The 144,179-nt window shown below is 40.2% G+C and overlaps 7 protein-coding genes and 3 long non-coding RNA genes across 23 annotated transcripts in view; 6 read left to right on the forward strand and 4 right to left on the reverse strand.

Annotated features, from left to right (window-relative positions):
* The first annotated feature begins 4,435 nt into the window (after window positions 1–4,435).
* On the forward strand, window positions 4,436–35,245 carry nubp1 (nucleotide binding protein 1 (MinD homolog, E. coli)). 2 transcript variants are annotated; one of them, XM_083566568.1, is made up of 11 exons: window positions 4,436–4,454; window positions 6,718–6,822; window positions 6,994–7,127; window positions 13,365–13,433; window positions 17,593–17,625; window positions 17,783–17,873; window positions 21,272–21,426; window positions 21,584–21,694; window positions 24,461–24,563; window positions 26,066–26,149; window positions 33,284–35,245. In XM_083566568.1, the coding sequence occupies exons 3-11, from the start codon at window positions 7,017–7,019 to the stop codon at window positions 33,334–33,336; spliced, it is 810 nt and encodes a 269-aa protein (XP_083422694.1). In that variant the 5' UTR covers window positions 4,436–4,454; window positions 6,718–6,822; window positions 6,994–7,016; the 3' UTR covers window positions 33,337–35,245. The 2 variants fall into 2 exon arrangements, with proteins under 2 accessions (XP_083422694.1, XP_083422693.1); XM_083566567.1 differs by lacking the exon at window positions 4,436–4,454 and adding an exon at window positions 5,978–6,053.
* A 998-nt stretch (window positions 35,246–36,243) lies between these two features.
* ciita (class II, major histocompatibility complex, transactivator) lies at window positions 36,244–50,172 on the forward strand. 5 transcript variants are annotated; one of them, XM_083566470.1, is made up of 20 exons: window positions 36,244–36,755; window positions 42,483–42,530; window positions 42,647–42,709; window positions 42,804–42,842; window positions 42,968–43,045; window positions 43,145–43,198; window positions 43,333–43,464; window positions 43,550–43,636; window positions 43,718–43,774; window positions 44,480–44,599; window positions 44,692–44,757; window positions 44,833–46,501; window positions 47,366–47,545; window positions 47,913–47,978; window positions 48,071–48,151; window positions 48,556–48,639; window positions 48,744–48,827; window positions 48,985–49,068; window positions 49,523–49,606; window positions 49,889–50,172. In XM_083566470.1, exons 1-20 carry the CDS (start codon window positions 36,488–36,490, stop codon window positions 49,962–49,964), a joined length of 3,420 nt encoding a protein of 1,139 aa, XP_083422596.1. In that variant the 5' UTR covers window positions 36,244–36,487; the 3' UTR covers window positions 49,965–50,172. The 5 variants fall into 5 exon arrangements, with proteins under 5 accessions (XP_083422596.1, XP_083422597.1, XP_083422598.1 ...); XM_083566471.1 differs by having other exon boundaries at window positions 36,250–36,755; window positions 43,148–43,198; XM_083566472.1 differs by lacking the exon at window positions 36,244–36,755 and adding an exon at window positions 38,616–38,981.
* A 93-nt stretch (window positions 50,173–50,265) lies between these two features.
* dexi (Dexi homolog (mouse)) lies at window positions 50,266–52,714 on the reverse strand. Its single transcript, XM_083566595.1, has 2 exons — window positions 51,728–52,714; window positions 50,266–51,205 (listed from the first exon to the last, which is right to left on the reverse strand). Exon 1 carries the CDS (start codon window positions 52,196–52,198, stop codon window positions 51,929–51,931), a length of 270 nt encoding a protein of 89 aa, XP_083422721.1. The 5' UTR covers window positions 52,199–52,714; the 3' UTR covers window positions 50,266–51,205; window positions 51,728–51,928.
* A 190-nt stretch (window positions 52,715–52,904) lies between these two features.
* Window positions 52,905–106,123, forward strand: clec16a (C-type lectin domain containing 16A). Of its 7 annotated transcripts, none has more exons than XM_083566486.1 (23): window positions 52,905–53,207; window positions 53,945–54,073; window positions 54,182–54,315; window positions 54,433–54,581; window positions 57,434–57,543; window positions 60,069–60,192; window positions 60,912–61,086; window positions 62,633–62,683; window positions 63,326–63,439; window positions 72,376–72,553; window positions 74,756–74,879; window positions 76,760–76,860; window positions 77,603–77,722; window positions 78,578–78,687; window positions 79,911–79,955; window positions 82,168–82,218; window positions 82,496–82,624; window positions 86,189–86,309; window positions 93,518–93,669; window positions 94,630–94,834; window positions 96,297–96,446; window positions 100,440–100,556; window positions 104,204–106,123. In XM_083566486.1, the coding sequence occupies exons 5-23, from the start codon at window positions 57,441–57,443 to the stop codon at window positions 104,572–104,574; spliced, it is 2,541 nt and encodes an 846-aa protein (XP_083422612.1). In that variant the 5' UTR covers window positions 52,905–53,207; window positions 53,945–54,073; window positions 54,182–54,315; window positions 54,433–54,581; window positions 57,434–57,440; the 3' UTR covers window positions 104,575–106,123. The 7 variants fall into 7 exon arrangements, with proteins under 7 accessions (XP_083422612.1, XP_083422611.1, XP_083422606.1 ...); XM_083566485.1 differs by having other exon boundaries at window positions 52,974–53,207; window positions 72,376–72,601; XM_083566480.1 differs by having other exon boundaries at window positions 52,974–53,207; window positions 57,434–57,539; window positions 72,376–72,601; window positions 79,911–79,959; window positions 82,172–82,218.
* Window positions 58,065–62,910, reverse strand: LOC310740126. The gene is made up of 3 exons (XR_014537577.1): window positions 60,416–62,910; window positions 59,317–60,360; window positions 58,065–59,081 (listed from the first exon to the last, which is right to left on the reverse strand). It is a non-coding gene; the product is annotated as an uncharacterized lncRNA (long non-coding RNA).
* On the forward strand, window positions 68,015–70,167 carry LOC310740129. The gene is made up of 3 exons (XR_014537580.1): window positions 68,015–68,343; window positions 68,587–69,732; window positions 69,796–70,167. It is a non-coding gene; the product is annotated as an uncharacterized lncRNA (long non-coding RNA).
* Window positions 106,124–117,468: 11,345 nt separating the features above from the next.
* On the reverse strand, window positions 117,469–119,510 carry socs1a (suppressor of cytokine signaling 1a). Its single transcript, XM_083565636.1, has 2 exons — window positions 119,357–119,510; window positions 117,469–118,363 (listed from the first exon to the last, which is right to left on the reverse strand). Exon 2 carries the CDS (start codon window positions 118,282–118,284, stop codon window positions 117,724–117,726), a length of 561 nt encoding a protein of 186 aa, XP_083421762.1. The 5' UTR covers window positions 118,285–118,363; window positions 119,357–119,510; the 3' UTR covers window positions 117,469–117,723.
* A 7,563-nt stretch (window positions 119,511–127,073) lies between these two features.
* On the forward strand, window positions 127,074–136,074 carry pigq (phosphatidylinositol glycan anchor biosynthesis, class Q). Of its 3 annotated transcripts, none has more exons than XM_083566524.1 (11): window positions 127,074–127,271; window positions 129,025–129,723; window positions 130,334–130,465; window positions 130,567–130,687; window positions 131,289–131,415; window positions 131,600–131,753; window positions 132,995–133,106; window positions 133,276–133,356; window positions 133,468–133,582; window positions 133,848–133,909; window positions 134,102–136,074. In XM_083566524.1, the coding sequence occupies exons 2-11, from the start codon at window positions 129,062–129,064 to the stop codon at window positions 134,252–134,254; spliced, it is 1,719 nt and encodes a 572-aa protein (XP_083422650.1). In that variant the 5' UTR covers window positions 127,074–127,271; window positions 129,025–129,061; the 3' UTR covers window positions 134,255–136,074. The 3 variants fall into 3 exon arrangements, with proteins under 3 accessions (XP_083422650.1, XP_083422651.1, XP_083422649.1); XM_083566525.1 differs by having other exon boundaries at window positions 127,234–127,275; XM_083566523.1 differs by lacking the exon at window positions 127,074–127,271 and adding an exon at window positions 128,323–128,762.
* LOC310740127 lies at window positions 130,984–134,296 on the reverse strand. Its single transcript, XR_014537578.1, has 3 exons — window positions 132,321–134,296; window positions 131,166–131,848; window positions 130,984–131,110 (listed from the first exon to the last, which is right to left on the reverse strand). It is a non-coding gene; the product is annotated as an uncharacterized lncRNA (long non-coding RNA).
* Window positions 136,075–136,121: 47 nt separating the features above from the next.
* rab40c (RAB40c, member RAS oncogene family) overlaps window positions 136,122–144,179 on the forward strand; it is a 12,845-nt gene continuing 4,787 nt past the window's right edge. The window contains exons 1-2 of the mRNA XM_083566571.1: window positions 136,122–137,491; window positions 141,437–141,497. Coding sequence (XP_083422697.1) covers window positions 137,350–137,491; window positions 141,437–141,497 — 203 coding nt within the window. The 5' untranslated portion in view covers window positions 136,122–137,349. The remainder of the gene's footprint in view (window positions 137,492–141,436; window positions 141,498–144,179) is intronic.

Genomic DNA, 144,179 nt, shown 5'->3' on the forward strand with positions numbered 1-144,179 from the left:
TGCAGTCGCCATGCTCTGTGCTGTCACTGTCACTGACTGATGTCCACACCATCACAGCTACCCACTGAGTCCAGTCCCGATGCCAAACTCCACTGCCGTATCGACAGGAAATGCATGTGCACCCAGTTTCCTGTTTCTGGACTGACATTTATCTCACTCGGAGCGTACCAAAAATAACAAACTCGCTTCCCCTTCCCTCCAAGTGGCCTATTCTCAGTAAAACTACATTCCTGGATGCTTCTGTGAACAATGGTAAAAATACAGCACGCAACGCGAGCAGTTTGGCCCGCAGCAAGTGACGACACGTGTGAGACCTTGGACGGCTGAGGGACGTGTGGGTTGCATGAGGACAGAGGCACGCCTGTTTCATCATGTCCATATGGTGTGAAAAGAGGAATCGTAAGGATAACAAAAATAAGTTCTGGTTTGGGAGGAAAAAAGAGAAGAACAGAAAGAGTTATATTTAACTCACACAGTATTATTATTATTATTTATTTTCAAATAACATAATGCAGTTCTCCATTACTAGAGTTGACAGATTGGATGAATGGATGGATGAATGCATTGATTGTATGGATGATTGGATCCATGGATGGAGGTCTGAAGTAGCTAGAAAGATGGATCTTCCCTCCAGACAGACAAGCTGTTAACCTTAATAATTTGGGATTTTTTTTTCAAAAAGTGCAGCAAACCACAAAGAACTGAGAACTGGATAGATGGATGGATGGATGGATGGATGGATGGATGGATGGATGGATGGATGGATGGATGGATGGATGGATGGATGGATGGATGAAGTAAATATATTAATGAAACTGGCAAGAAGATGAAACAATTAATGGAGCAAGAGATGATAGAAAGCATGTATGGAAGTACAGTATGGATGGATAGATGGATGGCAGGATGGATGCTGGATGGATGGTACATAGATGGAGAAAAGAATGGAGGGGTGGATGGAGGAATGTTTAATGTTTCGAAACAAGATGGAAAGAGCTGGCAAGATGAACAAATTGAATCAATGGATGGATGGATGGATGGATGAATGAATGGAGCTTATAACAAGTTAAATCAATTGAGGAATAAATGGAATTGGCAAAAAGATGATTGAATTAATAAATAAATGAATAAATGGACGAATGGATGAACAGATGAATGGATGGATGGCTGGCTGGCTGGCTGGCTGGCTGGCTGGATGGATGGATGGATGGAATTATATATTGTATAAGGTCATAGAAGGATGAATGAACCACTGGAGAGATAAATGAAAATGTTACATATAATATTGGACTTTAAAAAATAAGAATGAATAAATGGGTGGAGGAGGTGAAGAAGGGGAGGGTGGTTGGATGGATAGATGTATGTACACTAATTTGAAGACAAGATAGAAAGAGCTGGAGAGAGGATGAACAGATGGATGGAACCCAAGGACAGGATGGTTGGATAGATGATGGATGGATGAATGTATTTGGTAACTAGATAAATGGAGAGATCAATAGAATAAAGAATAGGTGAATGGATAAATAAATTGATAGATGAGTAGAAGTGGAGCCGGGGTCTTTATAAATTCCTCTCAGCATTGCTGGTTTGGTGTCTGAGTCATTAAATTAGTCACATTCTGTGACTCATAAAGCGTATAACTGAGAACCCAGATAGTGGAACCACACCCATATTCCATGTGTCATTGTGTACAGTTTAGTCACACTGGAGGAAAAAACCACACCTTCAGGGGCGGGGCTTTGAAAGAAAGAGCTAATGTCACCTTGAAAGACGAGTGGTTAGTATTAAAGTGGAAATGAAGTTCATAGGATTCATCTGTGAGACATATAATAGCTGGCTAATATGCAAAATTCATAAAGCCTGATTGATGGAAAACATCAGGATGTCTTTCTGTGTCCTCAAACGTTCAGCTGATGTTCTGGTAGCAACGTTTGGGACAGAAAAGCACCGGACTTATTGAATAAATTATTAAGGATTATTTCACTTTTTATCATTATAGTGACCAGAAGTGAATCATCGCATTGTTTCCGAAGTGCTTTTTATGACAGAACGATTCACATCTGGAGAAGCTCACGAACATCTCCAGCTGTTTACTCAATAGTGCAGAATTTGAGTGAGTCAGGAAAGTCCCTTGCTTTTTTTTCTCCAAACTAAAATATAAAGTGTCAGTATTTGTGAAATTTAACTTGTAAAACATACGTTTTAATTATTATAACTATTATTAGTAGCAGTATTTAGATTATTTTTATCAGTGAACAAAATGAAAAGTATATGCATCAATTCCTCTAGGTTCACTTGCACAGAGTTTTTGAAGGACCTCGACAGGTAGGTTCTTCCAAACATCTTAAAGAGTTAGGCACAGACCTTCTGGAGAAGTAGTTTCCTTAAATCCTTCTGTTTCTTCATGTAGTCCCAGACAGACTCAATGATGTTGAGATCAGGGCTCTGTGGAGGCCAAAACTATCCCTTTCAGGACTCGTTGTTCTTCTCTACACTGAAAATAGTTCTTAATGACACTGGCTGTATGTTTGGGGTTGTTGTCCTGCTGCAGAATTAAGCACATGTTAAACGTTTATTTTGCTTTGAGATCTTGGACTGGGAGAGACATTGCTCTTTGTGTCTTGTTGCTGTGCTCAGTCTTGCCATGGTGTAGGACCTGTTACATGTTACATGTTAATCCTCAACCAGTTTGAAGCTCCTACACAGCCTAGATATAAATATATAGGCTTCTCACACACTTGAGTTCTTATCTCACACACTCAATCCCTCACCTCACACACTCATTTCCTCGCCTTACAGACTCAATCCCTCACCTCACACACTCAATCCCTCACCTCACACACTCAGTTCCTCACTTTACAGACTCAATCCCTCACCTCACACACTCAATTCCTCACCTCACACACTCAATCCCTCACCTCACACACTCAATCCCTCACCTCACACACTCAATTCCTCACCTCACACACTCAATCCCTCACCTCACACACTCAATCCCTCACCTCACACACTCAATTCCTCACCTTACAGACTCAATCCCTCACCTCACACACTCAATTCCTCACCTCACACACTCAATCCCTCACCTCACACACTAAATCCCTCACCTCACACACTCAATTCCTCACCTTACAGACTCAATCCCTCACCTCACACACTCAATTCCTCACCTCACACACTCAATCCCTCACCTCACACTTAATTACTCTCCTTACTCACTCAATCCCTCACCTCACACACTCAATTCCTCACCTCACACACTCAATCCCTCACCTCACACGCTCAATTACTTTCCTTACACACTCAATTCCTTACCTCACACGCTCAATTCCTCACCTTACAGACTCAATCCCTTACCTCACACACTCAATTCTCACCTCACACACTCAATCCCTCACCTCCCACACTTAATTCCTCACACACTCAATCTCTCACCTTACACACTCAATTCCTCACCTCACACAATCAATTCCTCACCTTGCACACACAGTTCCTCACCTTATACACACACATCACATTATAAGTAATTAATATTTTGATTCTTCTTCTTCTTTCGGGTTCTCCCATTAGGCGTCTCCACAGCCGGATCATCCGTCTCCACACCCCCCTCTACATCTGCCTCTTTCACACCAACTACCTGCATGTCTTCCCTCACCACATCCATAAACCTCCTCCTTGGTCTTTGTCATTCTGAATTGGACCAAACCCAGTAGATCCTACATAGATCTACTAAAGATTCCCCCTCTTACTAATAAAAAAAACACAATCCCACAGAAGTGTCATCATTTTTGTGGTCATTCTGTTTACACACACACACAAAGACACAACGGTGGAAAGCGAATGGGAAAGTTTTTCGAGCGTGTAAACAGATCATGGCGCTCCGTGACAGAGCCGTTTACTCGATCCTGAACAGCGAATCCGAATTATACACAGCACATTCCATTCTCTCAATGCTTTACATTCATGTACATCCTGCCCAATCGCTTCCATTTTCAAGGGCACATAGCCCCGCCCCTTTAATCCCCCATAATCCATCTGTTCTCCATTATACTTTACCGCCACTGTTAGTTCTGCGGCCGCACAATAGCCAGAAAGTTCAAACACACACTTCATTCACTTGATACACAAAACAGGAACACACCCACCCAAGCTCTCACTCACTCGCACACACACACACACACACACACACACACACACATACACACTCTCACTCACTTACACACACACACACACACACACACACACACACACACACTCACTCACTCACTCACTCACTAACACATACACACACACACTCTCACTTACTTACACGCACACACACACACACACACACACACACACACACACACACACACACACACACACACTGCTCTCTGTGGAGGTGGTTAAACCAGGGCAGGGTCTGTCCTCCAACCAAAAATGGGTTGACATTAATCTCTCACCCTCGACTATTTAAGGTAACACTGATACTGATGGTGTGTGTGTGTGTGTGTGTGTGTGTGTGTGTGTGTGTGTGTGTGTGTTGCGTCATCTTCTGCCTCCCATGGAAAGGAGGTTGTATTTATATTATGGGTGTGATGGTATTTAATATGATGATGTTAGATGCCTCGGCGCTGTCCAGCTCCGGATTCTGATTGGTTGGCAGGACATTGATGAATTCTCTCTGACAGTCGTGCGGCTGTGAATCTTCTTTGGCTATTATCACACGCTTAGCTGTTTTGATGCACGTTTGCGTTTCTACAGTATCAGGAAACACGTTAAAAAGCATGTCTATATTTAAAGATTTATGTATGTTTATGTCACACGTATGAAAGGAGTCTCCAGTGTCAGCGATTTCTAACAAGTTTTCTCAGTTTCTCTGTAACATGAGAACCTACATGTTTTTCTAAATAGCTTTGGAAGAGAGATGATTCCACTGATGTAACAGAACTAGGATCAGACCGAAAGGGCCTAAGATCAAATCCCCGGCTTGACAAAAAGCCAAATTAGTGTTTAAAAACCTGCTAAGATATTGTGAGTACACTATATTGCCAAAAGTTTGTGGACACCTGAACATAAGATTGGTATGTGCTTCTTTTTGAACATCCTGTTCCACATTTAGTCCCATTTAGTAACATTGTGTTAGTTAAGTCAGGTAGTGATGTAGGTGAGAAGGAGAGGAGGCCTGGGGTGCTGTCAGTGTTCACATTCAGCCCTTGCAGGAGATCTTCCAAATTCCAAAGAACCACCAAACTCAACCCATATAAAGTAAATCTTTATGGCTTTGTTTAGGTCTCCTGGTTCGAGGGAACGAAAAATGTAATGGCTCCCACATCCAAAGACTCATCCAATGCCTCATAATTCATGGTTAAGGTTTGGGGAAGAACCACGTATGTCTGGAAAAGTCAGATGTCCCGACACTTTTACACCCTCTAATGTAGTTCTGGATCAGATGTACTAGTTTCGCCCCCTGCAGGACAGAAACACACTTCGCATTGGACCCAGGCATGTTAGAATCAGTGTAGGTCCAAGAATTCATTTTAAATCTGAAAGTTCAAATTCCAAAACTCTTTTTAAGATTCACGTTGAAACTGCAATAAAGACAAAAAAACCCGGAGCTTTCACGCAGGATTCCTTGAGAAACTCCAGCAGCACAGGACAACATGAGAAATAACCACACGTGTGCTGTGTGTGTGCAGTTTTTGTGTGATTTCGGTGTCTTTTTGTTAAAAAAGAAAAGAAAAAGAAAAGAGTGTAAAGAGGTACCTTTACTTTTTGTAACTTAAACAAATATTATTATTATTATTATTGAAAACTTAATTAGTAATAAACGTTTGGATATATTTCAGAATATTTTTTCAAATAATAGCAATATTATATTTTCAGTGCAATTTTTTAAAATGTTTAATTAATAATAATTATCTTATTTTATTATTATTATTAATTTTTTTTTTCGTCTGAAGCGGAACTTTTCATTAGTAGTTTTCACTCGGTTACAGCACGGAGTTTATTAACCTGTGCACTGTATCCGGAAGTTTGACAAAATATGGCGGATGTTCCGAGCGACGCTCCTCAGCGTGAGATAAAAGAATAGAGTTTAATGTCTTATATATATTTTTTATTGATATTAAATTCTAGTATTTATATTATTTAATAAAAGGACTATTCGCTATTTGTAAAAAATAAAAATGAAAGATTAAATATGTCTGTCAGGAATTTTATTCCTAACTTGCTTATGTTTATCGCTGGTCTGTTTGCGCGGTTTTGTCGCCCCCTGTCTACTTTACAAGGGCACTACAGAGGGTGTCAAGTGCACTTGGTTTATAAAAATGGGAGATTTGGGATTAGGCCTGAGTGACACGTGACAGTTAAGCAGTGTTGTTTCTGTATAAATAATTTTTTTTACGCTATATATATATTTTATTATTATTATTATTATTATTATTAGAAACTTTTAAATAGCAGCACAAAGTGTCATATCTTAATATTAAATTTAGGTAGTAGTAATATATTTATTTGTTTATTATTTTGTTTGTTTATTTATAATAATTTGCATATTATATATTACACTTTTCTAGTTCAGGTTATTCAATTAATCAACTTTAAAAATCCTTAAAAATTGTAATTAAGGTGGTGATTTATTTTTCAGGTAGAATTTAGTTTATTTTGTAGGTTAATGCTTTTTAATTTATTATTATTATTATTATTATTTATTTCCTTTTCTTACATTCTTTCCTGTAGATTGTCCAGGAACCAGCAGTGACCAAGCTGGCAAATCTTCAGCATGTCAGGGATGTCCAAACCAGGCCATATGTTCCTCTGGAGCTCCCAATGCTCCAGATCCTGGTACCTTTTTCAATTCCTCATCATCATCAACCATCTCTGTAATATTTGATTCAGATCATCGTTGTCAGAACGTTCACACTTGTGATTTTTTTTAGGAACATTAATAGAAATTTGACTCGATTTTATATTGTTATGATTTTTTATTCTTCTGTTGTATGTTTATTTTTTTAGCTGTGGAGGAGATCAGGTTGAAGATGTCCACCGTCAAGCACAAGATTGTTGTTCTGTCCGGTAAAGGAGGCGTAGGGAAGAGCACGTTCAGCGCACACTTGGCTCACGCCCTGGCTACTGAGGAATCCACAGAAGTAGGTTCATTTTAATGATAAAGAAATAAAAACAGTGTAAAAGCCACAATGGCGTTTTAGTGCCACCTTTAAAAAGGTAAACAATAAATAAATCTCATAGCCATATGAGAATACAGTAAAAATATGTTGAGAATAAAGATCATAGCGATACCAGAATAAAGATCATATTTAGAGAAAAATCACAGAATTGTACGGAACATTTCACTGGAATCCTCACTTTAGGTTAGGATTTAACTCCTACTTTAACTCCGCATCAGTACTGCGTTATATTCAGTACACGGACACTGCAGTGGGTTACGCCTGCGTGCTATTCCAACAGGAGATGTTTCTCAGGACGAAGTGAGGATGATGATCAAATAAATCGACCATGAAGAAGTTAAACGCCTCGTAATCTGTTTTTTCTTTTTTAAGGTGGCATTAAAACGCCTTCATAAAAAGCAGATAGGGAAAATGAAAACTCTTGACCGCCCCCTAATGACGTACATCGGTATTGCGACCGCTTTGTCAGAATCAGTAATAACTTAATGACCACGTTTACACACACAAAGAACTGCAGCTTCCAGTGCAGGAGAAAGTACAGACATGATATAACAACATATAAGTAGAACAGACAATTAAATAATGCACTTTATACAGAAATATTGTGTAAATGAATGTGCAGATGTTATTTACACGTGTGCAGTTTACTAATGTACCATTGGGATTGTGTGTGTAAACGTGTCAGTTATGATGGACAGTGTGTGGTGTGTAGTAATATTTTAATTGTTCATGCTGAGTAGAGCCTGCAGGGAAAATCTGTTTTTGTGCCTGGGTCTTCTGGTGGACGGTGTTCTGTCGAGAGTGGGCTCAGTGTGTGGGGCCCGAAGTGATTTTCTTAGCGCTTTTCTCCACTCTGGAGGAGTGAAGATCTTGGAGGTTGGGCAGTGGGGCACCTATAATCCTCTCAGCAGTGATGGTCGAGTAGAACTGTTTCAGAAGCTCCTGTGGCAGATTGAATTTCCTGTTGGTGAAGAACGTAGAACCTCTGCTGGCTTTTTTAGCAATGGAGTCAATGTTATTGTCCCACTTCAGGTCCTGAGAGATGGTGGAACCCAGAAACTTGACTGACTCCGCTGTTGTTACGGTGCTGTGTATGATGGTGAGTGGGGAAGTGCTGGTGGATTTCTCCTGAAGTCCACGAATCATCTCCACTGTTTTAAGCGTGTTGAGCTCCAGGTCTTTGTGATGTGGATCTTCTTCAAAGTTTTAGCCCAAACTCGGAGGCACACAATCGTGTGAGACGTCTTTGAATGCAGTAGCCATTAAATCCTTCTTTCACTTGAACCAGGAGACCCAAATCTTCTCCATCTGCTTTACATGTGGAGTGGAAGATCTCCCGTTATTGAGCTCTAGAAGACCTTTTGAGATGAATGTGAACCAGACTTTACTAACACATCTAGAAAATCTAAAGGAACATGTTTTCAGAAGAGTAAAGAGACGGAGGTCTAAGCTGTACAGGGCGCGAATGAAAACAAAAACAGCTTTGTGACTCCTTTTACACAAATCCGTACACATAGAGCTTCAGTTAACACCCACTCAGGGGTCTGTTCCTGTTCTCACTCTGATATAAACACTTCTTTCCTCCGTCACGTTCCGGATATGGACTAGTGTAGAAAAGGAAGAGAAAGAAGCACTGAAACACCGACACTGATTATCCTGGATTTGGTTCTGTGGAAATTTGGCAGGAGGGATAGTGGAACTTTTTTATCCAGGAACAAAGACTTTTACAACAGTAATGAAAGGAATCTGAAGTTCAGATGTTCCTGCAGCATTAACTAAGAATTAATTATTCCTTTGTGTGTGTGTGTGTGTGTGTGTGTGTGTGTGTGTGTGTGTGTGTGTGTGTGTGTGTGTTCTTGGTTATTGAGTTGATGTAATTATGGATGTAATATTTTCCACCACGTCTACACAAGGGTTCTAGTATAGAAGTTAGTGTCTTTGTGTTAGAGTGTGTGTGTTAGAGTGTGTGTAAGAGTGTGTGTGTGTGTTAGAGTGTGTGTAAGAGTGTGTGTGTGTTAGAGGGTGTGTGTTTTCTGTCTCAGGAAAAATACCTGTGATAAGAAACATCCCGTGAGAATTGTTTCATTCTCACTTCCTTCTGATAGTCTGTTGCCTTGACACACACACTCACACGCTCACACGCTCACACACACACACACACACACACACACACACACACACACACACACACGTTGTCGTCGTTTATTTTTTCCGCCTCTCACACACACCCTTGTGTCTAGAACATTTCATGATCCCTGGCTCTTCCAAACACTCCTTCGAAAAGTGCTATCAATAATAACCCACTTCTTCTTCCTTCCTCTTCTTCTTCTTCTTCTTCTTCTTCTTCTTCCTTCGGCTTCTCCCATTAGGAGTCTCTACAGTGGATCATTCGTCTTCACACCCCCCTGTCCTCTACATCTGCCTCTTTCAAAACAACTACCTGCATGTCTTCCCTCCCCTCATCCATAAACCTCTTTCTTGATCTTCCTCTTTTCCTCCTTCCTGGTGGTTCCATCCTCAGAATTCTCCTACTGATATACCCCATGTCCCTCCTCTGCACATGTCCAAACCATCTCAATCTCACCTCCCTCACCTTGTCTCCAAAACGTCCTACATGCGCTGTCCTTCTAATAAACTCATTTCTAATCCTGTCCATCGTCGTCACTCCCAACGAACATCTCAACATCTTCAGCTCTGCTACCTCCAGCTCCACCTTCTGTCTTTTACTCAATGCCACTGTCTCTAATCCATACAACATCTTAGGTCTCACCACAGTCCTATAAACTTTCCCTTTCACTCTCACAGATACTGTTCTATCACAAATCACTCCTGCTATCACTCTTCTCCACCCACTCCACCCTGCCTGCACTCTTTTCTTCACTTCTCTAACACACTCTCCATTACTCTGCACTGTTGACCCCAGGTACCTGAACTCCTCCACCTTCTCCACCTCTTCTCACTGCCCTCCCTCTCATTCACACACATGTACTCTGTCTTACTCCTGCTGACTTTTATTCCCCTTCTCTCCAGCATGTACCTCCACCTCTCCAGGATCTTCTCAACCTGCTCACTACTCTCATCACAAATCACAATATCATCCACAAACATCATAGTCCAGGGAGACTCCTGTCTGACCTAGTCCATCAACCTGTCCATCACCACTGCAAACAGGAAAGGGCTCGGAGCCGATCCTTGATGCAGTCCAACCTCCATCTTGAAACAGTCTGTCGTTTATACTGCACACTGTCCTCATACATGTCCTGCACCACCCTCACATACTTCTCTGACACACCAGACTTCCTCATACAATACCACAACTCCTCTCTCCACCCTGTCGTACGCTTTCTCTAAATCCACAAACACACAATGCAGCTCCTTCTGACCTTCTCTATAACCCACTTATGACATGTTATAAAGTGTCATGTGATATGTTGTTTTTCTTAGATAAAATAAAAAATGTTCGACTAGCAGGAGTCTGATTCGACTCCCAATCTCGATTTCCCACTCGGGTGCTGTAAAATGAGAGTCATTCCTCTCTGGTTATATGGAGCTGCTCAGTGTAGGATTTCACATAGAACAACAACTGAATTAAATTAACAATTAATGCACAATTAATTCTACATTAATTTGTACACTTTATATATAATATACGGTGTATTTATCTAATGATATCTGATAAAAAATTATATATAAATGTAAAAAAAAATTGCTGCTGATTCCTAGGTTAAGTCCTGATGAAACTCTCTGGGGGACCACTAGGGGGCGGATGTGAGCTGGACACGTGTTTGCCCTCTCAGAGTTTCTGCGGCCTGAATTACTACTGTGTCCTTGTGATTAATCTCCGTGTCCAGCAGTAAAGTGATAAAAAGGCTGAATGAGTAGATGATGATGATATATTATCTCATTTATGACACTTTTTATCCAGAGCTACTTGAGAGTTAAGGGCCTTACTCAGGGGCCCAGTGGTGGCAGAATATTGATGCTGAGATGTGAACTCACAACCTTCAGATTTTCATTTTAACCAAGGAGCTACTAGGATAATTTCCACCAATCACAATGCGTTTCACGATATCTAACCTCCCTGTTTTATGATACGTTTCTGTGACGTCTACAAGAAGCTCTGTTATTATGCTCCAAACTTGGTGATGAAGATTTCCTTTGAACATACAAATCCTCCCTCAGCATGAAGAACAGCTTCTCGGCATCCGGACAGTTTGTTTCTCCATGCGTCCGGATGAAAAACGTTGCTCTGCATATCGTAAAAACATCTTCACCAGTAGGAGATTTCTTTCTTGTTCATGCCAGAGCAGTTCAGTAGGATTTAGGTGTAGTGACTGGGCAGGACGTTCCATGAGAGACATCACTCCAGACGTCTGTCTGCTCTCATCGTCTTGTTGTACAATTAAGTCGGTTCCAATGAGCCGCAGTCCAGACAGAACTGCATGGTGGGGAATTGTGAAATGGGAGCCATGTTGGTTTCACTTTCCAGAACCTTCCCTGTGCCAAAACAACCCCAATCCATTAAACCTCCACCTCCATGTGTGAGGGAGTCTGATCACATCTTCTTTGCTCCTCTCCATCTAAAGTTCTTCTGTTAGAGACACAAATGGTTTTTTTGAACGCATTCATCAACTCATTTACTGTCCAAGTGCTATGTGTTTTAGCATTTTTATTGAGTCTCAAAAACCATAAAATTTTCCACACATGTGACAGGTTCTGCAGTTCTCTGACGTTTGACTCTGTAGTAAATATTCAGTAAACAGGAAGTTTGTTGGTTCAGAGGGAAAGTTTTTGTCTGCAGCTATTTTTGTGTACTGGTGAGCGACAGACTGCATTTAGCCAAAAGTGATATTTTTTCTGAAGTGATAAATCGAGTAAACTTCAGCAGGCCTAACACTCTGTAATCTCTTTATCAACATCTCACACACACACACACACACACACACACACACACACACACACACACACACACACACACACACACCAGCTACGTAATTATGAAAAAGTTTCTTTATCTCTCCTAAAGTCTAGGCTCATGTGTGCAAAAGTTTAAAAGGGGTTTGTTCTGTATATAGAAAACATCAACTCTAGAAAAACTTAGAGGTGAGAGGATAAACCAAGGAGCTGAGAGGATCAGATAAAGGGATGAGGTGAGAAGATGTTGGTTTGAATGAGGTAGATGTGGAGGACAGTGTAGTATAGAGACGGATGATCTGCTGTGGCGACCCCTCACGGGAGAAGCCGAAAGAAGAAGAGGTGAGAAGATAAGGTGAAAGTATGAATGGAGGAGCTGAGATGATAAGGTCAGGGGATGAGATGATATGATGAGAAGCTGAATGGATGAGAGTGTGAGATGAAAGAATGAGTGTATGAGGTGAATGGAAGTGAAAAGGTTTTGGGTGAAGCAACAGAAATAGAGGAACAACATGAAAATAACTCTGTACACCAGATGACTGTGGCTTTAGTGGTGAACTTCACCGTCACTGGACCACAGGCCAGGTGTTTATTTTTTATTAGATATTTATTAGATTTTAGTCGCTGTCTGATTCTCTCCTTGTTTTCTTTGCTCCTTTCTTTGTTTCTCCATCCTTTTTTCCTTCCCACTGGAGTTTCTTCTTTCTTCTCTTATTCCTTCCATCCTACCTCCCTTTCTTTAATAAATAAATAAATGTACATTTTAGAACAGAGAACACACAAAGAACCAGAACAAGTTGGATTCGGACCAACAAGTTTTTCAGTGGTGAAAACGTTTAGCTCTGTGCCACGCTGTATCTTTTTTCTCCTCCTTTTTTCAGCTACGCTAAATGTTGCGGAACCTCTATGAAATGAGTTACTTCCTGTTTTCGCCGCCTAATTTTTCTCAAGACAATAAGAATAACAGTATGTTATCACGTGACCTTAAACGCAGATCATCGCTCACAGGTAGCGCTTTTGTTAAACCCTGGTCCAGATGAATCCCGCTTCGCTTTTTCACGCCCTCACCTCAGCTGACACCGAGTGCATCTGCTACGGCCAAAAATACTCAAAATATTCCGTCACGCTGTTCATAAAAAGGAAATGAAGGAAACTATTACTAAAAAGGAAAACAGTCGTCATTTCCGAATTCTGATTATTTTCAGGATTTTTTGTTCTAGATTTACAATTCAGATTTCCAACCAGAGAAAATGATGATTCGTGTTTTCTCCTTTTTAATTCCAGGTGGCTCTGCTGGACGTGGACATCTGTGGACCATCAATACCCAGAATAATGGGGCTGGAGGGAGAGCAGGTACAACACAACGATACAGTCACTGAGAGAGAGAGAGAGAGAGAGAGAGAGAGAGAGAGAGAGAGAGAGAGAGAGAGAGAAAGAGAGAGAGAGAGAGAGAGAGAGAGAGAGAGAGAGAGAGAGAGAGAGAGAGAGAGAGAGAGAGAACAAAAGAAGCATGAGACATAGAGGGAGAGAGACCAGAAGGGATACAGAGAGACAAGGAGAGAGACAAAGCGAGAAGCAGGGAGACAGAGAGACAACGAGAGAAGCCTGAGAATTAGAAAGAGCGAAAAAGAGAAGAAGAGAGAGTGCAAAAAAGAAGCAGTGAAACTAAGGGAAAGGGATATAAAGAGGGAAGCAGCGAGACTGAGGGAAAGAGATATAAAGAGAGAAGCAGCGAGACTGAGGGAAAGAGATATAAAGAGAGAAGCAGCGAGACTGAGGGAGAAAGAGAGAAGCAGCGAGACTGAGGGAAAGAGATATAAAGAGAGAAGCAGCGAGACTAAGGGAAAGAGATAAAGAGAGAAGCAGCGAGACTGAGGGAGAAAGAGAGAAGCAGCGAGACTGAGGGAAAGAGATATAAAGAGAGAAGCAGCGAGACTGAGGGAAAGAGATATAAAGAGAGAAGCAGCGAGACTGAGGGAAAGAGATATAAAGAGAGAAGCAGCGAGACTGAGGGAAAGAGATGAAGAGAGAGACAGGGAGAGAGAGACAGAGAGACAGAGGGGAGGGAATCAGAGACGGATAAATGGAGGGACAGAGAGAAAGAGAGAGATTTATGATGTTAGTTGAAGAGGTTGCTGTTACTGATAATTGGTCCGAGTGTGTTTTCGGGAGGTGACGTGACATCGCACGTTTTTACACACTCTTTAGTGCGTGGCCTTTTGTTCCAAAAAATCCCTTTTATCAGCTGTAAGATGCAGCGATTCTTTCTGCACAAATATACAGGTGCATCTCAATAAATGAGAATATCAATAAAAAGTTGATTTATTTTAGTAATTTTATACAATAAAATTAAACTGGTACATTATATAGATTCATCACACACACACACACACACACACTGATTTATCTCAACTGTTTATTTCTTTTCATTGTGATGATTTCGGCTCACAGCTGATGAAAACCCAAAATTCAGTGTCTCAGAAAAAGTTCAGTATTGGAGACTCGTGGTGTCTCACACTAATCAGCTCATTAACTCCAAACACCTGCAAAGGTTTCACAAAGAGTGGACTGCAGCTGGAGTCTCCACACACAGACGTCTCCATGGGCTACAACTGACTCGTTCCTCGTGTGGAACTGCTTCTGAACCAGAGACAACGTCAGAGGTGTCTTACCTGGACAAAGGACAAAAAGGACTGGACTGTTGCTCAGTGGGTCAAAGTTGTCTTTTCAGATGAAAGGAAAGAAAATTTGCATTTCATGTGGAAATCAAGGCCCCAGAGTCTGGAAGAAGAAGAGAGAAGATGCACAGAATCCAAGCTGCTTGAGGTCCAGTGTAAAGTTCGTACAGTCAGTGGTGGTTTGGGGAGTCGTGTGATCTGCTGGTGTTGGTCCACTGTGTTTTATCAGGCCTTCTACTTCATTCTTCCCTCTGCTGACCAGCTTTATGAAGATGCTAATTTTATTTGGAAATCAGGATTTGGCACCTGCCCACACTGCCAGAAGCACCAGAAGTTAGTTAAATGACCATTGTGTTGGTGTGCTTGACTGGAGCAAACTCACCAGACCTGAACCCCATAGAGAATCTCTGGTGTAGTGTCAAGAGGAACATGAGAAACCTGAGAAAATGAGCTGAAGGCCACTGTCAAAGAAACCTTGGCTTCCATCCCACCTCAGCAGTGCCACAGACTGATCTCCTCCATGCCACAGTCTGATCTCCTCCATGCCACAGTCTGATCTCCTCCATTCCACAGACTGATCTCCTCCATGCCACAGTCTGATCTCCTCCATTCCACAGACTGATCTCCTCCATGCCACAGTCTGATCTCCTCCATTCCACAGACTGATCTCCTCCATGCCACAGTCTGATCTCCTCCATTCCACAGACTGATCTCCTCCATGCCACAGTCTGATCTCCTCCATTCCACAGACTGATCTCCTCCATGCCACAGTCTGATCTCCTCCATTCCACAGACTGATCTCCTCCATGCCACAGTCTGATCTCCTCCATTCCACAGACTGATCTCCTCCATGCCACAGTCTGATCTCCTCCATTCCACAGACTGATCTCCTCCATGCCACAGTCTGATCTCCTCCATTCCACAGACTGATCTCCTCCATGCCACAGTCTGATCTCCTCCATTCCACAGACTGATCTCCTCCATGCCACAGTCTGATCTCCTCCATTCCACAGACTGATCTCCTCCATTCCACAGACTGATCTCCTCCATGCCACAGACTGATCTCCTCCATGCCACAGTCTGATCTCCTCCATGCCACAGACTGATCTCCTCCATTCCACAGACTGATCTCCTCCATGCCACAGTCTGATCTCCTCCATTCCACAGACTGATCTCCTCCATGCCACAGTCTGATCTCCTCCATTCCACAGACTGATCTCCTCCATGCCACAGTCTGATCTCCTCCATTCCACAGACTGATCTCCTCCATGCCACAGTCTGATCTCCTCCATGCCACAGACTGATCTCCTCCATGCCACAGTCTGATCTCCTCCATTCCACAGACTGATCTCCTCCATGCCACAGTCTGATCTCCTCCATTCCACAGACTGACTTCCTCCATGCCACAGACTGATCTCCTCCATGCCACAGTCTGATCTCCTCCATTCCACAGACTGATCTCCTCCATGCCACAGTCTGATCTCCTCCATTCCACCCACAGACTGATCTCCTCCATGCCACAGTCTGATCTCCTCCATTCCACCCACAGACTGATCTCCTCCATGCCACAGTCTGATCTCCTCCATTCCACAGACTGATCTCCTCCATGCCACAGTCTGATCTCCTCCATGCCACAGTCTGATCTCCTCCATTCCACAGACTGATCTCCTCCATGCCACAGTCTGATCTCCTCCATCCCACAGACTGATCTCCTCCATGCCACAGTCTGATCTCCTCCATCCCACAGACTGATCTCCTCCATGCCACAGTCTGATCTCCTCCATTCCACAGACTGATCTCCTCCATGCCACAGTCTGATCTCCTCCATGCCACAGACTGATCTCCTCCATGCCACAGACTGATCTCCTCCATGCCACAGACTGATCTCCTCCATGCCACGCTGAATTAAGTCAGTAATTAAAGCATTAGGAGCTTCGACTAAGTATTGAGTACATGTACATTAAATCAACAGACACAAAAAATGTTTTTTATTGGTCGTATGAAGTATGGAAATGTTTTGAGAGAGTAAATTGGTGTTTTTTTTTTTTATGTGAGCCAAAATCATCAAAATGAAAAGAAATAAATCAGTGTGTGTGTGATGAAAATATATAATGTACCAGTTTCACTTTCTATATAGAATTCCTCAAATAAATCAACTTTATAATGATATTCTCATTTATTGAGATTAAAACAAGTGTCAGTGATTCTGAGATATTGATTTATTTGATCAACTTCCAGTGAACGGCGTTTGTTCTTCATTTTCCTATTTATTTATTTAAAAAAATTTTTAATAACTGGTTATGACATTTCTCTAGAAGTTTCCATTCCACTTTTTTGCTCTCTGTGTTGCTCAATCATGCGTTCAGAGCAGTCATTTCTCACAAACACACGAATCCGCTAAACGCTTTAGAATTTATTCCGTTTTTTTAACGCACGTATGTAAATAGGCAAATATTTTTTGTTGTTTTTCTTTTTCTTTTAAAAGGTCACACTTGACTGGTTTGTAAACGAGTTCCTCTTTTGTGATGTGGCGTGTTTGTGTTCATCAGGAACCACCCTGATCATTACACACCTTTGTTTGCTGTTGCGGTGATGAAAAGTTGATCATCGCTTTCTCTTTATTTATAATTGTGTGTTTGTTCGCTCTCGTTCTGATCTGGTGTGTTAAAGGGAGAAATAAAACCCTGGTGTGTGCTGGAGTGCTTTATTTCTCTTACACCACATCATCCACTTTATATATTTATAGCTAAAGTGTGTTTGTGGTTTCTCATTAAAGAGAGTTTTTGTGATTGATGTGTGTGTGTGTGTGTGTGTGTGTGTGTGTGTGTGTGTAGATTCATCAGAGTGGCTCTGGCTGGTCTCCTGTGGTGAGAATTTGTGATTTAAGTCTTATATTTAATTAATATTTAATGTATTAACACCTTTAAAGCTGAATACATATTTTACAAAGATGAACTGTGTCTGTGTGTGTGTGTGTGTGTGTGTGTGTGTGTGTGTGTGTGTGTGTGTGTTTGTTTTCCTCAGTATGTAGAAGATAACCTGGCCGTGATGTCAATTGGGTTCCTCCTCAACAGTCCTGATGATGCTGTTATCTGGAGAGGGCCGAAAAAGAACGGTAAGGAATGGAGGAAAGTGGGAGAGAAGAGGTGGAGGAGAGAAGGAGTGGAGGAGAGGGGAAGTGGAGGAGAGGGGAGAGAAAATGTAGGGGAGAGGGGAAGTGGAGAAGAGGGGAGAGAAAATGTAGGGGAGAGGGGAGAGAAGGAGTGGAGAAGAGGGGGAGAGAAGGAGTGGAGAAGAGGGGGAGAGAAGGAGTGGAGAAGAGGGGGAGAGAAGGAGTGGAGGAGAGGGGGAGAGCAGAGAGGAGGAGTGGAGGAGGGGGGAGAGGAGGAGTGGAGGAGAGGGGAGAGAAGGAGTGGAGGAGAGGGGAGAGAAGGAGTGGAGGAGAGGGGGAGAGCAGAGAGGTGGAGTGGAGGAGGGGGGAGAGGGGGAGAGAAGGAGTGGAGGAGAGGGGAGAGAAGGAGTGGAGGAGAGGGGGAGAGCAGAGAGGTGGAGTGGAGGAGGGGGGAGAGGGGGAGAGAAGGAGTGGAGGAGAGGGGAGAGAAGGAGTGGAGGAAAGGGGAGAGCAGAGGTGGAGGAGAGGGGACAGGAGGAGTGGAGCAGGGGGAGAGAAGGAGTGGCGGAGGGGGAGAGAAGGAGTGGAGGAGAAGGGGAGAGGAGGAGTGGAGGAGAGGAGGAGTGGAGGAGGGGGGACAGGAGGAGTGGAGGAGGGGGAGAGAAGGAGTGGAGGAGAAGGGGAGAAAATGAGTGGAGGAGAGTGGGAGAAGAGGAGTGGAGGAGAGTGGGAGAGGAGGAGTGGAGGAGAGTGGGAGAGGAGGAGTGGAGGAAAAGGGGGGATAAGGAGTGGAGGAGAAGGGGAGAGGAGGAGTGGAGGAGAGGAGGAGTGGAGGAGGGGGGACAGGAGGAGTGGAGGAGGGGGAGAGAAGGAGTGGAGGAGAAGGGGAGAAAATGAGTGGAGGAGAGTGGGAGAAGAGGAGTGGAGGAGAGTGGGAGAGGAGGAGTGGAGGAGAGTGGGAGAGGAGGAGTGGAGGAAAAGGGGGGATAAGGAGTGGAGGAGAGGGGGAGAGGAGGAGTGGAGGTAAAGGGGGGGATAAGGGGTGGAGGAGAGGGGGAGAGGAGGAAAGGGAAAGAGAAGGAGTGGAGGAGTGAATACAGTCACAGCAGCTGAACTCCATTTCAACTTGTTCTTCTTTGTTGTTCTACTATTCTCAATCTTCTGGTTTTTTCCACCCTTCCTTCCTTGCCATCTACTTCCTCTTTTTTTTCCTTTCTTTTCCTCATCTCCCATGTCTTACTTCTAGTTCTGTACATCTTCATCATCTTCTTCATCATCTTTTCCATCTTATTCTTATTCTTTGATTTCTTCCACACTGTGACTCCTGCACAGTGTAACTGTTTTCTGAACTGCAGGTGGCTTCTGTACCTTAACCTGACACACACACACACACACACACACACACACACACACACACACACACACACACACACACACACACACACACACAGAGGAAATCTTTGATAAACAGGAAGTGTTATGGTATGTCTGCTCTCTTTATTCTGTACATCAGCCACCAAACCACCACCGTTTTACCCCCAAACCCTCAACCTGGTTAGGGCACAAAACCCAGGCGTTTTCAGCTGCAGTGTATTTCTGTTCTATTTCAGTAATATCACAGACTAGAGGGAAGAGAAGAAGAAACAAAGGAAAAGAAAAGAAGGAAAAGAATGAGAAAAGAAGAAAGAAAATGGGGAGAAAATTAAAAGAACAAAAGAATAAAGAGGAGGAAAGAAGGAGATAAGAAAGAAGAAGAAAATATTATATATATACACACACAGATTATAAGGTCTATAAATTCTTGTGAGGTTGTTCATCTCTTACACTCGTCAGGGTTTTCTGATTTCTATAAGTAGTATTTGAAGTGAGTTCACTGGTTTCACTTCCTTTACCACACACACACACACAGTCTGCTTCCTTCACCTGCTACTCCGTGGGTGACAGGGTTCCTTTACAGCATAAAACCCCAGTCATGTCAGAGCTGCGAGTGTGCAGGAGAGAACGTCTTCACTGCAACACAACACACTTATTCTCCAATAACAGCAATGGACACATGTTTCTTCACCGTTCTCGTGAAGAGAAAAAAAAAATTCAACACTGCTTGTTGTGTTATGAACAAAAACACAACGGATGTACAGCTTTACCTCCTGATGAGTTGTTTCTATAGCACAGTGTTGGTCCATTTATTTCACCCCCAGACCTTTAGTGATGTTCTTCCTGAATCATTCCTCCTCTTAATCCCATCATCATCACGCCACGTGTATAGAAAGCGTCAGTATTATAGAGAAGTGCAGTAGAACAGAGCGCTGTGTCACACACAGGATCTCATACAGTGACATCACTAAAGCAAGAAACACAATGAACACAATTCAACACGTCTCCTTTCACTGGAGCCACAACTGCACCTCCACATACCTCATCTCCAGCAGGAGCATCGATATTCACCTCATGACTTCACATGACTTTTTTAAGCTTTTGCAGTTTGCTACAGATGCAGGTTGCGAGCTCTGACTAGTTTGCTCTTTGACCATCCAATCAAACGACATGAAAATGCAGGCGTTATTGTACGTCTGCTAGATGACCCCAGAGGCAGATTCATAATCTGATTGGTTAAAGCAACAGCATGTATGCCACATGGGCTTTAATCTGCTTTTGCCCACACTGAAGTCTCACTGCAGATTTTGACCCCGTAAACAGGCACTACAGGAAGCAGTGTAATAACGAGAATAGACTATTGGGAATAATTGAACAAATATTTATATAAAACATTAAATAAATGTTAAAACGTCATCCAGTGATTCTGATAGAATTTAGGCCAGTAGTGTAGGCCTTGCTGGCCCTGATGGCCTTCCACAATCAGCATCCAGGCTGTTCTACAGTTCATCATGACGGAAGGTTTAGTTGTCGTTTTCTTGGTAAAGGTGAGCGATCGATTATCAGTGTGTTTAACCTCTTGGCTCCTCCCAGCCACAGGAGGACGTCCAAACGAAAGTCGCAGACTGCCGCTTTAATGTTCTCTATAAGAGAATATAAGGAGATATGAACATGGCTCTCTCTTACAGATGATCAGAGCTCTGTGAAACTAGCTTGCAGATGATTTTGGGGAAGTTGAACACAGCAACAGGGAAATATTTTTACTTTTATGATCTCAGAGACTTTTACTGAGCGCTCTAACACCTCAGATGTTTTCGGGGTGTTTATAGACGAGTGAGATCAGAAACCAAGCGTCAAAATTAGATGGTGTCTGTGTTTAGAAAAGAAAAACCAATAATTGAATCGTTTGGTTTGCAGGCGGATTGTTGTGGTGTAAGAAGAATAATTCGCGTTTTATGACACGCATTTGTTTTTATAGTGGCAAAAGATAAATCTTGCATTGACTGTGTGTGTGTGTGTGTGTGTAGGCATGATAAAGCAGTTCCTGAGAGATGTAGACTGGGGTGAGCTGAATTATCTGATCGTGGACACGCCCCCTGGAACCTCTGATGAACATCTGTCTGTAGTGCAGTATCTGAGTGGAGCAGGCATTGATGGAGCTGTTATTATAACTACACCACAGGTACACACACACACACACACACACACACACACACACACACACCACCCTATCACCTTGTGTGAACCAGTTCATACGTTTGTACCTTTGTGAAATTCGCCCAAAATGATCAGTTTTTAAAGAATTATACCGACATCATCTTCAATTCCTCCCCAAACAGGAAGTATCACTGCAGGATGTACGAAAAGAGATCCGTTTCTGTCAGAAAGTGAAGCTGCCCATCATCGGTGTCGTGGAGAACATGAGTGGATTTGTGTGTCCCAAATGCAAGGCGAGTCCATTTTTTGCATACCAGTGCAAAAAAAAAAAAACAACAAAAAAAAGAATGCTTTAAACAACCCAATAGAAAGCCTTTATAAGCTGTAATGTCTAGCCAAAGGTGGTGTTACTAAAGTACAGTACTGACATAGCAGGGTGTACAAACTTTCGTACACGTAAAAACACAACTGCTTTATAAATAATCACAGCAGGTCGCATGTCATGTTCTTGTTTCATATGGTTTTCACACCGCCCACAGATAAACTTCCTTAAATGACAAGCTTCATACACACATACACACACACACACACACACACACACACACACACACACACACACACACACACACACACACACACACATTACATTTTAAATGAAAGTTTAAGATTAGGTTGAATGCCATATTTTTGATGAAAGTGCTTAAATATTTAATAACCTGAAAAAAAAACTAATTATATGACAAAATATACAAATATTACAACTCCGATTCCAAATGACATCCAATTGCTTATCTGGAAACCCACAATCATTTCTAAAAGGTATAAACAGGTTTTGGAGCATCATATGCTTCCATCCAGACGATGTATTTTATGGAAGCCCTGCCATATTTCAGACAATGCTAAACCGCAGACCAGAACAGCACGATAAATGAGTTCTTATAAATCGTTTCCACCATTTTAAACATCATGAAAAGAAAAATACAACAAAGAACAATGAGGACTGTTATGCAGATAGAATTCTGTATCAGACACAAATGAGACAACAATCCTTTCCCTGAACTAAAGCAAATAGTCCCCAGTTCCCAACTTGAACCTGCCTGCCTGCAGCCAGGACCTTTCACAGTTTGAAAAACGTGTCATGAAACGGAAAATACGACAAAGAAGACCCAGGACTGTTAAGCAGCAAGAGACTTTTATTAAACACGAAATGATACAACGTTGTATTCTCAAAACTCTAGCAAATGGTCCTCAGTTTTTTTTAGATGTATACAGACTATTCCCAGATGTATAGGGATTGCTACACAGAGGTAAACATGGCCCTGTCCCAACTTCTTTTTTGCAGCCATGAAATAAACTACATTTACTTTCTTTAGGGCTGTAAATTACGGGGGAAAATAATTCACCAAACAAGGCTTTCTAAAGGGAACTTTTACATTTAGAACGTATCCCAATGATGAAACCAAAGTTGTTTTTGCTGTGTCTGTAATTAATTTGAATCCCATGAAAGCAGTTCTACTCTGAAGTACCACTTGAAATCAAAGCGTGTGTTAGCAGGCGTGTGCAGTTAGCACAGTGAGCCACCACAAATTTAGTAGATCTACAAAAATAAATCAACTGCATGACGACAAAACAAAAAGGAACAAATGAGCTCAGGCTAAAAATGTCGAGATCATAAGAAGAGCAGAGTCGTCTTGCTGGGTTCCGTCTCAGAATCAGAGGAAAATCATTTTAGCGCTCATCACTGCGGAGCCGAGCCCAGTCCTGGGAGGAGAAATCTGTCTCATGCACAGGCCCATGCTAAATTGTCTATCTTAGCTCACAAATATTTTACCACCTCTGCCACCATTGTACCATGTGAAAGACTTTTCTCACCGGCTGGTAACATTGTGCTCAGAAAAGGCAACCAAGATAATTTTTCTTAGTAAATGGTTGAAAGAGAAATAAGAAATGAGGTGATTGTAATGTTATTTCTGTTAGATTATGACCAGTGTTGTATAAAGGTCAGGCGTATGTTTATTAATAATTAACATGCCATGGTTATTGTAGTGATAGGCTCGTGTTTAATAATAAACCAAATGGTTATTGTAGCCTGAATGATAGTAATAGAGATCATTGTTTGAGGCCAAAATTTCATACCTAGCTTGATCGTTTCTCGAGCGCGTTCTCTCAGCCCCGCTGCTGCTACGTGTGTATGATGTATCGCAGCATTACGGAGACGGAGGCGTGTCCTCAGAGTCGCACAGAATACAGATTGACATGGCAGAGGTAGAGCTGTAACTTCCTGCAAACACAACAGAATTTTCAGAAAAAGATGATCTTAAAGGTGTGTTTGTGAAAAGGGTGTGTTAGAAGTCAGAACGCACTTTAGTAAATTGCTGATTTGCTGTTTGTCTGAACCAAACTTTCTGTACTGCATTGAATCGTATTGTGTTGATCAAATGGAAACTGGATCGCACTGACTCGTGATAGAGGTATAATATTATGTGTGTGTGAGGTCAGGAATAAAATCTTGAAGAGTACACAATCATTTCGACTTGCACTATAATTTGCATCCTGTTACTCAGTTACTCAGTGTTTATCCACTGAACTGCAACATGGATTTGGGGGAAAGTGTTTGACAATAATGTAAACAAACAAACCAGCACAGATTTTCAGACGTACATCAGATGTCACTAATCTGATTTATGTTGCTGTGTAAACAGATTATTCTTTGTGTGACTTCTCCAGAGAATTTTATGTAGTAAAAAGCAAGATATTGAGTTTAATTCTAGATCTCAGCTTGGATTTACTTTGCAGCTTTGCTAACCACGGGACTTTCCCTGCAGAAGGAACTTGGTGTTAAATATTGCATTATCTGAACTTTTATCCAAATGCTAATCACTATTTAAACACACCACAATGTAGAAATGCTTGTCTTGGTGTTTATGGTGCTTTCCCAGTCAAATGCTTCCTTGTAGCCTGTGTTTTTTTATTTATTTATTGTATTAAAGGTTTCCTAGAGACATGTCAAAGAAATATCATTACTGTGTCTGACACATTTCACGATCCTTTCCTAACAGAACACGTCTCAGATTTTCCCTCCGACTACAGGAGGAGCTCAGCGCATGTGTGAAGAACTGAGTCTGCCTCTGCTTGGACGAGTTCCTTTGGACCCGCAGATAGGTACGCAAATGCTCAGGCCTATGCTCAGTTCTCCGTTCTGATTGGCCTGAAAGTGTTTATCGCACTGGTTCAAGTCACAGGTTCATATCATTCATCGTTTTCATAGTAACACAGAGTCGCTCGTAAAGTAGTAATAAAAAAAAAGGTTTTTTTTTTACTTTAAGAAAATGACAGCTTATCGCTTTAAATTTGCTTACCACTACTTTACAAAGCGCCGACACTGAAGACTCCTTATTTAAAGGCTATAATATAACAATAAATACTGACACTAAATAATTGTAAATAAAACATTTGGAGTCGTGCTGTTATTGGAAAATAGGCGCCAGTTATGTTTCAATGGAATATAAAACAACTGTATTTCCTGAAAAGTTGGGACAGTGTGTAAAATGTAAATAAAAACCGTGAACAGTGATTCGCAAGTTCGAAGCAGAAGGCATGCGTGAGCTTGATCCAAAAAACGCCGCCATTCTCTCTGCGCCAAAGCTCGTTTAAAAATGTCCTGAGGTGAAGTGGAAATCTGTTCTGTGTTCAGACGAATCTAAATTTGTATTTGATTTTGGAAAGCATGTTTGAGGAATGGGCAGCTTGCCAATTGGGAAAAGCGGCATCAATAATAAACGTTATATACAGGTTTTACAGCGACAGATGCTGCTAGATACTGCGTTTATTACAATATCATTACTGTGTGGTAGAAGAGCCCGGGTGCTGCAGTGGTCTGCCTTCAGTCCAGACCTTTCACCATTTAAAAACAGTGCATCATGAAAAGAAAAACACAACAAAGGAAACCCAGAACTGTATAAGCAGCTAGAATCCTGTGAAGCCACCAGGAAGGAGGAAAAGAGGAAGACCAAGGAGGAGGTTTATGGATGTGGTGAGGGAAGACATGCAGGTAGTTGGTGTGAAAGAGGCAGATGTAGAGGACGGGGGGATGGAGACGGATGATCTGCTGTGGAGACGCCTAATACAGAAGCCCGAAAGAAAAAGAAGAAGAATCCGTTAAGAGAAACGTTTAGGACGACATTCCTCTCCCAGAACTTTAGCAACTAGTCTTTTTCGGATGTATATGAACTAAAGACATGATGCGGCACAGGGGTAAACATGTCCCTCAACTTTTTTGAGACGTGTAAATTTAAAATGATCTGATTTCTTGATTTAAATGGAATATAATCTATTTAAACGTTTGATATGTTTTGTTTTATTGTGAATAGGTTTTAAAAGATTTGCAAATCATTGCATTTTGTTTTTATTAACATTTTACACAGTAAACCATTTACACAGAATTCTGCATCGGTTTTCCATCAAAATCTTTTGTAAATATATATATATAAAATGAAGCACTGCTTCTAAGAAGGAATCCATATTAACCATGTCGTCTGGGTATTCGTGCTACTCAGAATTTAAATCCCGTCACCAGCAGTTTCTACTTCTCTCTTTTTTATAGCGCCCCAGGTTCTGCTTTTGTTAATTGTAATTCTCCTTTTTTTTTCTTTTTTTCTTTAAAGGGCGAAGCTGCGATGAGGGAAAATCTTTCCTGAATGAAGTGCCTGATTCTCCAGCCGCCGCGGCCTATCGGGCTATTGTGCAGAGTACGATCGACACGTGCGCACACACACACACACACACACACACACACACTTCCTGGTTTCTGGTTATTGTGCTGTGTGGGTCATTTCAGGACACACACACACACAAACTGAAAACAGGGGCGTGGTTTTAAAATGCCACAAACTAGTTGAGAAGAGGAGCAGGTTTATGGTTTGTGTCGGTGAATATCTTCCTGTTGAAAGCATTCTATGAATAGTTTTGTTTGGAATTTCTGTTCTTTTAGAACCAGGCAAAGGAATTACAGGCCTTTTGTCGTCTTTTTTTTATGATAATAGAGAAATTTGAAGTTGGGATACAATAATGTATTGATTATACACACTTTTTCGGCCGTCTAGACGCGACATGTTCGTGAGTGAGTATGAGGGCGGAGATTCGGTGGAGGAAGAGAACAGGGTGTGACTGAGTGACTTCTGATTTATCAGACAGGTAGATAAAATGATAACACGGATGGGGATGGTGTCGAATGACAAGTCACACAAACGTGGCCTCGAAACACAAAATCCGCCCACTTCCAAATGTGTCTTCTTCGACAGGGCTAGACACGCCCTCGGAGGCGGGGCTTATACAAGATATTCTCTACAGAGCTGTTAAGTTGGTGCAATCACAGGATAAATCATGAAAGGATATTTCCAGCATTTGGAATAAATGTACCCGTTTGTTAGTTTTGTATATTTCACCGCGTCATAATTCACTCGTTCATCTGCTTTCTGGATCAAATGCGTTTCAGACCGTCGTTGCCCGAACGAGGCAGAGTCGAGAACACTTTCACGTTTCAGTTCCGCGTCGGAGTCGCAGCTCGGCTTTTGCATGTGTTTTGCGTATCAGCACCGAGACACCTGTGGTCACAGCAGGTCTTTACTTCCTGTGCCCTGAATGCTGAATGTTTCTTTTTTCGTCCTGTGTCTCAGTACCTCGTAAAATAACCTCATGCTCGGGTTTCTGTCCAAGAATAAACTCCCTCGTTTGTTTCCCCTCATTCATTCGAATGGGAAGAATTTAGAATCTCAATTCACTCTGCAGTTTCTTTTCTATTATGAATGAGTAATGAACTACTCAGGTCATGTTTCTGTGATTTACCACATCTACTACTTTCCCAGCCCGTTCTTACCCAGGCCTGAGTGTTCCCTAACCACAGCAGCTCCTGACCACAGCTATCTGCCCTCTTTTACATACATTACCTCAAACAGCATACAGTTAACACTTAGCATTAAACTATCATTTATTATCTATTTATAGCAACAACCATAAACACTTTTTTTTCTTTTTATCTGTTCACAACATATTTAATTTATACTTCTGTAAATAATTTTAATATATAACAGTACAATTTATACTATACTAGGCTATAAAACCCATGTGACTGTCGGGAAAGTTACTTGATCTAATTCAAAATCGTCTTTTTTAGGCGCTCGAATTTTACCTACTTTTCTTTATCATGTTTGTGTTTGTTTGTTTTTTTATTATCTGTAGCCTACAAATTTTACAATTGAAAATTATTCCACTTATGCAACAGCTGAGAACCTGATTACAGCCATAAAACCATATTATTAATGACTTTCTTGATCGGAGTATTGTGTGGAACCAGTGCTTTATTGTCAAGGCAGATTGATTCTGAAGTAAACGTGCTGTCGCTCAAAAGCCAGCTCCATGAAGATCTGCTTCCCATTGGTTGTGTGGAAGATCTCCTGCTATAGAGGAGATATATGAGCGTGAAAGCTGACTGCACCCCAGGCCTCCTCACCATCACCTACATCAGCACCTGACTTTACTAACACCATGCTGGATGAATGAATCTCCACAAATCTCAATAAGCTCCTAGTGGAACATCTTCCCAGAAGAGAGGAGGCTATTATAGGAGCGATCAGGGACTGAATGTGGAACAGGATGTTCAAAAAGAAGCACATAGCAAACAGGTTTCCACAAACCTTTCTCCATGTGATGTATATTCTGCTTTGTGTCTTAAAAAAAAGACCATTTCGTCCAGAACCATTTTTCATGAATTCTAACATGACGAGATATCTCCGAGATGCTTGTGATGATTTATTCAGACGATAAACCACACAAATGTGGTTATTCATCTCTCTTTCTCTCACCTAAGTGTCTTTGTGTTATAGCTTCTGACCTTCTTTTAGGGAAATTACGGGGTCACGTGACCGCCGTTTTATTTCTGTTCCCTTTGTAAATATCAAGCCACAGAGTTATTCATCTGCATTACTAATTTGAATCCTGGGTCTGAACTTTTTTTTTAAAGTTTTTTTTGTAGCCCAGCAGACCCTGGAGGATGACGGTTATCACCGTGTAGGTGTTTAGAGGAAGAGTGGGTGCTGTTATAAAACCAGGCTTCGCTTGTGTAAAAGTCTGGGGTGGAAGCAGAGCTGATAAAATCACTTGGTGTTTTAACATCCATAAGCGGATGGAAACCAACTTCCTTTCCAGCCTCTGCAACCTCGATCCACACAATTAATACTTACAGCATAGACTACAAAACCCACGTGACTGTCGAGAAGAGCGCGATGAACTGAAGTTACTTGATCTAAAACTGAATCGTCTGTTTTTTTTATCTGTACAAATTTAATATGCTGCATATACAACAACCGAGAACCTGAACAAATGTATATATGTGTATTTTTATATATATATCTATATATAAGGATTCATGTAAAGCAGCTACCGATGCGATACGATTCACCAGTACTACGATGCGATTTCGATTTGTTCTGCAATTCAACGCAGTACAAATAGTTCACGTTTATTTCTTCAGTTCAGACAAACAGCAAATCATCAATGAACTGAAATGACCTCTAACGCATGACCCTTTCACACACATGCCTTTATAGTGCAGAAAGTAAAAAGATGAAATAAAACCAGATGTTTTTCCTGTTCTGTGTGCAGGAAGTTACAGCTCTACCTCTGCCATGTTAATCTGTATTCTATACGACTCTCAGGACACGCCTCCGTCTCCGCAGTGTTGCGATACGCCGTGTTAAATGACTTCCTTAGTTCCTTTTCTATTGAATTTTTTGTTTACGCTTTTTATTTGTGTTTTTCGTCCCCACAGTGCCGTTAACAATAAACGTTACCATCCTCCTGTTTCAGCATCAAATCAACATGTAAAAATGTTACAGTCGTTTACCTACGATTTTCTATTTATTAAAAAGCCCCATATTGTACGTTTTATTCGTTTACAGTCACTTTTGATGTTTGCTCGCTTTTTTCCTCTCTCTTAAAAAAAAACAAAAATCTGAAGATGTTTCATAGTTTTAGTTCAGCGGCTCTGACGGCAGCTCGTGTGTTCAGGAGAGGAACAGAGAAAGAAACAGCAAAGACCAAACAATACAATATTCATGAAGAATTTCGGAAATTGTGACTCTGTAATTACATACTGTTTTGTTATGTTTTTTTAAATTCTTTATTTTTTTTATGTGCAGTAGCATAAACTTATGAAATACTTTTTTATCTACCATACAATTTTTTTAATTACATTTTTTATTCTAGAAAATGTTCATAATATAAACAAACAATTGTTAATTGTAGGTTCTTGATATATAAAGTGGAGGCTGTAGGAAAAGCATGCTGATTTCTATTAGTAATTAATGTGTAACAGGTGAGAAGTGTGCATGGACTTTCACAATGACATTTTCCATCCACAGAGTAACAGCCATGTGTTTTATACCCCCACAAAGTGTGGACGTAATTGTCTTACATATTCAACCCATGCAAAATTTCATCAACACATTTCTTTCTGAAGACGTAGGGAGGAAGTTATCTTTTCCATTACACTGATTTTTTTTTTTTGACGGGGTTTTCCCTGAAAGACAATTGATCCTGCCAATTCTTCCTTCCAGCCAATTGATTTTCCCTGAAATAATAAAAATAAAAATCGTGTAGTGCAAAGGAAGGGCTGTGTTCAGTTTGCTTTCCACTGAATCTCTGTCCAAAAAGCATTTATTACTGGAGCATTCCCAGAGTGTATGCCAGTGATTGGCTTTCCGGATATACATCCAGTTTAATCAGAGAGATAAAGAGCATAGCAAGAGCAGGCGAGGGGTAAGAGTTGTTCTCGGTAATTAAACCCATAGCTTTTTTTTCTTTTTGACCAGAACCTCCAGAACACACAAAATGTCCCTCATTAATGGGGATGTGGTAGCTCAGTGGTTAAGGCATTGGGCTTTGGATCAGAGGATCACAGGTTCAAATCCCACCACCACCAAGCTGCCACTGCTGGGCCCTTGAGCAAAGCCCTAAAACCCTCCCCTGCTCAGTTGTAAGTCGCTCTGGATAAGGGTGTCTGCCAAATGCCACGAATGTAAATGTAATGATAACGCCATGCTGGTGTGGAGTGATAATCCTGGGTGTGAGATGTTACCGGATGTTGCTGCATGATGTGGTGGTAAATAACAGCCTGTTAAATTCAGCCTCACACGTGGCCTCCAATTATCACCTTCTACCATGGTCCTGTTCCAGCATTTAAATATTACTGCACTGGTTGAGCATACTGCATACTGCATGTTGAGCAAAACTTAATTTTTCTTATTGATTTGTAAATACGGCTCATTAGATCAAGAATTCTGCTGAATACAATCACACATCGAGATAAACTCGTGCTATAAAATGACATTTCTTTACATGGGTTTTCAATAATATATTGAAGCTGTTGAAGTGAACTTCTGGTGCGTTTTTTTTGGGGGGGTTATAATTCTCATTCAAACTGTTTCTTCTCCAGTTCTTCAAATTCATCTTGTGCCTGATGTGGTTTCTAAATCTCCATATACACCGTATAAGTTCTGCCACATGCAGAAATTCTCCATGGAAAATTATACTGAAACTCAATGTTACTATCGAGGTGTTACTATTACAGGTGTTTATAATCTGGACATTCATTTAGAGCGCAGATTCATCTGATCATATGATGCGTGTTCAATGCTCCGAAATCACACCTGAACTCCTTCCAGCCAATTACAATGCATTATTTACACCTGAACTCCTTTCAGCCAATCACAATGCATTATTTACACCTGAACTCCTTCCAGCCAATCACAATCCACTATTCACACCTGAACTCCTTCCAGCCAATCACAATCCTCTATTCACACCTAAACTCCTTCCAGCCAATCACAATCCACTATTCACACCTGAACTCCTTCCAGCCAATCACAATCCTCTATTCACACCTGAACTCCTTCCAGCCAATCACAATCTATTATTCACACCTGAACTCCTTCCAGCCAATCACAATCCACTATTCACACCTGAACTCCTTCCAGCCAATCACAATCCACTATTTACACCTGAGCTCCTTCCAGCCAATCACAATCTATTATTCACACCTAAACTCCTTCCAGCCAATGACAATCTTCTATTCACACCTGAACTCCTTCCAGCCAATCACAATCCACTATTTACACCTGAACTCCTTCCAGCCAATCACAGTCTATTATTCACACCTGAACTCCTTCCAGCCAATCACAATCTTCTATTCACACCTGAACTCCTTCCAGCCAATCACAATCCTCTATTCACACCTGAACTCCTTCCAGCCAATCACAATCCACTATTCACACCTGAACTCCTTCCAGCCAATCACAATGCACTATTCACACCTGAACTCCTTCCAGCCAATCACAATCCACTATTCACACCTGAACTCCTTCCAGCCAATCACAATCCTCTATTCACACCTGAACTCCTTCCAGCCAATCACAATCCACTATTCACACCTGAACTCCTTCCAGCCAATCACAATCTTCTATTCACACCTGAACTCCTTTCAGCCAATCACAATGCATTATTTACACCTGAACTCCTTCCAGCCAATCACAATCCACTATTCACACCTGAACTCCTTCCAGCCAATCACAATCCTCTATTCACACCTAAACTCCTTCCAGCCAATCATAATCCACTATTCACACCTGAACTCCTTCCAGCCAATCACAATCCTCTATTCACACCTGAGCTCCTTCCAGCCAATCACAATCTATTATTCACACCTGAACTCCTTCCAGCCAATCACAATCCACTATTTACACCTGAGCTCCTTCCACCAATCACAATCTATTATTCACACCTAAACTCCTTCCAGCCAATCACAATCTCTTTATTCACACCTGAACTCCTTCCAGCCAATCACAATCCACTATTTACACCTGAACTCCTTCCAGCCAATTACAATCCACTATTCACACCTAAACTCCTTCCAGCCAATCACAATCCACTATTCACACCTGAACTCCTTCCAGCCAATCACAATCCTCTATTCACACCTGAACTCCTTCCAGCCAATCACAATCTATTATTCACACCTGAACTCCTTCCAGCCAATCACAATCCACTATTTACACCTGAGCTCCTTCCAGCCAATCACAATCTATTATTCACACCTAAACTCCTTCCAGCCAATCACAATCTTCTATTCACACCTGAACTCCTTCCAGCCAATCACAATCCACTATTTACACCTGAACTCCTTCCAGCCAATCACAGTCTATTATTCACACCTGAACTCCTTCCAGCCAATCACAATCTTCTATTCACACCTGAACTCCTTCCAGCCAATCACAATCCACTATTCACACCTGAACTCCTTCCAGCCAATCACAATCCTCTATTCACACCTGAACTCCTTCCAGCCAATCACAATCCTCTATTCACACCTGGACTTGTTCCAGCCAATCACAATCCTCTATTCACACCTAAACTCCTTCCAGCCAATCACAGTCTATTATTTACACCTGAACTCCTTCCAGCCAATCACAATCCTCTATTCACACCTGAACATTTCCACACACGTGTCTTGGTTTGGAAATGATTAGCCGTGTGGAAATGTCTCGTCTGGATTACAGCTAGCCGGCGAGTTAGTAAAAATGTTTTGGCGTTATGAAAGTGTGTTAGTAGCACAACAGGCCGCTGAAAAATAGGAAACAGACATGGATGATAGCAGAGTCTCATCAAGAAAACCACGGACAGATTAAAACAAAAAAACAAAGAAAAACAGAAGTGACAGCTGTGAGGAAGTGTGCAGAAAACCAGCATTAGAAATGATCCACTTCATTACAGAAACTAAATCTACCGTATGTACAAGTTATAACTCTCTCTTTTATTTGTTTTTTTCCCAGGTATTAAAGATTATTGTGCTTCAGACAGAAAGACGAACGTAACGAACGAGTGAAGATCAGCACTGGATTACAGTTAGTGGTATAATCCCAATCACTCACTTTGTTTTTCTACGTCACGTCTCTCAACACATTTCCAATCCATACACCAGGCATCTGCAGGACCAGGAGTCATTTCTGCTCCTGAATGTGTCACTGTGTTCCTCTGTGTGAGGAACATCTTCACAAGAACTGTTGTGTAACTGATCTTCGATTTCTCAATAAAACCCTATTTTTGTTATTTACATTCTTCCAGATGTGGAAAACCTTTCCAGCTCAGTCCAAAAGAGTTAAATGAACACTTCCCTTTCAACCATTACTAAACATGAACATGTGCTAATGCTTGAAATCTTCTTCTTTATAAACTAATAGTTTAATACGCTAAAGCACACGACTTTCACTCATCCTTAAAAGTGCAGAATCTTCCCAGACAGTTTCTCCATTCTTATAACGTTTCTATAGCAACAGATGATCCACAAATAATAAACATATAAGACTTTGTGTAATTATTGATCTGGAGGAGGTTTTTTTTCTCTTTTATTCTAAGCTTCTATGGAAGGAGTCTCCAGTGTCAGCACTTTCTAACTTTGTCTTTTTTTTTTTTTTAAAGAAATTCCGGAGCCTCGTAAGAGGAAGTGGACGAGTGTGTATTTAATTCCTCATCAGAACGCAGGTCCGATCTGCGTCTGATCTACAGGTCCCTCGAACTCATTCCATTTTAATTTGCCGTCCAATCTGTGCGTAATGAATATTAATGTGATCAGATTTGTTTGTTTTGTTGTTAACTCGTATTAAAGTTAATTATAGACCCAAAGTCAGACAGTTTCCTCACGCGTGGAAATATGTTTAACAATCTTTATATTTGCAAAACCTTCAACGCAACACACGTTTATTCACAACGTCCTTATTAAAAGGAATTAAAAATAAGCCACTAAAATTTGGTGAACGTTTGTTTTACTGATATCAAATCAGCACCAAGATCTGCGTCCAGCAATTAAAACTGTCCGTGTGGAAACATAGCATGTTTCCTGATGGTTTACATAATTTATAACACCATAATTATTTACAAGAATATTCAGTTTTCATGCTCTATGATGAGTTCGGTTTCATTAATAATAAACGCACATTTGCATAAAGCATCAATATTTCTCCATGTTGATTAGCATATTCAAAACATGAAAAGTATTAATTTAAGGTTCATTTAGAACAGATACAAATATGCGATTATATAGAGGAGCCCCTGGGGTGCAGTCAGTTCAGTTGGAGCTCTATAGCAGGAGATCTTCCAGGAACATAGTCATGCTGGAACAGGTTCAAGTTCATTCTACATCATCCAGAGGCTTTTGGGGAGGAACGTGGATGGAAAGGGCAGATGTCCCAATACTTTTGGCTGTATAGTGTATCTAGAACATATGTAGATAATTTCATCATGTTTCATTTGTTTCCTGTTCCTGGATGACTTTCAGAAATGTCACAGCAACAATAAACATGGGGCATCTGGAAAGAAAAAAAAACTTTGAGAAGGTTTGAACTTTCCAGGAAAAAATATAGCAGGTGTGAAGGAGAAGCTTCTAAACCATTTTATTGTGTGAATATGAGACGGACTGCGGATACGACGGTGGGAACTTTCCCTTCTGTACTTTCTGTGTTTGTAGCGAATAAATCAGGAGGTTGAATTTTACACATTATTATTATTATTATTGTTATTATTATTATTATTATTATTACCCAGTGTCAATTTTATATATATATATATATATATATGTATACAATTTATATAAAATAGATAATAAATTATTTCAATAAATGAAAACAAAAGAACACTGTATGTTTGCATAATTGTATTTTTGGGATCTTTTTATTAGGTTTTTTTTTTTTTTTCTTTCCTTTAATGGCAAAATATTATTAATTATGATTATAATAAATTATATAAATAATTTCTTTAAAATTCACTCCTCTGAAAAAAGCTTTTGTGTGTGTGTGTGTGTGTGTGTGTGTGTGTGTGTGTGTGTGTGTGTGTGTGTGTGTTCAGTTCTTTAATGGTGTATTGGATAATTTAAGGTTCTCAGCTTCCAAAATAAATTGTACTTGGATTAAAGTCGTGTGTTGTTAAATCCCGCTAGATGAACCCTCTACAGGCGCCTGGACATGTTAATCCAGTAACACACATACAGTCTTCAAGAAAAGGGTTCTACACTTCTAAGCTTCTAAAAATTGATGAACCATGATTTGTAGGGTTCTAGATCCTTCAAGGCTTCTTTGCAACATGTATTGGTTCGTCAAAGGTTCTTTAAATGTTCCAGTTTTAGTACAGCCTTTTTTAGAAGCCGTGTTCCTTTTATTTATCCAGTAAACCTTCAGCAAACCCTTTGAGAACATATTCTCCTCAGAAGGTGTATACAGATGCTCTTCAAGGTTCTACACTCTGTCTGATTGAATTATATGTAACTTTGTGTTCTTTGAGATAAAATGTTTCACTACGGTTGGATTTGGTTTCAGCACTTTAGAAGAAAACACAGTTTCAGGTGTTCAGTCAGAGTGAACTGTTTCAAAATGAATGGTTTTAATGGAGCTGAATAATTTTTGGACACATGACACCTTGTTTGAAGTTCTCGGGGTTTTCCGCAACTCCACTGAGACGATTTCAAGAATTTCTTGCATCAGTGAAAGTCATTACGAGAGCTGAGTCTGGTGTCTGTAACGGCTTTGTCATGTACCATTGTTTCTGTTTCCTCTAGTTTAATATTTCTGCATTTCTGATGTTAATAATAATGAAGTTCTCGTGTATTCGAGCCCCAGTGCAGCTCTGATCTCAGAATCGACGATCCCGGATTAGCATATGAATCGTCTGATGATTTTTATACGCCACATCACTGCGATGGCATCGAACTTCCCATTTCTCCTGTACATCCAATTTCTAGTCTGAAAAAAAAGTGAAGTGAGATCAAGCCGTCCTCTTGGCCGTGTTCGTCAGAGTGTTTCTCTGATTTGGGAAAAGAACATGTGAAACTCTCCGAGCCGTGCAGGCCAGAGATCATCAATGCTTTGGTGCTGGTTGCTTTTTATAACGGTTCTTCCCACCAAACCCTTCGGTTCAGTCTGGCTACAGAAGGTCTTGGATGCTCCGTGGAAATTCTATAAAGAGCACCAAGCGTTTCGGGTGGAATCATGGTGCCTTTCCAAGAGGTTCTCTTTGAGGTGCGGAGGGTTCTCCAGCAGGTGAACCCAAAACTCCTTCCTTTGCTTCTAACCCAATTTGTGGAGGCTCAGATCTTCTCAGCTCAGTACTATCAGAGCTTGTTTTTTTCCGAGGACCTGAACAACGTGGATGTGGACGATTTGGCCAGAAGGCTTGCTCTTCCTGTGTGGGAAAAATGGGATGCCAGTCGGGTAATCCTCTCTGCAGCGCTCCTGGAGAACGAGCCCGAGATCCATGGTACGATTGGCTTCTTATCAGAATGATTGTATTGATCTATTATTTGTTCATGTTATTAAAAGTATTTATATTTATATTATTATATTTTATATATTCCCAGAAGGCCACGGGGAAAAGTCATAATGAAACTAAAGCTAACTTGACAAGTGTGTTTTTATTTTTTTCCCCTGCCAGGAAAACTGAACCCTGGCACAGAATGCAGCTTGTCCTGTCTGGCAGCTTAAAATAATAAGCGTCTTATAATCAGATATGTCTTTCAAATCGTACTTTCGTTACTGGGTTAAGGCCATCGTGCCCGGTGTGGTTCATCAACATGTCAGGGCAACGACGAGGGTGAAATAAAACCTAGCCTGGGAGAATGTTTTGGTGTTTTCTGGCAGAAAATTGAAGCACATTAAAGTGTAATGACATCAGGCTGCAGTGGTTGTGGGCTCGATGTGAGTTTTAGGGCCGTGCTGCATGATGGGAACCAGCACTAACATAGAGGGAAATTATGTGGGCAAATATTTATCGAGGTGTTTGACTAATATTTAGGAGAAGTGCATGAAAAAATGCTTGTGTGTGTGTGTGTGTGTGTGTGTGTGTGTGTGTGTGTGTGTGTGTGTGTGTGTACTGAGACCCACAGATTTATAACTAGACACAAACATCCATATATCCAAGCAAAAAGTAGGGGGACATCCGCATTTTCCAGACAGGAGAAAGTTTTTATTACTTTCTAATTATTTACTTTTCCTGTCACTCAGCAGCTCCTGCCCACAGCTACCTGCCCCCTTCTACACACTTCAGCTCACACACAGACACTACAGTGCACTCACACACTCATACTCACACTCTTAGTAAATATCAGCAGAGAAGGCAGTGTGTGGGCGTGCACAATAATAGGCATCCTTCTAGTCCCTGTTTTGAAGTTTGACAAAATTCAAGACGTTTTGTTGAAACGCCCCAGATTTTGATTCGAGTTGATCAGGATTCGAATTAACGTATTGATTTTTTCTTCTTGTGAAATCTAAATCAGATGTTGCTTTTTATCTTTTTGTATTGAAATCTAAAATAAATGCATTCCCTTTTATAAAGATTATAAAATGATCTATCAGGACGCTTCATCAGCTGCGTACTCCGTATTGTTCCTGCGCTGCTTCTTCCTCAAACCGTCACCACAAAGCTGGAGGCACACGATGGTATTGAACCTCTTTTGATGTGGCAGCATGAAATTTTCCCTTCACAAATCTGTTCCAGCACCACAATGCTCCTCTGCACAAAGCCCGGTCTGTGAAGATCTGCTGGAAGTGTGTGGAAGATCTATCGAGCTGCTGTAGAGCTCCAACCCTATTGAACACATTTGGGATGATCTGGACTGCTCACTGCACCTCCTCCTTCTCCACACCTACTGTATATCAGTACCTGACTTTATAAATGAATCTCCTCAAGCACACACTAAAATCTGGTGGAACATCTTCCCAGAAGAGTGGAGGTTATTGTAGCAGGAAATGAAGACTAAATCTGAAATGGGTTGATGTTCACAAAGAAGCACATACTAATCTTATGGTCAGGTGTCCACCAACCATATGAGTATAGATACACAGACGGACACAATATGGCTGAAAGTATGTGCACCCCTGACCATCATGTCCATGCATAATTCTTCTCAAACCGTCTCAATAAAAGTAGTATAGAATGTGTTTGTATTCTGAAGCATTACAATTTTGTAAACCACGAAGAAATCCTACTTAGTTCTTAATTTCACCTGAACACGTTTGGAATGACCAGGAATCTCCTGGACATTGGAATTGGATGACAGTAATCCCCCACAGCCACGCCCCTCCACAAACACCCCGAAAAATTGTAGCAAAGTGTGAAATAAATCGGGAAATGAGATGTTCAAGGTCACGTGTAACACTTTTGACAGATGTTGATGCATATGCAAATGGCTTTATGAAGTATTTGCATTGTCTCTCTGTGTACCTGTGTGATGATGAACCTGCTGCAGTGTGTTTGTGTGAGTAGAAGTGAGTAAAAGCTCCACACTGCGCCACATTGCGCCACACCAGACGCTTAAATGTGAAAGTAAAACCAGAGCGAACCCAAAAGCGCGCACCAGACTGCGCCTTGTTCAGTACCCGGAGAGACCACAGGCAGAGAAACAAAGCTTCCTTTCTTACCAAAACCCACTAGCATGAAAAACAGAGGACGTTCTGCACTATAACATGGAGCTGCGCTCTACAACAGGTAGAAAATCGTATTATTTTTAGACCTAAATAATTTCATGCGTGTTTAACGCAATGGATACGATGGAAGCATTTGTGTTTGCGTATCCATCCGAAACTTGTGATTTATTCGAGAAGATCTTTTTTTTTTTTACTTTCCGACATGGTTTATTTCCATAAACTGCTTTTTTTTATTTTTTCTTCATTTTTTCTTCATTTGTAATTTATTATTTGGAACATGCGTCTTTTTCTTTTGCGCCTCTTTGTTCTTCACCGGAAAATAAAACCGTCGTGTGATTGTTTCATGGTCGGTATGGAGACCCCCAGGTGGTGGATGGTCACCTGGACCTGGAGTGCGCAGGTTCTGTTTGGATCACAAAAACGCGTTGCGCACATCAGGAACTTTCTATTTAAACCTGCACTCATGCGTCCATTTATTAATTTATTGTGCTGCAGAGGAACTGATGTCCTACTGGTGGTAATGGTGCTATTCAGGGTGAGGATGATGAAGAAATTGAGGAGGAGGATTAGGAGAGGTGGAGAGGTGCTTTCCAATGCTTTCATTTTTCCCAAACTGTTTTGTGCGTCTCCTAAAACCAGGCTATTTATACAAGTGAAAGTGAAAATTATTTCATGTAACATAATGGAGTTATTTCTGGATTATTAGGAGGCAGTTTTTGGATACACGGAAGCTTTAGGAGCTTTAGGAGCTTCTTTGTGTTGAATTTTAGGGGTGCTTTATGCTTTAGGGCACATTTTTGTCTTGCACAGTTTGAGGGTATTTTCTTTGATCTTTTAGGTGATTTCTGGACAGAGTACAGCACAATGTGGAGTTTTTTCGACAGTTAAGAGGTACATTGTTGTTGTAAAGGTGTGTTGCACTGTTAAAGGGTATATCTGATCTTTTAGCTGGTTTTTGGATGGTTTACGGGTACAGTGTGGAGTTATTCGGACAGTTTATAGGAACATTGCGTTCCTAATGGGTTGTTTTGAACAGTAAAAGGTAACATTGCTTCTTTAAGTGGTTTATTGAACAGTGGGTATGTTTTTAGGGGCGCTTTGGGTAGTTAAGAGGGAACATTGTTGTGTTAAAAGGGTTTCTGGTTCCTTGATGTTCACACCATGCAGAACCTGTTCTGATCCTGTCACAAGAACACACACAGACCCTGGTGAAGAAAGCCCATCAGTGTCTTTAATGTCTTAGATGGTTTTAAAAGAACTTTAAACCACCCTCCATGGTGCTAAGGAACTGTTACTCCTGCAGCAGTGAGTCTGTTTTGGAAACATTACAGGAGAGCGGCGAGAGGGTAGTGCGATCAGCTGAGTGTCCCATCTACATTAAACTGCCAGTGTATTTACAATGAGCAGTGCTGGACCTGCAGGACCAGGAAGACTGTGAAGGCCTTCAGGCTGCCCAACACTAGACTGTTCTATTGCACTTTTGCTTTCTGAAAGGTCACAAACAGAGAATTTCTGTACAGAACAGAGAAGCTTCTTCTCACATGCCATTTGGACCTGGGAATTCAACTATTTTTAACCAGGGAAACTTCTAGAGCTTGCACTTGTCTGCACAACACGCATTACCTCAGCCTCGTTTATCTACAGCACATATTACACACATTTCTCGAATGGACACATTTGCAGTTTGTTAAATTACAGTTATACTGTTTCTGCCACTGAGGATTTGCATTCCTTATATTATAGTTCATATGTTTATATCTTTCTGCTTTCCTATTTGTAAAGAACTAAATACTTTTTTAATTAGATTTTTATTTAACAACCATTGAAAAATGTGTCCCGTACTTATCCACAGAGATCCAGAAAAAAGTAGGGTTTATATTAATTTCGATGGTAAATACTTCTGTGTCCAGATGAACTGGAACACGGCTAAGATTTCTGATATTAATGGGATTTGTGATATTTTCGGGAAACCTACGGTTTGCGTTGCGTCTTTTCTGGACTTCTGTGGAAACATTTACGAGACACCATTTTTTCTTAACAGTGTATTTATTTAGTTTTACCGTGTACCACGGAACTGAGCTCTGAAACAAGTACTCCATTATGTTTATATTTTAGAATCTGCTCACTGGGTTATGAATAGTGACAATTAAATCATGTCTTTATGGAGCTTGTGCATTTTTCTTCACATTGTTCATTTATTTTTTTATTTGAGTTGCCAAGAGATTTTCTTTGCAGGAATAATAATAGCAGGAGGTTCATTCTTATTAGGAGGTACTTTATAGTCATAAGAGGCAGTAGCAGTAAATGGTAGTAGCAGTGAGAGGCAGTAGCAGTTAGAGACAGTAGAAGTAAGAGGCAGTAGAAGTAAGAGGCAGTAACAGTAAGAGGCAGCAGAAGTAAGAGGCAGTAGAAGTAAAAGGCAGTAACAGTATGAGGCAGTAGAAGTAAAAGGCAGTAACAGTAAGAGGCAGTAGCAGTGAGAGGCAGTAGCAGAAGGAGGCAGTAGAAGTGAGAGGCTGTAACAGTAAGAGGCAGTAGAAGTAAGAGGCAGTAACAGTAAGCGGCAGTAGAAGTGAGAGGCAGTAGCAGTAAGAGGCAGTAGCAGTAAAAGGGAGTAGCAGTGAGAGGCAGTATAAGTGAGAGGAAGTAACAGTAAGAGGCAGTAGAAGTGAGAGGCAGTAGCAGTGAGAGGCAGTAGAAGTAAGAGGCAGTAGAAGTGAGAGGCAGTAGCAATGAGAGGCGGTAGAAGTAAGAGGCAGTAGCAATGAGAGGCGGTAGAAGTAAGAGGCAGTAGCAGTGAGAGGCAGTAGAAGTAAGAGGCAGTAGCAGTGAGAGGCAGTAGAAGTAAGAGGCAGTAGCAGTGAGAGGCAGTAGAAGTAAGAGGCAGTATCAGTGAGAGGCAGTAGAAGTAAGAGGCAGTAGCAGTGAGAGGCAGTAGAAGTAAGAGGCAGTATCAGTGAGAGGCAGTAGCAGTAAGAAGCAGTAGAAAGAAAGATGCAGTAACAGTGAGAGGCAGTGTCAGTAAGAGGCAGTATTATTGAGAGGCTGCAGCGGTGAGAGGCAGTGGCAGTAAGAGGCAGTAGAAGTGAGAGGCAGCAGCAGTGAAAGGCAGTAGAAGTAAGAGGCAGTGGAAGTAAGAGGCAGTAGCAGTGAGAGGCAGTGGAAGTAAGAGGCAGTGGGAGTAAGAGGCAGTGGCAGTAAGAAGCAGTAGAAGTGAGAGGCAGCAGCAGTGAGAGGCAGTGGCAGTAAGAGGCAGTAGCAGTGAGAGGCAGTAGAAGTAAGAGGCAGTGGAAGTAAGAGGCAGTAGCATTGAGAGGCAGTGGCAGTAAGAGGCATCATAGGAACATTGTACGTGTACAGTATGGAGAAATGTTAATGTAGAGTGCAGTGTTTATGAGTAGAGTTAAATTGACTGAGTTTGATGTAAAGATCATCATTTATTAATAAAGTTTAGTAGGTTTACAGCTGAGGGAAGGAAACGGTTCCTGAGTCTTCTGGTGTGAGAGCAGAGGCTCCTGTATCACCCCTGTATCATCAATGAATCCTGTTTGTGTTCCCTTAGACCATGAAAACATCATGACCAGTGTGGATCCAGTGGAAACTATACCTGGTAAATGTTTGCGATCTCTAAAAAAAAAACTATATGTTTCCTGATGTTTTTTTCCGCTGAAAAATGCAGGAGTGTTTTTGTGTTTTTATTAAAAAAAAAAACAAAAAAAAAAACAGATCAGCTACTGGACCTGATCGCCTCCATTCCAATTGAAGAATTTCCGTTTGAAGAATATCTCGGTCAGTTCCACATTTCAGCTCATACAGAAACATCTACGATTCAGCATGTGGAGAAAGTCTTTTAACACCCTTTTTCTTTTCTTTTTTACATTAGATTCATCTTACTCGGAAGAGGTCTGGAACGATATCCCAGGTTGGGAAAAGTTTCAGGATGTTTATGATCCACTGATGGTGAATTGGGGAGTGATTTGGTTTTGCTTGTATTTTAGGCCACTAAAAATAGACTTGTTTTTTCTCTTTCCTTCTCTCTTTTCTCAGATGGATCAGATGAAAAATTCACGCTGGTATGTCAAACATGTGATGAGAATCCAGATGCGAGGAAAAGGAAGCGTGGAGGTAAATACTCATTAATTACATTTCTTTTTCATTTGCTCTTTTGTCAGTGGTCCTTTCGGTTAGCCAACATGTGAGGTGTGGGTGTGTTTGTGTTCTCAGTAGTGAATGAAAGACCAAAGACGAAGATGCCTTGCCCTAAACGTAGAAAAAAAGGTGAGCCCAGGATTTAAAAAAAGGTCACTGCCAAAGCGATGAAATGCTGTTCATACACTTATTCCATCGTATAAAGTGATCTGTTTAATCGGTAATCCCCTTTTTTTCCTTGTTGTGTTTTGTCACACAATTAGCCCCCTTGAGCTCTGAACCCCCCACTGAAGTGAAAATGGCCGTTCAGGGAGGGGATTTCCACGTCTCTAGCGTGCCCTCGTTTGTACACTTCCCCTTAAGGATCTCCACCGCCGCCTCTCTGATGCCACCTGGTGAACACGAGCTCCATTGTTTTGCTTTCATTTCCCATGGCAGGTTTTATTCGCATTCTCATCGCATTTTAATTTCACTCTTCAGGTGCACCAGCGATGCAGATCATACAAACGTTCAATCCTCTCTCTCCTCTGCCAGGCATTCTTCCAGTAGGTGCCACCTATGTCCTGGGTGAGTCATGAGTTTCATTACTCTACCTCGGTTTTTATCTCCATGTCACTGACTTAAAAACTCTGTCTTTATTACCTGTAGTTTCACCACAACCTCTCGCTCCGTTGCCAGTGACTCAGATCGCCCCTTTGTCTCCTGGTGAGTAACAAACAAGAAACGCTCTGTGTGAACGATTTATCACGGCGGAATCTAAACATAGATTGCACATTAGGTGTTCAAAATCAAACATAAGTTATTCATCAGACATTCCAACGTGATGCTTCGGTGTTCTGTTTCAAAATGATCGTTGCAACGATAATTTGCTCCTATAAACTCCTCTGGGCAGATGTTCCACTAGATTCCGCATTTCACATTCATCCCAAAGGTGTTTAGTAGGGTTTAAAGCTCGAAAACCGGCATCCCTGGAAGAGTTTCGGAAGACTTTTGATGAACTCCAAAACATTCGGTGACTTGTGCATGACGATCGTCGGAGAACAATCCACAACATTCATGCCGTTGTCGGTGTGTCATACGGAACAGTCTAGGCGATCCTCTTCATGTGCGTTTCAAACATGCGCCCTGTTGCTGCCGAGTTCGTCCCCAGGCTGCTGACCAGGGAGCAGAAGGAACACCGCGTCAAAGTCGAGGCTCGTTACAGGTGACGAATCTCGCGGCTCGACCAGGTGCACGCTCGTCGTCTTTTTTTAGACATTCGCTGCGTTGTGCGTCGAGAAATCGTCTCCAGATGGTCAATAGCGAGTTCCACTGGCAGGTTTTAAGGAAGGACGTTCGGCGAAAGCGATTTTTTGATACCACCTCGTATGTGTAATAACTATCAACTCTGCTTTTCTTTTCTTTCTTCAGTCAGTGGAACAGTGGCTCCTGTAGAGCTCAGCATGTCCATTCATCCTGCAAGCTCGCAATCGGACAGCGCCAGTAGGGGGCAGTCTCCATCCCAACCAGCTCCTATTTCACCCATTAAAGGTAGAACTACTTTTATTGACTTTTAATAACATATTTGGTATTTTACTGGATTTTATTAGTGTATAATGCCAATTTTTTTATTTTGTCTGCAGGCAAACCACCTTCCAAAGAGTATCTTCCTGCAACTCAGGACATCAAGAAGATCCCAGCAATATCAAGTGAGAAAAAATTAAGAAAGCCACTTTTAGGAAATCTCATCTGTAATAATATCTAACGGTGCGTTTCTTACTCAGAGAACGTTCAAGACTTTATCGTGGCCTTAAAGACGCACGTGAGGGAAAAGTGCAATGTGATGGAAGGAGGAATGAAGATGCAGTCTCACTACATAGACACTCCACTGGTGCAGAGGAAGCTTATTATCAGGACCGGCAAGAATGCAAACAAATGCTTAGAGAAGGAACTCGTGGTGCTCAGCGACTCCGAACGAAAGAAAGCCATGGTGCACAGAAGCCATGTTTTCCACAACTCCAATAACAAGCACCTGATCACCATTCTTGGGAAAGCTGGCATGGGAAAGAGCACGTTTATCCGGCGTTTAGCCTTAGACTGGTCCACCGGTGGCCTTCAGCAGTTCCAGTTTATCTTCTTGCTCAATTGCAAGGTTCTCAATCTGACTCAGGGGAAATTCAGTCTGAAGAGTTTACTATTCCAGTCATCCATGTCTCCTCGGTGTGGAGATCCGGAGGCTGTCTTCAAACACCTTCTCGCCTTTCCAGAGGACGTTCTTGTCGTTTTCGACAGTTTTGATGACATGAAAGACCTTGAAGGCCTTCTTCAATCGCCCGCTACCTCATCCACAGAAGGCAACTACAGTATCAGGCAGCTGTTTTCTGGTTTGTTCCAGAAAAAGATTCTCTCGGGTTGCACGCTTTTGATGGCTACGCGCCCGCGAGACGTTTTGAATCAGCTGCTTCGTAAAGTCGACAGTATCTTGGAGGTCTGCTGGTTTTCTGCAAAGGACATAGAAATGTACATTTCAAACTATTTTGGGGAGGCTTCAGAGAAAGAGGATGTGCTGCGAAAAATCCAAAGCCAAAAATACATTTTCAGCTTGTGCTCCAACCCGCTGCTGTGTCGCCTCACATGCTTTTTATCAGAGCACCAACAAAGCAACAGTTTGCCATCGACTCTAACGGATTTATACCAAAGAGTCCTCAGTCAGTATCTAGAGCTGAATGAGAACCTTCAAGGATCCAAACAGGACATCAGTCAGTTGTGTAACACTGCATGGGACGGATTTAAGACTCAAAACTCCCTGTTCAACCAAAATCAGAACAAAAACCTGGTAGATTCTGGACTCAGCTCTGGGATTCTCAGGACACATGGAGGATGTGAAGAAACTGGCAACAACCAGGTCACTTATTTTTCCGATCTTTTTGTTCAGAGCCTTCTAAGTGCCCTGCTTTTGGTACATTCCAGTGAGTTGAATGATAAAATGCTGCTGGCACACACCACATTTCACCAACGGAAAAGAAAACCTCAAGGAGAATGGCAAGATGTTCTGCAACGGTTCGTGATAGGATTACTGTTCCAGAAAAACGCCCCGCCCGCATGTAGGGATTTCCAAAGTGGTACTGACCTTCAGGCCAAAAGAAAAGCAGTGGAAGTCCATCTGGAGAATCTGAAACCAGGCGAGATGATTCCCAGCAGGTTACTGGAACTGTTTCACTGTGTGTACGAGTCAAGAAATATCAAACTCGCCAAACTTCTGCTGAAAAACCTTCCAGATAATTTGTCATTTTGTGGAGCTCAGCTCTCTCCGGTGGACGTCTATGTTGTTTGGCATCTTCTCATGCACACCAAAGGACTTAAGCGAACGTTTTCTATGGACTTGAGGGACACGTGTGTTCCCCTCAGTGGTCTCAGAGAGCTGGTTGCATTGGACTGTGTGGCGTCATTCAGGTGAGAAATAAAAGTTTCCTTCATTCTCCTTTAAGTGCGTTCCATGTCATGGTGAACAAAAGTGTGAAATATGAATCATGTCAATAATGTTCCTACATGTTTATACAACCTTCTCTCACAGAATTCTATGATAAAACGCTGCTCGTTATGGTGATTTTTGAGCTATCATGAGATTCCAAAGTTGCTAGAAGACACCTCCAGAACTTGTTTAAACTTGATGTGAGATAATTGAGTATACCAGGGAGGTTGTAGCTCAGTGGTTAAGGTGTTGGGTTACTGATTGGACCGGCGGTGGTTGAAATCCCGGTATCACCAAGCTGCCACTTTTGGCCCCTCGAGCAAGGCCCTTAACCCTCCAGGAGCGCCGTATCATGGCCGACCCTGTGCTCTGACCCCAGCTTCCGAGCAACCTGAGATATGTGAAGAAAAAAATGTCACTGTGCTGTAATGTATATGTGACAAAACTGCTGAAAAAGCGTTTACATTCAGCATGATCAGTAGAGCTCTATAGCAGGAGATCTTTCACTCCAAACCCATGGAAAGCAGATCTTTATAGAGAGCTGGATCAGGTCTGGGTTTCCTCGTTAAAGTGAAGGGAAAATGGAATGCTGCTGCATCCAAAGACGTCCGATACAATTGTGTGTCTCAGACTTTGTGTTAACATTCGGGAGAAGAACCACATATGAGTAAAAAAGCCAGACGTCCCAATACTTTTGCCGTTATATATTGCCAGCTCTAAATGCATGATGTATGACTTCAAGGTGAAATAAATTCTTGTCATCAGAAAACATTCTATGTGGCTTCTCTCTAATGGAATTATAAATATTGCATATTATAAGTGATTTATTGTTTTCTCCCCATTAGAGCTCCAACTATGGACACCATTAACCTCTGGGAGGACCTGCATCATAGCAGCGATAAACTGGGTTTAAAAAACGCCATTGAAAAGTTTACTATAAACCCTCTGAAGGTGTTGCAGGTGTCTCATGTGGAGAACTTGGCCATCCTGGGACAGATCCACAACGAGAAGAAGCTGCCTTTATGGTGAGACATTGATAAGGCTTTAATAATGAGTGTTATGTAGCTGCTAAGTCTCATTATAGACGCTGCTGTGGTGTGTTTATATGCAGAAAATAAAATGTATATTATATTTTATTTATTATAATATAAAATAATAAGGTAAGACATCAGTGAGAAATCAGTGTCCTAGATGTATAATGAGGGTTCAGTAATGTGATGGTTGTAGGAGAAGTTCCAGAAGTTCAGATCTTTCCTCCAGTGGACTGAGTGGGTTTTCTGATCTTTATATTCATAGTAAAACATACACACATACAGTTCATGATGCAGTGAACAGAGAGAATAAAACACTTATGTAGCCTGTTTTTACTGATGTCCACTGTTGTGTTTACAGCGAGGTCGAGACGGCTCTGGAGGACGGCGTCCCAGCGGTGAGACATCTCCAAAAGCTGGAGTACGAGTGAGTCCTTCACAATATATCTACCACATTCTGCAAACTGAAACCCCATGTATCTGTGCAGTCATCAGTGGGATGTGTTCTCTTCTCTAAAGGCTTAACCAGCAGAACAACCCTGAGGTGTTTCTTCAGCTGGTAGAGATCTTACCTGCTCTTCAGTCTCTCCATCACCTGGAGTAAGTTCATCTGTAGGAGAGTCTCTCAGGCTCTCACATCACAGCGTTCATCTCCGAACGAAAAATATCTTCACTTTATATCCACTGGATTTATTATTTAAAACAGAGAGAAAGTAAAAAAACAAGCAAGAAAGAAAGAGGAGTGAAAGAAAAAGAAAAAAAAACCAAGCAAGAAAGAAAGCAAGAAAGCAAGAAAGAAAGAAAGAAAGAAAGAAAGAAAGAAAGAAAGAAAGAAAGAAAGAAAGCAGGAAAGAAAGAAAGAAAGAAAGAAAGAAAGAAAGAAAGAAAGAAAGAAAGAATCTATGACTTAAGTAAAGAAAGAAAAAAGTAGAAAGAAATGAAAGGAAAAAAAGATGAAAGAAAGAAAGGATGGATTAACACTTGTATCCGTTTCTCTCTTTCAGTTTGGAGAATAATAAGATCGGGGATGTCGAGGCAGAGCGGTTGGCTGGAGCGTTGAGCTCATTATCATCTCTGAAGCTTCTGAAGTCAGTGCTGCTCGTCTTCCTGAACCTAGTGATTTAGAATAAAGTGTTCTCGGTGGAAGTGTGTCGCAGTGTGTAACGCTCTATTCCTTCCTCCCACGTTTTAGTCTTTCTCAGAACTGCATCGGGGACGACGGCGTGCGGAAACTGGCCGAAGCCCTGACGTCCCTGTCCTCGCTGCAGAGCCTCAGGTACAACCTCAGACATGCCCACTTTCCCTCAGACCACACCCACTATTCCTTCTATCACTTTGTTTACCTCAGTGCTAATAGCTGTAGAGGAATAAAGCAGTGTGACGTTTATAAAGAAAGCAGTGTGTATATATCATTTCCCTCTGACGTCCTACAGTCTGTACGGAAACGTGATCGGGGACGGCGGAGCTGAGAGCCTGGCGTACGTTTTACCGCTTATGACGTCTCTGCTGGACCTGGAGTAAGTCACCGTTCATCAGTGGAGATCCCTGTGAGGCTCAAAGTTCAGCTGGAGATTTTCCCATCTGAGTTTAATTAGAAAACAAAGCAAAACCGACTGAACTTTAACCTTCACAGACCAGACATTTCATCATCTGTGTTTCAAAGTAGAAAGAAAGTATAAAAGAACAAAGAGGGGACAATAAAGGGGGGGGGGGGGATACACACACACACACACACACACACACACACACACACACACACACACACACACACACGCCCTTCAGCTGGCATCCTGTGTTTGTTTGTGGTTCAAACGGAAACTGATCTTTTTTTTAAATGATGTGATGAAATTAAAAGATGAAAAGTAATTAAAAATAAAATGAATAAAACATTTTTTATGTAGTAATAATAATAATAATAATAATAATAATAATAATAATAATAATAAAACATAATTTTTTTTGGCCACTCAGTGTGAAGTACAACAAGTTCACAGACGTTGGAGCCAAAAGGCTGAGTGCTGCATTAAAGGACTCACCGAGTGTGAAGTCTCTTCAGTAAGTCACCTTCTCACACACACACACACACAGGCTTTGTGGAACAGGTTTGGGTCTCCTAGTTCAAGTGAAGGTCAAATTTCATGCTCCTTCATCCAAATGCGTCTGATACAATTCCGTTCCTCAAAATCTTCCAGGAAGAACCACATGTACCTGGAAAAGTCTGGTGTCCCGAATCTTTTCTCCATATCGTGTATATGATTTTATTTCCACCACATTTGCATGTTCTGTCCTGCTTTAATTATTCATTCATTACATCCTTCTCATCTTTTTTTCCATCAGAATGTGGAATGACTGCATTCCTTATGGTGTTTTCGAGCATCTTCAGATTCAAGACTGCAGGATAAAAGCTTTATAATTCACGTTTCTTATTAAGGAAACACACAAAGAAAAGAGAAGCTGCTGCTACTAACGACGTATTGTTCAGGTACACACACTTTAACTGACCGCTGCGGCCTCAGCAGAAACACTACTGTTCTATGGTGCGTTATTTTTCTGTTGCAATATATTGACTTTATTGTGAGCTGCTGCTTAATAAACTACCTTTTGTAAAGAAATAAATTAAAGCAACTTGCTGTTATTGTGAGTTTTTTTTCTTTTAAGTGTTTTTTTTTGTACAAAAGAAAACAAGAAAGAAGAAATAACCAGTCAAGAGTTGCTTTAAGTGAAATTAATTATTTATTATACACACACACACACACACACATTATATATCTGTGTGTGTCTGTATATATACAGTATAGTGTATGTGCGTGTGTGTATATAGGATTTGTTTCTGTAATCCATGTTCCATGGATCAGCTCGGGGGCTTTACAGCGTGTAATCAGCGTTCGGCTTCAAACTCCTCGAAAGCAGCATGGAGAAAATCTCCGTCAGTCTCAGAGAGGTATTGCTAAGGTATTGCATCTATTCTAACTTAAAACGTTCAAATGAAAGCAACCAAACATGCAGAATTCAGAAGGTCAGACACATCTGAGGTCAAATCTTTACGCATCAATTACTGCACACCTCAACAATGGGACTGCAATGAATAGTCATTCGGTGCCACCCAGATGAGGATGAGGATCTTGTTATGAGTCTGGTTCCTCTCAAGGTTTCTTTCTCATACAGCGTTTTTCCTGGCCACAGTTACCAGTGGCTCGCTCGTCAGGGGTAAACAGTTATAAGGAACAAACTTATAGGCGATAAACGTACACAGCCTTTTCTATAACATTATTACCGCTTTATCTGTGTAAAGCTGCTCTGAGACAAAGTCCATTGTAAAAAGCGCTACGGAAATAAAATAAAATTAAAATGAATCTGACCTAAATTATAGTGTAAAATGTGTTAAGTGCTGTATTAATGAATTTAATCTCAAATAGAAGATGGAGATGCAGTGAAGATGCAGTGAAGCTTTGGTTTTAAAACCAGGCCTGAATCTCAGCAGCTTTGAGCGAGCATCCATCTAAACCTAAGCCAGCTTAGTGATTAAGGGAGCCACAGTGTAGGTGGTGAGGTCATGTCCGATCCGTTCCGTTTTATGGACAACCGCACGACGTAGACGCGGAAGAAACTCAACCTGACTCGCACGGTTCTTCTTTTTTCTTGAGTCTGGACAACCTGCGGAGACACAACAGGCACAAAATCATCATCTTTGACTTAAACCATGGAGCATTTCAATGAGCATCAGAGGCAGCGTTACATAGATTTTAGGAAATTAAGACCTGTTTAAAATTATTTAAGACCTACAACAACGATTTAATACTTTTTAGAGACCTAAAGTTTAGATTTTTAAATCTGAGACGTTTTAATGCCCCACAGAAACCCTGGGAAGATCTTTCCAGTGTCAGTGCTTTGTACCAGTCTGTAACTGTACATTTCCTGACACTCTTAAAATGAAGAGAGGTGAATGTTTGTGTTTGAGAACAGGGAGAACAGGAATTTGTATTGTAGACTTCCCATAATAATGCATAACTATAAATGGATAAAAAGATAAATTGTAAATGTGCTGATGTTTAAGGGGAAAAAAGGACTAAAGGTATATAACAGGACCTCTGTTTCAAACCATCACTATTATTTTATGTAGCAGCCTGTATGAGGTGGATGAAGTGTATTCAGTTCCTTGCACATGCATCGCCTTACTTCTTTGTACGCTGATTTCTTGCATGTGATGGCCAAGGCACCATTTTCTCACAGCTACGGTGATAAGAATCATGATTTCCATTTTTCATCCTCATCACCATCATAGATCCAGTCCTCGGTTGTGTTCCACACAGCACATCCCTCCCACCACACACCTGACTAACATGCCTCATAACCAAAGACATGTTCTGTCCATACAATCTACTCCAGATATCCCTCCAGCACATCAAACTCTGGGTCTGTCTCATAGGGGACGGATGCCGGGTCAGAGAGGACCCCCAGGTCCACCAGTGCCTGGTCCATGTCCTCAGGTAGGAAGACAATTCCCACATTAAGCACTATGTATTCCATCAGAAAGGCATAGTAGAGGATGAGGATGTTCACAAAGAAGAGGCCGAGATAAAACATATATGGAATGACGTCGATTAAAGATTCCACGGAATCTAACCGGAAATAGACGGAGTGTGGCATAGAATCTCAGACATGGGCTGTGTTTTTTCCCCCCTCAAGGTTTACAGGAGTATCTGAGGAGGATGAAATCCTGAGGTGGCTCCTTCTACTGCATGTCTCGATTGGTCTTGAAATCTTATCCAGTCCAGTAAACGCTCAGTCCTTCACAAAGATCTGCTGACTCCGCACATCTCCAACACAACCAGGGAAAAAAAGACGTTTCCGAATAAAACCAGCACGCTTTTTAAAACAAATATAAATGTTTTTTAACATCCAATGTCCTCCCGGATCACTGAATCCCACCAACCAGCATGTGTTACTGTATAAAACCGCAATCTAATACCCACATTAACATCCATGTTTTTTAACAAACTTGTTTTTTTTTTTTTAAGTCTTCGCGCCGCGTCGACCACAGTATCTGCTTTAATTCGTTTTACAATAAAATCTTATTTAACACGAAAGGTTAAAATGGAGACAAAATGACAGCGTCAAACAAGAAAAACAAAAACAAATGTCGCGTTCTTGTGACGTCAGCCGCCTCTTGCCCTGTCTATATAACCCTTCTATCAATCTACACTATGGGATTTGTAGTCTATAAATGGCGGATATAATTGCGCACAGAGCGCTGGAGCGTTCGTGTTAAAACTACAAATTCCATAGCGACATAGCGCGAACGTCGTACGAGCGGCCGTGTCGTTTTAAATCCCTTTCTCGCGAGTTGTAGTGCACTAGATGAGTGACGGAGAGGCCCGTTACGTCACGCCCTGCGTAGTGCACTCGGGTAGAAAGGAGAGATGGGATTGAGCCGCGGCCGCGCTTGTCGCGGTTCCTAGCAGCTAACGCTAGCGGTGTGTTTTCTCATATCCCCCCCTCCCCTTATAGCCGTGATGGATCGCTTCAGTCGAGTGGAATAAAGAAAATAAAATCGTGTGACAGGATAAAATCAAGACGCCAGCATGTTCGGCAGGTCCAGAGGCTGGGTCGGAGGGCAAGGCAAGGCCAAGAACATCCACTCACTGGATCACCTGAAGTGAGTGTTGCTGAGGGAGAATCTTCAGCACAGCGCGAGCTCCATTTCACCTCAGAAATCCTGCTAGCTTCTGTGCTAACTTTTATTTTCTGCCTGGACTCTGATTTAATTAGTAAAACATCACGTTTTATTCATTACTAAATACGCAGCCCGGATTTATTTTATACTTACTTTTATATTTACATCCAATAACATGAATATTTATACAAATACGAATTATACAACGTTTCTTCGTATACACAGTACAGAGACACCTGACCTGTGGTAATTATAATAATAATAATAATAATAATAATAATAATAATAATAATAAGGGCTAAACTTCTAAAATTGACTAAATAATTTAACTAAAATAATTAATATAACCTAAAATATTATTATTCTGATACTGCATTTTAATACTATATAGATTTTGTGATGAAGTGGTGTCTCTCATGAAGCTCCACCGGTCCAGATTTTTCTGTAAAAGCATTTCCAGATATTTATTCATCACCAAACAACCAACAGTTTTTTCACGTCTAATGATTTTCTTTTCATCAATCTTAAAGCTTATAAAGTACCGGATCTGGAGACTCCTTCCATGAGAAATGTTTCTCAGGATTTGTTTATTTGTTGAATATTCCTATATCAGTGGAAATCCAGGTGTAATAAAGTGTATTTTTTTGTCTCTGGGTAAAAAAATATCATTGTATTGTATTTTTTTAGTCATTTTAAAACATTGCAGTCTGTTTCCTCAGGTACATGTATCACGTCCTGACCAAGAACACGACGGTGACGGATCACAACCGGAACCTGCTTGTGGAGACGATTCGCTCCATCACTGAGATCCTTATCTGGGGCGATCAGAACGACAGCTCGGTGTTCGAGTACGTTTTTATCTTTATCTTTCCTTTTCTTTTAAGAGTCTTGAGAGCTTGAAGTCTTACTCTTTATTTCTCTTCTTCTTCTTCTCTCTTTCTTTTTTCTCCTCCCAGCTTCTTCTTAGAGAAGAACATGTTCGCGTTTTTCCTCAACATCCTGCGGCAGAAGTCGGGACGTTACGTCTGCGTGCAGCTCCTCCAGACGCTCAACATCCTGTTTGAGAACATAAGTCACGAGACGTCTCTGTGTAAGCGCTCGGATTTACCCCAAAAACATAGTTATAGTGTTTGTCTATTTTTTGTTGTTGTTGTTGTTTGTTTTTTCTCCCACGTTTCTTCACGTATTCCTTCTTTGTTTTCTGCAGACTACCTGCTGTCGAATAATCACGTCAACTCCATCATCGTGCATAAATTTGACTTTTCCGACGAGGAGATCATGGCCTACTACATCTCCTTCCTGAAGACGCTGTCGCTGAAGCTCAACAATCACACCGTGCATTTCTTTTACAACGAGGTAAGACTCCGCTCAGGTCCTCGGGAAGAAGACCAGGAGGAAAAATAAAATAATAACATGAATAAATATCCACACATGAACTAAAATTTGTATTTATTTGGTTCGGCTCCTTTGTATAGGGGAAAGTTATTGGTGTACTGTAAATGGCTGCACAAGTAATTTTTTTCACAAGTAATCACGTTATTTCAAGGCTGTCTACATAACACCTTCATAACAGCTGCACAAGACGTACGAGCTTCGTAACACATTCACAGGCTGGTTATTTTCCTGTAACAGCACCCCCCCCCCCCTCCACCCACCCCACACCCCATGGGTTCTATCATATTTCTTTCCCACCATTTTACATTTTCATTCATAAAAAAATAAGAAATACAGGACAAAATTTGTATTCGTTCATCATTACATGTATTTCGCCGTTTCCTTACACACACACACACACACACACACACACACACACACACACACACACACCCTTCCCCTTCAATCAGAAGGTAGCAAGAAAGCTCCTCTCTGTATTGATTGATAGTTTATGAAGTTCTTATGAAGACAGCCTTTGAATTAAGTGTTCGTTGATGATCTTTATTCTCTGACATCTCCAAGGTGGTGTCAGGAATAAAGAACACCTGGAAGGACGGTTTCGCTGTATGAGAGATTTGTTGCTGCAAGCGTTAACATTTTGGGATATTAGTAAATATGTAAAATAAACAAACAAATTAATTGATAAAAACTGTAGATTAAAAGGTTTTAGATAGTGTCAGTCACGTGACAGGGAACACGAATAATGCGATCGAGAAGGTCTGGAAGTTAGAACTTTTACGTGATCAAGAAGAAGACTGGTCAAAAATAGTGTTATAAAGCAAGATCATATAGGGGTGTAATAGAAGATGCTCTAATTTTTAGCACAATGTTTTTTATAGATATGATGAACATGATACTGGATTTTTAAGTCATGATTCACATTTTTGAACAACATTTGAATTAAAATTTCTGGCTGAAAATAAATATTTGTTTGTTTATCAATTATTCAGGCAACAATACTCTTGATTTCTTAAATTTTTTATTTTTTTTCTTCTTGAATAATTGATGAACAATCAAATATTTAATTCACAAAACCATGTTTAGGATTTAAAATGCCCAGAAATAATTAGTCAGACTGCATGTTCTGTTTAAACAACAATCCGGTGTCATTGTGGTGAAGGCTGGATTTTTAATGGTTAATGTTGAACTTATTGGAAGGTCATGAGTTTAACTTCCAGCACAACCAAACTGTTTGTCTGTTCTAAAACTACTGTTTTTCTTTGTGCCAAAATATAAGGGAAAAAACAACCAATAGAATTCAAGATCTTGACAAAATAAACGATACTTTTAAAAGTTTGTGCTGTATCGACAGAGCGACATCAGCTGACTCGTAGAATCTTCGTCTATAATAATAACAAGTCTATAATTATGTGTAGCAAATATTATATTCAAACCTATTACATGTTTTGTGTAGAATAGATCGAACAAATGCACATAATATAATATATGTGACTTAAACACGAGCTACAGGAGAATGCTGGTACATGTTTAAATTGATCATGTATTCAGGATGGAGATGTGCTTCCTAAAGCGGTGTTTGTTCTCTCTTATCGCTGAAGGCCAGACCGAACATGACCTTATTGAAGATTGTTTAGAAATTCCTGCATGCAGTTTTGCACTGTGTGTCGTGCTTCTGTGCAAACCATCTGAGCATGAAGTCTCTCATGACAGAACTTGAAATACTACTTTATTTCAGTTATATTTCTATAAAATTAAATGTATTTTGTTTTTAATATCCAAAAAAAATTTAATACGGGTAAAATACCTGTAAAAATAGGTCACAGTTTACTTTCAAACTTTTTGTAAAAATTTAGGCTTATATATGGACATTAAATAGGAACACACTACATGGAAGGGCATCATGTGACATAACCGATTAATCAACAGATAGTTTAAAAACATTTATACTCCTATTACTACTATTGATGCATTTAAACTGAAACAAACGCACTCCAAATAAATAGAAACAGGTACATCCAATATAAGTGTAAAAAAAAGACACTTTAAATTAACAGCATATGGTGTCAGTGATTCGCCTCTAGAGGGCGCTCTCGTAATGTATAATGACAGCGGAACTTCTCAGCCGCTCCAGCAGAAGACTGAAATGGATTTTTGCAGATAGTTCCAGCAAACAACGATCGGTTCCAATTAATCTGCAAAACCGATAAATCTGACGACGACTTTTAATCATGTTCACATCTCGAACTTTTTTGGTTGTTCAGACTTCAGCTACTAAAAAACTCCTAATATCACTCGCATTTGGAGTTGGTTTTACCCAATTGTTTTGCTGTAAATATTATTTATGAAGACATATGATCCTAAACATGGCTTTTTGTGTGGAGTAGAAAATGTGGTGGTAGAATTAGACACTTTTACAGAGTTTGGTTTTAGGTAACTTTTTTTTATCCGTTTGTGATTACATTTAATACAATAGAGAAAGCCAGTTCTAATTAGCACTGAGCACCAATAAGCAGTCATTCCCTCAGTATGAAAGCATTAAGCTAGCTTTTAATTACAAAATAAACTGCACTCGAGTGTTGGAATTTTTTGCACCATCAAAAACCGAAACTGAAATCAAAAAACGAGTTATATTTTACTAAATAATAAGAGTCTAACACCCCTGGTGTAAACCTGTAATGTCTCCAATCAGACTTAAGGAAGTGATACAGTATGTGTAGTGTTAGAGATGATATTGTGTAGACCGCAGATCTCCTCTCTCTGAGCGAATCCTTCCTGCAGTTGATGTCCTCGCTCTCTGTCTCCCATGCTTCCAGCACACTAATGATTTTGCCCTGTACACGGAGGCCATTAAGTTTTTCAACCATCCAGAGAGCATGGTCAGGATCGCAGTCAGGACTATCACTCTCAATGTGTATAAAGGTGAGTGAACAGCTCCCGGCTTTGTGCTGCTGTGATCTCTCTCTCTCTCTCTCTCTCTCTCTCTCTCTCTCTCTCTCTCTCTCTCTCTCTCTCTCTCTCTCTCTCTCTCTCTCTCTCTCTTTCTCTCCCCCCCCCCCTCTAACCGCTGCTTCTCACTCTTTTATCACGTCACCACTCTGACGCTCCTGCAGGTAACACACACTCACCTCACCAAACCAGGATTAAAGGGATAAAGGAATTATTTATGCATTAAATATTTATAGTCAGAATCCATTTACTTCTCTAAAGCTGCTTTGGGATGATGAAAAAGTTTTTTATAAATAAAAATGTAATTATATAAAAAGAGGGGTCTAATCTGGTTTAGGAAATCATATAAATGTATCAAGGGTTCATTAAGTGATTGATATTATTCCTGACCTGTATCTGCTTCCTGCTTTTCCAAGAATGGCGCGAGGTTTAAGAGGTTTTTTCTTCTTTTTTTTATTTTTTATTAAAGGATTCGATTCTGTTCCCCGTGAACCTCACTCTATTATTCTTTAAAGCTTCATACACCCGGGATGTGACAGATGAAATTCATACGTCTTTTAACAACACGCAGTACCCCTGACTAATTCTGACACTTACAGTCATTACACGATATGCCCAAAAGTATTGGGACACCCGAGCTTTCCAGCTGTATGTGGTTCTTTTACCAAACTGTTAACACAAAGTTTGCGGCACACAATTGTAGAACGTCTTTGTTTCACTTAAACTAGGATCTTTTCCAGCATCACATTGCCTCTGTGCACAAAGCCAAACTCTATAAACATATGCTTTACATGGGATGGAAGTGGAAGACCTCCTGCTATAGAAGACCTTTGGAATGAATTGGAACAAACTTTTCACCTCTTCACCTGAATGGAGGTTATTATAACAGTAGAAGTGGAATAATGTGGAACTGGACATCCAACAAGCACATACTGATCTTATGGTCGGTTGTCTGAGAAAAAATTTCATTCGACCTCATGCGTCCTATACAATTGCGCACTTCCAGCTTTGTGGTAAGTGTTCTATTGCTGGAAGAGTCAGGTGTCCTGATCCGTTCGTTACTCCCTATAGTGTGGGTGTACATTAGGTTGGACTACTGACTGTCACACTCCTAGTGAATATGGAGAAAGAGTTTAGCTTGCGTTCTTATTCCTGCATCAAAATCACTCGGTGCTGTGCAGCTTTCCGAAGGCCTTCAACGGTCTCTTTTAGACGTATTCATCTCTGGGGGGGTTGGGGAAGGTGTTTAAAGTGCAACTTTCGGGATTTTAAGTCCACTTCAGTTTCTTTAAGTCTATTAACTGTGTATCTGTTCTTCCCTCCTTCTTCTATGATGAGTCCTGTGTGCCTTATTCCATTCCAGTCTCATGTAAGTTGGTCAATTTCACAACTTTTACTCTTCATTCTTTTTTTTTTTTCCTGTACATGCTCTAATTTAATAAAAAAAAAAGGTTCTGTTGTAGTTTATTCTGTACAAAATATATCTATATATTTAAAGTAACATTTTGTCACCACCTGCGGGGTCCCTGGTGGTCTGGTGGTTAGGATGCTCTCACCGCTGTCACCGCTGCGGCCCGGGTTCGATCCCCGGTCAGGGAACCGACCCCAGCCACTCTTAGTGCCGGTCCCAAGCCCGGATAAATGGGGAGGGTTGCGTTAGGAAGGGCATCCAGCGTAAAAACGTGCCAAATCAAACATGCGGATGATCCGCTGTGGCGACCCCTAACGGGAGAAGCCGAAATAAAGTTACCTGCACCATCTATTTAATTAATAGCTGTAAATTTTTATGTGAGGTTTTTTGTGTATGTTTTTTCATCTTTGGGTCATACAGGAGCATCAAGGAGCACATGAGCCCCCACATGTGCTTTGTAGTCCGTATCGTTTAAAGCTTTAACACCTTATTCCCATAACGATTAGTTTTAAAAATATTTCACTCTCTAGATGAGTAGCATTAGTTTCTTTTCCACCTCACCTTTACGTATCACAATATTATTAATTATTTATGATTATTATTTATGCATTTGTGTCTATAAACAGCAGTTATCAATTTTTCATTGTCCTATTTTCTCGAGTGTAAGACACTTAATTCCCTCTAGGTGGTGCTACATTCGCGAATTTATAAATATGGTTACATTTAATATATATTTTATTTTTTTGTTTGTTTTCTGTCTTTCTATACAGTTCAAATGATATGAATCATCTTTCTTTGTTTCTTCATTTAATTTTATTTATATTTCTTTTTTTTTTTTAATTTTTTTTACGTGTAACAATATATAAAAATGACAGTGTAGATTCCCCTAATAACTGCAGTATATTAACATTATTGCAGCAGGGGAACTTAAATGGTGAGAATTCAGAGTAAAACATTATTGCAGATTTCTTTCATAAAGGTTTGCATGAATGATTTAAGAATAAATGTATTCTTTGTGTAAATTCTGAAGTGTAAATCTTCATATCGGTTTTTGACACCTGTGTGTTTTAACATCTCCTCACGCTTTGCAGTGGATAACCAGCAAATGCTGCACTACATCCGGGACAAAACAGCCGTGCCCTACTTCTCCAACCTGGTGTGGTTCATCGGCAGCCACGTCATCGAGCTGGACAAGTGTGTGCAGACAGATGAAGAGTAAGCGTGATGATTACCTGTGCTCTTTTCTTTATTTTCCATTTAATTTTTCCACTACAGCATGAATCTCGAAGAGGTTATAGGCCTAGAGATGCACTTTCTATAATAAAAGCTGATTTACAGGGACCTTAACTGCAAAAAAAAGACTGTCTAACATCTGTAACTAATCTTAGTGTAAGAGGAGATTATTTTTTGCATTCGCTTTAAAATCATTAAATGTAACTATAAATGGATAAAAAGTGTGACCTTTAGCAAACTGATGTGTTGTAAAAAGAAGAAAGAGACCGGAAGCCGTGCTGGGAAATAATTATTACATCATACTAGTTAATTATTATTGCTAGGTAGTTGTTGATCATTTTTCCATAGCAGTACAACAAACAGTGTGATGTGTAATTTTTTTTCTAAGTTGTTTGAATTAGTGGTCACACCAACAGATTTGTGGAAAGTGTAAAAACAAGGGTAGGATGGAAACATTTGCATCATAGTTCATGTAACAAACACTAGAGAGCAGTGTAGGTCAGGCCAACATTAAAGTAGGGACACACATTTTATATATATATATATACTTTTTTTTTTTTTTTACCCATTTACACACATTTTAATGTAAAAACATAAAAATCCAAGTTTATCATTTTTCAATTAATCATTCATTTTAAAATTGATTGCTGAAAGATGCAGTGCAATATTTGTGCTTGTCCCCTCTATTATTATTTTCCCAGGCATAAGAACCGAGGGAAGCTGAGCGACCTGGTGGCAGAGCACCTGGATCACCTGCACTACCTGAACGACATCCTCATCATCAACTGCGAGTTCCTGAACGACGTTCTGACCGATCACCTGCTGAACCGCCTCTTCCTGCCGCTGTACGTCTACTCGCTGGTCACCCAGGAGCAGGTGAGCGCAGCCTGGAGCTTCCATCCCAACGCAATCCCCATGTGCTTCTATTCTCTTACGTTATATAATATAAAATAAAGAAACACGAGACTCCTTCCATATGGTGTTTACTAGCTGTTGCTTTAGAAACAATCCAGATTTTCAGCTCTCTAGATTCAGAGCAAACAGAATTTAGATTTTGAGAACATGGTTGGATAAATAAAATAGAGCAGCTCCTTTAATAGATTATTTGAAATATATGTGGAGTAAATGGAACAATTATTTATTATATACCGGTCCGTGCGAATGCTGGATTGTGATTGGCTGGAAGTAAGATGCGTGTTTTTCTGAACTTTTAAACAAACCGCTGGTGGTTTGTGTTTCGGTTGAATGCGCTGCTTATAAACACCTGTAACCATAGTAACGTCCAGTTCCTGTTTGATAAAGAGTGAGACAGTTATTGTAGACATTTCCTAATGACCTTACTGAGCTCCGTGGAGAATTCATGCTTGGGGTGGATTTTGAGAAGTGACTCGAAGATGAATTTGATGAACTGAAAAGATCTAAATGAGAATTATAACAAAGGACGTAAGAAGTTAACTCCAACAGCTTCATTATCAGTAGAGAGTCGTTTCTGTCTCTTTCTCTTTAACAACTATGTATTAAAACTCATGTAAATAAATGTAGTCTTATGGCACTACTTTATCTCTGTGTGTGATTTGGAGCAGCAGAATTCAAGATCTAATGAGGAGTATGTGCAATAAGTAAGAAACATAAAAAGTTATTTTTTTGCTCTGCAAACATCAATGAAAGCTCAAAGATGTCAATGCTGGGACGTGACCATGGTATAAGGTGATAATCCACAGCTGGGTGTGAAGCCTGATACCATTTTAACGCGCTCACCACTACCTCAGTGTGTTATTCACCTTAGTGTACACGATGTACACAAGCATATCCTGTAACAGCTCACGTAGCTCCGAATTATCATGAATTACTGTTTGCTGTATGATATCATTCCACAGTCTGAGCGCTTCGCCGTTCCAACATAAATTACTCATCTTCGATTTGAATGTGAATCCACTGCGAAGAACTTTATTTATTCATGTAATTTGTTAATTATGCGCATGTACACGAGATAATGCTCGAAAATATGGATGGATATGGTGTTTTAAATTAATATTCTAAAGGCACAATTAATGCAGCATAATTACAGGATTTATACGATATACAGTGTTCTGCTAATTTGGAATAATCTTGCTCTTAATTTTTTCCTTTCTTTTTGTGTGTGATTTTTAATCCTTTAATTGCAAAAAACTAAACAAAAAAAAGAAGCAAATATATTAAATGTATATACAAATATATTTCTAAATATTTTACATATCACAGTGCAAAGTTGTTCTTTAATAAATGTATGCATTTGTGTTTCGGTGTATGTATTTTTTGTGGACTGAAAGTGTGAGCTTGGTTAAATGTGGTGTAGGATAATAAAATTAAAATGAAAAATTATACATATATTTAAAAAATGATTGATCTGCTATGTTTTGTTTTTAACACACTTTTTTTCCAGAGTGAAGATCGCAAGATTAATCCTCAGGTGTCACTCTATCTGCTCTCCCAGGTAACCTCTTACCTACTCACTTTCTTTATATAAAAGACCCATACTTCAAAAAAAATTCAAAAAAAAAAAAAAAAAATTGGCAAATTTTGTTGCCCAAAATTACGTTCAACCCCCAAACACCTTCACGCCTGTTCAGATTTAATTTAGGACTTATGCAATTTTTGTATTAAATAATAAACCATGAATACAGGGTTATGCAATGTTTTACGGTGTGAAAGTCAGAATACAGAAACAAGTTTCAGCTAGCTGAGGAGTTTCATAAGAAAATATACATAATAAAAAATGCTTTGAAGGTGCAAATTAATGTGTTGTACGTGTGTGTGTGTGTGTGTGTGTGTGTGTGTGTGTGTGTGTGTGTGTGTGTGTGATATGGCGCTTAATCGATTGAAATATTAAATTGTTATTGATCGCATGATTGTCGTGAGTGATTAATTACACATTTGTATCTGTTATAAATGTACCCTAATACTTTTCAAGTTTTTTAAGCTCAAACATGTGCATGGACAAATATATTAAAATACTCTAGTAAATGTATTAAATGATAGATTTCTTTGTTAATAGTAATGTTTTATCTATTAATAGAACTGACAATAGTCCATTTTTTTGCAGTTAGTGGAAATGTGTGTGTTTATCTTCTCTCAGGTGTTCCTTATTATACACTACCAGCCCCTGGTGAACGCTCTGGCTGATGTTATACTGAATGGAGACCTGACGGTGTTTACAACCCAGACAGAGCAGAACACACACAAGACCTCAGTGAGTCACAAACACACGCGCACGCACGCACACACACACACACACACACACACACACACACACACACACACAAACCCATACATACGTCTGTCTATACACACAGACAATGTACATAGATCTCAGTGAGTCATACATACATAAACACACACCTACAGTGTGTATATACTGTAGATACATACTGTAGCTCACAGACACATACAATGAGTCACACACATCCATACATATATGTATTTGTATTTATGTTACTTGAGCTCCGTGAGTCACATGAACACAAACGTATACAGTAAAACCCGTAAACAGTAAGACAGTATGAGCAACTAATAGTACGAGCAAACGAAGATACGAGCGACCAAATTTCGAAGGCGCGAGCAAACCAACGCTGCCGGTTCCTTGCTTTCGGCCGAGGGTAGCATCAGTCGCTTAGTTCATCTCCTGTTGCTCGGTCGCTCTCGTTATTCAGTGCAGCAAAAACTTTTTAAAATCTGATGGTGATGGTGCTGGGAAAACGAAAGTAAATAGAATTACCATTGAAACCAAGAAAGAAATGGTATAAAAGTATAAGCGTGGTGCGCGTCTCACACACTCAATCAACCACTACCACACAGGTAAGTGTTAAATTATGTTTAGCGTACGGTAATTTGTGGCGTATTTGTTTGGTAAAATAGGCTACACATTTTAAATGCAGAAATAAGCGATCGAATGAGGTTTCGGAACGGATTAAATCACTTTTACATTAACTCTTATGCGGAAAACTAGTTCGAACATACGAGCAAATGGACTTACGAGCAATATTCATGAACGCATTATGCTCGTCCAACAGGGTTTTACTGCACACAAATTCATGACATTCACACAAGACATAAACACAAGAGCTCAGTCCCTAGTTACACACAACACACACACACTCACATACATATACAGACAGTTATAAATACACCCCAGTGAGACCTTACCTACACACTAGAGCTCAGTGATTCTGTAGAAGTCACACATACACACCCATACACACTTATGATCAGTTGGTCTCTACAAACCCACACACATGCGTACGTTTATAAGTACACACCAGGGAGATGCACAGACCTACACACTCTAGATCACTGATTTTGTAAAAGTCACACAAACATACCCATACATATATAAGTTTGTGTATATATAATTTTTTTACACCTAATCACACCTCCAACTGGTTGTGGTAGAGGTTATTACATTTATTGTCATATTGACATTGTGTTCACCCACGACCCACATTTCCCTGCAATAAGCAAAGGGAAAAAATGATATCTCTCTCGGAATGTGTCAGCACCTTAAACCACACTAAGTATACAGTGTTAATCACTAACAACTATTTTCTCCGGATCTGCTTAAGTCTGAAAAAATAATACAATTTATTTATAGATTTTTTTTTTGTTTTTCCTCTCATAATGCATGCACATCACAATTTCGGGACATCTTTCAAAATAAAAAGACGTTATTTGAAATATCATGCAGTAGATTTGGCTCTGTGTTAGCCACTTGCATTCTGGACCTTGATTCTGTTCACCTTGGGGTGTATTTGATGGAATGTCCACACCTGGTAACTGTCTTGAATGTTTCCCAATGCCGAATAATCCTCCTCACTGTAGAATGATGGACTTTAAATTGTTTGGGAATGGCCTTATAACCCTTCCCAGATTGATGGGCGGCAACAATTGCTTCTCTAAGATCATTGCTGATGTACTTTTACATCACACCTGAATGCTCTGGACCTGCAAACTGCTAAATCTTGGGCTTTTATAGAGGGGGTGATAATTAATTAATCAAAGACATTTAATTAGCAGCATCTGGATGCTACCTCTTAAATCCTGTAGAGGCAGTAGCTGATTCTATCCATGGTAATAATCTGTGGTGTCTAATTGGAAGTCGCACTGCTGCTCCCAGACGGAGGGAAATGAAATCAATCTTGTGGCTTTGTGTGCGCTTAGGTTTTTCTCTTGAGCACATTTACATCACTGTAACACAAAGCTGCACCGATAGTGTCTGCTGTTTTCGTTTGCTTCTCGTCTCTTTGAACTGCGTGTAGGTGGCTTTGAAAGTGGTCATGTGGTGCCGTCCCAAAGCGCGCAGGTTGTGTTTTTCATGCATATGCAGCTATGCAAATCACAAAGTCGAGCTGTCCCAGATGTTTCAAGTAGGCTGAGAACTCGTTAGCAAACATTCATTTGTCTGTTTATTTTTTTGAAATGGAGTTTTTTTTTTCTTCAGTGCAGTGTTGGTTGCAGCATTACATGCGTATTTATTGCATTACAGCATCATACCTTTTTTTTTTTTTTTTTTTTTTTTTTTTTTTTTAAAGGTCTGCATGATGGCAAAAATGCTATTGGAATGTCCCAGAAATGTTTTATTCCTTTTATACCATAGCAATTTGCCAATGATTATTTTATGGCATATTTATTTATTGTTTTGTTACTTTTTTTTTTAGCTTCTACATATTTATTATTGTTGTGAATTAGGTTTCTGTTCTTACTCATGTTATAGCTGCTATAAACAGATGTTCTCTCACCAACTTCTTTTTTTTTTTTTTTTTTGCGCTTTATTCTATTGTAATGAGACTAAGAAAGCACAGCTCGTCATGCTACTGAGAAACTGCGTAGACCTTTTCCTGAAGCGGTTTTAACCCCCTTTTTAAAACCCACTGTATTACCATTTTTAGTTACATTTCGAGAAGTAAACTTCTTTGGAATGAGAAACATGTGTAACTGAGAAACGTTTGTGGAGAATTGAAACGGGAAGGCTTTAAATAGAAACCCATGTTTACTTTAGTTCTTTAATTGCGTAAACTGTAATAAATGCTGAAGAAAAGCTGTACGGTCGAAGTACAGCGCGCATTACGTGTGTTTATATGAGAAAGTGAGCTCGTGTCACTTGGAGGAGCTTCATCCTGCCGGTTAGAACAGGAGTGAGAGGAACTGGGGTTTCTCAGAAACCACCTCATTTCTGGGCTGCTTTGGAGGCACTGTGATCAGAAACCTCTTTCCTTTTCCTGTTTCACCGCCTCAACCACAGCAGCCTCTGCCGCGTACTGCTCGCTGCCTACCAGGAACCCGTGAGAGTGGCCCAGTTCCTCAACACACTCGGGAAAAATAATAATAATAATAATAATAACAAAAATGCTCGAATCCGGACCGAGGGCAGGAAAGGAAGCGTTTAAGTAAGCCGTGGAAATGTGTTTAAAGTTAGCCTCATCATCTTTCAGTACTCAAGCACGTGATTTCAGGGCGGAGCTTATTTTGGTCACACTTATAGCACTCGTGGTGGTGGGAATGTTGGGGATTAATCCAGAGCCAGAATGGGATGGTGTGATTATAATTAGTAATACTAAAATGTTCACAATTACATTACAGCAGAATCAATAACATCACAAAACTTAACACCTTCTGACCAACAGCAATCCAGAACTGGGTTTGACTTTGTGATGTCAGGTTGAGGATTTCAGTCTGTATGACCGTTAAGAGAGACGTATGCTGAGAAAGGGTGTGTAAGTTGTAAGCACTAATGCTTTTATTGGCTTTGCCTTTTGCTCAGATCTCAGTGGCTGTGTGCAGCATAGCACCTCTAACCTACTTCCTCTTTCCCATAAGAAGAAACAAATGCTTCTCTCTACCCAGCAATCACACACACACACACACACACACACACACACACACACAAAATCATGTGACTATCAGTACCCATGTGGACCTACTATTGGTAAACATTAGGACTTTAAAGATGGAAGAGAAACATTGATCATCTCGAAATACAGGAAGCATGACTATATAACGAGCGCTCTTGAGTCATTTATTTTTTTCCTTTTCACATAAACCAGCGCTACAAACAGTTCACACGTGTCCTCTGTCCACCAGTCTCACACCTGCTCCCTCACTTGCTGGAAATGCACTTATAGCCCCGTGACGTTACGCCACTTACTAGTTTCTAGAATAGATCGGTTCAGCCTCGGGTTACAGTTTTAGGTTGACTGTTTAATCATGAAATGAAAAGGCGATGTGGTCTGTCTCATAGATTTCTAGCATCGAATCTGCAAGTCTACATCAGATTAGCACACCTACAGGAGCCTCTTTATTTTTTATCTGTCTTCATCTTTACAAAATAATTATAATAATCAGTCTCCGGTTGTTATTAGACATACTTAAATCCAGCAGCCATGGCATGAAAAGATAAAAAAAAAAAAGAATAAAAGTAAACCCCTGCTGTGGTCTAAATGGTTTAAAAAAACAAAAAAAAACATCAGAAACCTTTTGCAGAGACAAGAGATCAGCACATATCGCTCCGTGGGTGTGATCTCACTTCCGTCGCCTGTGCATATCTCGTTAAAAATCTCTCTTGCTGGTAAATAGTTTTGCCACCTGTAAAGGAACACGGCATTAGATGTGCAACCGCATTCGAGCCACAGGTAGCTGTTATGAGCGACATGCTGCAGTGTTCCATTTCCACCGTGACACCATGACCCATAAGTAGCGCTGCTTTTGGTTACTGCACCCAAACAACTCAAAAACCAATAGCTGCAACGTTGAGCTGACTTATATATCATATGTGTGTATATTAATACTGGAGACATCCAACCTATGAAAGAACACTTGTAAAATTGTGTAGTAAGCAAAAAAGTGTTAAACAAACCTGGATATGTTTTTATATATTTTTCAATTCTTCAAAGTAACAACCTTTTGCTTTGATGATAGCTTAGCATACTCCTGCCAATGTATCAGTCAGCTTAATAAAGTAATCACCTGGAATGGTAAGATAAGATATACCTAAACTCGTACTACAGTGGGGAAATTTCTGTTACAGCAGCCAAGAAAAAGAAATGTGCAAAAATAATATATATATATAAAGTAGAGACATAATAAAAGTATGTAAATTATATAGTGTATAAATATAGTCCCCTGGTGGTCTAGTGGTTAAGATGCAGCGCTCTCACCGCTGCGACCCGGGTTCAATTCCCGGTCAGGGAACCATCCCCAGCCACTCTCAGTGCCGGTCCCAAGCCCGGATAAATTGGGGAGGGTTGCGTTAGGAAGGGCATCAAGCGTAAAACATATGCCAAATCAAACGTGCGGAGGATCCGCTGTGGCGACCCCTAACGGGAGAAGCCGAAAGAAACTTTATAGTGTATAAATATAAAAGAAAAAGAGACCATAAATAATATTGCAAAAATATTGCACATAGGTAATATTGCACGGTTTTAAATAAGTGTTAATGTACGTTTATTCCATAAAAACCTTGTTATTGTTATTATTGCAGAGAAAAAACTCAATGACAGTGTATATTTTGGTGACTGGTTCATTTGGAACAGCTCTGATTGTAAAGTCTAATAGCAGCAGGAAGAAAAGACCTTCTGTATCGTGCCTTCAGACACTTGGGATGTAACAGTGTGTCACTGAAGGAGCTGCTCAGAGATTAAACTGTATCATACAGGGGGTGAGAGTCGTTATCCAGCAATGATGATAGTTTAGCTCCCATCCTCCTTCTCCCACCTCCTGTACAGTGTTCAGAGGAATCGCCAGGACTGAGCTGGTCTTCCTGATCAGCTTGTCCACTCTTTTCCTGTCTGCAGTAGAGATGCTGCTGCACCAGCAGACCACACCATAGAAGAGTCCACTCTCACAATGTTCTTTCCCTGAATGTTCACTGGTGATAAGGAAGTTTGTTTGTGCCTACGGAAATCCACCACTAGTTCTTTTGTCTTCCCCGCATTTATCTGGAGGCAGCCCCGTTGGCACCAGTTCACAAAGTTCTGGATCAGTCCTCTGTACTTCCTGTCGTCATCATCAGGCTGACAATAGCAGAGTCATCAGAGAACTTCTGCAGGTGACAGGTTGCAACATGAAGTCTGCAGTGTAGACGGTGAAGAGGAACGGGGCCACAAACGTTCCCTGTGAGGCTCCAGTGTTATAGATAACCATGTCAAACTCGCAGTCACGAATCCTCCCATACTGTGGTCGATCTGTGAGGTAATCCAATGTCCAGGTATTCAGATGATGATCCACTACCATGTACACCATCTTATCCCTCAGTAGCGCAGGTTGGATGGTGTTAAAAGCACTAGCAAAGTAAAAAAACGTGACTTTCATTGTGCTCCCAGCCTTTTCCAGGCCCTATTTAGGAGGAAGATGACTGCGTCTTCTGCTCCAATGCCAGGTTGGTAGGGCAAACTGAAGTGGATTAATTGATGGGCTCACCAGAGGTCGGAGATGAGTCTGCACCAGCCTCTCCAATGTCTTCATCAGATGCGAGGTCAGTGCTATTGGTCTGTAGTCCTCAAAGTCTTTTGGGCACGACGTCTTTGGTACAGGTACCACACAGGATGTTTTCCATAGCTGTGGCACCTTCCCCAGCTTCAGGCTCAGACCAAACATGTACAACAATATGCCGCACAGCTGGTCTGCACAGGTCTTAAGGAACCTGGTAAAGAATAGATTCAGATCATTCACCCACTTCTGGTCACCCTTAGCCTGGGAGCTGGGCTCCTTATGACCAGTGATGGTTTTGAGCCCCTTTCACACACCGCTGACATTGTTCTCCTGCAGCTGATACTTCATCTTTCTTCTGTAGCATGTTTTTCCTTCCCTGGTTTTCTTTCTCAGTTCTCTTGCGGTGTTCTCAGAGGTGTCAATTTCTTGTTGGCTGCTTTTCCTTCACTCTCCAGTCTAACTCATTTTAAACCATCTCAGTTGGATTTAGATGGAGGGGATTGTGGAGGCCACGTCATCTTCTTTGGCACTCCATCACTTTCCTTTCTGAAAAAATAGCCCTTACAGAACTTAGAAGTGTGCTTGGGATCATTGTCCTGTTGGAAAATAAAAATTATTGTCCCAATATTGTTTGGTGCAAATCAGATAATCATGGTATGGCACATTTGCTTCAAAATGCTGTGGTAGCTGCAGTGGTTAAGTGTGCCATCAGTTTTGTCACCAGCAAAGCACCTTCACATCAGCACAGCTCCTCCTCTTTGCTTCACAGTGGGAACCACAACCACATGTATCTTTAACTAAAAGACAAGATTTAGAACCAATAATCCAAGAAAAAGCCACAAATAAACTCTTGACACTTCTTTTTTCACCAAATGGTTAGCACAAAGTTGCAATTGTGATGCTTAAGCATGACATTTTCCCATCACTTAAACTAGGAGACCCAAACCTGTTTCAGCATCACAATGTACTTAACATGGAATGGAATGGTCTTCTGCTATAGAGGTTCTCCAACCCTACTAAACACCTTTGGGATGAATGTGAACGCTGAATGCACCCCAGGTAAAAACTTATGGAACCTCTTTCCTGAAGCGTGGAGGTTTATGGACTAAATGTGGAATGGGATGTTTAAAATGTGCATGTGAAAAGTGGTTTGCTTGCTTGCATGCACAGCATAATGCAAACTAAAATATTTAATATAAAATTTAAGCACAATTATCTTGGGTCTTCACACACCTCGGAAACTCCTTCAGTCGGCTTTGCACGTTCACTGGTGTGTGAATTTTGAGTCAGCGTGGAAAATCTTCTGAACAAGCCACCAGGGCATCGTGTCCCTTTTCTCCTCACACCATTCTGAATAGAGAGTTTCTTTTCTCCGAATCCTTTTGAAGTTTTCTGTGAAGAGCCAGACCCTGCTTGTCTCGTGTGGGCTCGAGGTGTCTGCCCCCTCGTCTCAGAATGACTGCGTGATTTCAGGCTGATGCGAGGAGAGGTCGTTCTCCAGCATGGGGCTCCATGCACTGATCCTCTTCCTCATCTGCTTCCTGTTTTCAGATTATACACACGTGCACTTTTCTGAGAAGCCGGTAGCCGTGTTCCAGGCACCACCCTTCATGTGGCATTGTGCTTATCAGGGGCTGGCACTGTCATGTACAGTGCGGTTTACACAATTTCAGTTTCAAACGCTGTTTCTTTTTTTTCGTCTTCTCGTCCTATTTCGGTGGACCGTTTTCTTTTTTTCTTCTTTTCTTTTTTTCCTCTTCTTGCTTTATACGCTCTGTGTGTGTGTGTGTGTGTGTGTGTGTTTGTCATAAAGAAAACAAAGGAAGTGTGTATGCGATAAAGATCATACCCTTTTTTTAAAAATGAGTTTGGTGTGATGCATGAACCTGCGTCCAGTTTAGAGTTTGTTCCATGGTGTGCTTGGGTTTCACGCAGGATGTTTGAGATCTTTGCAGAAATGCACTCGCTCAAGAGATTTATTATTGCACGGAGCACGGGCCGTTCACATTCAGTCTGTGCAGGATCAAAGGATTTATTTTGCACAGATCGTGCTTTTATCTCTCTCGGTGATGCACCATGATCATGCACTCAGGATTTTTGTTTATATATTTATTTATTTTTGTCTCTTGTTTGTTGACTAACATAACTCAACATCAGATCTTGGTTTGTTCACTGATTTTTTTTTTTCTTTTCTCATTTTTCTTTTTTTTTACTAACTGACTTCTTTGTGGTAACATTTTGGGAAAGAACCACATGCAGCTGGAAAAGTTTTGTGGCCAAGTACCTTTTTTTTTTTCTGTCCATGTTGTGAAAATTTCGAGCAGTTTTCATCTGGGAGAACCGAATATATAGCGCCAAGATACATGTAATGTTCCTGTTTAGAACACTGAACTGAGTCAGCATTATTGATGTAATATTTTGATTCAGTGTTTTTTTTCATTTTCCTTTCTTAGTTTGAGATCAGGAATTCTAAGCGTTGATCATTAATCAGTGGTAGCAATCTTCTTTTCTGTTTTTTATACAAATTTGAATTGTCTTGGCTTTAATATGGGAAGTGAAGCGTGTGAGGAAGAGTCGGGAGTTATTTTTTTCAATCATCTCTGGATATTTTTTTGTGCTCTATTAGGTGCACCGAATTCTCTTTGTTCTTGTATTATACTTTGAGATATGAGGATTTTATAGACGAGCATGTTTCTTCCCCCCTAGGCCAACTCCGGGGTGCGGCGCTTCACCAAGCCGCCCGAGAGTCTGGAACGCTCGTTGGAGATGAGTCGGCATCGAGGCAGAAAGAAGACGCAGAAGCGGCCCAATTACAAGAACGTGGGAGAAGAGGACGAGGAGGAGAGGGGAGCCGAGGAAGGCGCGGACGAGGAGAAGGCTAAAGGTACAGAGGCTAGCTCAAAGGCCAGCAGGACGAGTGGGGACACGGAAGGTGAGTGGCTCAGGATGAATGTCCCACCACCACTGACTGACCCTCTGTTCTTCAGAGCACCCCATACAACAGTGGAGCTGCTCTCTGACCTGGCCTTCGACTAGTGCTACTTTTACGCCTATCAAATTGTACTTTTTAGATGATTATGGAGGATGACTCCAAGGTTTCACTGGAGGTTGACAAGTTCCAGTCAGATTTTAGATATTCGGATTTAATCGAAAAGGTTGAATTGGAATAGTAAATGTATTTCTATCATCAATATAAACGCAATGCAGACAACTCCCAGGTGTTGCCTGTGCATCCTACCCCAGGGAGTAGCACGATTATATACCCTGCAAAATGTACTTCATGGAAACTTCCTGAAGGAAATCTTTGATTTATTTAAAGTAAAAGTGTAAAAAAAAAGGGAATAGTTTTGGTTTTAAAACACTAAAACCTTTCCAGTGTTTTAGTGTTCCAGGCTTTGTTTTTCTTTGTATGACAGGATCACAAAGTCTGTGAGTTTTTTCCTCTATTAATTATTGAAACTGGCTCAGCAGTGATTCATAAAGTTAATGGGAATTATGGTTGCATAACATCCCTCCTGTTTCACAGAATTACCAGAGTAACATAAGTGTGATTTATTCTGCATCCACAAATGTCCTGTTTCTCAGGATTAATCTTGACCCTGGGCAACACATAGCTTACTTTATTCGATTAATTCATGTTCAGCTTTTTTAGTTCCTCCAAATGTCCCAGTAAGAAACGTATTCTGGACTTTCTCTGGAATTCTGTATGCACGTCCGAGAAGATTCAGTTCCCAGAGCTCTCCACTGCCAAGTTTCCATCCCGTCCATGTGCCACCGGTCACTTTGGTCCACATTCGTTCCGTGCCTTCCACCTCATGGTCATGCTCATGATGACGCAATGACGTTCTGGCTACCGTGCGAGAAACTGAACAGGTAGATCTTTCCTGGCCGTGATGATGTCACTGAGTCCAGACTGAACCCAGACTAGCTCATTACAATTTTATAGAAGAACATTTTGGGGTGTAACTGGATATAAAAGTCAGTTTATTTCTTATACAGTGTAATAATAATAATAAGAATTTTACATTAGACTAACAAAATGTAACTTTTCCGTGTTGCTTATTAGAACAAATTCTGCTGTAGATTAGGGCTGCAGCTATCAATTATTTTTTTAGTCATCTAGTATTCTTTTATTCCATCGATTAATTGAGTAATCGGATAAGAAGTACTTTTTCTTCATTAAAGCTTGTAAAGTCCGAAGAAGTGGAAGGGTGGGTGTGGAAGTGGGATGAGGAACTCGCGTGTAATGAGAGCTTAGTGACAGGGTGCACACGTGGTCAGAATAGAATGTAGACAGGACGATGTCTTTTGGCACACTGACTAATGAAGGTCGGTGCTCCCTGTGACTGTGGTGCAGCCATCTGTTGGCATGTTACAAAACAAGTCTCGTAACTTTTTGACACAACTTCTTAGGTATCTGGATTATAATTAATAAATGAAATAATTTAAAGTCCTGTAGACATTTGACAAAAAAGGAAAAGCTCGACGTTTACAGCTCTTTATTAAAATGTAAAATAAATGTTGTTCCTCATGGTAACTTGTAGAGAAGGTCATAAGTTACCAGATGGATTTGTTTAAAGATCAAGTGTTTACACAAACTCGACTCGTCATTAAAGCCAAACACAGAATACTCTGGAATTCAGACTTGTTATAAAATATCTTCTATACAAAAAAAAAGAACAATCAACATAAACACTTTTCTTCTTCAGTGGATAATAAACTGATTAGAGAAAGAATCAGAACCAGATCATGTTTAAGACCCTTGTGGTTATTTTGGTGGTCACTCCAAAACTGCTAAACAACACTTTAGGATGAGGTTAATGTCAAAGTTGAAGATGTCTAGACTATCTGTCTGTGGTTTTTACTGTGAGAGTTCTACAGAAATACCTCTGTAGCATCATGCAACCAAAGTTTCACAATGACAGGTCCATCTCCGTCCTGCTGTGAACTTTACTGTATTTATTTTTTTGTTTATGCTGTTTACTGTGTTTGTGTCCTGCAGTGATGGGTGTAAACAACACCAGGGTGACATTTATGCAGTGTGATGTCATGAGGATGGGCTCTGTGCATGTGTGTGTGTGTTTAGAGATTGAGATGGTGGTGATGGAGAAGTGTAAGATCTCAGACGTATCCACGCTCGCAGAGCAGAACATCACGGACGAGGAGAAGAGTGCCGCGGCCGCTGCCGGAACGGAAGAACAGAGGAGCAGGTGCTGAGTTTAATTTGTGTTCAGAATGAATATTCACGATCCTGTGGCATAAAAAATAGAAAAAAATGGAATTGTAGGTTACATCAATTGTGTGTTAAATCAATAAATGGCTTAACGTGGCCTTGTGTAAATATACACCATATTGTCAGAAGTTTGCAGTCCACGTTTTACATTTAGTCCCTCCACTCTTCCGGGAAGATTTTCCTCAAGATTTTGGAGTGTTCTTGTGGATATTTGTGTTCAGCGGCCGCAAGAGTGTAGTAAAATCAGATAGGTGAGAAGGAGAGGAGACCTGGGGTGCAGTCAGTGTTCACATTCATCACGAATCTGTTCAGTAGGGTTGTGATCAGGGGCTCTATAGCAGGAGATCCTCCACTCCAAACCATGTAAAGCATACTTTCATGGCGCTGGCTTTGTGCACAGGGGCATTGCCATTCTGGAACAGGTTTGGGTTTCCGTGGTTTAAGTTAACGAAAACTTTTATTACAAAGACATCCTGTACAATTGTGTGCCTCCAGCTTTGCGGAAACACTTTAGAGAAGAACCACATATGGCAGGAAAGCTCAGGTGTCCCAATACTTTTGTCCATATAGTGTATGTACATGAAAATGAGTAATGTTTAAATAGCTAAATTCCTAATGACTCCCTGTTCACTATGATCAGTATGTAGAATACCGTGTTGTCACTCACTCTTGTTGTGATTCTCTATTCAGATATTATTTAGATATGCACTATAAGGCTTAAAGTATTGGGACACCTGACGTTTCCACCCATATGCGGTTCTTCCTGGAAATGTTGGAGCACACAATTGTATCGGACGTCTTTGGATGCAGGAGCATTCTAGAACCAGTAGACCCAAACCTGCTCCATGAAGATCCGCTTTCCATGTGTTGGAGTCAGGGCCGGTTCTAGACATTTGGAGGCAGAATTTATATTATATTATAATTCCCTCCAACTTTCAGAATAAAAAACAAAACACACAATCTCTAACCCTTTTTTATTTCTACAAAACATGTTACAGTACTTTTATATGTTCACCTAATTATGCATATTAACCAAAAGTCCACACTTAAATAAAAAATTATGAAAGGTCAACTAAACCAGCTCCGCTTATTATTATTCTTCCTTGGCCATGGTCACCTCACTGTTATTTACAATCTTTTACTTTCTCTTTAGTATTTTGAGTAAAAAAACTGTACAGTCGACCCGTCTTTACGCTGCCCATCTTGATTGGTGAACTAGTGTATAGCTTACGGTTATGGAGGTCCCGCAAAGGCATTTCCCTGCTCTGTCTATAGCTATCGCTTGGACTGGAAGATCTCCTTCTATGGAGCTCCAACCTTCATGTTCATATTCATGAACATGAATATATGTGAATGCTGACTGCACCCCCCTCACCCTCACCTATATCACTACCTGACTTTACCAACACACATCCTTGTGACTGAAGAAATCTCACAAAGATCTCAAGGAACATCTTCCCAGAGGAGTGGAGCTTAATATAAAAGCACATTGGGGACTACATGTGGAACGGGATGTTCAAAAAGAAGCACGTACCAATCTTAAAGTCAGGTGTCCACAAACTTTTGTCCATATGGTGTATATGAGTTTTATGCTTTTTGCAGCTAAAATTATTTACTCAGAAATCATCATTTGACACTTGATTGATGCGTCTGGCTAATATTGTTTGGCTAATGAAAGTGTTTGTCTTGGGATGTTTACACAGATGGTAGATTTTCACATATGTCTGCGATAGCAGAAATATTTGGATGTGGTCCACATGTGGTTTGGAAGCTTTTTGTCTGACAAGAAGAATCTGTCAAGAGCATTTGTGTCTGTGTGTGTGTGTGTGTGTGTGTGTGTGTACGTGCGTGACACAGGCCCTTCTTGGACATGGTATACAACGCTCTGGATTGTGAGAAGGAGGACTACCATGCCCTCTTTGTCCTTTGTCTCCTCTTTGCTTTGTCTCACAGCAAAGGTATTTACACACACACACACAAAAACACAAGACAGGGTGTATTGTATGCAATATTTTCATAACACTCTGTATCTAATAGAAAAAATAGCATTCATATTATATTAGTAGTAATAATAATAATAATAATAATAATGTAACTTGTCATTAAAAATCCACAAAACTGGATCATCTGCAATCGATAGTATTTTCTTTTTACTCCAGTGAAATTAAACCCCTAATTTTAAGATGATAATTTTTAAGTTCCTCCAGTAAAAGGATTTATAAGTTCCAGGGAGTAATAAAACATGTCCAACTGCTCTGGTTTAAACTTGTCTAAAGCTGTTGTGTTACGAGAATTATTTCATGCTTCGTGCATGACGGTGCCAAATCCACACACACATACGTGCAGATGAACACATAAATGGATACGCATTATGCAAATACAAAATATTTGAATGAATAATTCACAGGGCTGTAATTTTAAGTGTTTTACAGAAACACACACGTGACAACTTTTTTTTAAAATAATGTGTAAAATAATCAGTTGTTAACTACACCTACATATATGTCTAGAATCATCTCTATACAAGCACATTTACCCTTATTAACAGTAACAGGATGCATGAATATTCATACATGTGCTAATGAGAAAAATCAGGACAGTTATCCTTTTTTTATCAAAACATTATTGTTTGCATGTTTTCTCATTTGTCGTGTGTGTGTGTGTGTGTGTGTGTGTGTGTGTGTGTGCGCGCAAATGCAGGTATAAACCCAGAGTTGCTGGAGAAGATCCAATTGCCGTTTCCAGGGGAAGACCGGAGCAGCTACAGTCATGTTCTGGTAGAGAGGCTAATCAGAGTTATGAACCACGCTGCACTGCCAGGTGTATATACACACACACACACACACACACATTGTGTAATATCAGGCTAACAGAGGTAGCAGCAGTGACTCATGCTGATTGAACAACGAATTATATACAATATTTAAAAAAAAAGTTTTTTTTTTTTTTTGTTTTGTTTTTTTTTTTGTTGTTTTTTTTTTTACACAAAAAGTTTTAATTTGTTTCTAAATTTTTGGTATACTCTCTCCACACTTATGTTAGGACAAGGAAAATGACTATAATAATAACATTGTGGTAGTTAATACTTAAATGTAAAAATGTTTTTTAAGATTTTTCCTAAAATCGATAGTGAAATACTGATTACTGAAGCAGCTCAATTTCTTATTGTTTTATTTTCTAACGTTTATAAAAGAAACATGTTAAAATAGTATTTTTAAATATTAATGGTTTAAAAATGTGTGTGTGTGTATGTGTGTATGTATGTGTGTGTATATATATATATATATATATATATATACGCACTTTTTTTTTTTTTTTTTTTTTTTTTTTTTACTGTATTTGTATTTTATTTTTTTTTTACATTTCTGGTTCTTATTTAGATGTACATTTTAATGCTAATAACACTGAGAGATGCCATACCATTCTCTTTATTATGTAATGCACAACCTTCATACTGGTAATGTGATCTAATAATTTTTAATGAGATAGCACAGTGAGTACCTATGTAGATTACTTCCTTGTAGTGATATTAATTTCCTAAGAAGTGAACTCCCATGAACTGGACCTGCTGCCTCTATTGTTAAAAACAAAAAAACAGTTACAGCTTGATTATTTAAAAAAATATTCATGACCTTATAATTTCCAGCTTCTTATTGTTTGTTTTTCACCTATCAGATGGAAAGGTGCGCTTGGCCACTCTGGAGCTCAGCTGTCTCCTCCTGAAGCAGTCAGTGCTCTCCGGCTCTCGCTGCATCATCAAAGACGTCCATCTGGCCTGTCTGGAGGTACGTGTCCACCCTAAAACGCTCCAACAGGAAGTGGAAGTTGTCGAGTAGCACGTAGCCCAGTAGGGTTCTGAATAAATCACAGTGCAGCCATGTGGCTCGGTCAGAATTACAGAATTGCGTACACATATAGAGAACGTCACTCAGACCTTCTCTAAGGTAATTCTAAATAATTACTCGATCTTTATCCCCTTGGGAAATTCTCTCTCCTTTTAATGGCTTCTTTAAAGTTGTTTTACTTTTACTTTTTACTGCCATTTACAGGAAGTTCAGTGAAATATCTTGCAAAAGGGACGTCGTAGAGCACCTATAATAATAGTGAAATTAAACATTTCCTTAATTACAACAGGGAAAAGGAACAGCAAAAAACCTTTCCCAATATACTAATGCAAGATTTTTTTTATAAAAAATCATTTCTAATAACAGAAAAACATAGATATGATGCTAATAACATAAAAACATGGATATATATCACTAATAACAAAAACATATGGATACAATCAATAATAAAAAATTGAATTAACTTAACAGTTATTACGATAAATGTACTTATAAAGAGAGGATCTGAAACCAGAAGCATCATTTAGTACATATTTCCTGTAAGTTCCTGATTTCCTACAAGGGAAAGTGAAAGTAAAAAAATTCCTACTTTGAACAATCACAGTAGATCCAGTAAATCAAGTCTGTATACAACATAATCTGATAAACACATGGCCTATTGTTTTCTTTTACAGTCCGTTTGTACATCTCACAGGTTCCTCTTCTCACGCTGGAGTTGGGGTCATGGTTTCTTTCTGTCACAGCAGCGTATCGTTACTAAGATATACGTTTTTACTCCATACGTTTGTACAAAAGTTCAACGTTTACAGCTTTACTCAAAGGGAAAAAAGAAAAATGACAGTTGAGACTTCTTCTAGAACCATTTAAAAACTCCATAACCTCTGTACAACCTGTGCTGTATAAAAGCCAGACAGTGTTTTTTTTGTTTTTGGTTTATAAAGTCTGTAAATGATCTGTTGCTAAAGAAATGCCAATGTATTAGAACGAGTTTTGACTTTTTCTTCCATTCCTCTTTTCTCCGCAGTCTCATTAAAGTGAAAAATTGGTATTTAGTGTAATGGTCAAATGGTTAAGAAAACATAAAGAAATATTTTGTTTCCCTTAGACACACACACACACACACATTTCAACATGTCCTAAAGAAATTGCGTTTGTATTTCCAGGGTGCAAGAGAAGAGAGTCTTCATCTTCTACGGAGGTTTTACAAGGCAAGTTTTTTTTTATAAAACGAAAGAGATTTTAAAATATTTTAAAAAATGTTCTCCTATAAATCCACTGACGCTTATTATTTTATTTTCTGCAATAACAATAATATTGTGTTAAACTTTGCCAGCTCATCCTGATCATTCACTTCTCTTCATTTCTCTTTTGGGGAACTCTGACTGCTCATTTCACAAACATGTCAGACCAGAAACGCACAGTCAAAACATGACGTCTCATCACTGGCCATAGGACAGCAGCGTGATGGGTTCCAGTGAAAGTCCCCAGACTTTTGATGGTGTTGCACGTTGGTTTATTAGAGCTTTTCCCACATTGTGGTCTCGAAACTTAAAGAGGGAGCTGCATGTCTTTCTACCACACCATGCTCTCTGACTATTTTCTACATTTTTTGTAAGCTGGTTGAGTATAAATTACGGTCCCTATACAGTTTGTAAAATATTTCAGGATATTCCTATCAAAAGGTTTCGAGACGAGCTCTGTTTACAAGAAAGTACTATTTATCTACATTTACACACTATCACCTTTTAAAATAGTTCTCTTGTACAGCAATGCAGTGCCTCCAGCATTCCAGCCACTTCCGGAACATGTTCTGGAAGTCTTCATTTAAAAGCTTGTCAAGCATCTTCTGTGATTATCGCCGGATCTCCACAAAGGTGTCAAAACCGTAACCATAGCCAAATTTTTCAGGACGAGGGTGAAGTGTGCAGGAGCCAAATTTGGCGATTAGGGTGGGTGCGGAAGTGAGATCATGTTTCTGGCGAGAAACCCACGTGTTTGGACCGTTTGCTGACAGGGTGCACAGAGTAGCACCAGCTGCACAGCGCTCGATTGTAGACAAGACTGATTTATGAAGGTCGGTGCTCCATGTGACTGCGTGTGATGCTGTTTTCATGTTACAAAACTAGTCTCGAATCTTTTTATACCACGTCGTATTTGCACCAGGTTTCCAAATAAAATAAAATAAAAAGACAGCATCCCGTAATACAGGGGTTCTTCCTAGGAAAGCGTGCGAGTCATCACTCCTGAGTTCCATGCCGTTCTTGATTTAGCTGTAATATTAGTTTTTCTCATTGGCCACTCTTTTATGTTCCTCTCTCCCCAGCTTGTGTTTAGAGAGGATTCCTTCCAAATAAACAGCATTATTAACCCAAATCCTTAATGTAATTATCTCTAACCGAAAGCATAACCTTTGTTACAGTTTATTCTCACTCAGCAATTCAAGGTTAGGTACTCAGGAACTCTGATGGATTGGTTTTGTTGCACTGCATAAGTTTTGTTCAGTCATGCAGAGAGGGAAAAAACCCCACGCCTTAATCCTGCACCTTGGCAGAGTTAAACAGGAGAGTGCACCTCAAGCAGCTTTACACTGTGGTCTGATCCAAGATCAAGCCCGGGCCAAATATTTTTTGATTTAAAAAGTGAAAGCTTGCATTATGTACAAGAACACACTTTGCTTACTATAACCACCTCTATGTTGTACACTTATTGTAAACCATTATAAAACCATCACATGTTCTGGATTCTGATTGATTAGAATGAACATTACCACGATTCATATCAATGCAGTTTTAATTGTTGACTCGTTATAAGGAATGCAGCTTTTCGAATTCTCGGTCACAGCACAAGTTTGGTCAGGTGTCCACAAGTTTGTATTGTTCCTCTTTAAGAACATTCCATTCCACATGTAGTCTCCATTTACTGTTATTATAACCTCCACTCTTCTGGGAAGATGTTCACTAGATTTTGTGGAGATTTGTGTGAGATTTATTCAGCCACAAGGGTGGTAGTAACGTCAGGTACTGATGAAGGTGAGGTGAGGAGGCCTGGGGTGCAGTCAGAGTTCACATTCATAGGTGTTCAATAGAGCTCTATAGCAAGAGATCTTCCACACTCTTCCAACCTATGGAAAGCAGACCTTCATGGAGCTGCTTTGTGCACAGGGGCATTGTCATGCAGGAACAGGTTTGGGTCTCGTAGTTCTATTAAAGGGAAAATGTTATGCTCCTGCTTAAAAAGACGTCCGATTCATTTGTGTGTCTGCAACTTTGCGGTAACAGTTTGGGAAGAACCGCATACGACAAGGCTCCCAGGTGTCCCAATACATTTGCCCATTTAGTGTGTGTATGAAAAAAAGTGCAGAAAAAAAACACCTTCTTCTAATTTTCTTGAATTGGATATTGTGTTTGTTTCTGCCAACAGGGAGAGGAGATCTTTCTGGATATGTTTGAAGATGAGTACAGGAGCATGACAGTGAGTCAGTTTTGTGACTGTTTGTGTCATTGTTTTTGTTTGTCGTCTTTAAAGTGAACGCAATGTGACAATGACTGTGTTTCTACTGTAAATATCTGAACTGCTACAAACAAACCGTTGGATACCTTCGAACTGGACTCATAAACACAGTTTTTCTTGAGAGACTGATGTTTAAGATCATGGTTTTCTGTGTGTGTGTGTGTGTGTGTGTGTGTGTGTGTGTGTGTGTGTGTGTGTGTGTGTGTGTGTGTGTGTGTGTGTGTTTGTGTGTGTTTAGAGTAAGCCTTTAAATGTGGAGTATCTCATGATGGATGCGTCCATACTGCTGCCCCCTACTGGAACGCCGCTGACTGGGATCGACTTTGTGAAGCGACTGCCGTGCGGAGACATGGAGAAAACACGCAAGGTGAGTGGGGGGGCTGCAAAATCCACATACTTTACATTAGTTTACACCCCCCCCCCATCTCTTTTTTACTCTCACATTTAGTCTCTCTCTCTCTCTCTCTCTCTCTCTCTCTCTCTCTCTCTCTCTCTCTCTCTCTCTCTCTTTCTCTCTCTCTCTTTCTCTCTCTCTCTTTCTTTCTCTCTCTCTCTCTCTTTCTCTCTCTTATCCTTAATGCCACTTGATAAAGCACGGAACACGTGTTAGAAATCCCACACAGGAGTCAGTCCTCATCACTCTCTTTTCTCTAGCCTCGCCCTCCATTCGCAGGCTTACACTTGGCCCCGCCCCCTTTATCCACAGTATGCAAAGAATGCACATACACACAGGTTACTGTATTTCATATTATATTCTCCAGGTGGTAAGATATAAGATAATCATATCACTGTACATAATTATGTCTTTATGAACGATAATATTGTATTTTTGTAGGTCTGATAAGCAATGACGTGGGGAAAAAATAAATATATATTTGTAGACATTTCAATTTGTTTTTGGTGATAATTGAAAATCCAGCCTTTTTTTTATTATTGTTTAACAAATGAAATTATGACTTTTTATTTGACTGAGCTGTAGTATGAAAGGGGCAGAGCTTTTGAGCAGATGATAAAAACACCAACATAGCTGTCCGTAATGCCAAATCAGAAATGAGAATTCTTATTAAACAGTGTTCTTAGGATGTGGTTGGATGTTTTTACAGGTCTTGTAGAACAAAATGATTCGTTCTCCATTTCGGTCACTAATTCCTCAGAGATACTGCCGTGCCAGGTGTGATATCGGAGATGAAATCCATCTGGACATGGTTCTGTGATATTTCTTAGAATGAGTTTGTGGCGGTGATGCAGAACTGAAACCCAGGTCTTTCAACAGAATGAGACTCAGTGTCTGGGTTTTGTTTTAGAACTGCCCAGATTATTGAAATGACTTAAGGTCACTGGGCTTTTCCTTGGAAATGTCTGACTGGATCTCCTATTTAAAACACTCTTGGGTCAAGGATATAATAAACATCCATTTTATAAACTGAACATCTACATAAAGCAGCATTGTGGAAATACAGATGTAGATTTTGTTCCTTAATAAAAGAGCCTATCTTTATAATGAATTCTATATAATATTCCATGTGCTGTGAAACATGGTGGTGGTGTGGAATTGACCTCGGTTGGTCTCTAAACACTCCTGAAAGGGTTGTGCCTTATTTATTAATTATTAAATTTGTTCATATTTTCATGATCTTCAGCGATTGTGTTTTAGATGTACAATGTCCTCCAATAATATTGGCACCCTTGGTAAATATGAGCAAAACAATGTGTCTTTAGGGGTGTAACGATACACTCAGCTCACACGTCTCGATATTATGTTCACGATATTTTGAACATAAAAAGTTAAACTTAAATGCTAATAAAATATTTATTCATTAAACATTAAACATTTGAAGGTTTAAACTGAACCTTCTGTTGGTACATTAACAGAGAAATAGGCATGTTACTGGAAAACAAAACTGAATTTTAACAAGAGTTTTTGATTTAAGATAACTGAAAGAGTTTAAGAGACTTATCTGCATATTTTTTGGTTTTGGGTCAGTTACAGGTCTGAAAATGAGCGCATGAGAGAATGTGAGAGATCTTTTCGTCTGAAAACACAGAAACCAGTTTTATAAGCAAGTCAATCCCACACTCTTTTTTTCTTTTCTTTTTTTTTGGTCTCCACCCTGTCTCACCACGTAAATGACGTGGAAGGGGCTCAGAGGTCATGGTTGACATTTTATTTGTGTGCGCTTTCAGTGTTTAGACTCATGAATGAAGTAATTGAATAAAAGTATAATTACAGCTCTCAGAGCCAGGATTTTTTTTTTTCTTTTTTTTGTTGTTGTTGTAGTTAATGATGAGAGCTTTCAAGATAGGAATCATCATAAACTTCTACACAAGCCATAATTCTGCCTTTCGATGATGAATGAAGTGAAAGGAAAAGTCCTGTATGGGAGGGATAGTTGTTTCTGAGCTGTTTGGGTTTGTACAGAACAAATCACCTAGGTTTTTAGTGGTTACATTTGATTGACATGTCGCACAATAGGCTTTATGTGTGCCGTGTTCTCAGGTTTTTTTTGTTCCTATTTAAATATATCATTACATGATAACTACCTGTATGCCGACAAACCTCTGTACATTCTTAGGAAAACTACTGTTGAGGAATCGGTGTAATTGTAATCTGAAAAACATTTCCGTCTCTTTGTGGCTTTTTTTCAGATCGAAAAACACAAAAACTAACCTTGCTATTTATAAACACAAAGGTGAATATAAGTCAGTAACTACACAAAAACAGGAGTAGCATCAGGAAAAACCTGTCTAGTGTCTGAGAAACACAATGAATAAGCAGCTAAGGCCCGTCGACATACTGTACAGCTTGTTTGTCTCCTCTCTCGTGGTCCAGGGTAATTAATCACAAGGCTTAGCAGAGAGCACAGTGCGTCTCTCGAAAGCTTCCAGGGAACTCCAGCTATAATTTAGTTCTGAGAATCGCGTGCGCTGCTGGAACTCTTGATGGGACTCATTATTCGCTCTCGAAGGCGTGTATGCCAATGCGCCTCCACCTGCTTGCAAAATTTGGCCTGCCTTGGTGAAGCCCTTCTTTCCATGGAAGTTATCAGGAAGCCTTTTATTTTCACCATAAAATCCATCAGGGTGCAGCCTGTCCAGCTTTGAGTAAGCATTCTCAGGGTCATATCTATTTATAGAGCACCTTTAAGTGCTGTAGACATTTACAAGATACTGAACTCCACTGAGAATGAACACAAACACAGACATTTATCAATTCAACACTGTAAAAATAGAGAAGTATTAGATCCTTTTTTTTTTTTTTTATAAAGTTTTAATCGTTTCCTGACATCATCAGTTCCACACAACAAACCATCAGTTATAGAAGACAGAAAACAGAACAGTTTTACTGATGTACAGCTTTATTTTTATACACAAATCTGATGACCTTTAGCTGAATATTATATTATTAGTAAGTTTGGAGTGTAGTGGGTTTTTTCTTCTCACACTAATCAGGTTTTGGATGATTTCCACCCACCAGTTAGCCTTTTGCCCACCCCCCACTTGTAATTGACATGAGGGGGGGTAAACCCCTCCCATCCAAAGATCATGACCAGGTCTCATCGTCGGGATTCAAACTCACGATTTCTGTATGACTGTACATTTTTTTCTGTTGTGGCACTCGGGAGCTGACGTTCACGCTTGATTTAAGGGACTATATTTAAAAAGGACTGTGTGTTAGGGGGGAGGGACTCGTCTATGTGTAGACACTGTCCATTAGGACCAAGGTGCTTCAAAAAATCACACACAAATGGCACAAAACTAACTAGAAAACAATAAGACAATAAAACACACTGACAGTGCAGCACTGACCAGTACAGTAAATGTGCGTTGTTGTAAATAAACTGTTCATTTAATAGTTATAAATACTGTACGTGGATATAAGGATGTAGAGGGATATGGACAGGAGAAATAAGTGTGTTTGGTTCATCTACAGGCCATCCGGGTGTTCTTCATGTTGCGAGCTCTGTCCCTGCAGCTGCAAGGAGAACCGGAGACACAGCTGCCCCTGACACGCCCCGAAGACCTCATCAAAACCGATGACGTCCTCGACCTAAGTGAGTCTCACACTGCTAAAAGAAAATGACTTTTCCTGTGAAACACACTGGTCCAACATCTAAATATATTCAATTAGAATATCCTTTAATATGAAACAATCGGATTTTTTAATATACACAGCTACATGTTTCCAAATTGTTTTGTCGTTTTGCCTCCTCCTTTCTGATATTAATATTTAAAAAAATAATAATTTATAGCTTGAATCACAATCTGAGCTTCCATTCAGAAATCACTTCTGCATACTGCAAATCTAATTTAAAAAAAAGAAGGAAACCCACTCCAGTTTTTCTTGTTTGTTACAAGATCTGATCAAACGCTTATTTTTAAAAATTTTATTTTATTTTGATTGTATGTTTGTAGGATTACAGGACGGTGCTGATCAGATCGTTTTATCCATTGATTGATTGAGAGCACACGGTCATTTATTTATTTAATTCAGGTTGCTTTCCGATTCCTCGTTTTCCCCAGCGCACGTCGAGAATCAGTCGAGAAAACGGAAACATGGAGCATTAAGTCCTTCTGTATACATTATAACAGGCGGTTGCTATGGTTACAGTAAGTTACCGTCACCCCAATCTATTTAAAGGAATGATGTCAGTGTCAAGGACCAAAATTATTGGGACACGACTATTGCAGCCATATGTTTTTATTAATGTACTGCAAAAGGTATTGCACCTTACAAATGTGTTATGGGTGTGTTTGTGCATTTATATAATCAAAACAAACATCCTATTCCACATTTTAGTTTCCCCACTCTTCTGGGCAGATGTTCCACTAGAGTTTTTGAAGATTTTGCAGAGATTTATTCATCCACAAGGGTGTTAGTAAAGTCAGGTGCTGATGTAGGTGAGGAAAGGATGCCTGGGGTGCAGTCAGCATGAAACATTCATCATGTTCAGTAGGGAGCTCTGTAGCTGGAGATCTTCCTCTACAAACCATGTAAATCAGATCTTCATGTAGCTGGCTTTGTGCACAGGGACATTGTTATGCTGGAACAGGTTTGGGTCTCCTAGTTCAAGAGAAGGGAAATTTCCTGCCACAGCATCCAAAGACGTCCTGTACAAGTGTGTGCCTACAAGTTTCTGTTAGAAGTTTGGCAAAGAACCACGTTTGGCTGGAAAAGTCAGGTGTCCCAATAATTTTGTCCATTTAGTGTAGGTTTTGTCCATATTATAAGGTATGAAGGTAATAATACTATGTATGTGAGACTGTGTGTGTGTGTGTGTATGTGTGTGTGTGTGTGTGTGTTTAACCCCTTCTGTGTCACTTCCTCTAAAGCGTTCAGGTGCAGTTCCCCTTCGGCTCTCACTCTTACAGGTAAAGAGTAAAGTTGTGTGGGTGTACTGACTCACCCCCGGGTGAAATGACTCACTCCCAGCATCCTACACCGAGGGGCTTAATAGATGCAGCATTCAATTATCTCAGCAGGCGTCGTCGTGGGCAGGGTTCACATCGCACCGTTTTCCTTTAGACTTTAGATGTCTAACAGTAAAAGTTGTTAAGTCTGCACCTACACATGCTAAAAAAAGACACCAAACAATTTTCTTCAGAAATGGTGTTTCACTGGTTCACATTAAAACCCTCGATCTGATTATAATAGGCTCTCGTTTCTAGGGTATTACTTTATTTTCCAAAAAATTCTCAGATTTTTAGGAAAGAGTGTTTGACGTAACATGAATTTACAAAAACTAAATATTTGCACTGTTCCACTTTACATGAAATGTATTTATACATGGATGAGAAGTGCTGTTTTGCAAAACTCTAACACATTATTATTATAATTATTATTATGAATTATATTTTTTTGCATAATTGCTCTTATCGAAAATTGGAAACTGTGAGTGACAGAACGTGTGTTCAGTCAGTGACCGTGTTAAATTAGCATATAAAGCATGATTAGTTCTCAGGGCTGGAGTTAATGTTGCGACATCACAACATTTGTAGCCCGCCTCCAAATCTGTATAATACAGAAATACAGATTTGATTATTACTTTTTTGTTTGTGCAATCTTCATCTTAGGGAAGAGGGCGAAGTCCGCAGGAGCCAAATCTGGCTGTCGTTTCAAGTCAAGTCAAGTCAAGTTTATTTGTATAGCGCTTTTCACAACAGACATTGTCTCAAAGCAGCTTTACAGAAAACAACAGTGAAGGTGAATGGTGTGCGTTTGTCCCTGATGAGCAGCCGTGGCGACAGTGGCAAGGAAAAACTCCCTTAGATGATATGAGGAAGAAACCTTGAGAGGAACCAGACTCAAAGGGGAACCTCATCCTCATATGGGTGACATCAAGAGTTTAATCATAAATCTTTCAACAATACAGAACAATTTGTGATCATCATAGATCCAGCATCAGCTTCTCCATGCCAGGGCCTTTAAACACTCGGCATCTACTTCTCCATGATCATCCATAGGTCCATAATCTTCACGAGGTGGGACGTGACTGGAGCTGGCCAAACCTCAGGATGCCTCGGGATGGGGAGAGAAAGAGAAGCAGTGGAGAGGAATTAGCGTAGCTGCTGTTCATGATATTAACAGCACAAGTTGATAATGTGCATGTGATCAGATGTTCTGGAGCACAAGGTTATGATGTGATGTGTGTGATGTGTGTTATGTGTAGGCTTTGCTAAAAAGATATGTTTTTAATCTACACTTAAACTGGGAGAGTGTGTCTGAGCCCTGAACACTGTCAGGAAGACTATTCCAGAGTTTAGGAGCTAAATGTGAAAATGCTCTACCACCTTTAGTGGACTTTGCTATTCTAGGAACTACTAGAAGCCCAGAGTTTTGAGATCTCAGGGAGCGTGACGGATTGTAGCGTGTTAAAAGACTGGATAGATACATGGGAGCCAAACCATTTAGTGCTTTATAAGTGAGTAGCAGTAGTTTGTAGTCGATTCGAAACTTAATAGGAAGCCAATGTAGGGACGATAAGATTGGGGTTATATGATCGTATTTTCTTGACCTAGTAAGAACTCTTGCTGCGGCATTCTGAACTAACTGAAGCTTGTTTATTAATGATGCAGGACATCCACCTAGTAATGCATTACAGTAGTCTATTCTAGAGGTCATAAACGCATGGACGAGCTTCTCTGCATCAGATATAGACAACATATTTCTTAGCTTAGAAATATTTCTAAGGTGAAAGAAGGCTGTTTTTGTAACTTGATTGATGTGATTTTTGAAAGATAAGTTGCTGTCTAAAATAACTCCCAGGTCTTTTACCATTGAACTAGTAGTTACAGAACAACCGTCTAAATGCAGGCTGAGATGCTGGAGCTTCTGTGTACTATTTTTTGGGCCGATGAGCAAAATCTCCGTTTTATCAGAATTTAATAGCAGAAAGTTATGGGTCATCCAATCTCTTATTTCTTCAACACACTCAGTTATGCGAGCTAATTGAGCTGTATCGCCTGGTTTGGATGAAATATATAGCTGGGTATCATCAGCATAACAATGGAAGCTAATTCCATGCCTTCTAATAATATTTCCTAATGGAAGCATGTATATTGTGAAAAGCAGGGGTCCTAGAACTGACCCTTGTGGCACGCCATAATTTACTAGCATTATCCTGGATAGCTCTCCATTTAAGTCTACGAAATGGTAACGATTGGACAGGTAGGATTTAAACCAGCTTAATGCCTGTCCCTGAATACCGATGTAATTCTGTAAGCGATCGAGGAGAAGATCATGATCTATAGTGTCGAACGCAGCACTAAGATCTAGTAAAACTAATAGGGAGATGTAGCCTTGGTCTGAAGCTAAAAACAGGTCGTTAGTGATTTTAACTAGAGCAGTTTCTGTGCTATGATGGGGCCTAAAACCTGACTGAAACTCTTCAAAGATATTGTTCTCCTGCAAGTGGTTACATAACTGGGCAGCGACAATCTTTTCTAAAATCTTAGACATAAATGGGAGATTTGAAATTGGTCTGTAATTCGATAGCGTGTTTGGATCCAGATTAGGTTTTTTAATGAGGGGCTTAATAACTGCTAACTTGAGGGATTTAGGGACATGACCTAACGATAGTGAGGAGTTAATAATATTGAAAAGAGGCTCACCAGCTGTATATAACACTTCCTTCAGTAGTTTAGTGGGAATTGGATCTAACTGACATGTTGTTGATTTAGCTTTCATAATAGCATCATACAGCTCTTCCTGTCCTATACATGTAAAACAGTGTAGTTGTGGGGTTGTAAGTACGATTGTGTCGGGAGATGCTGTCAGAGGTTGAACTGCCACAATTGTTTCCGGCGATAAACGTGTGAAGAGATCTCAGTGACGGTGTGCGCACGTGGTCAGAATAGCACCAGTTGCACACTAACTTATGAAGGTTGGTGCTGCCTGTGACTGTGCGTGCAGCCTCATGCAGCCATCTGTTGGCATGTTAAAAAACTAGTCTTGAAACTTTTTAATAGCACCTCGTATATGAGCATGTACTGTATAATTTATAAAAATCATAATCATATTCTAGAAGAAGTTTATTATTAATACACACATACACACACACCCACATACACAACATCATGTTCTTGCTGAGTTATTCACCATGAAAGGGAGCTGAGGTCATTCTTCATTCTTTAACTAATCGTTTGTGGAAGTTGGCGCCACCTGTTACCGGTTACGTCAGTTTCCAGAGAAGTATTCAGAAGAGGAAGAAAAAAACGCACAGGTTTTTATTCTCGTGTTTGATTTAGATGTATTTTGTTATTTTTTTCTCGACTCTGTTCGATTAGATCACGTATTCGATTGCACCACAGGCGTTAAAATAAAAAGAAAAGACTTAAGTAATTTCCATTTCTGGAAATGATGCAAAGCAAGAAAGCGATAGAGAGAGATGATGACATTATGATCATTCTTTACCACTTCAATGGCATCTGTCGATTCAGATCTGTTCTGAGGGGTGTGCATTAATAAACACGCCCCTGAGGACCTCCAGTAATGGGTGAGTGGATGGAAAAAGCCCTTCAGTGACTGCGCAGACGCACACACTCGTGTACACACACACACTGGCAGATGCTACTGATGTCATCGGTGCTATTTATAAAGTTGCAGGAAACCTGTGTATACACACACACATTATGATTCACACAACAATGCATTTAAGAAATATTGTTTTATGTTTATTCCTCAACAAGATCAAAAGAATAGTTCATATGCACTTCTTCTCTTTCACTTTCATTTCTAGCACTTCATAAGAATTTATAAATATTTAGGATTATGTAAATTAGGAAACAAGCCCACATGCTTTCCCCATCATCTTAATCTGTCTTCAATCTGTTCATTATTAGGGTTAGTTTATTTAGCTAGATTGGTCATCTTAATAAGCTAGCCCTCTGACTCCGGATGTTATCTTTTGCTATGCTACGTTAGTCCTGACTCACTATATTTGTTTTTGCTCATTTGCTTTTTTCTCGACTTGGTTCTCTTTGACCTGTACTACCAGCTAGCAGTCGTTGGCTAGTTTTGTTTTTTGTTTTTTTTAAAAAGCCGCAGCGTAACCTTCGTCCACTCAAAACGAAACGGTTGCCAGTTCTAGAGAGGTTTAGTGACTTCATTTAAAAGTCAGTCAAGCTGAGTCATGCTCATCTCGACAGTCGAGTGTGAGGAAGAGACACCTTTTTATTTCCTTTATCCATAAAACGCATTGTTAAAAATGAGACTCTCGAGTCGTCTCCTGCCAGTCCTAGAGAGCAGCTTCACACGCTGTGTGTGGTCGAGGAGACAGTAGAGAACAACACACCACTGTTTCAAGAAAAAGCTCTTTATGACTCAGCGGAGTGTTGAGAAAAACTCAGATCTATGCGTTATCCCAACGTCAAACACCTTATCGACTTTAAACAAGCAGCAATGACTTCAGATGCTCTGTGTATTATTTCTGTTGAAACCGTAGTCCTGCGTCGTTTGGTCGAATTTCAGATGAATTTGTCAACTGTGGGAAAATCAGGCAGTTCCTGGAATTTCTTAAGACATATTAACATGGTAACATTATGCCAAACATATGCTCACACACACACACACACACACACACACACACGCACATGCACAGTCTCATTTCAGAATGACTCAGTTGACACACATTAACATTGTATTGCTGATGCATCTAATGTTTGTCCAGGACAACATGAAGACATTTCCCAGGCATTTCCTACCAAATTGGCCTGTTGGAGGAGGAGAACAAGAAATACAGTTCAGCAGATACCACAGTCGTTCAGATTGATTCTCCGAGTTCCCCATAATGACAGTGTAAAAACAGAATTTTAAAAATGACTGTAAATGTATTAAAATGTAAACTAAAATATCACATGTGCATAAGTCTTTAGACCCTTTGCAGCAGTAATTTAACTCTGGTGCCTCCCATTATTGCTGAGATGTTTCTACACCTTGATTACAGTCCACCTGTGGAAACGTTATGATTGGATTTGATTTTTCAAGACACACACCTCTCTATAGACGGCCTCACAATTCATAATTCATATCAGAGTAGAAGCCAAGGTGAAAGGAACTGCCTGTGGTTGCAAGGCACAGCTCTGGGGAAGACTACAAAACATTTCTGCTGCACTGATGATTCCTGAGAACACTGTGGCCTTCTTGATTCTCAAATGAGAGAAGTGTCGCACAACCAGGACTTTTCCAAAAACTGGTGGTCTGACCAAATTAGGTCATCGTTGGTCTTAGTATGAGAGGTGACCAAGAACCGGATGATCACTCTGACTGAGCACTGGAGATCCTGTTTGAAGATGGGACAAAGTTCCAGAAGGATAACCATCACTGCAGCTCTCCACAGATCTGTTCATAAGAGATTTTGTAAAAGTTGCAGCGTTCGTGTCTGTTTGGATTTTCTACAAAATTCAGCACGCATAGTTTTTGTTTTGGTTTGGGGTTTTTTTTTTTCCAGCTCTTTGTGCTTCTCAGTAAATCATTGAAGCAACACAAAATCAGCATTAAAAATGTTTTTTTTTTTCCCACAGTGTCACATTTTCTACATGTCATGCTTAGTAGCGCTTCACGTTTTTCCACTCTAACAGTTGTGCACCTTTTATTTGTCCGGTGACCTAAATTCCTTGGAGTTGTGTAACAATTGCGTGTGCCGTTCTTAGACGCTTCATTAAATGCAAGCAAAAGTACAACCTCACTGTACGTCCCATGTAACTGAACAAACTACAATAATAACCAAAAAAAACAAAAACAGTTGTTTGTGTTTGTACGCAGATAACAGCGACCTGATCGCCTGCATGGTGGTGAGCAAAGACGGCGTTCAGGCGCAGAGGTTCCTGGCTGTAGACGTCTATCAGATGAGTCTGGTGGAACCCGAGACCAAGCGTCTGGGCTGGGGAGTTGTCAAGTTCGCAGGTCTTCTGCAGGTGAATTTGCTGAATGTGAATTGTTTTCATGCTTCAGTTACGCTGTTATCTGATGAACATGGATGTAGGACAAACTAAAAACTGGAGATAATGACAAGGGCTGATATTCATATGCAGAAAATCACAGTTAAATGTGTTATTTTTCAGCATCTCATTCCACATGTAGTCCCCATTTACTCTCATAATAACCTCCACGCTTCTGAGAAGATCTTCCACCACATTCTGTGCTTGTTATGATTCATTCAGCCACAAAGGTGGTAATAAAGTCAAGTACTGGATTAGCATTCCAGTCAGCATTCCAATTCATCCCATAGGTGTTCAGTAGTGTTTAGATCAGGGTTCTGTAGCAGGCCACACAAGATCTTCCACTCCTCCCTACATAAAGCACATCTTGATGAACTTGGAACAGTTTTGGGTCTCCTAGTTAAAGTGATGGGAAAATTTCATGGTGCCTCCAGAGACACCCTGTACAGCTGTGTGCCTTTATCTTTGTGGCAAAGAACCACATCTGGCTGGAGAAGTCAGGTGTCACAGTGCTTTTCTTCATTGAAGGTATATTAATCTACATGTATACTCTACATTTTCGTGATTTTATTTAGCAAGAATTTACAATAAATTTGTTACATTATTTTATGGTAAGTTATTAAAAAAAATAAACAAAAAAAACCCACTTAAGAAATACATATTAAATTCAAAAAAATAATTCATACTTTTTTTTTTTTTTTTTTTAGATTAATTGAAATCACAGTAAAAACATTAAATTATTTATTATTTAATGTGTTTAAATTTTTTTTTTTTTTTTTTTTTTTTTTTTTTAGAATGATATGGAAAACACATTGACAATAAAACGTTAATGGTCCATGTGTAGACTGTAGTATGAAGGAGTAAGAAGTGTGGACTGATGTATATTAAGGGGCTTTGTGGTGAAAAGAATGTGCTTTTGTGGTTCCTCTGTTCTAGGACATGCAGGTATCGGGGGTGGAGGACGACAGCAGAGCCCTGAACATCACCATCCACAAACCAACCTCCAACCCTCACGCCAAACCCCTACCCATCCTGCAGGCCTCCTTCATCTTTGCCGACCACATCCGCTGCATCATCGCTAAGCAACGGCTGGCTAAAGGACGCATCCAGGCTCGCAGGATGAAGATGCAAAGGATAGCGGGTCAGAACCATCATATTAAACATGCTCACACGTGTCTTTAAGCCTTGGTTACTGAGGGTACTACCTTTACGTAAGGCCATCCAAAATCGAAAGCAGATTTGGTTCGGTCTAAATACGATCAAGGTCAGAACAAGGTCATATAAGTCACTTTTCTTTAGAAGCTTACTGTGTGTTTTTTAGAATTACTCATTGTTAGATTTTTAATACTAACACTCTAATAATTAGAGTTTAGAAGATTATTACAGCAAACAAAACCTGAGTCTTATGGCACATTCCAAACTTCAGACCTTAAAGACCTTATGAACGACGCTATACCATCTAAAGATCTACATAACAAGTAGAAACAAGCTTTTCTCATGCTCCTACAGCACACCGAATATTTTGAATTCATTGAAATACAACACATAAAATATAATATATAATTTATAATATATAAATAATAACAAATATATTTAATGTCTATTGAAATACAATACGTATTAAATAACAACCTGTTTAGACACACCTAAAACCTGTTTTATTGTTATTATTTGCAACATTGTACATTAATAGATATCGAAAAAGTGTTAAACAACAAGAATATGTTTTATATTTTTGATTGTCTAAAGCAGCTGCATTTAGTTTTGATGACAGCTTGGCAAACTCATGGTATTCTCTCGTCAGATTCACGAGGTCGTCATCTGGAATGCTTGTCGAGTTCATTTTTTTGTGTTCTTAATACACTATAAGGTCGGTCAGTCCGAAAAATCTCAAGAACTTTAAATGCATTCCAAAGTGCAGTCTCCAAAAACCATTAAACGCTTTGAATAAACATGTTCTCACGAGGATTTTCCCAGGAAAACAAGACCAACAGCCACCTGGTGCAAAGGGCAAGTTTATTAGAAACACCAGCCTCAAACAACACCAACTTACATAAAAGCTTCTCGGCGTTCAAATCGCAGACGTGTTTCAACATCCACTGATCAGAGGAGACTGCGTGATTCAGCCTTCATGGGTATAGTTACTGCAAAGAAACCATTACTTCCGAAAGAACAATAAGCAGAAAAGACTTGCTTAGGTCAAGAAACACCAGGAATGGATATTAGATCATTGTCCTTTTGGTCTGATGAGTCTGAATGTGTTATTTTTGGCTCTAACTTGTTTGCCGTATGGGGAGTCAATAGATGGTTCCTAAATGTGAGGATCACAGTTTTGACAGTTGTGACATGTTCACTGAGGGTGAACTCACTTTTGTTGCCAGTTGTTTAGACAATAGCGGCTGTATGTTGTTATTTTTTAGAGAACAGTAAATCTGTACTGCTATACAAGCTGCACATTCTGCTACTCCAGCTGCATACTCTAAAATATATCCACATTTCATTTCTATAGTAATAAAGATGAACTCATTTTTTATCATTATTTATACATTATGTATAGTTCAGATATCAACATATTTGTTTATTATTGTTCCTTGTTCGTGCAGCTCTACTTGACCTTCCTGTACAGCCTTCTTCTGAAGTGCTAGGCTTCGGACAGTCCTCTTCCACATCTGCATCCTCGTCACAGCTGCCCTTCCGTTTCTACGACCAGGCGCGGCGAGGTCCAGCTTTCGCCTCAGTGGATAGAGTTCCAGGTAATCTAATTAAAACAGGAGTCTTTCTGACACTGCTTCTATCCTGGAGTGTGTGTGTGTGTGTGTGTGTGTGTGTGTGTGTGTGTGTGTGTGTGTGTAAAACCTGATAGTAGGAATCTGATAAGGCTTCTGATGATCACTGTGTATGTAAATATTATAAGGAAGATTAAATGGAAGATAAATAACGAGTTAAAAACTGAAAGATGATCGTCCGAAAAACATTTGGACACTGTGTACAATGTAAATATAAACAGAATGACATGATCTCATAAGCCCATATTTTATTTCCAATAGAACATGTATAGAAAGCCTATCAAATGTGTACAATTAGAAAATATACCATTTTCAGGAAAAAATAATAATTTTGAATTAGACTCATTAGCAAAAGTGCTGTAACATGATTGGGTATTAAAAGAGTATCTTGAATAATGATAACGCCCCTGTAAACAAAGCCGGCTTAATGAAGATCTGCTTTGAACCGGTTGGTTTGGAAGATCTTAAGTGGCCTGCTGTAGAGCTCTGACCTCAACCTTATGAGCACAAATCTCCATAACCACACTTTAAAATCTAGTGGAACATCTCCCCAGAAGAGTGGAGGTTATTATACCAGTAAAATAGGGACTGAATGGGATTTTCAAGAAGAACATAGGAAACTTAGGTTCAGTCTCCACAAACTTTCGTCTGTGTATTGTATTTAAGGGTACATGGTTTTGATAACGTGTGTGGTAGAATGTGATGGAGTGGAATCTTCACAGAAACCTTCACTTCCTAAAATCTAACAATGACTAACATTAAGTGTCTATTCCATAGTAAAGTATATAAGTAAGAACTGGTGACTCTCTTCTCTCTCTCACAAACACACACACACACACACTCTTCAAACAAATGGCCCACTATTTTTACATACTGCTTTAGATTTCTCCAGAATTTCTGAAGCACTTCTCCTCAGGTGTGTGGTCTGTCAGTGTTTCATTACATGGCTTCCTTCGAATCTCACATGCCACCGAGATCATACTTCCTCTACTTCTTCTTTCTTTGCTCGAGAGGGTGAAGTTAAAAAAACACCCTGGATGTTATAATAAGTGTTATAGTAAAGTTTATAATGAAACCTTCACCGTGCGATTTCTCTAATAGCTGTTTATCTGTTGGCATTCTGTAATACAATAGAAAAGAATAATCATCCTTATTCTATGTTTGTTCAAACCGAAATAGGAAAGAGAAGAGGCTTGGATGATGTTTATCTCATTGACATTTTTTTTTACTGATACTGATCGCTTGTTACCAGGTTAGACGTTGTATCACTTTTGGTAAAATAATGCTTAGATGTCTGTTTTGTTTTTTTCTTTCTTTTTTTTTTTTTAATGCCATTGACGTACGCAATCGGTTTAGGGAAGTCCTCTCGGGTTTTTTTTTCTTTTTTTTTTTTTTTGCAGGAAATAAAACATTCATTTGAAGAGTGATGTCACTCTTATCATTACACACCACATTTTTACCACCGACACCAAATCACCAAGAAAAAAGTACCAGCATGAAGAATAAAACCCCCTCCCCTTTCCTGTGAGTGTGTGTGGGGCAGGATTGGTAATCCACCTACTTATAAGCCTCTACCTCTATAGTTTTAGTGTGTGTGTGTGTGTGTGTGTGTGTGTGTGTGTGTGTGTGTGTGTAATGTTATGCCTGATCACACACTGATCACACACTGATCACACACTGATCACACACTGATCACACACTGATCACACACTGATCACACACTGATCACACACTGATCACACACTGATCACACACTGATCAGGCCTAACATTATGACATTATAATATTATGAGCAGTGAAGTGAAGAACACTGATGATCTCTTCATCATGGCACTTGTTAGTAGGTGGATATATCTATTAGGCCGCAGGTGAACATTTTGTTCCCAAAGTTGAAGTTAGAAGCAGGGAAAAAAAATGGGCAAACAAAAGGATTTGGGGGAGTTTGACAAATTGTGACGTCTAGACGACTGAGCGTCTTGTGGGCTGTTCCTGGTCTGCAGTGGTCAGTATCTATCAAAAGTGCTCCAAGGAAGAAACGGTGGTGAACCGGCGACAGGGTCGTGGGTGGCTAAGGCTAATTGATGCACCTGGGGAGCGAAGGCTGGTGCGTGTGGTCCGATCCAACAAACGAGCTCCTGTAGCTGAAATTGTTTGAAGTTAATGCTGCAAAAAGGGGACCAACACTATATCGGGCAGAGAGAGAGAGAGAGAGAGAGAGAGAGAGAGAGAGAGAGAGAGAGAGAGATCATAAAACTCATCTGGTCCTTATCAAGTGATAGAATGAGGTGAATACAACCTCAGGTGAACAACATGTCATTATATATTATTACAAATATCATCCTGAAATGGAGAAACCACGTGTGAAAAACTAAGTATGCCCTTATGGTGTAACAGCTTGTCGAACCCTTTTTTTCTGTAATAAACTGTGTTCTGTGGGGCCGTCTCTCACATCATTGTGTAGAAATTTTTGGTCAGTCTTTCCATTCTTTACAATGTTTCTTCAGTTATTTGAGGTTTGTGTGGGTTTTTTCACAGCTTTCTTAAGCTCCTGCCACAACATGGACTTGGACTGGTCTTTTGTCGTAGATTCGTTGGCGTGTTTGAAATCATTTTGTTGCATGACCCCGTTACGGCCGAGCTTTAGCTGTCGATGGCCTCACTTTAGAATTCTTTGGTATACGGCGGAGTTCAAGGCCAACTCAAAGTTGTCCAGGTCCTTTGGCTCCAAAACCTGCCCAAACCATCATCCGTTCACCACCGTGCATTAGCACCCCTAGGAACTCCATCATGCTCCATTCAATATAATTCGATTCAGTTTTATTTGTCGAGCGTTTTTTTAAACAATTGAAATTGTCATGAAGCGGATGGAAAGTTGTATAAAAGAAAAAGATTATTGCTTATAAGTTTGTTCCTTATAATATCTCTAAAGGACGAGCCAGAATCGACTGCGGCAAGAAAAAACTCCCGGAGATGGCATGAGGAATTAACTGAAAGTTCGTAAATGAAGACTAAAAATATGCCTAAAACATCTGACGCACCTAAATATGAGCCAGTCACCAAATTCATCTGAAATGATTGACAGTTAGGTGGGGGTTATAATCTTTTTGATCACCTGTAAGCTCCACCCACTTACCTCGAATCACACAGGTGCGCTTTCATCCGCACATTGTCATGTGAAATGGCAAGTGTTTTCGCGTTCACTAATGTGGAATAAAATCTGAATAATTTCGACGCTTGTGTAGTTCATATCAGAAAGCTGTAAAATATATGAAAGTATTGGGACACATGACTTTTCCAGCCATATGTGGTTCTTCACCAAAAAAGTTAAAGGCACTAAATGATACAGGCCGTCTTTTCAGATCTATGAAGATATGACTCATGTGATTCAGAGTGGAAGATTCTGAGTAGCCTGAGTAAAATCATCATGTACAGCCTTGAACCATCATGGTGTTATTATTAGCATTTTGCAGCAGTTTTGATGTTGATAGTTTGACTGTTTCTGTGGAAATTCAGCAAAACTGCCTGAGGTTTAGAAATCTTTACTTCTGAATAATTTGTGCAAGAGACCAATGTGTTCTGAAGTGAAGTGTAGAGTTATGAGCGCCGTTAGTGTCATTGGAAAAGTCATGAAATAAGTGGCAGTGTGTGTTATAGCATTTTTCTTTTTTTTAAACAAGTAAAATTATACACAATATGTTTGTAATATATTTATAATTATGTAGTGACTGGATGCAAATCTCGTTTACAATTGAGTAAAACCTGATCTGATAAAGTTTAAAAACGATAAAGTATAAAATATAGTAAAAATTTTATTTATGTATATGACAGAGATATTGACAAGTGACAGTTCTGTGTTAACTGTGTGTGTGTGTGTGTGTGTGTGTGTGTGTGTGTGTGTGTGTGTGTGTGTGTGTGTGTGTGTGTGTGTGTGTGTGTGTGTGTGTGTGTGTGTGTGTGTAGGTTTTGCAGTGGCTCATGTTGCCCAGCAGCGCAGCTCCTCTCCAAATTCCAGCTCCAGCATCACAGCTCACTCCGAGTCCATCACCATGAGCGGAGTGTCTACACACAGCATGTCAGGTAACACACACACACACACACACACACACACACACCTGGCAGTTGTCTCAGATGCCACTCAGAGACTTTGTGCCCTCCCTCAGATCTGCTATGTGAACGCTGCTTTGGCACATTTCCCACAGTTTAAATTGATTGGATTGTTTGCTTTGTAATAAGCTGGAATTTATTTTCGGATTACATTTGGCACGATTCGCTGGAATGCTTGTCTTTGCACAAGACGCGGCTAAAAAAAAATTTCTTTGCAGCAATATTTAAATTCACATCGTTGACGTAAACGCCCTCCTGAACAAACCGCTCGGTGCAGTGTGTACAGTGTGTACGGTGTGTACAATCTCCTACACTTTTCCAACTGTAGTTAAGTGCAGGAAGCTGCAGCTCTCCTCACACACTCCTGCTTGATTCTTATTAATGAATATTTTGTTTGTAAAAAAAATGGGACAGAACTGTGTGAGATCTGTCATCAGGTCTTTTCAAATCGGTGTGTATATGCCATTAAACGAGTGATTTATTGTCTCACCGTCACGTTGCACAACACAACAAGAAAATAAATCAGTGTTTATATGTTTGAGCCTGCTAATGCTTTTGTTAACATTTTGGTGGAAGAATCACACACTACCGACACTTTTGTCCCTGTAGTGTAGGTTATTGTGAAGGTCACAACTTTTATTTATTTATGTGTCTATTGAAGAAAAGTTCATTTTCACAATCCTGACTTTGTCTCCTAGCTGTAATGTAAATGCGATACCAGTATAAAAATCCTCCGAGGGCAGACTCCTATCAGAAGCTGTTTGCTTTTGATTGCGCCGCAGTGTGTTCAGGGCTTTCGCAACAACGCTCACTTTATGCTTCGCATTCAATCTATGTCCAAGCTCCTGCTCCGAGCAGGGATTAATGCGTAACGAGCTCTTTCCAAGAATTTCTCAGAACACTGCTTTTACAATATATCAGATGACTGCTCTGACGGCAGACTTTGATCTTTGAGTGCGATTCCAGACGCAGAGGTCTAAATGCGACTATATCCATGGGACTACATCCGTTTTTAGTGAAGACACAGGCCAGGATTACTGTGAGGTTTAAAATTTACTCCTGAGGGTCTTTAAAATCGATGCATCGTTACCTCTGGATTAATCAAATATTCAGTAGAAGTAGAAATATAATATTGTAGATGATCATTTTAAATGAAAATTATTAATTAATTACAAATATTTTATATTATAATGTATAGTGGCCTACAAAAGTCATTTATTTATTCAACTACATTGCAGAAGTTTCACAAACGTGCTCTCATTTTATTTTATTTTAGACCTACAGTGTTGAAAATATAAAGAAATATATACTTAATAAGTGTTTAAAAGACATTTAAAAGGTCTTTGCTATGTACCAAACATACACGTGTGTGTGTGTGTGTGTGTGTGTGTGTGTGGTTTTGGAAAAACCTAAAAAACCATCGAGCGTCTCGAAGCTGCAGACCCAGAAGAAGACGTTAGAGGTGATAAGGTGGTGTGTTGTGGCTTCTTCGATTCTCCTACACGAGTTTAGTCTCTGAAACTGGAGGCGTTTGACACAATCACACATTTGGTGTTTTTTTTTTCTCGTTACTAATCTTTCTTTTAAGCCTTTGTTTAGACTCGACGATTAGGCATAACAAAAGCAGACTGACCTTTAAGTGAAGTTCTAAGGTCATTGCCCTCCTCTTCCCCTGGAAGATGATTCGTACAAGATGAGTTTGTAGAAACACAGTGCCTGTGCTACGCCGGTGCGCTACACCAGAACAGATTATTTATTTATTTATTTATTTATTTATTTTGCATGATAAATTTGCTTACTAAATCTAAAATATGTGCCCCTCACATGATTACATTTCAATTCATATTCCTCAAACTATTGCCAGATTTCAAGTTTCAGGTTTCAAGTTTTATTGGTCATATGTATAGATTTCAGTCACATTTTGTACAATGAAATACTTAAGTGAAAACTACAGCACTTAAGGGCAGACTACAGCAAATTACAGCAAATAAAAAACATAAAAAAAATAGTAATAATAAGGCATAAGAAAGATAGTATTATTTACAAGTGTGTGCAGAAATTTTATATATATATACATGCACTTACATCTATAACAAGTATATTAGCATGTAGTGAACTGCAGGTGTACAATAAGAGTGTAAAAATAAGTAAAGGTACATAGTGTGCAAGTAAGATGCAATAGTACTGAGTGCACTGGTGGTCTAAGTTCTGAGAATTGTGCAGCTTTTGTATGACGGAGCTTTTCGTGGTGTGTTCGAATCGGTTGTAAAAAGAGGGATCATTTATGAAATCGACTTTGTGATGGTCCGATGTGCACATAGTTTTTGCACACAGTAGTGTATTTTCTGATTTTCCTCCAGGTTTTACGATCAGTTCATGATTTTATTCTTTCCCCACTCCCTGTGACGTTTCCCACCCTCTGTTCTCCTCTAGTCAGGTCTGGAAGCGAGGGCCGGAGGTGTGCGTTTTCTCTCTCGGACGATGCCGGAGAGTGGGTTTAGACCTCCGCACCCAGGCATGTCAGCGCTCTCGCTTGCTGCCTTTTCCTCGGCCTCTCCTCGGCGTGTGCACTAACAGCCTGTACACTTCCTCAGTTTGCTTGCGGTGATGCAAAATAAATTAAACAAACACACTGGTTTCCTCTCAGGTTATAATATAAATCATGAGTGTGGCTGGAATTTATTTTTTGTTGCTTTTGTTCGTTTTTTGTTTTTTTTATGATCATTCACAATTAAAGAAAATAGCACAATGTAGGGATGAGACATTTCCCAGAACAGACATGCTCATTAACGTTACTCATTGTTTAAATGCCAAGACTTGTTTAATATCTGAAATTTGCTTCCATGAATTTTTAACACATTTAAAAAGATAGAGTAGTAACAGATAAAGCATGCAGATTGGGGACAGTATAATGAATTATAAAAGTATCTGTGGGGGTTTTTTTTGTACTTATGACATCTATAAAGAAGAACAAAAGGAAATGAAGTCACAGATAGCAGTTTTATCTTATCTGATCTTATTTACTGTATCACTTTCTTCTTCAGTACATTAAGATTGGACCTAGCTTAGAGGCGTGGCCTAAAGTCTAACACTGAAGATTATACATTTATAATACCTTACAAAAGTGACATTGCGGTTTGTTTGTTTGGTGTTTTTTTTAGCTGCACCACCACTTTAACCCTGCGCTTACATCTTGCATGGGCTTTAATTTGATGTTGGAAATATTTGAGTTCATGTAAAGGGAAGAAAAAAAGTAACCTGCTTTCTGTCATGTCGTAATGCTTAATTCCACCCTGAGAATATTTAACATCTCGTTTCTGGATAAATTGTGATGCAAATTATTTTCAGCGTTTAACCCTCTGCCGCACGCCGGTGACTCATTGACCTCCTAAATACCACTCTGTTCTTTGAAAAATCACATTTCCAGGGAAACAGTCAGAAGGTCCCACAGATTGGAGGACGAGTCAATATAATTTATAGATCAGTGTTTAAGTCAGAAATCCTGAAGATTAAAGACAGAACTGCATCAGCCGGTTTCCAGAGTTGCGTTACTGTTGTGCAGTGACAGCTGTGTTGTACGGGTCGCATGTTTCTAATCGGACCTGCTCTAACTGTTTTAGCGCTGATGGCACCGCTGGCGCCGAGTCTGACCCCCGCCGCCCAGCCCACCATCTCTCTGCTGTCAGACACCAACGCCGACTCGCTCAGCGTCGACTCGCTCACCCTGCTGCCCCCGGCGGACCCACCCTGCCTACGTCAGTTCACTGACCCCGACACACATGCCACGCCCGACCCACAGGACACAAAGGACACTGTAGACAACCCAGAAGAACCCGAGTCATGTTCCAGTTCAGATTCTCGAAACCAAGACGATCTCTCCGATTCTGAACCAGCAAAAGTTTCTGAACATCACGCAAGAAAGAAAGCGGAGACTGAAATTCCTGCTTCAGATGCTGAGGAGAACCTGGAGCAGGAGACAGAGATAGACTGAGACACTTCTTAGTCCTTTTGTTTTCTTTTTTTCTTTTTCTTTTCGGGTTGTCGAGAAACCAGCTGAAACCCGAGCGTCAGATTGGTTTGCGTTCTGGTTTCTGTTTGTTCATCACAGCGGTGGCTTTCATCCTGTTTTACCGCACCTCCTCCTTGTTTAAGAACATTCTTGAATTTGTTTTTTCTCTGACAACAGAAGGGTTTATTGATCACGCCTTTCAAAGCACATCTTTGTTTCCAGTCTAAGCACCATTGTGATTTTTGTCCTTTGCTACGGTGCTGTGTGCATGACGAGTTATGGCTGCATGAGCGATCGAGTGGGATTATTTGTGTGCGTGTCTGTGAATGAGTGTGAGAAAGGAGGAGGAGAAGGATGAAGAGGAGAATGGGGTTGTTTTTATAAATATGTGGGTGAGGGAATGCCCGCTCGGTTTTACTGGTCTTAACACTGAGGAATGTACCACGTGCTGTAGGGTCTGTCCAGCGGTGCTCTCTCCTGGATGGCTTTCTCACTTGGACTGAATACACAAATTTGCACTTCAAGAGCAGCAGATATTTAATTACATTTTTTTTTTGTTTGTTTTTTTTTGGTTGTGAACACAAACAGCACATGGTCAGAAAAACCCCAGTAAGCAAATTTCCTCACCTTTTAAGGGTGCACACAACTGCAACAAACCCTACATCATCACACACTCGAGTCTCAGCTCTACTTTTGCAGAATTGTTTCAAATGTTTCCCATTCTTTCAGGTTCAGGTGTTACAGAGCTACTAAATGAAAAAATTGCATGGACACACACAGGACACGCCCATTCCCAGGACTAAACATTTCATTCGCTGAAGGTTCGAAAAATAGATTTGATTTCAAAGTGGATCTGGATTTTTTTTTTTTTTTTATCAAAGAAGCAACAGGTTTGATTTAAAATTCAATAAAAAAAAAAAAAAAAACACATGCAGATTTTATAAACAGGAGTCATTTATTATTATTATTTCCCATCTTATTCTGACTCTCATTAGTTAGAGGTTCAGATGGTCCCAAAATGGTTCCCTTCTCGGAAGCTTTAAACCCCACACCGAGTTCACCAAGTACCCAGAGTACCCAAGTTAAATGTTTAACCCCTGACAGGTTCTTGGTATTCAGAAAAATTTAATTACCAATAATTTGGAGTTTGAGCCAAATATTTGTATACACACACACACACTCACACACACACAGGCTTACATGGGCTGTGCAAAGGGTTTTGAAGGCTTCTAAAGTAAATAAAAGTCTGGAACAAAACATGAACATGAATTTAAAATGTCATGATTATAAGAAAAAATCCCCCAAATTTTTTTTTTTGTTTGTTTGTTTTTTCAGTTTTAATGATCAGTTGGTAAACATTTGCTTCTTTGCTTTATGAATATTAATTAACTAATCGACTCAACAGACGTGATTGGCTGATCCCCACACCAATGTTTTAATGACTGTTAAATACGGTTTATTATTTACCAGTGTGTTTTGTTTTTTCGTTATAATTGAAGTGATAATAAACGTGACTCATGTTTTATAAAAATGCTCACTGTTTTAGTGACAATTTTATTTCTCCAGAATCGATCTGTGCTTTCTGTGTGGGAGGGACATGCTCTTGTCAATCACAGTGTTTCTAGCCAATCAGAGGCCTGTATAAGGATAGGGCTTTCCTCCGAGCGTGTTGAGCCGCCGGGGGGGGGTCGAGGTGAGTGGTGGCTGGGAATTGGCAACAATCCCTGAATTATTGGGCAGGAACTCTTTTTTTTTTTTTTTTCAAATCTTTTCCCTTTTTTAAAAGAACAGATAATAAGTTTGAGATCTCCAGAAGGTCATTTTTAAAGAAAGGCACTGCAGAACTATGTGTGATTTTGCACAGCCATGATTAATGATTTACTCTTTTGCTACCTTCAACAGTAAAGTTCTCTGTTTTCTCTACAGAATGTTTTTCAGGGTCTCTAACACGGTCAAAACATTGCAGCAGGATCATGATGATGATGATGATGATCACGTTAAATTGCTTGTTCTCTCACATAATTAGAGAAGGTGGAGAGGTTTGAGCTCATTTTTATACATAGAAAAAAGTTCCTATTCCTGTGTTCGATATTTTGGCTGATTTTGTAAAAAAAAAATAATAATAATAATAAAAATAAAAGCTGAAGGTAACCTTAAAAAGCAATAGAGTAAATTGTGTGCAGTATTTTCGCTGTAATGTAAACGTCCTGTCCATAATGCAGAAAAAGGAAACGGCACAGTATCAGATTTGTACCTTGTGTAAATATGCGATCGGCTTTTAATCTCTTTCGGTTGCTTTTACGTATAAATATAATAAAGACGTGCAAAAGACTATTCTACATAAACGTGGCCTTGTGTTCTGTTCTGCCCCCAAACCCCTTTCCCCCATAAATAATTACAGCTGCACTTGTTATCTGGACTTGTGCTCTTGCCCAGATTTCCCTTCACTTCCACAGAAATGCTGAATAACTGCTTACTTCCGAGTTCTTCAGATTCTGTCGAATTGCACAGCAGAGTTTATAGCAGCTTCTTATACACATGCAATTATCTTATCTGACAGGGAGGATGAGGGATCAGTGAGAGACTTGCTTTACCATTGAACTGCCTGCAGTACTTTTAGGAAACGTCTGTTGATGTTTTTTTTTTTTTTTTTTTTTACGTAATACAGTTCAGTTACAGTGCAAAACAGAAAACGCTGTCACAAGGACAGGAAGTGCTGAGCCTCATGGGGCTTGTGATAGAAGACATAGAGTTTCTATGATCCTGCAGGGTTTCAGTAACGAACCTAAATCCTCGATGATTCATATCACAGTCGTGTTTTTTTCTCATTATACACACATATGACTGTTATTGCATGGTGAAGATACTTAGCAGTGAAAAGCCGAATCTTTCTTCCATACAGTATGTGTTTCTCTTCCAAACTTTTACTGCAAAGTCAGAGGCACACAGTCTCTGGATGCACCTTGAAATTGTATACAAGTATATGCACTTTATATATATATATATATATATATATATATATATATGCAAAATTTAATTTAACGGGATAAATTTTACTAACGCAGGGTGCATTTCTGCTTGACCATTTTTATTTGAAATATAAATAAATATAAAAAAGGCGAAATCAAAACCTTCAAGGCAACACATTTATTCACGACATCCTTTCATTACTCATAAAAAAATAAGTTTTCATTTATTTTTTATATCACTAAACATCTGTTTTTTGTTTTACGATGCACAATTCTCAATTCGGCACCACATCCGGCAGTTAAACCTGTCCGTGTGGAAACATAGCAAAAGTTCTGTGTGGTGTCCTGATAATGTTACGTGATTTAAAACACCCCAATTACTTTACAACATTTACAAGAATATTTTGTCTTCATGCTCTTTGTTGAGTTCGGTGTCACTAATAATTAACATATATTTGCATAAAGGATGAATATTTGCTCATGTTAATTAGCGTATTAAAAAAATTGCAAAGTATTAATTTGAGTTACATTTAGAACATATAAAAATGTGCGTGATTAAATATTTTGGGACGGCCCTAATTTATAAATATACAGTAAATCCATGAAGATCTGCTGTACATGGGTTGAAAGCGGATAGCGGATCTCCTGCTATAGAGCTCCAACCCTGTTAGACACCTTTGTGACTGCACCTCAGGCCTCCTCACCTTCTCACTTACATCAACACCTGACTTTACTAACACCCTCGTATCTGAATAAATCTTCTGGATGAGGAGTGCAGGCAGTAAAAGCAGCGTGTACAGCACGAGGTTCTGTGTATCCCCAGATTTCATGATGTTATATATTTAAAACGGTACCTGTAAAAAGAGGAGGAGTTTAAATGAACGTTTTGAGGGGTGGAGACTAATCGAATAAGAAGTAACGAAAATAGAGATTTTACATTACGGATTTTACGTGACTGTTGCTCAGAAGACACATCGAGTTTGTTCATCTACTTCTGCACTAGCAATAATGTTCAGACTTGGTCAGGTGACTTTATGTAGTAAGTGTGTGAACCCATTTACCAGTCTTTGGGTGTTATGGGGACGTGCAGGTCCTATCAAGACTCTTCTCTGTTCTGAGATTTTGGAATGAACTTCGTCTAGACGTCTGAACAGCAGAGTAACTGCCAGACTTCAAACGACGGTTAAGACCTTCCTCTTCCTGACGCACCTAAACTAGCACTTTATTCCCTGTTTGTTTTGTTCTCTGTTAATATATTTTTTTATTCTTTTCAACAGAGTTCAGACTGATTTTTCTTTAGTCTGTAATTTAGTGAGTCAGTGATGGAGACACTTTTGTCTGTCTGCTAAATGCCCTAAATGTAAATATCAGTTTTAAAAGTTTTCCCCTGGAGAGCCCACTCGAGTATAATCCTACATGTGAACGGAGGAGGAGTTTCTCTGGCGGTTGTGGGTGGATTTTAATCGTGCAGTCGTTAAACACGAATTATCTCTCAACATCTGGTTATCTTCCGTTCACTGGGTTAATTATTAATCACAAGAACACGAGGAATGATACGAATCAAAGACTGTTAAATCACAAATCGTACACAGACTGAAAGCTTTTTTTTTATTTAAGCAATTCATTTATGATTGATGGACCCAATTTGTGGTGCCAATAGTTTTAGTTTTAACTAAATTCCCATGGCCCACCGAAACACACTTCCACTTGAGTGACTGGTGATTAAAAGAAAAGACAGAAAGGTGTTTTGTACATCACTTATACTTACCAGCAGAGTGAAATTCTTTCTTCACATATCCTGTCTGGGGTCAGAGTGCAGCGATGACACTGTGCCCCTGGAGCACTGAGGGTTAAAAACCTTGCTCAGGGGCCCCAAGAGCCACGGTTTGAACCCCTGACCTTCTGATCAGTAACAGAGCCTTAATCCCTGAGCTTCCACCTACACCCTGGAACAGCTCATCATTTGGCAACCAAACAAGGATGTGTTTTCAAAAATATTGGAACACAAAGTCGAATCCTGCATCTCTTCCCATTCAGAAAAAGAATTGATATAACGACGATGTTTAAAAGCAACCAGGAAGTGAAATGAGTCCGTTTGCAGAGACGGGTTTAAACACGCCTGGTCTCATGTATACAATGTTATTGTTACACTTCAAGGAAATTCATATGGGCAGATCCCACTTCCAAGCAGGAAAGAAAAGGGAAAATCTTTTATGTTTCTGGTTTCTGGCTTTACACGATAAAAGACGTTGAAGCTCGTGAAGTATTAGAGCTTTGGGCTTGTACTAAAAAAACAATACCATGTGCACACAAAGCTTTATTTATAGAGCAACCTAACAGGACACCACCCCTGAACAGGAGAAAAGAATTACTGGAAAAAAAGGTTTTTTACTTTTTCTTTCAGATTACAGCATTTACAGTGTTTTTTTTTTTTTTTTTTTTTTTTTTACTATTATTATTCTTCTGGAGAACTCTTGCTGGTCTAGCAAATAAAATGTCCCTTAAAATAATTAAACTAGTTTTATAAATTCGAAATTATATATTGAAAGTATTTTTTTAAAAAGTCCAAACTGATTGTATTTAAAATCAAAAACAGTAAATAAAACAAGAACAAATATTTGCTAATTTTTACCAGTTGATTCATGATATATTTCTTTATTCAAGCTTTTTATGTATTTATATTTATTTATTTACTCAAACAAGACTGTAAAGTGTCAAAATAAAAAATCTGGATTATTTTTAAAGAATTTAAATGTAATATAAATCAGCCTGTGTACACTTTTAAAAGGAACATTTTCATTTTTAAAGTTTTATTGTTTAATTGCGAAAATGTGGTCCATCGTTCTGACAAAAGTTTGTGGACTATAAGACCGTAAGATTGTGAGCTTTTTCGAACATCCCAACACAGATTTTCTCCTCATTAGCTGTTATAATGAGCTCCAGTCCTCAGACGTTCCACTTGATTTTGTGGAGCTTCATTCTGGGAGAAAGGTGTTAGTAAAGTCAGGAACTGAAGTATGTGAGGAGGCCTGGGGTGCAGTCAGCATTCACATTCATCCTAAATACGGGTAGAGCAGAAGATCTTCCACACACTTCCAACCCATGGAAAGCAGATCTTCTCGGAGTTTGCTTGTGTACAGGGGCATTGTCATGCTGGAACAGGTTTGGGTCTTTGTGTTCAAGCGAAGAAAACATTTCATGCTACAGCATCCAGAGACGCTGTGGGTAACAGTTTGGGGAAGAACCACATATGGGTGGGAAAGTCGAGCGTTCCAGTGAATCTACACACAGACAACAATAGGAAATAACATGCTTCAAAAAATGCAGCTTGTATTGAAAGATTAAAAAAAAGCTGGTGCATATATGTATATATTATAATGACACCTAATTTGCATACAGAGCAGAAAACAGAAAAGTAGGTGGAACTTCAAAGTTTCCAGCTGAGGTTGCAAAAACAGAGAATAAACATATTTTGCTGAGTTTTTGCATTTATTAATATGCAGTGTAATGGAAGATTTTATGATTAAGATGCAATTTATTCATTAAAACTAAGCATTTTTAACTAAAAGCTGAACACGACTGTATTTCTGCTCCACAGCTTTGGCATTTTGTTTCCTGTTAGACAAAAGTAAACAAAAAAAAACAAATCGAATATGATCACGTAAGCAGTCTTCGATGTGCTTTCTGATGATGTGCTCTTATCACGGCCCTTATGAACTGCCTTTACCACATGTTTATGGAGAAATTTGAGATCTTCACTAGTACTGCATCTCTCCTAGCCTGGGAGTGTTAATGTAGACTCGAGTACATCATCTGAGCAGGTCAAGATCATAATCATCTCCATTCTTTGGAATCTGAATCGGTGATTTGATATTATAAATCGAGATCCAAACACTGGGCTGCGTGACTCAGAGCTGGTTCTGTTCCAGGAAAAAGTGAGCTTGCGAGAAAAACCTACAAGTGGTGTTCTGAGAACTAAGAGAGAAGAAAATAGTTAAAGAAAGAACAGGGCTTGTGTGCACTAGGTTTCCTTGAACCACAGCCAAGAAGTGTGTGGTGTCTCGTCTTCCCTTCATGGTTCTCATTCTTCTTAATTAAAAAAAAAAAAAAAAAAAAAAAAAAGGAAGACATTGATAGTGTGCAGAATGTCGATAGAACAACCTCTAGTTCCTGTTCTCACTTACATTCTAGCAGTTTCAAAGACTCATCAGCTTCTCGTTATTCTCTTTCTGGAATAAGAGCAAGATTACTGAGAAAGCGTCCTGAAGATGTACAAAATCCCCACACACTTGAGACTCCTTTTGCTGATGCTGAATAAACCTTTTTTTTTTTCCTCCTGGGATTGGAAACGATTTAGATTTAAAAACAACAACAAATTCAATCGAGGGAATTTAAATACATAAAACTTGTGATTTGCAGCAGCAAAACCGAATCTAAACCTGAAGAAGTGTGTTCAGACTGGACACGTGAACGCCGTGACATTCCCATGAACCTTCTTCTCTGTTGTGAGATTGTAATCTCCGGTCCGTAACACAAACAACACGCCATGCTGACGATGAAAAAGAGGCTCGTGTTGGACGCGACTGTTGTTTGCGTGACCCTCCGAGGCTCCGTGTTTCTTTACCCTGCGATTTCTCGTGAGCGTTGTGTTCTTTTCGTCACGTCTTGAGTGTGGAGCGAAAGGTATGCGAAAGTGTCTCGGGACAAAATCATGTCCGTTACGTCCATTGTTACACCAACAAACTTTACTGGAGGTGTTCTTTTCTCCCCCCCAGTAAAGGTTCTCCAGTAAACCTGGAATTATCATTTAAACTACTCTGAGTCCCCATTTGCTCTTATAATCAGCTCCACTCTCCTGGGAAGATGTTCCTCTAGATTTTGTGGAGATTCATGTGGGATTTCGTTCGGGCACAAGGCTGATATTAAAGTCAGGTACTGATGTAGTGAGGAGGCCTGAGGGTGCAGTCAGCATGAAACATTCTTCCCAAAGCTGTTCATCAGTTATAGAGATCTGTAGTAGGAGATCTTCCACTCCAAACCCATGTAAAGCACATGTTCATGGTGCTGGCTTTGTGTCATGGAGGTGTTTTGATAGGGGTAAGGTCAGAGCTCGTTAGCAGGAGATCTCCCACTCCAACTCGTGTATCTTCATGGAGCTGGATTAGTGTCATGCTGGAACAGGTTCGGGTCTCGGAGGGAAAGTTTCATGCATCGAAAGACGTACGACACAATTGTGTACGGGACAAAAGTCGGGTGCTTCAGTATTTGTGTCTGAATTGTATATGTGCGTGTTACATACATTTCCGACACGTTTACAGTAAACAAAAAAAACAACAACAACAAACTCTAACTCTTATAGACGTGATCATTTTTCTGTGCGTGCAGGTGCCACTTACGCAGGTTCACGCATGGGTTATAATTTACACAATTACATATCATCAAACAACCTAAATAACACACACACACACACACACACACACACAAGGTAGCATTTCTTAAGCACAGGCTGTAAAAAGGAAGTAAACCTATGAATTGAATAGATCCTTGTTTTAGCAGCAACACGAATTTCCTCAAGCTGTTCATCCAACTGAGACAAAACTCTGTTAGGCCACGTTTTTGGGTCGTGTTCCTCGAGAAGCCCTTCAGGTGTTTAGATGGTGCTGTAGAATATTAATGTGGTTATGGTCAGAACTTTTTCTTTTGTAAAATGTCTTGCTGGACTTCTATCAGTGACTGCAAGGCGTCCAAACCCTGGACTGAGCCGACATGCTCCATACGCCGTCGAGATCTTTCTTCTTTTGTCTCATTTGTCCACAGATCATTTACGTATAGTGCAACAGCGGTTTTAAGGAAGAAACATGCTCCAGTTGTTGTTTTTTTTTCAGTTACTTCCTTTGTGATGATCTTCCATTAACAACGTTCCTGTTCGCTGTCTTTTTTTTTTTTTTTTTTTTTGCCAGTGAACAGATGATTTAAGACTTTGTAGACTTTGACTTCTGCCAGGGTTTTAGCTCATTGGTTGATGATGCAGTCTTCCAGGGAGAATTACAACAGTCCTGAATTTCCTTTCAGAAATGCTGTTGTAGCTGTCCGACCAGGAAAACCAGATCTAACAGTGCTTTATAAAAGCTCACCTCTCATCTGCATCCAATTCAGATTTGATACACATGAAGATCCTTCCCCATAATGACACGTGTGTAAATGGACAGATTACGTCGTGCCTTATCCTAATAAACTGGCACCATTTTTGAAGATTGTGAGTTCAAGTGCCATAAACATCAGTAAGACATTTGTAAGAAAGTCCAGACTTCTTCATGTGTGTTTTTGGGGTCGTGGTCAGAGATTAAAAAGGGCCTGTATCAGATTCCAAGCACCACTGATCGATCTGATCTGCTACTTTCTATTAGCAGATGTTTAACCCCTCGTTGTAACCGTTTACACGTTACTAAAAACAACAACTTCTTCTTGCCACTTCCTGTTTCAGGCCTCAGATGCTCAGATCAAAGTGTTCAAAATGATATCAGTGCGTCATGTTCGGTAAAGTGATGCTGTGAAAAAGTGTGCAAACCAGGTGCTGAGCAGACCGAAGCTGTGAAGCATCGTCACGTCGTCATCGTTTAGAAAAGGATGTAACCGCGTTCAGTCCTGGACGAGAGCGCGAGGGGAACACGATGTGCCTGAGAACCTGAGAACCTTCTGAACTCCTGCTGTAGGGCTTCTTTTGTGTGCATGTTGATGAAAGGAATAAACCTCTTTTCTTGCGGGCAAAATGAAACAGGAAGATGGTGGCATGTGTTACCTTCCTGGAATTCACCCCTATGGTGTGAAATATAGTTACGTGAAAAGTACTAATCCCGAGGGGTCTTCAGTTGTGGTTTTGTGCAAATGGAGAAAAGAGGTTACAGTATCAAAGTGTGAGTCAACTAGGGCTCTGTGTGTGTGTGTGTGTGTGTGTGTGTGTGTGTGTGTGTGTGTGTGTGTGTGTGTGTGTGTGGAAAATACAGCTATTTAAACTTCATGCTGAGTTTGAACTGACTGTTAAAAAGTTCCTATAGAGCACGATGAACATTCCACAGAAGTGCTCTTTTATATATTGTTATTTATAGTGTGTGTGTGTGTGTGTGTGTGTGTGTGTGTGTGTGTGTGTGTGTACCAGAAACGTTTTCTGTAGTATCCAACATAGGTGACACCTAGAGATCATAAAGCTCTGAACAAACTCTGTGTTGCGTGAGAATGAAGCTTCGTAGCAGGGTTATAAACGCTTCTTATATGATTCTTTCTCCATTTTTTCATCACTTATGTTATAGCAGCTACAAACAGACGGAAAATCCTGTACAGCTTCAACCCCTGACACTGGAGACTTCTTCCATAAACGCTACATAAACATCACGTTCACCGCTTCAACCCTGTTTGTTATTAGCGTCCTCCGTACCAGGACCTGCGAACAAGCTGTTACAAAAGAAACCAGATATAAAACCCTGTGATGTGTAGCTTGTGTAGCTGCCATGATAAAAAAAAAAAAACAGTCAAGACCTTCTGACCAATCAGAATTCAGCACGCAGCAGCGCTAGTTGTGCTTGTGAGCTCAGTGTGTGTTTTGACATGTTCGTGTCAAATAGATTTGATCGTTTATTAGATAATCAGGTGATCATCAGCTGCATAACAGTTCCCTGATGTGTGTGTGTGTGTGTGTGTGTGTGTGTGTGTGTGTGTTTGTGTGTGTGTGAGAGTGTGAGTGTGTGTGTGTAAGAATGTATTGTGTGTTGAAGGTTGTTCAGGGAAACACAGTGGTCTCCTTTCCTGGAAGTGATTTTGCACTTTCATGTATTTTCTTCACACTGAGCAGGTAGAGTGATGCATCTAGCGCACACACACACACACACACACACACACACACACACACACACACACACAAAATGTCCAACTTGGGACTGAAGATAAGATACAAATTCAGCTTAGATTTTGTTTTCAAATTCAATGAAACAAAACGTAGGGTTTTTTTCTTACATCAACTGTGTCTTGTATTCGTCCTCGTAATGTCTCACTGGAAAATCTGTGTGTTGAACACATTTCTATCCAACACAGAATTTTGCATATTATAACAAGCTGTTCTTCTTAAACATTCTTCATTTAATTCCATTAACTCTACTTGACCTGATTTTTTTATTTATTTTTTCGTGGCATCTGCAGAAAAGCTTGCGAGTATCTGCAGCTTCGAGATTAGCCGAGTTCCACGTTTTTATCTGATTATACTCAGAAATAAAATCCGACGAGTGTTAAATTAAAACCCGGTCGAGCGCATCCTTTCATCTGAAGCTGCTCTTCGCCTAAAAATCTTTCACTAGAACTCTCACATTCTTTTCTTCAGAAGAGACCCATCCAGACCCTGAAAGATTCGAAAAAGATAACTCACAGCTGCTTTGTTCTCGAGAGCTGATTTCCGTCATGGGCCACCACACTTGGTTTCACCCCGGGGTGCTTCTCAGTAAGCACTTACGCTTTCAAGATAGTGTGGTGATTCAAAAAAAAAGAAAAAGAAAAAGAAAAAAAAGAAGAAGCAGCAGGAAGCTTTCAAGAACCCATTCATGAGTCACAAGAAATTCTAACAGTGTCATTCTGTGAAGAAGCTGTATGTGAGACCATCTCGAGACTTTGTTTTAGAAAATAAATCAGGATTATGCATGGAAAATGATGTGAAGGGTTGAGTTGTGAAAGGCAGAATGGTTTGGGAGGAAACGAGAGGGTAAAATAGCTCGAAAAAAATCTAGAACAAGTATAAAAAAAATTTGATAATTAAAAAAAATTATATATATAAAAGATTTAATAAATATTTATTATAAACCTTGTTAAAAATGTTGTATAACCCAAAAACTTAAAATATTTATTTTAAAATTCTGTCATTTTTTTATTTTTATTTTCTACAAGCTGTAAATTGTCAAATTTTATTAAATTCTATATATAAATAAAAAGTATATTTCTTTTAGGGAAACCTTTAGTACAAAAGATTTTTCTGTAGATTATTACTATATATTTTTTTGCTTTCCAAACCCTGCTTTATGTGCAAGTCAAACGTATCTCAGCAAAAGAAATCAGTTCCTCCTGCGTCAGGCGCTATTCCCAGTGCTCCTCTACAGTTTACGGTACAGCAACACCCAAGACACAAAGCCTTATCTCAATCTTACTCACATTCTGAGTAAAGCAATTTATTCACACTGTGTGTATATTTGTGTAGTGTGGTGTGTGTGTGTGTGTGTGTGTGTGTGTGTGTGTGTTCCTTAACAGGCTCCGCCCGCCCTCTGTTTCTTGTAAATGTGTCTCTAAACCATGAAGAGTTTACGGTCATCGTAGCTCCGCCCCCAACCCTGCTTCTACCCGAATGAGTCAGTCTAGCACGTGTCATTTCAGGAACATTCAGGTACATCGAGAGACGTAATCTAGATGACAAGGTTGGTTAAAAAAAAAAAAAAAAAAAAAAAAAAGCCACAGAGAACATTTCCCCATTCTTAGGAAGCGCCAGATCTACTTTCATCTGAGCGGCGAAATTATTAGGAAGGGATTGGAATACAGATGTAATTCACTTGAGATGTTAATATAATGAAAGGTTCAGCCGTGGAACCCCTCGTGGTGTTCTGAAATGTATTTAACTCAAATCCACACAAGACCTAACCCTCGAGATTGAACAGATAATCTGTTAGTCTCTATAAAAACATGAAAGTTTTAGTGTTTCTTTTGGGAAGAATAAAAGCTTCCTGAAATCCCTGGCCGCGATCCTAAAAGATCTTCCAGAAGCTGTAAAGTGAAAGTACGATTCCCAATGACTTTGTATGAAGCCAGGGGAAACGCTCCAACACCCCCCCCCCCTTTCCCCACCCCCGGTGATGGATAAACCCAAGAAAAAAGTGCCAGATTTGTTTTTTTTAATTGTTTAAAAATACATTTATTACTTTTATAAAAATACTGATAAAGAAATATAGCTTTTTGCATAGCAAAAATAAAATCACAGGAAGCCCCGGGACTCTCTGCATGATAGTGTAAACATTCAACCGCGATGTAAACTTTGAACTCGTTCAAGTCTTTCCAAAATGTGCTACAAAGTGCCTGTTTGCAGCCGTCAAGTATGACCAGCATAATCCCACAGCGGTGCTTTAATGCGTCCGAGCCTTCAGAGCCGATACGGAAAAGAGCGGAGGAAGTCTTTGACGACGGGATTGACCGGAAGTTCATCGATAGCCTGCGCTCCAGATGTTTCGATAATCCGTTTGCGGCAGAGTTCCTGCAGCGATCGTATGCGCTGCTTCCTGTACGGCCGCTGCAGGGTCTTCTTTCCCGTGCTGGAGTAGTGTTCCAGCAGGTGGAAGAGATTCTTGAACGTCTCCTTGCTCCCCGTGAGACTGAAGCACGAGTTCTGGAAGTTTATCCGAATGCTGTTGGGACCCATCAAAGCTCTGTAACTTAGCGTAAAGAAAACGTCCTTCTGTTGACTGTCCCGGATCAGGAACGTTCCCACGGGTTCCTTCCTGAGCTTGTGGTGGGCCTCTTCGACTGTCATGGGCCCCCAGTAGAATCCACTTTCCTCCAGCATCAACGTGGTCTCGACGATGGCCTTGAAGTCGCTCTCGCTCTTGAACGAGCGGAAGTGCGTACGGTTTTCGGGGCGCGGGGGCGGGGCTCGGCGGTCCGCTGAAGTGCCTGACGTGTCTTCCACGGCGCCGTGCGCTACCATCCTACAGGGAAGACCAGCTCCTGGCGCGGTCTTCCATAGTGTAGGGTCATAAAGGTCATTTAGGCGAGGATCATGAGGTCTGATGGGCGGAAAAAAGAGAAGAGAGAACAAACGTTATACACTTCCAAAGACGGAAAATCAGACATGAATCAGCATCATGGATACGCATTTTTGTATATATTTGAATAATTTACATATCTGAGCGCTTAGTTTCTGTTTCCTTAGGTTTCATATGTTCTGCATGAGTTCCTCATTACACTGGAAATGGAAAGGATCTGATTTGGATCCAATGACATTTCTGAGCTTCAGAATATGACCATCATGAAACTGAAGATATGAGATATGGAACATCCCTGTGGTTCAGATGCTTGCTAAAGGTCGGGAATTATAATTACACTAAAATACAACTTCATCTTCTTCCAAAATTTATGGTTTCCCTCTAGACATGTCTCCAGCATCCTCAACTCTCTAATTCTCATGTTTAATTGCCTTTTTTTTATACACTGTAAGACTAATAGAACATTCTGTCCAGTGACCATCTGACCTGAAGTTCATGTCAGAATGAACACAAAAGGGCATGACCAGAAATAAAGTTTGCTGTCGGAACATCTCACAAGGATCTAACGTTTCAACTCCTGGGTTTACAGTTCGGTAAAAGAACCAGAGTTAGAAAAGTCAATCATCAGAAGAAAAAACCGTGAAAGAGAACACTTGAGGTGTAAGTATTGACGTTTCTGAGGTTTAGGTTTCGTGAAATTCCAGGAGGAGCTCCCCAAAGGGTTTTCCGGGAACTTGCAGGAGAACATGCTGTATTCCCAGTAAATAGAAAAAAAACCCTGCTGTGAAACTCGACCCCTTTTAATACTCAGTAAACTATTAACTCGGATTAGAGTTTACAGAGAGATTAGACCAGATTAGACAAGAGACTGGGTGCAGATTCGAGACACACACACACACACACACACACACACACACGCGGCTTTCATTAGATCTGTACAGGCGGGTGGAAGAGCAGGAATTTGGGAGTGAAATTAAAAGTAAATGAATAGAAGGATCCAGTGGAGCGTCTTACCGTTCAGCACTGCGTGGAACAAAGAGCAGGACAGCGGGCAAACATGGCGTCTGTTCGGGCAGGGAATAAACTCCACACCGCGCTCAATTAATTCCATTGACACGAAGCCTGAGCTCCGCTCTGCTCCTCAATGTTCATCACATGAATCAAGCTCAGGCCCGGCGCAGTCTGGTGTTTTTATAGAGACATGAGCTTCAAACCCGCCCTCCTTCCAGACCTCCCTCCCTCCCTCCCTCCCTCACACACACACACACACACACACACACACACACACACACACACACACACACTGCATTTCCCGGAAAGTTTGCTTTCGCTTTAGCTTTAAGCTCTTCTCTGAAATCGTGAGGGTTCTTCAAACCGCAGTGCACCACACACTGTGTGTCAACACGCGAGCTCTGGTTACCGTGACGACCGAGGGTACCAAGTGTGTGTGTGTGTGTGTGTGTGTGTGTGTGTGGTGATAGGTAGGACAGGTAAGCATGCAGAAAATAAAAATAAATATTCTATGTATTTATGCATGCATAAATGTGTGTGTGCGCGCGCGCGTGTGTGTGTAAAGCTAGAACAGGGAAAAAAACAGCATGCTATGTACTTGTGCGTGCGTGCGTGTGTGTGTGTGTGTGTGTGTACAGAAAGCTAGAGGTAACATCCAGAAAAAAAAAAGAATAACATATTATGTATTTCTGCATGCATAAATGTGTGTGTATGTGTGTGTGATGTATGCATGGATGTATGTATGTGTGTGTGTGTGTGTGTGTATATATATATTTAGGTCCATTCTTTATATACCCATAAGTATGTGCACCCTGACATCCATATCATTACATCCTCTTTGTACACTACAGTATTACAAAAACACGTCAAGGCCCAAAACAAGCATAACACCTCTGTACACAACCCAAGCTCCTGATGTTTTTTAAAGTTTAGTGTGGAAGAACTTGAGTGTCCTGCACAGAGCTTCTTGTATCAGAATGAACATGAATCCTCACAGCCATGCTGCAAAGCAGAAGAGTGGAGCTCCAGCAAACACATGAAGTTCTACAAGCACATACTTTTGGATGTATAGTGTATGTTTCTGTTTGTGTGTGTGTGTGTGTGTGTGTGTGTGTGTGTGTGTGTGTGTGTGTGTGTGCACGTATGGAGTGTGCACACACTTGATCCTATGATCGTATCAGTGCAGATGTTGGTGCAGTTTACACTGTGCCATGTTGCCAGACTGTTGCATTATAACACCTAAACGTGCTGCAACGACTACAGAGATGTCTGGTCTATATATATATATATAATGCGTTGAAAAACGCCTCCACCCAAACAGGGTAGAGTTACACACGGGGTTAATTATCGACTTGGTGAGGCACGCAGTGAGACGAGCCTCAAGGTGTGCATAAGGACGTGTATCTGCGTGAAGATTGTTCTCTTGGACAGCTGCTCCTAACAATGATTTCATTGTGAAACTGAAATGCCATACACACCAGCACAACCAGCACACACACACACACACACACACACACACACACACATATACATCTCCAGTCAGTTTGAGTCAAGCTGCTCTACTGCATACAGCAAACTTTCATTTCTGTAAGAGTTTCTCAGAAATGCTCATGTTTACCGCACGGTGGGACGGACCATTTCTTTTTTTTTTTTTTCCTATTTCACATCTGGCAGATGAGATTATATCACGACAAGTAGCGCATGAGTAACTGCAGTTCCTCTGAGCTTGAGGTTCACTTCTAAGCAAATGGGTTCTTTTGGGGAAATTGGGATTTTTGTGATTTTGTGCATTATAACACTGAATACTTTTGTTTTGCATCTTAGTAGACGTGTGCAGATGTTTGTAATCAAATGCATTCTGCAGTTAAAACATTGAATTTTGTCTAATTAGAAAGTATAATTTTTGAGGTATTTTCTCGCTAAGGTTTAGAAGATAGAACGTTTGCTATGATATAATATCACCTTTCAGGTTACAGGATTGTTTTGTCCGTAAAGAACACAAGTTTGGAGATGTTCTTCAACTACGCTTTCTACTAATACTTTCTTATTTTTCGCATTATTATTATTATTATTATTATTATTATTATTATTATGATTATGATTATGATTATCCAGTCCAGTGAAAATCCCAGTAAAAAGTTCTTATATAAACCTTATATAGGAGCATATTGACCCAAATACGTAATTAAACAAGGTTATTAGGTCACTGTGTAAAAATGTGTGTGTGCATGTGTATTTATATTCATGCACTGTGTGTGGTGTGTGTGTATCTCTTACAATTTCACAGTTGTTTTACAGGAAAGTGAAAGTGAAAGTGACCTTGGAGTTCTCCAGCCTGCCAGCAGATGCTGCTCTTTCGTATAAACTAACAGCGCAGTCATTCCTGTTCCTGTCAGGTTCCCCTCAAAGCCCCTTCCATTATTCTATTATTATTCTATTCCATTATTCTTATAATCAGTGTCAGTAGTCGAAGGGGCTCATAAGGGATTTATTACCTGTTTAATACCTTCTGAGAGAGAATGCAGGAATGTGCAGGGGGTCGTGTGCAGATCACAGTGTCATGTCACCACACAGTCCCTAAACATGCCTCGATGAGAACAGATCTTAGTTTCATTTCTGGACACGTTCTGGACAGTGTTTATGTTCTCCACACAAGCATGTCCACGTAGTATATACACAGCACAGTAACCCGGCTTACATGATCACTGCGCACGTTTATACGTAATAACAAATATCATGTCTGAAATTAAGTTAAAAATAAAACACTCATTTCGATTGTCCGCCATTATGGACTTTTATTGTTGGAAAAACCTTTTTTTAAATATATATATATATATATAACGAGAGTATTATTTTTATTTCCTACAATCCATCAACTAACTATTGCTGTAAAACTACATTTAAAACCAGTGGCCAACTTTGATTTTGGTGAATCCTGCAACTGAGCAAAACATCACTGTATAAGTGTTCATGCGTTCATGCCCTCTGTCCAGTTTTCAAGAAATTGCCTAAAGACATTCGGGGAACTTTATAAACACACCACAGAAGGATGTGTAGGTTAGAATGCAGTGATAAGAACTGGATTCAGTTCTCCGTCTGTGTCTTCACTCACTTTCATATTCGACAAAATTCCCACAAGTCACATGACCTACCTACAACTCAAACCATAAAAGCCACGTCACTGCTTTCTTATCTCGAACTTCTCCCCACTCAGCAACCCAGTAATGACATTGGAATGACAAACGGCTGTTTAGGTGACTTTTACAACTCGACCTCAGTCTGCTGTTTCTTTTAAGTCGACTCGATGCCTTGAAACTAATTTTCTATCACTTTCACAAAAAGTGTTCCTTCTCCAAAATCACTCTCCTACTGTGCTGCTTTTACGTTTTATTTCTAGTAACTATAAATTATTATAAATATAAGTGTAATTAACATAATTAAATCAAGGTGCGATAATCGAAAAAAGTTTGAGTTAATATCACGTATCATGTAATCCATCTTGAAATGCTCATCTGAGAGAAGAGTGCAGAAGTTTGTCTCTTTTTGGCCTTCAAGTGGGAAAGTGTTCATCTGTTTTAAAACTGATCTATAAATCAGAACAATTTATAGACAAAATACTATTAAATAAATAGGGGGGGGGGGTGTAATAAAAGTGGGCGCTCAGTGGTTAAGGAGTTGAACTTTGGATCTGAAGGTCATTAGTTAAAATTCCAGCAACACGGGGCCCCTGAGCAAGGCCCTTAATTCCATAGCTGCTTAGATGTATTAAATGAATAAACGTCTGCCAAGTGCCATAAACGTAAATGTTATGCAATACAATAAACACAAGGAATCGGATCTCTGAAGCAGTAAACAAATACATCACCAAATTAAATTATGTCTTTAATTGGTTGCTTAAGTTTATTATGTTACAGCCTGCAAACACCAGCTGGCGCTATTTTACCAGCTCACGATCGCTTTACGAAGCGACTCACTCCAGTTAAATTACAGAAAACGCTGATCACAATGCAAATAAATCCATTAAGTCTCTTACCAGTGTGTTGGATTCCATCAGGATCTACTGAAGATCTTTAAAACAAACCTTGTGAAGTATTTAGAGCTGTTTCTTATAGGAAAAGACGGGATTGCAGTTTATTCATAGAATCTTTGTTCAGGTCACAGAGCGTTTAGTGAACTCTTTACTGTTCTACAGAGGAAAAGCACTCAGGAAGATTACGCTCTTTTAAAGAGTGACTTCGAAAAGGGTTGAGTAGACTGAGAGAGAGAGGAGACTGAGTGAGGCGTCTGAGAGATAAACCGGAGAGGAGACTGAGAGCGAATTCTGAGAAAGAAGATTGAGTGAGAAATCTGAAGAAAAGTCTGAGAAAAAAAACTGAGAAAGAAAGTCTGAAAAAAGGAAACTGAGAAAGGAGACCTGGAGAGAAGTTCAAAGAGCAATCTGAGAGAGTGAGTTGAGAGAGGAGACAGAGAGAGAAGTCTGAGAAAGGAAACTGAGAGTGGAGACTGTAAGAGAAAACTGTGAGAAGACACTAAGAGAGATGTCTGAGAGAGGAGGCTGAGAGAGCAGTCTGTAAAAGGAATCTGAGAATGGGGACTGAGAGAAGAGACTGGGAGAAGTCTGAGAGAAGACTGAGAGAAGTCTGAGAGAAGAGACTGAGAGAAGTCTGAGAGAAGAGACTGCAGGAAGTCAGAGAGAAGAGACTGAGGGAAGTCTGAGAGAAGAGACTGGAAGAAGTCTGAGAGAAGAGACTGGGAGAAGTCTGAGAGAAGAGACTGAGAGAAGTCTGAGAGAAGAGACTGAGAGAAGTCTGAGAGAAGAGACTGCAGGAAGTAAGAGAGAGAAGAGACTGAGGGAAGTCTGAGAGAAGAGACTGGAAGAAGTCTGATAGAAGAGACTGAGGGAAGTCAGAGAGAAGAGACTGGAAGAAGTCTGAGAGAAGAGACTGGGTGAGAAGTCTGAGAGAAGAAACTGGGTGAGAAGTCTAAAAGAAGAGACTGGGTAAGAAGTCTAAAAGAAGAGACTGGGTGAGAAGTCTGAGAGAAGAGACTGGGTGAGACGTCAGAGAGGAAGAATAACTGAAAAGCCTGAGAGAGGAGACCAAACGAGCAGTCTGTGGAAGCAATCTGAGAAAGGAGACTGAGAGAAGTGATTGAGAGAGAAACGTCTGAGAATAGAGACTGAGTGAGAAGACTTAATATCAGGTTAATGATCATTTATATAATTGTTCTCTTTCCATAATGAGAACATTCAGGCTTATAAACAAATCTCCCACACAAACCTCTTCCCCCAACCCCCCGTCTCTCTCTGTCTCTCTCTCTCTCTCTCCCCCTTCTCTCTCTCTCTGTCTTTCTAAAAGCACAACAGGAAGAAGGGTTCAGAGAAATTCAGGTGTTTGTGTAAATAAATGTCTTTCCAGGAATTTAAAGAGACGAGACGAAACAGTCCTATTACAGGGACGTTACAGGAAATACAGGAAGTGTGTCTCTAAGCCACATGACCACTTCTGCTAGTCACCAATAAAAACACATCAGCTCATGACCCTCGATGTTCTGAAACTTTGTAGACACACTGAGAGACAGGAAGTTGGGATGATTGTGCTGTGACATTTCATACATTTTACCGAGAACTTCTTGTTTACATGACGGCTTATATTTTCTCATTAAGCCCTGGCGAAGTAGCGAACACTGATGGCGTGATAAAGCAGAGTCACTGTTACCACTGCCTGAAGTTGTCTTCTTCAGTGTCCCTCAGTGTCTTCTGTCCTCTCGCACCTCAGCAGTGAGCCAACAATTACAATTAAACTATGACTTTTCAGATTTTTTTATAGTTTGTAGTAGTTACAATGAATGACTTTATAGCAGCTGTAAACAGTCTGGAGTTTTTCTTTTTCCTTCTCCTCCCACAGTGTGTCTTCCTTTTTCTTCTCCTTCATCTTATTGTTCTTATTACTGGTAAATTCTAATCTTACCACTATACAAATGTCACTAGAGACTCCTTCCCTTTGTGTTTAAACATCCCTTCTTCACGGAACACCAACGCTTTTGAGGAGAAATGTTTCGATTCCGCTTGTGTGAGCTGCTGCCTTGGAAAACTGATCATCACCTTCCGACCAATCGCCATCCAGAATTCTCGATCACATGTAATAAATAATTTCCTGCACATTTCTCTCAGCATTTTCTATTCTGATTTCTTCTCCAGCTCATTTCCTCATACTGTGGCTTTACTCGAAGGAACCATTTTCTGGAACCCTCTTCCTGGTTTTTACTACAAACAGCAGTGTTACAGGATTTAACGTTCAATACATGACCTTCAGGTTCTCTCGCTTTTTTCCCTGTTAGATAAAACAAGGAGTAAACACACACACACGCGCACACACACACACACAAACACACACACACACACACACACGAAATGATATGATGTGAAATGATGTAGTCATGGCTTTTTATTATGCAAGTCCAAACGATCCACCAAGGATTTCTTCACAGTTTCCTGGATGATTTTATGTTTCTTAACTTACAAATGTGCTCCTTGGAACCCAGAAGAACCACAGAAGGGTCCAAATAAAAATCACACGTCGATAAGTTATTAATATGAATATATATATATTTTTTTTAACGCAATGTTCACTTGTTCCTCTGTGGACATTTCCTGATGTGTGGTAATGATCCTTGTTGACAGATTCACCACTTTGCTGAGATTCAGTGAAGATTTGCTTTATTGCGTCTTTCCACAGAATTATTCTATTCTATTCTATTCTATTCTATTCTATTCTATTCTATTCTATTCTATTCTATTCTAATATTTAAGTTTGCAACCTAAAATACCAATATTCGATTGGAGTTGATCAGATTCAACAGATTTTATAATACACACACACACACACACACACACACACACACGTGTGTACATAGAAAGGATAATATATTGTATAAAAAGGAGGATGGGGAATTAGTGGTTAAGGTATTGGACTTAGATCTGAAAGTCATGAGTTCAAATCCTAATCTCAGCCACACCATTCTGCCAGTCCTGGGCCCCTGAGTGTGGCCCTTATCTCCATAAGTGCTCAATTGTATGAATGAGATGAATGTAGGTCGCTCTGGATAAGGACAGCTGAGAAATAGCATAAATGTAAATAAAAAGTGCAAGTAGTGAATAAATACCGGCTCAGATCATGGAGTAATTATACATGATTAATAAATATAATGAGACCGGATTGAGAATGAGGTATAGGGCAAGTGAGAATGGGGCAAATGGTAGCGCAAGAGACACACATCTGCCATATGAATAATTGCTTATTATTTTAAAGATTCAACCAAAGTCTCACAAATCCTGTTTTTCAGCGCCATCTACTGGTCATATTGACGCATTTCTCCTTATATTTGTATCCAGTGGAAATGTTCCCCTTTTTAATTTGATTGGTTGAAAAGACGTTAAATATTAAAATATACATTAAAATTTACACTAAAGATAAAGCCAAAGAGTTCACAATATATCTCTAATTCTACATTTTATCTGATCTTATTATAATAATTATAATAATCTACTGGGATTATCATCAGTGTCAGAATTACTTGTATTTAACGGTTATAATTAATGAATAATTAGACAGAGTAATCCATACACTGTTTTGCCATTGTTTCCATATAACTGTGAATAAGTTTTTATCTTTTGTTAACCTCCACACTGAGAGATATGTGTACACACCCAAACACAACTGTCCATTCTACAAACCACGTGTGTGTGGAGTCTCCACTCTTATCTCCTGCAGGTCTTATCACTGAAAATAAACGCTTTTTCTGTTTGTTCTTGTTTTTTGTTTTTTTTGTAAATGGAAAAGAGCGGGTTTTTCTTTCTGCAGTGTCATTTAACTTTCTTTGAGCAGAGAGTAACTGCTGGAGACTTGACTGAACACAAGTAAGTTGTTATTTAATATATTTTATAAAATATTTTAATTAATAAAAAAATACTATGAAATTATTATTATTATTATTATTATTATTATTATTATTATTATATAATCAGCATTTTAATGCGTTTTAGATGATAAATTGTACATTGTGTATTAAAAGTTATATTTTGTAGGTCATAATGAAGTGTATTTTACTTCTCCCACTTCAATATTAAAATATGAATTAAGGAATTTCTTTAGAATGAGAAGGAAACATTTACATGTAAAGCTGATGTGAAATATAAAAGAACAGCGGAAATGATTCGAAGTGAAAATTCATTTCGAGGTTTTAGCTGAAACGTACAGTTTTGTGCAAAAGTTTTATTCAGGTGTGAAAAAAATGCCGTAAAGTGAAAATGCTTTCAATGAACAATAAAGAAAGCAAAATGAAACAAAAGAGAGAAATCCAAATCAAATCAACATGACGGCTGGAAGTAAAAGTTTTGGCCTTAACATCATCGAGTCCATCTGGGATTACAAGAGAACATAGGATTTGAAGAGCCATCATCAACAGAAGATCTGTGCTTGGTTCTCCAAGAGGTTTGGAACAACCTACCTGCTGAGTTCCTTCAAAAACTGTGTGCAAGTAAATCTAGAAACAATTAATGCTTGATTGGGATTTTTTTCTGTGAATTATTTGAACTAAAATTTCAATCCAGATCATTATTTTGCTGTTCTTTTATCCAAAATCGTCTCAGCTTTAAAAGCAAATGGTTTTTTCTCATTATGAAGAAATTCCTAATTTTATGTAAATTATATTATAATTTTGGTGATGAAAGTAGACAGCTTCATTATGACAACATAATATTAATAATAATAATAATAATAATAATAATAATAATAATAATAATAATAATAATAATAATAATAAAGTATTTTTTCATTTCCAAACTTTTGCGCAGTATTGTATTTTGTTAATTTTGTTTTTAATTCACATTTATTCCACATTAAATCCCATCCAAACTTTTCCGGAACTAAGGTTTTGACATCTATTGTTTCTTCCGTCGGTTTTTCAAAGGGACACTCTCTAAATAAAAAGCTTTGGGTTGTAACTCAAAATATCTCCGTTTTCTAAGTAGGTTTACTATGTAGGGTATGAGTGATATATTTTCCGCCCTAGCTCTAGTGCGCACTAGAGAGAATTGAGATATATTTGGGACGCAGCTTTTCTACCTTCTCTGTATTACATCGTATCGTAGCTAGCATGTGTAGCTGTTGTCGAGTGAACTGATAGAAAGTTAGCTCGCTAGTTAGCATGCCAGATAAATAAGATTGTTACATTATTAAACTCTTTATTGTGATAGATATTTGTGTGTGAATGTGAGATTTGAGAATGTAAATGTTGGATAATTGTAGTATATTAGAAAGTCAACTGTCAAAATCCAGGACGGTTTTCCGGAGGCGTGTGGTTTCTATAGAAACGGTTGCAGGATCCAGTATGTGAAGGACACAAAGAGGTCATTTGTCTTTAAAGCAAAATTTATTGTAATTAAATAAACAACAAAAAAAAAAATCTCCTTAATTAGTGGTGTGATGTTATTTTTTTAAAACGATACTTTACGATACTTTGTACGATTTCACGGTATTAACATCCAAATCAGCAGCTTACTAATGAAACCTCTGAGCTGCAGGTTTTAACTGATGCCCAGGTGTAAATAGTTTCACTTTATTCACTCATGCACTTGAGAATTCTCTAAACTGACTGTGTTTCATTGACAGGTTTTGTTTTGAGATACATTTTCAGTAAAGTGCAGTCATGGTGTTGAAGATCTTCTTCCCACGATGCTGCAACATGGCCGACAGCGGTCTTCTCGTGGGACGCTGGATCCCGGGCCAGGACTCGGCCGTGGTGCTCGCCGTCATTCACTACCCTTTTATACCTGGCCAGGTGAAGAAGTACCTGAGCGAGCTGCACAGTCAGACTCAGGTGGATCTGACCGTTCTGGGCTCGTGGAGCTTCTCCAAGGACAGCCAGAAAGACATGGACGAGTTCTTGAAAGACCTCAGTACCATCTTCTCTCACTCTCGCTGGCTGCAGCTGAGCCGCGAGCCTGGCAAGAGAGGCTTCGCTTGCGAGGTGGTGCATAAAAACGGACACGCGGCCGGAGACGAGGAACACGAAACCATCTTCGTTCATTACGATCAGAGGAAGGTTATGCTCTCGCAGCTTCATCCTGTCCAAGAGAACGGTGCTGATGTGAAGTCTTCGGAGCTGCGTGCCGTTTTTCACACCGTTTCCCAGAGCGAGCCGCTCTTCCTCTTCGACAAATATGATGACGGGCCGCTGAAGTTGACCCACTGGCAGTCGGACGGCAGGGAGGCGAGCATCCTGGTGGAACTGATCAAACAAGCGTCCGTCCCCATCTGCATGCTCCTCACCTTACTGGTGCGCTGGTGGAAATGGCTGTGCAGCTTCAGGTGAGTCGGGATTAGTGGATCTACAGTGTGTGTGTGTGTGTGTGTGTGTGTGTGTGTGTGTGTGTGTGTGGAGCAGCAGTGTAGATGTTATAATTGACAATATATAAGAATACACCACAGATTAACTGTACACTACATCAGGGGTCCCCAAACTACGGCCCCCACATTTGGGACGGCCCTTTGAACAATGCCAGAGACATATTTTTTTTTTAACATTTTTACTCGTTTAATGTCTGTTAGCTATTAAAAGTGTTTCGAGGCACCGATAGTTGAACCCAGGAACTATCGACTATCAACAAAAATCCCTAAGGATAGTTTTTCCGGGCTCCCAGTCATTACGACAGTCATTATTATTTATTACATTCACCCACTAACCATATGCATAAAGAAGTAAATGTTTTGATTTCAGTAGCAATAAATATGAAATAACATCATCATGATAGTAATCACGCCGTTTCAATACGCGATAAATCTTTTGAAAAGTGACGTTAATTTTTCTGTACAGTTCAGAACATAAACTAATCCAGCTTTAGGAGGCGAAATAAATGCTTTTAAAATCATAATAAAATAAAAAGTATGTTACGAAGGTTGACCCGGTTTTTATTTGTAGGGTGCTGAATATTTGGCCGGTGCGCTTCATTTCGAGCAAGTTGTCCACCTGCGTTCAGGTAGGATACAGGACGGAGCAATTCCAAACCGTCTTCTCAACCAGCAAGGCCACGACGCACATGGAGTTCATGAGGTACGAGACTGAAGCCCGTGTGTGATGTTTATTATTTGAGTCTAATCGGAGGAGGACGAGTTTGCAGCAGTGTGGTGTGTGTTTTATTTTTCTCTTTGCAGAAAAGCGAACATTTTCGTGTCCTTCTTTGTGGACACAGCTCTGGGACTGCTGCTGATCTCGTGGCTCTACAGGGAGAACCGTATCAGCTACCTCGCTAACACTTTAGTACCGGCTGCTGATGTGAGTACTGTTTACACACACACTTACACAAAGTATACTGCATGGTGACACACCTGTACACCTGAGGGTTTACACCGCAATCAGAAATCCTGCCTTCATGATACACGACTGGGTTTATTGACTGCGGTGTAGTGTATCAGATCACCTGCCAGTCAGTGTGAAAGCCTTGTGGCCTGTTTAACTTTGGGTCATGGTCAAGGGGGTGTGGCCTATTTGTCCCTCATTCATATTGAAGGAGGTGTGACCTCTACATATTTTCTTACAATGAAGGACAGGTGTGGTGTTTTACGCTGTTAAGAGGTGTGGCCTCTTAACCTGTCACTCAAAGCGAAGAGGGTGTGGCCTACTAACCTAACGCTTACAAAGAAGGAGGTGTGGCCTCCACCCAACCCTCACATATGTACCAGTTACATTAAATGAACACTAATGTCCTACACTCTGTATAATTCAGCGTGTGTAACGTTATTACTCATCATACGTCCAATGTTATTAAGAGCAGAATGTACAGGTTCTCCTGCAGCTCTGAATGAACTCTAGAGATAATATAAACATGATGCTGTGTGGAACAGAAACAGAGAACGCTGTTGTGTTTGTTTTCCAGCATGTAGCCAAGGAGCTGCAGAACCTGCTGGAGTGGCTCATGGGTGCCCCCGCTGGACTGAAGATGAATCGCGCTCTAGATGAGGTCCTGGGGAAATTTTTCCTTTACCACATCCATCTGTGGATCAGTGAGTGATGGCCATCGTTTCACTAAAAAACTTAATCCGCTCTTTCAGTGTAAAGTGTTACTGTGTTACTGGATAGAGCATGAGGCGAAAAAGATTTCATTTCATTAGAATTTCACACTGCAGTCTGATCTCATGTTCAGTCATTTATTTCTGCTGTTTATTAATTTTTTTTTTGCATCCTCAGGTTACATCCGTCTGATGTCTCCCTTCATTGAAATGATCCTGTGGTACGTCGGACTCTCTGCCTGCCTGGGTTTGACCTTTGCCCTTTCTGTGCTGTCGGACATTGTAGCGCTTCTGACCTTCCACATCTACTGTTTTTACGTGTACGGAGCTCGGTAAGGACCGCCATCACCATGTCTGCGTAACCTGTCATCATAACATCATGTCATATAGAAGGAGATGGTATAGGAAGACACTATGTCTCCTGTCTCTGATTGTTAATGGTATTCACAGGCCGAAGTGTGTGTGTGTGTGTGTGTGTGTGCGCTTGTGTGTGTGTGTGTGTGTGTGTGTGCGCTTGTGTGTGTGTGTGTGCGCTTGTGTGCGCTTGTGTGTGTGCGCTTGTGTGCGCTTGTGTGTGTGTGCGCTTGTGTGTGCGCTTGTGTGTGCGCTTGTGTGTGCGCTTGTGTGTGTGTGTGTGTGTGTGTGTGTGCGCTTGTGTGTGTGTGTGTGTGTGTGTGCGCTTGTGTGTTTGTGTGTGTGTGTGCGCTTGTGTGTGTGTGTGTGTGTGTGTGTGTGTGTGTGTGCGCGCTTGTGTGCGCGTGTGTGCGTGTGTGTGCGTGTGTGTGCGCTTGTGTGTGTGTGTGTGTGTGTGTGTGTGTGTGTGTGTGTGTGTGTGCGCGCGCGCGCAGGTTGATTACACATTCTAGCCCTCTATTTTTATTCTATTATAAAGGATTCACAGTGATTCTTATTTTCATTTTGTTATTTTACCAGCAGAGGGCAGCATCTGTTTTTAGTTGTTTGTTTGTTTGTTTGTTTTTTAACATTAAAGTATATACTATATGGACAAAAGTATTGGGACACCCTGACTTTTCCAGCCATATGTGGTTCTTCTTCAAAGTGTTACCACAAAGCTGGAGAAACACAGGACGTCTTTGGATGCCGTAGCATAAAACTTCGCCTTCACTTGAGCTAATAGACCCAAACATGTTCCTGCATGACAGGAACCCCTGTAGATAAAGATTTATAAAGATCTCCATGAAGATCTGCTTTTAATAGTAGATAGATCTCCTGCTGTAGAACAAGGACAGGGCTCGTCAACTCACCTACATCACTACCTGACTTTACTAACACACGTCCTTGTGGCTGAGTAAGCACATATCTCCACAAAATCTGGAGAAACATCTTCCCAGAAGAGTGGAGGTTATTAAAGCAAATAGGGACAAAATTTTGGAATGATATGTTCAAAAAGAAGCAGAGACCAATGCTCAGGTGTTGTTTATATTGAACAGTATATAGATTTTACACGTTCTTCCAGAAACACGATATCGTGATCCTTCAACATTCTGTTCAGCATTTTAAAGACCCCACTTGTTTTGGATGGACACAACACAAGCCGTCTGTCTCCCTGCAGGCTCTACTGTCTGAAGATCTACGGCCTGTCGTCTCTCTGGAGGCTTTTCCGTGGGAAGAAGTGGAACGTCCTGCGACAGCGCGTGGACTCCTGCTCTTACGACCTTGACCAGGTATCATGCACCCGGTCCAAGTGTGAAGGATGATGGACTATTCGTTTTATTTCCATTTTTGTTTATTGAAGCTTCAGGTGGAACTCACACTGATACCACACATGGATGTTCTGTGTGTCGGACCACTTTTATCTTTTAATCTGTGTTTTTATTTATTATTATTCTGCAGTTGTTTCTTGGGACTTTGCTCTTCACCATCCTGTTGTTTCTGCTCCCCACCACCGCACTTTATTACCTGGTCTTTACTCTGGTGAGTGAAAGCCATTGATGCAGGAGGAAATGTGTGTTTCATTCATGAAGCTCTGATGGTGGTGGAGTCAGTGGTCTTATGAGTGCTGTTGTTGCTTTGATGTGTTTGTAGCTGAGGCTGGTGGTGGTGACGTTCCAGGGTCTGATCCACCTCAGTGTAGACTTTATTAACTCCTTCCCCCTGTTCGCCCTGGGGCTGCGCATCTGCAGGCCATACAGACTGGCCGGTGGGTCTCGCTAACATCTACGCAACATCTACACACCTGCACAACATCTATACACCTGCACAACATCTACGCAACATCTACACACCTGCACAACATCTACACACTAGCTCTACACACCTGCACAACATCTATGCAACATTTATATACCTGCACATTTATCTACACACCTGCACAACAAATATGAAGCATGTGAACACCTGCACGTCATCATCACACCTGATCAACTGAAACTAAAGTACACTGCATGTCTGCGTGTGTGTTTCAGAGGGAGTAAAATTCTGTGTCCTGCATGAAGAACCTGGTGCTCCACTTCACCTGCTGATGGAGGTAAAAGGCCTACACACTGTTTTTCATTCTCCTCACTCATATTTATGTTCACCTGCATATACCTCAGGTATAGATGATGTTTAGGACACACAGACAGACAGACAGATCTCTCTCTCTCTGTCTCCATCTCTCTGTCTATCTGTATCTATAATTAATGTGTGTGTGTGTGTGTGTGTGTACGTGTGTGTACAGATTAACCCTCTGCAGTGCAGTTCGGTGCTGCAGTGTTACCGCACCGAGACGTCCAGCTGTTCGTCCAGAGACTCGTGGCTCACTTTGGTTAAGAAGCTGTTTGTAGGAGAACTCATTTACCCCTGGAGGCAGAAGAGCACAAAGACTGATTAAAACGCACCTGAGACACTCCCGAGCTCAACTACACCCCCCCCCGTGCCCCCGTGACCAGCCTGCCCACACGCTGCCCACTTTCTTCCTTCCTGAGTCAGACGGCGTCTGTATTCTATAAGGAACTGAACAGTCTGGTATTTCTTACTCAGACACTCAGACGCTACTGATTAATATATTTTGTCTTAATACGTTACAAAAATCTTGATCGATTTATTTACTAAATAATTGATTTATTATTAATGATATGCGTTTGCCTTTTTGTTATTTTTATAAATATTTAAAAGGTGCCAGTTTTAGCAGTCAGCTGTTCTAATTAACAAGTAGAAGAGAAACACATTCTCGTGTTTCTCAGTAGTTTATAAATGACCATAGTGATAATAAGGCTGATGTGTATCTAATGAAACAAAGTGACCAATACTGTTGCCTTCACCTGAGACATTCGTTCATACACTGATTTACCTCTAAATGCCATTTACACACTCGTATTTTTTCTGTAGAGCTCTCGACAATAAACACTGTCTCAAAGCAGCTTTACAGAATGTAAGAATAAGAGGAAGAAAACCTTGAGAGAAACCAGACGCAAAAAAGTGTGTGTGAGAGATTTTCATTTGGCTGTGTGTGTGTGTGTGTGTGTGTGTGTGTGTGTGTGTGTGTGTGTGTGTGTGTGTGTGTGTGTGTGTGGTGCCGCCGCCAATAAAAGCTTTTAGTTGTCATTCCTGCGCTCTGTTGCTGTTCTCCTCAACTCAGCGAGCGCAGACAGTTTCCACTTCCACAGTATTGAATTATATAAAAACTCCTATTTCATCAACACGATGATTATGAGGCAGCGAGGCTCCGCTTTTTAAATGGAATCCATTAGAACCTCATCGCTAGATGTTTGTGTGTTTGAGAATAGTGCTCCAGATGTCCCCTCATGTCCCATGAGATGCTCCTGTTTCAGTAATCCAGACACGGTCCAGGCACGAGGACTTCACAAAGCAATTACCATTTTTAATCTCCTATTTGGAGTGTGTGTGTGTGTGCGCGCGCGCGCGCGCTTTAACACTCCCTGTGTGACCTTTGCCCTCTTATGGGCCTCAAAGACCTCTCCAGCTGTCATGTGGAAAGTGTCTGGTGGAAATCAGGAATTTATCTTCTTTCTTTCTTTTAATAAAGTGTTATTTTATCTGTAGCAGAATATCAGACTTTCTGTTTCTGCATTCATTAATTGATGTAGGATTTATTTTGCTATAATTCCTGCATCTTCTTACGTGACTCTGTCAGATCTACATTCACCCGAAACTAATTTCAGGAATTTGTGTTTAGAAACTAATTATAAAAAAAATAAAATGATGTGGAAATACAGAAAATGAGACTAAATATTGTGTGTTAATTTCAGGCCTATACAAACAGCACTATTGGTCTACTTCTATTTGTCTGTATCTCTATATATCTTCTTATATGTTTGTCTCTTTCTGTACATCTATATTGTCTATCTGCTTGTCTCTTTCTTTCTTTCTTTCTTTCTTTCTTTCTCCTCTTCTCTTCTCTCTTTCCATCTACATGACCTAAAACAGTCTTTTTTTTTTTTCTTCATTGTATTTTTTTTGTCCTAACAATAGAGGTGGGTATTCCAGTTTCTTTCACTGAGTCAAATCATTCGACTCAGCTTACTTAAGAGTCGAGTCTTTGGCTTATTGTCATTTTTCCCCCACCTACACGTGACAGATGCCACATCTTCGCCTTGTGATTTATTTCATAAATACAAATCTTCTTGAAAAATCTCTCTTTTAGTTTTTCTTTCCATTATAATAAACGATGTCGGATTGTTGCGACTTGCAGACGGATCCTCATTAATGATTCCTGATTATCCATTTATTCATGCGCGCACACACACACACACACACCGTTTACAATAAGGTACAAAAATCAGGTAAAGATAAGAGGTTTCCATGGCAACGCCGAATGATTGATCTAGACATCAAACACCGCGTGATTCCACTCCGGCACACAAAAGATTCATACGAGTCGACTCTCGAAGCATTCGGTTCTATGAGTCGACTCGAAATCGACATAGACTGACAGTGCGGGCGGAGACACGGTGGACACTCAAAAGTCTTCAAAGTGGACATTTCTGGGGGTTTAAGGACAGAAATGTAAGTTCGGATATTTTGCAGAGACCTGTGGGATTTTATTTCCATACATCTGGAATTTTTTTTGTTAGCAATATTAGTTGGCTAAGATAGTCCATGCTAACATTTTACAGTCTATATCTACCCAAGTTGTGGAGGAAAAACATAACTAACTATTCGCGTTTTCTTAATTCGAATAATATATTTTTTATTTCTAAAATGATATAAATTCACGAGTTCGCTATTGAGTCACCGACTAGACGCTTCTAGATGACAGATGGTTAGCAAACGAGTGCGAGATTAGAATCGCATTAGTGCACAAAAAAAAAAAAAATCTATGCGTATTATTATTTTTGTTCTTTTCTATGGTTCTTGTATAAATCTACGGAATCCGATTTGTCACGTTTCTTTAATGTTTGTTTAATAATCTTATAAAGAGCCGTGTTCTTTGTGAAGTGCGTTTGCTAGCAAGCGAACAATGATTAGCCACTTACACAAGCTCGTTAGCAAATCAATAAATATGGCGGTATAATTTGTAGCGTTTCTACAACTTTAAAGCTAAAACTCGTGAATATGCGTGTGTGTGATATGAGTAAATATTAAAATATAATAATATCCGTGAGCTTTATGTTTAAGATAGCTGGCTAGTAAGTGAGCAGGCTAGTTCTTGCTAATCAGCACCGCTAGCATAAAGGGGTTGAGGGGTTTGAGGTAAAAGTTAGAAAATAAACATATTTTTTGAATGAAATTGATGAAATCCCCAGGATTTATTCCACACATGGATGTTTATAGACGGTGAAGTATAAAAGAATAAGTATTTGAGAGACCGAGAGGGTGAAGGGAGGCTGCTGTGAGCTGGCTGAGGCTGAGGAAGGCTGTGTGGACGCTGTTGGTTGTGGATAAATGGACTGGGTTTTATGAGACACTTGGACTTCTGGACTCTCGCCGAGGTTTGTTGGAGCTTGTGGCTCTGATGTGAGCAGGATGGGCACTCAGGGAAGCCCGGTCAAGAGTTACGACTACCTGCTGAAGTTCCTGCTGGTGGGAGACAGTGATGTGGGCAAAGGGGAGATCCTGGACAGCCTTCAGGACGGATCTGCAGAGAGTCCATACGCCTACAGCAGCGGTGAGTCCAAAACCACCTCCACGACTTCCATATACAACCAAATAATTCTCCATCAGGGTGTGGGTTCAAGACTAGCACCCCATCAGGGGTTACTAACTTCTATTAGAAACACACACGAAACTCTCCACACGTGTGAGTTCAGGTAGAACAACACCTGTGCTTGTTAGTACACGATTGCTTTGTTTCTCCACAAGGTTGTAGGTACAAATCTACCAGCACAACTACTCGGGGTTATTCATACAGAGATCACACGAGCAAACACTTTGTTTTCTCCACAAGGTTGTAGGTACAAATCTAGCGCCATCACAAGCACCACTCGGTCTTGTTTATACACATCACATGCGACACGGGGTTTGGTTTCTTCACATGGTTGTAGGTTCAAATTTAGCACCACCACCACCACCACCCAGGCTTGTTCATACACAGACCACATGGACAAGTGCTTCATTTCTCCAAAATGTGCACCAATAAGGCTTGTTCAAACACACATCACATGGAGGAAGGATTTGTTTCTCCACAAGGTTGTAGGTTCAAATTTACCAACACCATCACCCAGGTTAATTTGTACACAGACCACATGGACAAGATCTTTGCTTCTCCACAAGGTTGTAGGTTAAAATTTGGCACCATTACTTCCAGGGCTTCTTCATATATATATATATATATATAAAATCTCCCAATGTCTACTTATACACACACACTATATGTGGTTCATTCCCAAACGTAGCACATAGTCAGAGGCACACAACTGTACAGGACGTCTCTGGATGCAGTAGGATCTCCACATACTTTGTTTATATAGTGTATTAATTGTTTTCTCATCACATTTCTATATCTGTAACTTTACGAGTGTAACGTCTGTCTTTACACTTTAATACATGTGTGGTTTGAATCCCAAATTCTTGTCTGTGGTTGATTTGGAGAAATGCTGGAGTTTGCTTTTGGACTGTGGTCACATTTTCCATGTCTCAGTCTGCAGAGCGGGGATGGAGAACATGTTGTGACTTTGACATTGATATTAAACCCAATGTGTGTGTGTATATATTTTGATGAGTAATTTTTCCGAGCTGTTTCAGTAGAGGTGAATTTGCTCTGTAAATGTTTGCCATGTCGTGCTTTAATGCTCGTCTCGGGACGTCGTCACTTTAAACTCGTGTGGCTTTTGAACAGACGTTATCTAACATGACGAGGGTTTGTTTTGAACATGCTTTCAGCTGTGTTGCGTAACGCACGTTCCCCTCAAGGGGTTCTTTCATATGCAAATGTTGTTTCTTTGGCAATTCATGAAAACCAAACAACAATATGGGGATAGTGATGTGACAAAAATACCACACGTGATGTTTGAAGATGTTTCTGCTGCACAGCATACATGCTCTTTATCACAAGCCTGTAAACACACACAATTTATCTCTATATAATGAACTGGATTTAAATAAAGCATTCTGGTCATTTTAATAACAAATATGCTAATTTATAAAGTAAAGTATACATGAATATTAAATCAGCTGCTGTTAATGTTTTAATTATAAATATGTGCTCTGTCAGAAAAGTGTGCTGTGAATCCCTGCATCTGTTTCGGCCATGTGATGTGAACTTCAAACAAACCGTGTGTGTTTTACACTTTGACAATTTTAAGAACAAATTAATCTGAACAACCATAAAAAATGCACGGCTAGAAATGAAGCAAATACACAACTCCGACTCCCCTGGCTGGGCGATACAATCACTCGATACCTGCATCGCGATTTATTTACTCCACACGGCACTTTTCTGTTGTGTTGCTCGACATAGAACCCTAAATATGCAAATCTTGCATAAATTATTATGGAAGCAATTAAATGTGTTGGGAGATAAACGAATAAATAAAGTGAATAGTTGGAGAAATGTGAAGCTGTGACTTGAATACGAAAGAAAGAAACGGAAAAAAATATTTAAATAATAAATTTATTTCTAGATGTAGTCCCATTTTTATTTTTGTTCTGAAGATTAAAAATTAGCATATAATTTAAATATTATAACTACTGTTGGAAATGGCAAATGTAAATTTTATTTTCCTTTTGCACCAAACTTGCTAATAGAAAATGTAAATTAATTCATGAATACATTGCGATTTTTCCATATTCCATTTCGAATAGAATTTTCGTACTTGTATGATTCCATCGAAAGCAACCGATAATCAAGTAACGATCCCGTAACTGATTTTGCAGGAGAGAACAGAGGAAACTCGGAGCAAAATGTATCCCTGGATGAAACCTTCATTACGTCTGTGTAATCAGAAAATGACCAGTTCTGTAAAATATCACTGGAAATTCCTATAATATAAAAAATTCTCGCGAGTGTTACAATGCAGGAGATCAATTTTTTTTGACAAAGTACCTGCACACGTTCCTCCTGTTTTTAGAGCTTCTGATTTTCGTTGTAAAAAATGTTGAAAAGGGAAGAAAACGATCAGTCTGTGGTTGTGGTCAGAAAAGGTCACTATAGAGTGGGATGTTGGAAAGTGTCTCATTTTCTACGCCTGTGTCAAAACCAGATAAAGGCAGAGGTCTATTTCTTCATTAGAATCTGCACCGAGAGGTGCATTAGCGGGGCGTTTTTCAGCACTGACCCATGTTTACATGTGGCTCAAAGAGCTGCTGCTGCTGCGGGGAAGCGCAGGTGTCCTTCAGTCAGATACTGACACATATCAAGATTCTGGTGTACACTTGGGTTTCTATAGGGTGATGTTTATATAAGTTTAAGGAAGGAGTCTCCAGTGTCGGCACGTAAACCTCTCAGAACAGAGTTTGTGAGAAAACAAAAACTTCATATTAAATATAAACCTGTGATTTGCACCTGCATTACTGGCAAATGTGTCGTTCTGGAGAATGAAAAATCGAATTGAAATAAAAGAGCACTGAGTGTTCGAGGCGAGGCGTGTGGAGGAGGCGAGTCTGAGTCGGTAATTACAGCGTGTCCCCACTTACCACAACAGGGAGGGAAACGGGGCACGTCTGGATTTGCTGGTTTAGTTGTGACCCTTAAATGTAGAGCATAGATCAGACTTGAGCAGCTCTTCTTCAGTAGTGTTAAAGATTTACAGTTAATTAGAATAAAAATGCTTAGAATTTTTACCATAAAAACTCCATGCGTCCTACATGCCTATAATTTAAGAGTTCTTCCTGGAACCCTTTCTCAAGTGGAAACACCACACAGTTTCACATAGAATTTACTGCGAATGGAGGAAAGAACATGTCCATGTACACCTTGAATGTAAACAAAAATCAAACTTCTACTAGACTAACATCACTCAACTCGCAGATTAGTTAACTAGCTCCTGTTTAGATTACGTGTTTCCATGGCGACCAACGTCTGTTCGTCACTTTACTAACTGAGCTCCATTATTAAGCTTGGCACACGAAATGTTTTCCACACAGCAATGCTTCCTTTCTCGCCGCTTCCTCTGTGGACACAAACGAATGCCAGTGCAGTCTAACTCTGGAGTAAATGCAGAGATGAGGCGTAGGGAAGGATCCATGCTGCGTACGTAGGAGGAGATCCGGAAATAAGACTGTGTTTCAGCCCTCTTCCTGTTCTTTAAATAAAAAAGTGAACAGGACATGGTGGTCATTAGTGAGAACATTAATATGCAAAGCAGGCTGAAGCAGCTGTTTGGTTCCTGCTGTGTGACCGAGCCATTTGGAAATCTGCATTTTAGACTCTCAGCTTCATCAGACTGCAGTTTCGATTATATCGCTGCTTCATCCAGATCTAAAATTAGACGATTTGTGCTTCACAGGAAGCTTTTAGGACTGATCAGATTAACAGCGAGTGCTGGAGGAAGCAGAGGGTTTGATGGTTTAGCGTCGCACTCCCAGGACACCACAGCACTTAAAATCAATAATTAGTGACTCTGAAATGTTACAATCCTAATGCTTTATTTTCTCATCTTTTATTTTCATCCAGGAATCGACTACAAGACCACCACGATTCTTCTGGATGGAAGGAGGGTGAAGCTGGAGCTGTGGTAAGTGTCATCTAACGTTACTGTGTGTTTTAAAATAAAACCTGTTTATTGAGTCTCAGATGCTTAAATAAACATTTTAATATTAGACTCGGAAATTGAATGATTGAATGAATTTGTTGATTCTCCCAGTGTAATGGGAGACTATTAGAGGACACTGTGTTCTGTATTACTCTTCTTAACCCCCCAACCACCACACGGTCTCCATCCACCGTGCCCAGTCTCCACCTACCATCTACCCCACCTGCTCTCCACCCACCGTGCCCAGTCTCCACCTACCATCTACCCCACCTGCTCTCCACCCACCGTGCCCAGTCTCCACCTACCATCTACCCCACCTGCTCTCCACCCACCGTGCCCAGTCTCCACCTACCATCTACCCCACCTGCTCTCCACCCACCGTGCCCAGTCTCCACCTACCATCTACCCCACCTGCTCTCCACTCACCGTGCCCAGTCTCCACCTACCATCTACCCCACCTGCTCTCCACCCACCGTGCCCAGTCTCCACCTACCATCTACCACACCTGCTCTCCATCCACCGTGCCCAGTCTCCACCTACCATCTACCACACCTGCTCTCCATCCACCGTGCCCAGTCTCCACCTACCATCTACCCCACCTGCTCTCCACTCACCGTGCCCAGTCTCCACCTACCATCTACCCCACCTGCTCTCCACCCACCGTGCCCAGTCTCCACCTACCATCTACCCCACCTGCTCTCCACCCACCGTGCCCAGTCTCCACCTACCATCTACCCCACCTGCTCTCCACCCACCGTGCCCAGTCTCCACCTACCATCTACCCCACCTGCTCTCCACCCACCGTGCCCAGTCTCCACCTACCATCTACCACACCTGCTCTCCATCCACCGTGCCCAGTCTCCACCTACCATCTACCACACCTGCTCTCCATCCACCGTGCCCAGTCTCCACCTACCATCTACCCCACCTGCTCTCCACTCACCGTGCCCAGTCTCCACCTACCATCTACCCCACCTGCTCTCCACCCACCGTGCCCAGTCTCCACCTACCATCTACCCCACCTGCTCTCCACCCACCGTGCCCAGTCTCCACCTACCATCTACCCCACCTGCTCTCCACCCACCGTGCCCAGTCTCCACCTACCATCTACCCCACCTGCTCTCCACCCACCGTGCCCAGTCTCCACCTACCATCTACCCCACCTGCTCTCCACCCACCGTGCCCAGTCTCCACCTACCATCTACCACACCTGCTCTCCATCCACCGTGCCCAGTCTCCACCTACCATCTACCCCACCTGCTCTCCACCCACCGTGCCCAGTCTCCACCTACCATCTACCCCACCTGCTCTCCACCCACCGTGCCCAGTCTCCACCTACCATCTACCGTTCTATTATTATTACAAAATTATATTGGCATTAAAGCTTCTATTTATGACAGTTACATGACAACTTGTTAAAAGCTGTTTCAAATCTTATGCATACTACTGTGTACACACACACACACACACACACACACACACGTCTCCTTTTCATCTTTCTGCCTGATAAATGTCAGTTCAGAGCATTAGAGAGACTCATGAGCAGCGTGTGGAACGTTCCAGAGCTTTTAGTCATGATGCAGAGACCGGACGGAAGTCCTGTCTGACCACAGTTGCAATCAGAGCACTCAAATATAACACACGTGTACGTTAACATCGAGATGGCGGAGTAACAGCGTGGACTTCCTGTTGATGCTGGGTGATGAGTAAGGCTCTGAGAAGAGGGAGCGGAAAAGCAATGATGATGTTTGGCAGTTAGGAAGAGAGTGTGTGTGTGTGTGTGTGTGTTGCACTGTAAGCCATTAGAGTTGCACATTTACACAGTCAGTGTTCGTGTTAATGCGCTGCAGATAATGTAGTTATCATTTAACACACTTTGGAGAAGATGCCACAAGCCCTTCATGAACATCTTATATTTTGTTTCATTGTTTCTTTATTGTTTAAGTCTTTCTTTTATTAGTCCAAATAATAATTCGCTGTATAAACAACTACACATGAGACCAACATGAAACAGCCAATCACCTTTCTGTTATTGGTGAAAAGGGGATTTTATTTTTCAGCTGTGTGGAAGTGCAGGTTTACTGACAGTTGGCTTGAGAAATAACTAATTTAGGGCTAATTTAAGGCAAATCGCTAACCACGTATTTGTGTGTTTTTGATGATATCGGTCTTAAATTTTATTCCTAATGCTCTTAACAAGGTCTTAAAAAGTCATAAATTTTACTTGGTAAAACCTGCAGAAACCATGAATAAAATAGTCTAATTATATTATAGAGTTCTTCCTGCACAAATCTGATCAGCCAGGTAGCGTCTCGCTTTTGGAGTTTAAAGGATTTTACCTGTAAGTGTGTATGTGGGTGAGAGAGAGACACACACACACACACACACAAAAACACAAACTCTTGGGTGTGTCCAGTCCCCAGGTTTACAATCAACACAGTGAGTGTTTTATGTGCACTCATTTCAGTGTGTGTGTGTGTGTGTGTGTGTGTGTGTGTGTTGAGTCGCAGTGTCCTTTATAAGGCTGTTGGACCGGTTTTTTGTGGCCGTGTTGTGAGTTGCTCAAATGAGTCAAATGCTCTGTGCAGGATCCAGAACGTTCTGTCAATATCAGGAGGGAGAAAAGTGGGAGTGTTTCTTCCTCTATCTCTTCTCCTAATTTGG

Source organism: Silurus aristotelis, assembly GCF_946808225.1.
Source record: "Silurus aristotelis genome assembly, chromosome: 17".
NCBI classification, from domain to species: domain Eukaryota; kingdom Metazoa; phylum Chordata; class Actinopteri; order Siluriformes; family Siluridae; genus Silurus; species Silurus aristotelis.

Coding starts and splice junctions, on each gene's coding strand:
- nubp1 (XM_083566567.1), top strand. CDS start 6,023: ATGGCGGATGTTCCGAGCGACGCTCCTCAGC. Junction 6,823..6,993: donor TCCCAATGCTCCAGATCCTG/GTACCTTTTTCA, acceptor TTATTTTTTTAG/CTGTGGAGGAGATCAGGTTG. Junction 24,564..26,065: donor TCCTTTGGACCCGCAGATAG/GTACGCAAATGC, acceptor TTTTCTTTAAAG/GGCGAAGCTGCGATGAGGGA.
- clec16a (XM_083566480.1), top strand. CDS start 53,134: ATGTTCGGCAGGTCCAGAGGCTGGGTCGGAGGGCAAGGCAAGGCCAAG. Junction 53,208..53,944: donor CACTCACTGGATCACCTGAA/GTGAGTGTTGCT, acceptor CTGTTTCCTCAG/GTACATGTATCACGTCCTGA. Junction 79,960..82,171: donor ACGGAGGTTTTACAAGGCAA/GTTTTTTTTTAT, acceptor GCCAACAGGGAG/AGGAGATCTTTCTGGATATG.
- ciita (XM_083566470.1), top strand. CDS start 36,488: ATGGTGCCTTTCCAAGAGGTTCTCTTTGAGGTGCGGAGGGTTCTCCAG. Junction 42,843..42,967: donor GGTCTGGAACGATATCCCAG/GTTGGGAAAAGT, acceptor CTCTTTTCTCAG/ATGGATCAGATGAAAAATTC. Junction 47,979..48,070: donor CTCCAAAAGCTGGAGTACGA/GTGAGTCCTTCA, acceptor TCTTCTCTAAAG/GCTTAACCAGCAGAACAACC.
- dexi (XM_083566595.1), bottom strand. CDS start 52,198: ATGCCACACTCCGTCTATTTCCGGTTAGATTCCGTGGAATCTTTAATC.
- socs1a (XM_083565636.1), bottom strand. CDS start 118,284: ATGGTAGCGCACGGCGCCGTGGAAGACACGTCAGGCACTTCAGCGGAC.
- pigq (XM_083566524.1), top strand. CDS start 129,062: ATGGTGTTGAAGATCTTCTTCCCACGATGCTGCAACATGGCCGACAGC. Junction 130,466..130,566: donor ACGCACATGGAGTTCATGAG/GTACGAGACTGA, acceptor TTCTCTTTGCAG/AAAAGCGAACATTTTCGTGT. Junction 131,416..131,599: donor CCACATCCATCTGTGGATCA/GTGAGTGATGGC, acceptor TTGCATCCTCAG/GTTACATCCGTCTGATGTCT.